Raw genomic sequence first — 111,788 nt, 5'->3', positions numbered from 1 at the left:
AGCGCATTTCATAGACTCCCAAGCAGTCTGGGAAGAGTCCCCCAACCTTCCCCGCAGCCCACTGGAGGGGAAGGAACTCACCCCTGCGTGGGAGATAGCAGGAGGGGAGGGTCTTTGAGGACACCAGAGCCTGATGCCTTCATTTGTCTTCTCTCCTGTCCCCTGCCTGAGTCCTCCCTCCAAGCTGTGTCACACTCCCAGGAATGTTAAGTGTTTTGGGGAAGTCAAATAGGATTTCAGGACCACTTGAGGTACAGGAGTTAGAGGTTTGCAGGTTGTCACCAGTGGCATGCAGGAGCCACGCAGGTTTGGTGACAGCACAAGGTGGCAAAAGGAGCAGCACGCCCATTCGAAATAGGTGAGCTCTGGGCAGGGACCCCACGGCAGAGGGGACAGAGACAGGGGTGAAACATGCCCAGAACCTGCAAGGGAAGATGTCAGGAAGGCCAGAAACCACAGCTGCAGTGACCGTCCCCGCCTGTCCCTCAGATGGGAAGTGCGTGGGGGATGTGCTGCTTCCCTGGGGGTAGCCCAGGGCGCCCCTCCCTGCTTCTGTGTGGTGATGGCTACTAGTTCTGCAGTCCTCACAGAAGCATGGCGGGCAGGACTGCGGGTCCCAGCCAACATCTGTGAGGGGCACACTGGAGAATCACCTGGTGCCCAGTCCCCGTTTGGGGACCCTCCTGTACATGCGTTCTGGGGAGTTCTGACGGCAGCCATGGGGCGTGGGACCCAGTGCTGGCCGATCAGGACATCCAATGCCCACAGCCGCAGCAGTGGGATCAGGGAGCACTCAGGGCCCAAGCTGGTCAAATCAGAGTGACCCCAAGGACTCAGGCTGAAGTGGTACCATTGCTCTGGACTCAGGCCTTGGTGAGCTGCAGCAGCCATCTCAGCACCACGGGGGCCTAAGGACAAGGCCGGCATGGAGGAGAGGGGAGCCCCAGGATCCCACTTCGGGGGCCATCTCTGGGACCTGATTCCGGTCTCCTGAAATCAGCCTGCAGACCTCATTTCCAGGTGCCTAAACTACCTTGTAGCAGCAGAACCTAACAGATACCGGAGCTAGGAGCTTTGTTACGTATTTCCAGAACCCCAGCAGAAACCCTACACTGACCTAAGTAAGAAGGTGATTCGCGTGAACCAAGAGGACAGATCCTTCTGTTTCGGGCCAGGGTTTCATCAGGCCAGTGTGGCAACACCAGTTGGGTGGCCCCTGCTGTGGAGCTTCGGTTTCTTCTTGCTTAATTGGAACAGTTTTCCTGAGAGACCATAGTTTTGGAGATGCAGGGACAGATGGAAGGGCAGGAGGGGAAGAGTTGAGCAAATCATAAAAGAAGCCATGGTGGAGACAAGCTCAGGGGCTGCTGGCCTGAGTCCACCTTCTCCAGGGTCTCACAAGCTCTTTAGAGGCAGCCAGAGCCCGGGTGGGGTCAGCCAGCCGCCCTCCCCGCCGCCAGCTCCCAGCAGAAGGGGAGGGGATGCAATTCCACCTGTGCCCTCTGTAACCCCCATCTTCCCACTCACCTGTCGGGCTGAGGACCATGAAGGCAGAGACTCCACATGTTCTCATTTTCGTGTTTCTGATACTTTACATGCCACCCTGCAGTGAATGTATGAGTGAATGAGTGAGTGAATGGCAATAATGAAAGCAAGGCCAGAACTGTTACCTCCAGCTGGGAGAGGTCTGGGATTGTCCCGGTGTGATCGTCCACAGGTCATGCAAACACTTGTAGGGTTTGATGCTCTGGACGCCAAAACCTTGTGCCGTCTTCTGAAGGAGGACAGAGCGGGGCTGCTTCCTGGGTCACCTGGGGAAGCTGTGCCAGCAGCTGCTCAACCAGTGCTCACGACCTAGGGGTGAGTCACCAGGAAAGGCTCAGGCAGGATCTGCGAGTGGGACCCAAGGCAGGTGGCACAGCACCAGTCCCGGTGTCTGTGGATGAGGAGAAGAAAAACTGGTGGGTCGGGCTCAGGGCTTCCATAAGAGAGTGGTCAGCAGAGCGGCTGGAGGGGTGGAGGCCTGAGCAGGTGTGGGGCTATCGGTGAGCCTGGCATGTGTCATCCTCTCTAGGGAAGGGAGGTTCTGAGCACATGGGTCTCCTGTGCCCAGAGTGGGCCAGGGCCTAGGGGTGCAATGGATGTGGTCCAGCCATGGCAGGTCACCACTCTTGTTGGCACTATGGGATAGGAGGGCCACTCAGAAGTAGGGCAAGGTCTGGCCCCCACTCCTGACAGCTCCCGCTGGCTGCTGATGGAAAGCAAAGCCAGGGTCAGTGCCTACTGCCGGATGCTGCAGCAGGGATGGCAGCCGGGAGGCCCCCCCAACAGCCTAGGGCCGCTCTGCCCCCCCTGGAGAGGCCTCACTACAGCCCTTTCCTCTCCCCCATCCCCACTCATTGACTGTGGAAACCCAGCCTCATGAGTTCTGTTTGTCTGAAGAAGCATCGTTGGCAGGAAAAATTATCAAACTAAGCTCATGCTGTTAGTCAGGCCCTCCTCCTACTCTGTGCATCTTTATTTTTTTACTGAAAAAAAAAATACAGTAAACACTCGGATGAGAATATTAATCCGTGGAGATTGCCCTCCTCAGCATTCACTGTACAAGGTCTTTTTATATTTGCTTTTTTAAAAGAAAAAACACAAATATATATTTTTTGACGGCGAAAACCTGGACACACACGTTTTTGTAAAAATCACACATGCTTGTTACAAATGCATTCAAGCAGTGAAGAAAAGTACACAAATGTGTGTAAAGAAAATCACTGTAGTCCAACCCTCCAGAAATTAGCAACAGCAGCATCAGGCACACATCCTTCAAGACACAGAAGCAAACAGAAGATCAAAAATATTTCGTAAAAATGGGATCCTCCTCTTGATGCTAACTTTAATCTTAATAAATAATAGTGCATTAATAATTTTACTAGAAACTGAAGGAATTGCTGGACTTCAGAAATATATCTTGTCACACATCAATATCATTTCCCAAAAGGTCTCTTTAACATTAGAAGTGTGTGAAAAGCCGGGTGCGGTGGCTCACGCCTGTAATCCCGGAACTTTGGGAGACCGAGGCAGGCAGATTATCTGAGGTTAGGAGTTTGAGACCAGCTGACTAACATGGCGAAACCCTGTCTCTACTAAAAATACAAAAATTAGCCGGCCGTGGTGGCAGGCGCCTGTAATCCCAGCTACTGGGGAGGCTGAGGCAGGAGAATCGCTTGAATCCGGGAGGCGGGGGTTGTAGTGAGCCAAGATCGTGGCACTGCACTACAGCCTGGGGGATAGGCCGAGACTCTGTCTCCAAAAAAAAAAAGAAGAAGAAAAGGAAGAAGAAAGAAGAAGACGAAGAAGAGGAAGAAGAAGGAAGAAGAAACATTAAGTCTGAAGTCCTTAATGGATTTTAATGTGATTTTTAACTCCCTGAATCAGTTTTGATTGGGGATGTCTATTGACAAACATGGACATTGATTCTCCATCACTTCCCGTTGCCTGGCTTCCAACTATGGATTTTTTTTTTTTTTTTTTTTTTTTTTGAGATTTTTCAGTCTGTCACCGCAGGCTAGAGAGTAGTGACGTGATCTCGGTTTACTGCAACCTCTGCCTCCCGGGTTCAAGTGATTCTCCTGCCTCAGCCTCCCAAGTAGCTGGGACTACAGGTACACACACCACCATACCCGGGTAAGTTTTGTTTTGTATTTTTAGTTAGCAGCGTTGCCACTTGGCAGCTGTCATCTTGGGCAAGCTAGGTGACTTCTTAAAGCCTTGGTTTTGCATCTGCAAACTGGGAGCCTCTTACCTGAGCTGTGAGTCAGCTGTTGTGGGAGTGGTGGCCTCTTACCCTCTTGTGGGCGCAGCCTCTGAGCTGTGGATTTGTCCTGCAGCAGGGCAGTGGTGGCCTCTGAGATAGTGCCTTCAATCATCTTTAAGGTCTTTGGGTTAAAATGGTGAGAGCTGGCGGGGACAGCAGAGGGTAAGGAAGACTTTTGAAGATGGGTGGGCGAACCCCAAATAAGGGAGCAATGCAAGACTCAAGAGAACAAAAAGCATACGGCCCGGGAGGATGGGCTCTTGGTTCTTTGGTATCCCCTGGAACAGTGCCCAGCCCTGAGCCACTAGTCACTAGTTGTTAGGACGTGAGCCCCGCGTGCTGGGCAGTGCAGGGCTGTGTGGTCAGCCTGCCCATCCACATGCATGAGGGACAGATGGACACAGCCAGAATATGGGGCAGCCCTGGCCTCGGCGAGAGAAGGATGCAGAGAAGAAGGGTGCTCTACAGGCAGGAAGACAACTGAGACGTGGTCATGCCTCCCTCCTCCTGGATAGGAGACAGTGCCTTGAGTTCGGGCATTAGAAGTGGGAGGCAGCCAGGTGGGAGCCCACAGGAGGCAAATCGTACAGAGTAAACAAGGAAGGAACAATGAAGGATCCTGGAGAATAGTGAGTAAAAACCCAGAGTTGGGGCCGGGCCCGGTGGCTCACACCTATAATTCCAGCATTATGGGAGGCCAAGACGGGTGGATCACTTGAGGTCAGGAGTGTGAGACCAGCCTGGCCAACATGGCGAAACCCCATCCCTACACATAACAAATTATTTATTTGCTCCCACATCCACAGCTTGGAGGTTGCCCCCACAAGAGGGTAAGAGGCCACCACTCCCACAACAGCTCAGGAAAGAGGCTCCCAGTTTGCAGATGCAAAACCAAGGCTTTAAGAAGTCACCTCGCTTGCCCGAGATGACAGCTGCCAAGTGGCAACGCTGCTAGAGTCTGCCTGAGCCCTTGGTGCACTCCCTTAACCAGCAGCGGCTCCAGGGAGAGGAAGAGCTGACACTGGGCAAACCCGCAGCTCCAGCCACCTGCAGCCGACCCATCGCTGGACGCTGTGTTACATCTCCAGCCTGTATCAGGCCCCCACGGCCCCCAGGTCAGGACTCCAGCCAAGACTGGGATCCAGTTTCCCCGGCTCTGGCTTCTCCCACAGGAAGCATCTACCTGCTGAGCCACAGCAGATAGTATCATTCAGTTGGGGCAGGAGCTGTCACCAAGGCCTGCTGGCTGCCACCAAATCTCGGAGACTAAAACGATGTCTGCCAATCCCGAGAGCAGGTCCAGGGGTAACTTTTATTTTTATTGCCTGGGCTGCTTTATTGTCCTCTTGCTTTATTCTCTTTGTGAATTTAATTATGGGGGGCACATAGCTGAGGCTTGTCCACCTTCTCACTTCTCACTTCTACCCCAAAGGGAAGGCAGTTTGTTAAGGGTGAATTTTGTCCCCTTGGATTTCTATTTATGTGTAAAAACTACCTTGGGCCGGGTGTGGTGGCTCACACCTGTAATCCCAGCACTTTGGGAGGCCGAGGCAGGAGGATCACTTGAGGTCAGGAGTTTGAGACCAACCTGACTCACATGGTGAAACCCCATCTCTACTAAAAATACAAAAAATTAGCTGGGCGTGGTAGTGCATGCCTGTAGTCCCAGCTACTTGGGAAGCTGAGGTGGGAGAATCGCTTGAACCCGGGAGCCAAGATTGCGCCACTGCACTCCAACCTGGGTGACAGAGTGAGACTCTGTCTCAGACAAACAAAAAAATTAATCATGTAACCAAAAACAACTCGTTGGCTACTGAAATAAAATATATATGTATATGTAATATTCTAATGAAAAAAATATAAAATAAAAATAAAACAACCCAGTAAGTACAAATTTCTTTGTAATGAAAGACAAATGCTGATATAATTCAAATCACAATAACAGCCAATGGCCTAAGAAAGAAAGGAAGGGAGGGTTTAGAAGACTCAAGATAGCCCAGGCACAGGTGGAGGCCCAGAAAATCTTTAGGTCAGGAGAAAGGAGTGAACCTCAGGTCACTTGCTATGTAGGCAGCTGCAGGGATGCAGGGCACCCACCTTGAGAGAAAAGAAAGGCTGCCCTGGACTGGAGGCCACGACACCAGACCTCGAAATTCTCCTTCTAGGAGATTTGGGCCCCTGTGTATTAGTCTGTTTTTACATTGCTGATAAAGACATAACCGAGATTGTGTATTTTATTTTGTTTTGTCTTGTTTTATTTTATTTTTTTGAGACAGAGTCTCACTCTGTTGCCCAGGCTGGTGTGCAAGGTGCAGTCTTGGTTCACTGCAACCTGTGCCTCCTGGGTTCAAGCAATTCTCCTGCCTCAGCCTCCCCAGTAGAGTAGCTGGGACTACAGGTGTGCGCCACCACACCCAGCTAATTTTTGTATTTTTAGTAGAGCCAGGGTTTCACCTTGTTGGCCATGGCTGGTCTCAAACTCTTGACCTCAAGTGATCCGCCCACCTCAGCCACCCAAAGTGCTGGGATTACAGGTGTGAGCCACCCCACCAGGCCCAGACTGAGTAATTTATAAAGCAAAAGAGGTTTAATGAACTCATAGTTCTACGTGGCTGGGGAGGCCTCACAATCATGGCAGAAGACAAGAGGCACATCTTACATGGTGGCAGGCAAGAGAGAATGAGAGCCAAGTGAAAGGGGAAACCCCTTATAAAATCATCAGATCTCGTGAGACTCACAACTGTGAGAATAGTACTGGGGAAACCACGCCCATGATTCAATGACCTCCCACCGGGTCTCTCCTACAACACTTGGGAATTCTGGGAGCTACAAGGCAAGATGAGATTTGGGTGAGGACACAGCCAAACCATATCACCCTGGTTCTAAACTCTCCCTCTCCAAGCCACTAGATTTCCATGCCACACCTCACTTTGATCCTGAATTTTGGCCATCACTTTCTATATTTCCCAGGACTCCTTTGGTTGCAAGGGACAGAAACCCAACTCGAACTAAATTTAAAAATGAAAAAATAAAAATAAAAAAAGGAAATGTCCTGGCCCTTCTCCTTGGAAGCCCCAGGGGTGGAAACAGCTTCAGCAGAGCTGGGTCCAGGGACATTAAGCAACGTCGCCAGGAAACTGTGAGTTCAGCTCCCTTTGCATTCGTGTTGCCAGATTGAGCAAGTCAATCTTCAAGATGCCTAGTTAAGTTTGAATTTCAGGTAAAGAACAAATACAATTTTCATGTAAGTATGTCCTTTGCAACATTTGTGACATTCTTATACTAAAAATTATCTGCCGTTTATTTGAACTTCAAATGTTCTTAGGTGTTCTCTGTTTTATCTGGCAACTCCACCGTCTGTATCGGCCATTTTCTTGCCTCCTGCGTTTGGCTTTTCTTGTAAGGGAAAACGGCTCCAAACAGCTCTCAGCGTCCTGATGGCCCAAGATGCCAGAGGAAGAGAGGCCATCCAGCTGCATGGCTGCGCCTTGGGCATCCCAGGGAGGCCCTGGCTGGGTCTGTTGTGGATGCCGTGGCTGCAACATTGGGAAGCCCCTGGGGTGCCTTCTCACTTCCCCCAACCCCAGCAGCCTCCTCCCTCCCACACCAATTCTTGGGTAGGACTGGTTGAGAGTTTCTCAGTCTTTGTCGAGGGCTGTGCCAAGGCAATTTCAAGCCTGGCTGTGCTCCCTCTTCCAATCGGATTCTGCCCAGAACCCCTCCCCACGGGGATTCTGGTAGGGTTCACGTCTGAAGCGATCACTTGCTGGATGGGGATGGGGGCCGGTTGTCCAGCCCTGGGGTGTTGCACGGCCCTGGGTGAGATGCTCCCAGAAGGAAATGCTGAGCACAGAACCACACGGATCCGTGCAGGGGCTGGAGGTGAAAGTTCCGAGGGATCCCGGGAACTTGTCACTAAGCGTCTACCAGGCCATAGAAATCAGGACAGCCTAGTGAACAGAAAAAACAACTTTAGCAGTTGTGATTCCATGTTCCAGGGAAGGGAATATCCACCCAAAAGTTTTTCTAATCATAAAGTTATTTCAGAAGCAAGTCATGCCCCAAGAAAACCACGCCGAGGGGTGCATTTATAACAGCCTCACAGGGAGTCGGCTCCAACGCCCACCTGTGTTGAGAGCAAAGTTTGAAGGAGACTGAGGTGGGAGGGGAAGAAGCATCTTCCTGCTCTCGAAAATCAGCACGGGCCGCAGTGCTTCACTTCCTCAGCTCCCCCACCGCAGGCTGCTAAAATGACCCCGAATGCCTCAGAAATCTCAGGGCCACCGCAGCCTCTCCACTCTCAGCCATGGTTCGATTCCTTGTAAATATTAATACTTCATGTGCTGCTGTGGGGGATTTTCACCAAGTCCTAAAATGCGGTGTAGAGGTTCCAGGGAAGAGGAAGCAAGTGACATTCCTGGCCCGCTCGGATGCCAGGAGACGAGCCACGAGCTCTGCAGACGCCGAAAGTTTGCTCATGTGAGGAGGGAGGTGCCAAGGGTTGGGCCTCAGGTCATGCAGAGGCCAACTGTGGGCCAGGGTCCCAGCGTCAGCCTCCCCCACACCTCCCAGGGCTGTGTTGAACCCTGGAGAGAGAGAGCGAGAGAGCGAGAGAGAGAGAGAGAGACAGACAGACAGACAGACAGAGCGAGAGAGAGCTAGCATGAAGGCTTGTCGGAGGCCTGACTCCCCAAGGCCAGACCCTGAGGCCTCGAAGGTCAGCCAAGAAGTTGACCAAGCCAAGAAGTGCTGAGACTTGGAGCCACAGGGCCAATGGGGCACCATCTCCCCAGAGCAAAAACCGTACCCCAAGAATTGAAGGGAACTATTATTTTTACTCTGAAACGTTCTGGAGCAGAACGCAAAATTCCATCCCTTTCAAACAGAAAACACAAGACTTTAAAGCTATTCCCACTTGAGGTGGGTGAGGGTGCTTTTGGGGAAGAGTTTGACAGTCGTTTCCTGGGCATTGGGCAATGATCAGAGGGTGTCTCCCTCGGGAGGGGTCCAGTCAGGCCTGGCTACACTGGGATGGTCAGTGAGGCAGGGCTGGGCGAGGAGCGGCGGCTCCTCCTCAAGTCAACCTTTCTTTCATTCATTCATTCATTCAGCAAATGGCAGCTGCGGGGTAGGCAGCCATGCACACGTGAGTCCTTGCCCGCTGCCCTCCCTTTCCATTCCAGACCGTGATTGATCCGTGCACGCCCCCGCTCCCCGCCCCGCCCCGCCCCCAGCAGCGGGCAAGGACCCACGACTCATCCCCTGGCCTCCCTCTGGCTAAGTGCTTGTCGACTGAGTCAACAACTGAATCAGCCGCGGTTGTCAGGGCTCAGCGGGACTGAGCGCTGCTGCCTGTGGGCGTTTCCTCCTCATGTGTTTTTTATCAGCAGCAGCAGATACAGGATCCCCGTGCCCAGGGGTTGCCTCTGCGTGCTCACTTTGCCCCGCACTCTGCCCACATCCCTGCTCCATCCAACCCGCAGATGGAGCGGTTTCCTTCGAGCCCCAGGCCTGTCCAAACACACGCCGGTGCTGGGCTTTCCCTGTGGCACGTTTTCTACCCTCTCTGTAGGCAGGAAGGAGCAAGCACATGGAGGGAGCCCTGTTGTCCTTGGCCTTTCCAGGACTCCTGGGAGGAGACAGCACCCTGTAAGGCTAAGAGTTGAACTCTGGAGTCAGAAAGGTCTGAGTTCAAATCCCACCCCTGCTGCTGAGAGTGGCACAGGACAGTTTCACCGCTGCGAGCTTCTTCCTCCTCTGTGAACTGAAGAATAAACCCTGCTTTCCAGAAAAGAGGCGCACAGTGAGGCCTTTATCGTAGAGCCCACGATGAGCTCCCAGGGTCTGAGCGAGAGACCCGCAGCACCGCTTGGTGGGGGCAGGGCCATGTGTCTGTGTGTGCACCTGTTCATCTGCTCACCGCAGGCTCTCACATGCCAGAGGCTTTGTCTTCTACAAAGATGACCAAGACATGGCCCTGCACTCAGGAAGTGACAGGCAAGGAGCGCTCTCAGGGGTGGCAGATGTCGTGAGAGCCTTTTTGACGGAACCACAGGGCTCTGGGCAGAGATTGCAGTTCTGTGGTGAGGGAAGGAGATTGGGGAGTCAGGAACGATCTCCACCATGCGGGGGCCTCAAATTAGAAGTTCAGCAAGTGCCACTGACTGATTTCACATCCCACCACAAGTATTTATTGAGCACTTACTGTGTGACAGGCACTGTGCTTGGTGCTGGGATAGATAAGGTGGTAGCACAAAGGAAGACCGTGTCTGGGGCTCCTGGCCTGGTGGGGAAAGTGATGGCAGCCCCAAGGGGCAGGGCCAGGCTGGGCCATGTGGAGGATGCTGGGGGACTGCCTGGCAGGGGCACCCGCCCGCCCTGGGGATCAGCACAGAACATGATTCCATCCTGATGGAAAAGATGTTTCGGCTGGGAGCAGAAAGATGAGGAAGGCGCTGTTGTGTGGCATGCGGCCAGCTGCTTCCCCTCTCTGGGCCTTGGTCTCCTCACCCACAAGCAGAGGGACTTGGAGCTCTGCTCTCTCAGGTTCCGGTGGCTCTGATGGGATGTGACACCCATGACATTCCCAAGGGCTGAGAGGATCTCCTGCTACTTGATAACCTGGTAGCCCTGTGAAAGCTCAGGCCTCTGTCAATGTAGGAATCAAGGCTGTGGAGGAGATTAGCAGCAGTCCAGCCAAGGGCCGGGCCCTGCTCAGCATACCTCCTCTGCACTGGCATTACCTGCATGCCCCAGTCCTGCCACAACTGCACACTCCACCTCTCAACCTGAGCCCCAGGGCCCCAGGGCCCTCTGAGAGGAGGCAGAGCTTCTCTCTTGGACTTTGCTGCAGCTCCGCGCTCTCCCCAGCTGGCCCAGGAGCCAGATGGGATCCGGCCGAGTTGCAGAACCACCGTGAACCTTCCTGTAGTCCTCAGCCGGGGACCCGAGGAGCACAGGCTGACGGCCTGATGCGGCTTCCAGACAGAGCTCAGCCCACTCTTGGGAAGTGCCAGCTGCCTGGGTGGTCTGGTATCGGAATGAAATCCAGAGGCCAGAAGGAGCCCGGGGTTCAAATTGCCACCAATTTCCTGAAAGTTCCTCTAGAGCTCCAGGCAAACCCACCAGTTGAGTGTGGAAAATAACAGACCCCTCACTTAAAACCAGATGTCAGCATCTGTCTTGAACCAGCCTAGGGAGACAGAGGCCTCCTGCTCCCTCCTTTTCCTCTTCCTCTCCCTCCCCCTCCCCTTTCTCCTCCCCCTCCCCTCTCCCCCTTCCCCCTCCCCCTCCTAGTCCTCCTCCTCTCCCCCTTCCAACTCTGCAACCAGGTCAGCCACGACCTCTGGCCACACAACAGACCCTCTGCAAAGGAAACAACTTCTTAGCTGGCACCTAAAAATATTGACGTGTGTTTTTCTTTAAATAGGAAACTCACTCACTCCACCCCAGTGCTCCTCTTTCTGGATTCTGAGTGGGCACCCTGGGACCTCACCCAGACTCAGCCGCCCCCTCACTGAGCCACCTCGGTTCGGAGGGATGGAGCCATTCAGGATGCAGGAGGGAGTGGGGCTTGTCCACTCCTGAGAGAGGTCTCCTGGGGCAGGGTGGGAGTGGGGCTGGCCGGATATCCCAAAGCCCATTCATCCAGAGAGGGATGGCCTCCGATCAAGGAATGGGGTGTCTCTGTGGCACATATAAATCAGAGGATGAGGTGGTCACGGTTACCAGATGATCCATAAAACAAGAAGAGTGACAGGGGCCAGGCACAGTGGCTCATGCCTGGAATCCCAACACTTTGGTAGGCCAAGGTGGAAGGATCCCTTGAGGCCAGGAGTTTGAGACCAACCTGGGCAACATAGAAAGACCCTGTCTCTACAAAAAAAAAAAAAAAAAAAAAAAAAAAAAAAAAAGCTAGCTGGGCATGGTGGCATGTGTCTGTAGTCTACAGGCACTAATTGGGATTCTGAGGTGGGAGGATCACTTGAGCCCAGGAATTGGAGGCTGCGGTGAGCTAGGATCATGCCACTGCACTGCAGCCTGGGTGATTCTACCACTGCACTGCAACCTGCCTCTAAACAAAGAAAAAAAGAAAAGGAAGAGGGTGACAGGGAGGCTCTGATGCCTCGAGCAGGCAGGCCTTGCCCAGATCTTCAGGGCTTACTGAGCTTACCCCGCCCCAGATCCCCACTTGGGCCTGTATGAAAAGCAAGTCAATGGACAGTGGCCAGGGCAGGAGCATCTCCTTCTGGGTTGGGTGCCAAGGCCGTGAGCTCTGCCTGAGAGGAGAGGCCCCTGGGCCCGGTGGCTCTACTCCTGCATCTGTGGCTGGCCTCATAAGGGCCCTTGAGCTCACACAGGCCCCTGCAGCTGGGAGCCCTGCTTGATAACGAGGCACAGCCATGCGATAGGAACTAGGGAGAGACCCTGACGCGCTGACGGGAGCCATCTCCAAGTCAGGCTGTTGGGGAAAGAGGAAAGAGGCAGCCCTGTGTGTGGTGTGAGGTACCTATCTTGGAGAGCACAGGTGGTTCTGAAAGCTCTGGGCAACGCCCAGGAAGCTGGCCAGAGGGTGACCACTGGAGAGGGGAATGGAGATTCCTTTTATACTGTCGGAATCTCCTTTTCTCGATTTGTTTTGCGTTTTCATCCAATAATGCATGCTGCTCAGATCTGAATGTTTGTGTTCCCTCCAACCCCCAAATTCCTCTGCTGAAATCCTAACCCCCAAGGTGGTGGTATCAGGAGGGAGGAGCTTTGGGAGGTGATGAGATCATCACGGTGGAGCCCTTAGGATGGGATTTAGTGCACTTGTGAATGTGGCCCCAGAGAGCTCCCTCACTCCTCCACCACACGGGGTCACACAAAAAGAAGCCAGCCCTCAGGGAACAACAAATCTGCCAGCACCTTCACCTTGGACTTCCCAGCCTCCAGAACTGTGAGAAATAAAATTTATGTCATATATTTATCTTTTGCTTATAAGCTACCCAGTTTACAGTACTTTGTTACAGCAGCCTGGATGGACTAAGACACATACAAATAGTTTTTTAAATGTCAGAGTGTTACAAGTAAAACAAAACAAAAAAAAAACCCCAACCACTTCCTACCCCACCCCTTCCCACACCCAACTGCTACACCCAAGAGGTGACAACTTCCTATTCTTTTTAGCTGTTCTGATATTTACCGCTGTTATTTCTCAATAGTCTGCTTATGCTTCTGTTTCATAATCTTTTCATTTCTGGCATTACCTAAATGTCTGAAATCTAACAGGCTACATAGAATAATGATTAAGATGCTGACTTCTGAGCCAGATTACCTGGGTTCAATTCCAGGTGCTGCCACTTACTAGCTGTGCAACCCTGAACAAGTCACTAATCTGTGCCTCAGTTTCCTTATCTATGACATGGAATCGTAGTACCTACACCATAGGGCTCATGTGAGGATTAAAGGAGTTTACACATGTAAGTATTTATTCTGTGCTTGGAACATAATAAACTCTCAATTGAGTGTTGGCACTATTATTATTATTACTATTAACTTCCAGGTACGAGAGATGAGGAGTCACACTCTTCTTCCAACTTCATGGTATGGTTGTATTACAACTTTTGGTTAAATCAATATTCATCGTATTATTATCAGTATATAAATATTGTTTACAGCTGAGCCATGTAGTGTACTATGATTAAATTTCCTTTCTAGTTTATTTTTTGCTCTGTTTTTCCTGTATGTAATTATTGCTGTGTCTTTTAATTTCCTAACATGAGTTTTTCCCTTCAAATCACTGACAGAATTGTGACTTTTCTGTCAATATAACCAGTACATAAGGTCACCCATTGATTCCACTTCTGGAGCCTGTTGGCCTCCTCCTCCTCCCCATTATGATGTCTCTTTGAGCAGGGGTCTAGCATGGCTAAGGGCCAGCCTGAATGGGCACCCAAATCCTGAGTTCCAAATATCTCTCTCCAGTAAAAGCAATGGGCCGCCCTGACTGTGAGTTGCCTGCATGGCAGAAATCATAATCAAAATAATGGACTCCCATAGGGGTTGAGGCTGAGCTTGGGGCTCACTCTGGAGGAAGGAGAGGGGCTCCCTGGTGTGACATGGGTTTGCTTGGGGTCCATGGCACAGAGAGAGACTTTACGAACAGTTCTACTTCCAGTCTTGGAATTTAAACCTAAAACACTAAGACTAATTTCTAATTTCTGTTGCCCGCTAGTTCTGGGCCTTGAACAAGTCACTTAGGTCTGCATGCCTCAGTTTCCCCACTCAGCCATCATGGGTGTTTCAGGGTCATCCACTCCCCCAAGTGCTGGCATTGGAGGATTTTGTGATTTGGGGGCTGCCCAGCTCATGTTCCAGGTGGGTAGGGGAAGCATTGGTCCACTGCTGCCTGCCTCTGGGGAGGGGGTCTGTAAGGAAACTTCCAGAAGCTGGGAATGTATGGTTCTTTTGCTATAAGGAGAGGGAGGGGAGGGCAGTCGATGTTGGGGTCCAGGGCTGATGGAAAATACACTCCTCCTGCCTTTCAGCTCTCGGGTGAACTGCAAAGGTATCAATAGAATAACAGAGTGAATCCAAATACAGTAGAAGGAAGGAATAATAGAAAATATTACAAACAATGAAATGGAATATGAAGAAATAGTAGAGAAGATCAATAAAGCAAAAAATGATGATTTTAAAGACTAAAACAGAACATTCACACTTGGCAAACTTGATCAACTACAAAGACAGAAAAACAAAGAGAGAGAGAAATGCAAACAGTATTAGAAATGAAAAATGGGAGCTAAATATAGAGACAATAGAAAATATAAAGATCGAAAGAATAGACCATGAAAAACTTCTTTATGGCAATACACTTGAAAACATATATTCTAATAAACAGGGATGCCCAGTATACATATGATATACACATTCTACACTTGTGGCATGACTAGAAATCAGCATAGAGTCCAGGTTGAGTCTGGCTTCCTAGAATGGAAATTCATTCAATTAATATTTATGGATACATACTGCATACTTTTAATTGTGCTAGTGCTAACTTTTTTTTTTTTTTTTTTTTTTTTGAGACAGAGTCTCACTCTGTCACCCAGGCTGGAGTGCAGTGGTGTGATCTTGGCTCACTGCAACCTCAGCCTCCAGGGTTCAAGCGATTCTCCTGCCTCAGCCTCCTGAGTAGCTGGGACTACAGGCATGTGCCACCACGCCTGGCTAATGTTTGTATTTTTAGAAGAGACAGGGTTTCACTATGTTGGTCAGGCTGGTCTTGAACTCCTGACCTCGTGATCCACCCACCTTGGCCTCCCAAAGTGCTGGCATTACAGGCGTGAGCCACCATACCCAGCCTAACATATTTTTATAAATGAGATAGACATTAAACAAATCAGTAAAAGAAATAAGTATTAACAATTTTGGTAAGTGCAGTATAGGAAAAGTGAGAGTGTTTGACAGGGAACCTAATCTTACTAGGGCAAAGGGCAGATCAGCAAAGGTTACTTGAAAAAGTGATATTTAAGCTGTGACCTCAGTGAGTAGAAATAATCCGGGTTAGAAGGTGGTACAGAGTCTAAATACAGAGGAGAAAGAAAGCGATATATGAAAGCAGTCTGATACGAAGGATCAACCGGGGATCAGAGGGTGCAAAGGTAGAAAGGTGTGTGACTCGGTGTGATCAGAGGGGGGCCCATGGGAACCATGGGGAAAGTGAGCGGCAGAGGGTCCTGTCCCAGAATCCTCTTCTGTGGCCATGGCAGGGCCAGCGTGTGTCGCCCCATAGTGAAGGTTGGCAGGTACGTGTATGTCCTTCCACAGGAGCCTAATGCCAACCTTGGCAGGGTCCCCTGGAGACGGTTTCCTGAAGGCCACCTCAGGAGGCCGGGGCTGGGGCCCATTAGACCTACAGACTCCCAAGGTCCTCCTTTGGTTTTTCACCTGCTGTCTCTTCGTTTCCACTTGACTCAGTTCTGCTCAAGGAAATGTCTGAATTTGTTCAACAAACATTGTTTGAGGACAGTAGAAGATTATATTAGTGTTCAGATGTTTACTGTCCCCCCACCCAGTGGAACAGCGTTCTTCTCCACCCCATGGCCTGGGACTCGACCACAGGACTTGTTTTGCAAAGCCACTGGAAGTGAATGGATGGGACTGAAGCCAAATTGAAATGCACTCGCTCCAACAGGCTTTTCTTCTCCTCCTCTACCATCGCAGGGAGAGCTTCCAGGCCTCCCACCGCCCTTCAGCCCAAGCCCCAGGATGAACACATGCAGAGCCGTTCTGTGGGCCAAGCCCAGGCAGCCTCCATGCCAAAGCAGTCACCCAGTCAAGCCCAGGGGGACCTGCTGAGCCCCCTCCAGCCACCCTGCAGAAATGAGAGTGAGAACAAATGGTTTGAAGCCACTGAGTTTGGGGGTGGTTTGTTCCACAGCAATGGATGACTGACACAAGGGACTACCACGGGTCACGGTCCCACCCACATAAGCCTTGGGAGTTCACTGGGAAGCAAAGGCAGACCCTCATGAAATGAACAGTCTGGCGAGATGTAGATTAACGAAAAAATCAGACAAGTAAGTGTGAAAATCACCCCTATGACAAGTGCAATGAGGGGGTTCATGGGAGCATGTGCCATAGGAGCAGTGAGCAAGTCAGACCACAGAGAGTCTGTGGCCACAGAAGGTTTTTGGACTCTATTTTAAAAGCGGTGAGTGGGGGTCTGAAATGTGCATTTTGCAAAGATCATTTCTGCTATTGAGTGGGAAACAGATTGGGAGGGGCTGTGAATGCCAGGAGGTGGATGAGGAGGCTCGGCAGTCATCTAGGTGAGAGGCGATGGTGGTACGTGGCTGACAAGGTCAAGATCAAGGTGTGGGCAGGGCTGTGCTCTCTCTGAAGGCTCTAGGGGAGGATCCTTCCTTGCCACTTTCAGCTTCTGATGGTTGTGGGCAATCGTTGGCATTCTTTGGCTTGTAATGCCTCACTCCAATCTCTGTATCTCTTCTCCGTGTTTCCATGTTCAAATCTCCCTCCTCTTATTAAAAGGACACCTGTCATTAGATTAAGGCCTGTCCTAATCCAGTATAGCCTCATCTTAACTTGGTTATGTCTGCAAATACCCTATTTCCAAATAAGGTCGTATTCACAGGTTCCAGGTGGACATGAATTTTGGGGGAACACTCTTCAACCCAGTACAGAGTGGCATGGGGTGGGGGCAGAAGATGTGACAGCGTGGACAGTGTTGGGGGTTACTTGAGAAGGGGAAATGAATGGAATGTGGGAGGGGGCCACCGGTGGGCCATCTGGTGCCCTATTCTTTTCTTGACCACATTCTGACCTTTCTTTCTGGCCACGGAGCCACTCCTTAGAGTCAGCGTCTGCTCATTTCCTTGTTGTGCGGTCAGGCTTGTCCCTGACTTGCACAGATCCTTTATTTGGCTATTGTTCTGCCTATGACCGTCACTGGGGCTGCGAAGGGAGCACCTACCCTTTTCTTTGCCACTTGGTACTCCCGGTGCTCTGGGTTCAGAAGAGTCACTCTCAATCTGACCTGGGCCAACGTGCAACTTGGCTTTTGCGTTCAGGGGTTCAAGTCCTGGCCCTACCACTTACTGGCTTGGCGACTCTGGGAGATCTATGTAACCACTTTGTATCTCAGCTTCCCCACCGTAGAGCAGAGATAATCATAGAACCCACCTCATAGAACCCACCTCCTACGAGGGTCACATGAGATAGTCCCTGTACCATACAGAGCACGGTGCCTGGCACATAGCACTCAATAAATTTTAGCTTTGAAAACGTCTATTGTCATTCTATGGGTTTGGATCCCTTAATTATTTCTTCTTCCAAACTGACATCCCCTGAAGAGAAAGATCCAGGACATCCCCACTGAAGCAGCCCTCCCAGAGTCAGCCTCACTGTTTTCAGCTGGAACGTGCCAAGCTCTGTGCAGAAGGGTGGCAGGACAGACTGGGTGCGGTGGCTCACACTTGTAATCCCAACGCTTTAGGAGGCCCAGGCAGGCAGATCACATGAGCTCAGGAGTTTGAGACCAGCCTGGCCAACATGGTAAAATCCCATCTCTACTAAAAATACAAAATTAGCCAGGCGTGGTGGCGGGTGCCCCTAGCCCCAATTCCTAGGGAGGCTGAGGCAGGGGAATCACTTGCACCCGGGAGGTGGAGGTTGCAGTGAGCCAAGATCATGCCACTGCACTCTAGCCTGGGCAATAGAGGGAGACTCCATCTGAGAAAAAAGAAGAGTGGCAGGACTGACGCTCCAAGCTCCTGGGGGTATTTTTCCAGGAATGAGGCAGAATGGGAGGTGATTCACTCTCATTCTCCAAACTGGTCCTTCATGGGATCAACGCTAACTTTAAAACCCAGCACAGAGCAAGGCATACAACTTACATCCAGTAAATGCTTGCTGAATGAATGAGGCAGTTGATCCTCTGGCTGGGGACAGGGGCATCCTGAGATGAGGATGGAGCAGAGAAGCTGGACCTGTCAGTTTGGCCTCTTTATCAAGGTGTTGACCAAACACAGCAAGCTCTGTGGTGGGGAACAGGAGGGTGAGATGTGTCCCTGACTATTGGAAATCTCTGATCTGTTATTTGAGACAGAAAGGTGAACTTTTCTAGAATATTTATATAGATTCTTAAAATTTGAACTGAAGCCACTGAATACAGGTCTTTCTCCCTCTCTCTCTAAGTTTTTAAAAAAAGACCACAGAGCAAACTTACATAAAATGATTATTTGTTAACACTGTTACCAACTGGAATGATCTCATTTATTGTTTACTATTGGTCTCTCCCACTGAAATGGAAATTCTCTAAGGCCCAGAGCCTGGTCCATATTGTTTATCGCTCTCCAGCATGCAGAATAGCACTGTTCCATATTTATTTATTAGGTTCCTAAATTTTTAATAAAAATAAATACTGAGGGATCAAATAATAAATACTTGGAGGGGATTTTGCTTTGATTGTTTAATGGAGTTTTACTACATTAATACTACTAAAATTAATTATATTATAACGTATATTCAAGATGTCCCATGGATAAAGATAAACTGAAATACTGTTAAAAGCAACTGGTGAAGATTTAAGATAGGCACCAATATCACAGCCTGCTCACTATTACTTCACTGTGTTTTTGAAGAACTTTGCAATAGTTATTGTCCCAAACCCAAGATCATCTCTTTATTATTTTTTTATCAAAGTCATAGGAACTCTTTCCAAGCCTGTTTATCATCTAATGTCTCATTTAAATCTCCCCAAAACTTTGCTCTGAATCTTTTCCTTTATTCGTGATTAACAATGTCTGATAGAGCTATAGTGCAATATCATGCTTTGCCAGCAGGCGTCGCTGTCTGACAATATGTGATCCGGTGTGAGCACTACAATAGTTTATGACCAAATGATCTACAAAATGAATCAATGTACTAAATTAGGGAATATTATGAGATCAAAATTCTGTAAGTAGTTGGCTGTGATGGCTCATGCCTATAATCCCAGTACTTCGGGAGGCCAAGGCAGGAAGGTCACTTGAGCCCAGAAGTTCAAGACCAGCCTGGGCAACATGGTAAAACCCTGTCTCTATTTTTTTTTAATTAACATATAAAGCACTCTACTTCTGTTTTGCATCATGAGATAAGTATACGTCTTATGCTAAGGATGCATAATAGATGTAAATTTTATTAATATGCTCCAGTGTTCTTTATGTTCTGGTGGATCTTGCTACAATTCTGTGTTGTGGATCCCAGGCTTTAAAAAAAAAAAAAAAAAAATCTATTATCTTGAAAATTCTCAAAATCCTTGATTTTATTCCAGCACAATTAATTGTGCTCAATTAATGTTTGTTGAATGATTGCACCACCTCCCCAAATTCTGGGGAAATGTGTAGAGCAGTTCCACAGATGAGAACAGGAAATCTCAGAAAGGTTAAATAACTTGCTCAAGGTCACATAGCTGATGAATGGCAGAGCTGGGGGTTGCATTGGGTTTGTCTATTACCAAATCCTTTGCACATTCGCTCCAGTTGGCAAAAGGGACTCGGAGAAGATGGCAGCCCTTAACACTTGTGAGGGCAGGAGGATTCTGCGCTAAGAGCTCAAGGCTCAGAACCATCGTCAGAAAAAGTAGCTGATGCTAATTCACCATCTAAGAGTTTCTCTTCACCATTTCCCGGAGACAGATTAAAGACAGGAGCAAATTGTGCTGATGCAAGTAATAAAATGTGTGTGGGGGTGGGGTGGAGTTGGGGGGGTTGGGGGTGACATCACTGGGAGCTCAGAGCCACCTCCCTCCCGACTCACCCCTGCAGTACACAGATCCTTGAAGAAGTCCTGAGTCACCCTTCAAACTTTTGGATAGTATCTATCAGCTTATGTCACAATGTTGCAAGATTGTGTATCTTTTTTTTTTTTTTTAACAAACAATAGTATCAGCATGCTAGGGTGATTCTGGGCCCTTCTGACACATAACCTGGCCTCCAGGATTGCTCAACATTGCCCCATGCCGCAGCAGTCACTGCCGGCTGACCAGCTTTCCATCATCCGGCCAACCTGCCCAGCGACCTGGAGGAGAGGAGGTCCACTCCCCAGGGGTTCTTCTGGGAAATTTAGGTCAGCGGGATCTAATTATTCAACTGGATCAGAGCTGAGATTTCCAGATTAACGCCGAAGGGGGGTGGGGTGGGGGTGCTGAAGACTTTTCATCAGGAACTGTCTTTCAGGGCCTTAAATATCAAAGCTGAGTCTCTAGCTCCAAAGTGCCCCAGTCTGCCCTGGAAGCTTCCCAGATGGTAAGAGGTGAGGCCTGGAGGAGATCCTCTTAGGAAAGCTGACACACCATGGCCCCAGACCACGTGGCCGTAGCACCAGCCCCATGAGATGACAGTGCCTGGTAGAGGCCACACACACAGTGAATAACCCACCAAACAGGGCTACTCTCCCAAGGAGGAGAAATGAACCCATCAGAGGCAGCTGTGATTTTTCAGCAATGACTGCAGTGGGCTGCACCCCATGGGCCTGTCCCAGAGGCTCTCACCAGTCTCCCAAGTAAACAACAGTTCTCAAACTACAGAGTGGCTGGAGGGGGTCATATGCTCTTTTTTTTTTTTTTTCTTTTATTTGAGACGGAGTCTTACTCTGTCTCCCAGGCTGGAGTGCAGTGGCTCGATCTCAGCTTACTGCAAGCTCCGCCTCCCGGGTTTACGCCATTCTCCTGCCTCAGCCTCCCGAGTAGCTGGGAAATTTGTTTGTTTGTTTGTTTTTAAGTAGAGACAGAGTTTCACCATGTTAGCCAGGATGGTCTGGATCTCCTGACCTTGTGATCTGCCCACCTCAGCCTCCCAAAGTGCTGGGATTACAGGCGTGACTCATGCTGTTTTAAAATTATTATTATTACTGTTTTTTTTTTTTTTTTGAGATGGAGTCTTGCTCTGTTGCCCAGGCTGGAGTGCACAGGTACAGTGTTGGCTCACTGCAACGTCTACCTCCTAGGTTCAAGAGATTCTCCTGCCTCAGCCTCCCGAGTACCTGGGATCACAGGCACGCACCACCACACCCAGCTAATTTTTGTATTTGCAGTAGAGATGGAGTGTTGCCATGTTGGCCAGGCTGGTCCTGAACTCCTTTTGTGTGTGTGTGTTTGTGTGTGTGTGCGTGTGCGTGTGTGTGTGTGACGGAGTCTCGCTCTGCCACCCAGGCTGGAGTGCAGTGGCGCAATCTCGGCTCACTGCAATCTCCGCCTCCTGGGTTCACGCCATTCTCCTGCCTCAACCTCCCAAATAGCTGGGTTTTGCAGGTGCCCGCCACCATGCCCGGCTAATTTTTTATATTTGTAGCAGAGATGGGGTTTCATTGTGTTAGCCAGGATGGTTTTGATCTCCTGACCTCATGATCCACCCGCCTCGACCTCCCAAAGTGCTGGGATTACAGGTGTGAGCCACCGTGCACGGCCAATTATTATTATTATTATTTAATTTTTGTGCTGAGTCTGTGTCTTGCTCTGTTGCCCGGGCTGGTCTTGAACTCTTGGGTTTAAGTGATCTGCCTGCCTCAGCCACCCAAAGTGTGGGGATTAAGGGCGTGAGAGCCACCACATCCAGCCTCAAGTGCTCTTTTAACTGGGAAGCACCCCTAAGCTGCTGGCCATGGCTGCCCACCTGACCAGCCTGGGTTCAGCATTCCTAAACCGCTGGCACCTGGAAAGTCAGAATGCCCACTCAGGCCCGCCCAGCCCAGGGCAGTTGGTTGAGTCTCCGTATTCCTATTCTGAGTTCAAACAAAGCTAAATTAAACTGATTTTCAGCACCGTAAGATGGGAGACATCAAACTTTGTAATCTCACAGTTCAGTTGGGTTCCAAGCTCTGGACAGCTGGCCTCGGGCCAGGCACTGTTTCCTCTTTACAGTGAGGGTGATACTAGTCCCGCCTTCACTGTATTGGGTTATGGTAAAGACCCAATAACTACGGTAGCCCCACTATTTGTTTCGACTTCCCCAGAAAGGCTCACTCCTCACCGTTTTCAATGGACACTACACAGCGAGGGGTGGGGAATGCAAGACAATTTTGCTCTCCAAACAATAATGTCTTTAAAATCTTCCCAGTCCCAAGTGACTGCTCTGCTCGGGGAAGGGGCAGGAAAATTCCTTGGACGAGCTAGAGCCACAGGACAAGTCCTCAGAGGCTGGGACCTGTTCAGGGAGCAGCCCTGCGGATGCCAGGTGCCCGCGCCCTCAGGGTCTCGAGGTCCGAGGCCCCCGTCCCCGTGGACACCGAAACGTGCGGGGCTGAAACAGCGCTGCAGGAGGCTCCCTGGACCCCCTGGCGGCCGCCCACCCGTCCCCGCTGGGCACTTCAGAGGAACCCGGCGAGGCCTTGCTCGGGATTACTGGGACAACCCCACTCTCCGCGAAGATTTCTCCTTCTCGTAAGACCCCCGCCCCCACTCCAGCCTCCCGCGGCTGCAACCCAGGCCCTGCGCCACGCGTTTCCCAAAGACGCCTCCGGAGGGACCAGAGCTTCGGGCTGGCAACACCAAGGCGGTGACTCGGGAGAGGGCGGCGGACTAAGGGGGCGAAGGGGGCGGCAGAGCGAGCGTCGGGCTTACGCGCCCCGCGCCCCTCGCCCCCTGCCTTCCAAGCAGTGTTGAGTGGTCTGTGCGCCCGAGGCCGGGGGCGGGGCGGGGCGGGGCGGGGCGGGGCAGGGACAGGGGACGGCCCCACCCACCGGCGCTTTTCTCTTTTTTTCACTTTAAAGCCGTCGGTTGATTTTCTTCTCCGCACAGAAGTCGCGCTCGGGCAGCCTGCGCGCTCGCAGCAGGAACCAGGCTCCAGGCGCCGGCGCCGGGGCCGCGGGGAGGAGGCGACTTCGCTCCCTGCGGCGGGCGCGGCCCGGGCGCCCGAGCCTCCTCGGCCTTGGAGAGCAGCGGCGGCGGCGGCACCCCGGGCGCGGTAGGCGGCGCGGGGCACCTGGGACCCGATGGGTGGGCGTCCGGCCCGGGCGGGGGGCGCGGGGGCCCGGGCGGGGGCGGACGCGGGGATCGCGGCGCTGGGGGACCGAGTGGGTGGCGCGGGGCCGGGCGCGGGGGAGCGGGTGGGGTACGGGATGAGGACTCGGGGCGCGGCTCCTCCCGCGGTGGCTTCGGGGGCGCCTGCCTCTCCGCGGATCCAGGGAAAGGGGCCCGGGCCCGCTCCTCGCTGCCGCCGCTGCAGGGCAGGGGTCCCGGGGCGAGGCCCGGCGGCGGTCTCAGGGCGCGGGGACCGTCGCGACGAGTTGCGGTCCCGAGGAGGGGCCGGGGCGCTCCGGGGCCGTTGACCCGTCCCCTCCTTAACCCGGGGGCAGCGGGACCCCGCTGGGCTGAGTTAGTTTCGCTTTTCCCGCCAGTCCGAGTCGGGATTGGCGGCGCGGCCCGGTCCCCCGTCAGGGTGCCCCCACCCTCCGCAGCACCTCCCCCAGGGAGCCTGCCGGGGACACCCGAGCGCCGCCCTCCCCGCCGCCCTGGAGCCGCCGCAGCTTCTCCCAGCAGCGGAGGGAGAGCCGGAGAGTTGTCAGGAAATCGATTAAATCGGAAAAACAAGGGCGGCCTGGGCCCGCGGGAGGACTCGCGGATGGGTCACCGTCCCCGGGCGTGTGCGGGGCTCGTGGCGTCCAGGTTCCGGTGAGGGGTGAGGACGGGACGGGACGGCCCCCAGGGGAGGGTGCGGGTCTGCAGGAAGAGCGGGTGTCTCTGAGAGTGCATCTGCGTGTGTGTTTGTGCGTGTCCTTGTGAATATGTACCTGCGTATGAGTGTATTTGTGTGTTCATGTGTGTATGTCTCTAAGTGCATCTGTGTATGTATGTCTTTGAGTGTGTGTCTGAGTGAGTCTGTGTGTCTGTCAATGTGTGCCTGAGACTCTGAGTGACTGTGTGCGTGTCTCTGTGTATTTGTGTGTGCCTCTGTACGTCTGTGTGTGTCTTGAGTGTGTGTGTGTGAGTTGTGTATATGTCTTTGGCTGTGTGTCTCTGCAAGTTTGTGTCTCTGAGTGTGTGTCTGTGCAAATGTGTGTCTCTGTGTCTTTGTGTGTGTGTGTGTCGTTGTGTGTCTTTGTGTGTGTGTGTGTCGTTGTGTGTCTGTGTGTGTGTGTCGTTGTGTGTCTTTGTGTGTGTGTGTGTCGTTGTGTGTCTTTGTGTGTCCGCACGTGTGTCTCTGTGTCTCTGTGTCTGTGTCTCTGAGTGTGTCTGTGTATGTGTGGGTGTCCGAGTGTGTGTGTGTCTTTGTGAGTGTGTCTGTGTGTGTGTGTGTCTCTGGGAGTGTGTGTGGGGACCATGCCGGAGGACCTCTGGTTCCTAGGTGCTGCTCCTCGTGGTGATTTCTTTGCTTTGTTCTGGATAGCTGGGCGTGCTGGGCCACAGACACCTCACTAGGCCAGCCCTGCTGGTGCCCCCGAGGAGAGTGCAGGCTCTTCCTCCCTCCATTTCTCTGAAAATGAACTACACAGTTTGGGGGTGAGTTGGCAGGGGCTGCTTCCTGAGTGAGTAATATTTAATTAAACACTCCAGTCTGTAGCATCAGAAACTGGTCATGAGTTGAGTTTTAACAGGTGTTCATGGTAAAAGCGCCATCCCTGGTGACTAAGGTTTGGTGTCCTTGGAAGAATTTTCTTGTTGCGGGGGGCTGGGCCCACAACTTCATTTCTCATTGTGGGGTGTGAGGAAAACAGCAAGCAAGGAAGGGGATGAGGGCCTCTCCCTTCTGCCCTGCCCCCTCCTCAGACCCCCCTCCCAGTGGTGGAAAGCCCTGGGCTAAGCATGAGCGGCACAGGTGGTGGTCTCTCCCCACTGAGGAATTTTGGAGTCAGAGAAGCCCTGTCTTACTGTCTAGGCCAACCTGTCCTTTCCCAGCAGAGGCCCAGAGAGGGTGGTTCACTTACCCAGATTGCACAGCCAGGGCTATGGACCAAGACTCCCCAGTCCTGAAACTGTTGCTGTTGGTTACTGTCCCCAGCACTGAGGTCATGGGCCAGGCACTTCATGTCTCCCCAGCTGTGAAGTGATGGGCTGGATTAGATCATTTAAAGCACTCCTGCTCTCTTACAGCTGCTTTTCTTCTGCAGGGAGCACTTTACCCAGTAGATGGAGTGTGTGTGTGTGTGTGTGTGTGTGTGTGTGTGTGTTTGTGGGTGGGGAGGTGTGGAGTGGACTAAGGCAATCACTTTACAAGTCTTCCTTTTCCAGCCTGGCTACCACCGTAGCAGCAGAGAAAACAAAAGCAGTAGCACATTGGCCCCAGTGGCTCAGACAGCCCCGAGCAGGGAGCAAACCCAGTGCCATGCCGGCTTCAGGGAGGCCAGGCCCTGGGAAGAATCAGTGGGTTTCAGGGCCCTTAGGAAGGAGTGGTCCTGCCTGGGGCCCCGGTGATGTCACTTTGGAGCTGGGTGAGGCCGTTTCTTGGGCTGCTCCAGTAAGGCTGGATCCGCCCTTCAGTGGGTTCCTCTGGGCTGCTGCAAAAAACTCACCCCCTTGGAATCATCACAGATGTTTAATTTCTCCACCAGAGCTGGGGAATGGGGTGGGGTCCCAGCTCGTGGAAGCCAGCGTTGCCCTCCCACCCCCATGGTGTGTGCCGTGCTCCCTTCCTGCACCTGCCCCTCCTCCTGGGTGGATGGAAACTTGCCTGCAGACGCATTTTCAAATTTAGCAAAACCTCTGATTCTCATGGTGTTCATGAGTTCATCTGGGCATTTTGCATCAGTTCTTCTCAAGAAATAGGTTGTGGCTGGTGTGCATGATTCAGTTTATCTTTTTGTTCTGAAAAATTTTATTAGACGAAAGCACAAGGTCAGGTACAGGTGTGCCTCAGTCTGCCCCGGGGTGTGTTACCTTCTCCCCAACCCCCAACACTCGATCAATGAAATTCAGACTCTAAGGCACTTTGATTTTGGACTTTCAATGAGTGCTCTCCCCTCCCCCAGTTATCTGATAACATCTCCCCCAGTCTAAAGTTCCACTGGCAGCCAGGTGCCAGGCTCTGTGCTACAGAGTGCTTTATGGATGTGACTTTGAGTCCTAAGCATAATAATAGTGGGAAATGGTTTCATGGTTTCACAGTGCATGTGAGTGCTGGCTCTGACCTGAGTCCTTGACACGTTGACTCATGGGCTTCCTAAGGACCCTGGGAAGTGGGTTCTGCCTCCATGTCCATTCTCCTGAGGCTTGGAATGGGCAGGTAACTTGGCTAAGGTCTCGCTGCAAGGGAATGGTAGAGCCAAAACTCGAATCCAGATTTGGCACCCAAGTCCTTTGCCAGTGCAGTTTGTCACTTCCACCACCTGAGCCTTTTCTTCAAGAAGTATGTGCTTATTTTTTAAATGAAATGTTTTGTTATTATGGAAAATATCAAAAATACCAAAGTTAGAAGCAGAGTATGATGAGCCCCCAGGTTTCCTCACCTTGCATGCACACACATACTCACATATGCACATACATACTTATGCTTGCAGAAGACGCGCACATATGTACACACACATACACAAACATATACATGCACACTTACATATGCACACACATACATGCACACATACACACACACGGTGGATTATTTTGAAGCGCGTACAAGATGTCAGGTCATCCGTAGCTTCTTCCTAAGAAGCATTTAAAGGAAGCATCAAGTCTCAAAGAGGTTGACTGTTACTTTATGCAGGGCAAGAGTCAGGAGATGTACATCCATTCTGACTTGGACTTGAGGCTCCTTCCTTGCTTGGACAAAGGGAGGATGGCAAAACCCAACAACTCATTGGGGGATCTGTCCTGCTGCCAACCCCCTGGAACCTTTGGGAAGCTGCCTGTTTGCTTTGTGTTTTAAAAGTTCTGTTCATTGCCCAACGTTAAAAATAAATGAGTCCAGTGGTCATGAGACAGACCACATCAACAACAGGCTTAGGCTCTCGGGGCCTTTCTTGGAGATGGGGAAGAGAATCCGCCAAGGCACAGCCCAGCCTTGCCCGCCATTGAGGTCCAGACCTTGTGCAATGCAGGCATGGGATTTGTGGCAGGGCTGGCTGTCAGGAGATGTGACTGTGAGAATGGTTTGTCAACAACCTCTGCATCTGATCTGAAACTGAGCCTGCCCCTCTTGAATTTACTGCGTAGGCGATGGGTAGAGGAGTCCAAGAGTCTCTGCCACCTTTGGGCATCTCTTGGAAAACTAGGAAGACACTGGGTGATTTGAGCGCAAGATGAAGAAAGTATTAGGATGCAAACCCCACCCTTGAGAAATGACTGCTGAGTAGGAATATAGGATTCCAGGGTTGGAAAAACCTACCTGTGACAAGGGCTTGACAGGTGCCCCAGTTGTGAACACCCCTTGCCAGACAGTCTGAGTGTGGCCGATCTGGTCACACCCTTTCCAAGGTCAGAGTGAGGAGCTGCACTCCACTCCAAGAGAACCACTTGAGTTTTCTAACTGATACAAGCAGACACCAAGGGAGCGTGTGTGGGAGTGGATATCAGGATGTGGAACCAACATAAAGTTGGATCCGGCTGAATTTATGGATATAGGCCCACTAAGCAGAGATTCTGCACTTAATGTTGTAGCTCAGGGAGTTAAGAAGAGATCCATTTGGTTGGTTGACTGGAACATGGATCAAAGAATGACCTGCTGTGAGTGAGTTCGAGTTGCTGGGTCTCCTTTGGTTTAATGTAGAGGTAGGGATTCATAGGCTTAGGTTTCGTGTAGAGTTAGGGATTCAAAGACTTAAGGACATTGGAATGCTGGAGTGGATCTGTCACTTAAAAGCTACTCACCCATACTGGGAAGATTCAGAAGACAGATCTTTCACCAATACGTTGAGAGAGAGATTTGTGAGGGGCCCCAGCATCCCTGAAGAGCTCTGTGATCCAGCCCTTACAGTACAGTCACTCAAATGGAAAACTTAAATGCAACGGGAGTAATTGCATTTGGAGTGCAGGGGCCAAGTGGCAGTACTCAGCCATCCAAGGCAAGGTCAGTGTGGTTACCTAATGGACTGCAGAGGCAAAGCTGCAATCAGAATAGTCTGACTTGTGTGGATCTATGGCATTGGATAGTTAATCGTGGTGTTCTTAGAAGTGAAATAGACAGGAAACCTATGAAATTCTTACTTGATCTTATAAGTTACTTGATTCTTTGAAGTTTTCTATATAAAAAGAAACTTACAGGTCAAATGAAAAAGAAGTCTTGGGCCGGGCGTGGTGGCTCACGCCTGTAATCCCAGCACTTTGGGAGGCCGAGACGGGTGGATCACGAGATCAGGAGATCGAGACCATCCTGGCTAACACGGTGAAACCCTGTCTCTACTAAAAAATTCAAAAAACTAGCCGGGCAAGGTGGCAGGCGCCTGTAGTCCCAGCTACTTGGGAGGCTGAGGCAGGAGAATGGCGTGAACCCAGGAGGCGGAGCTTGCAGTGAGCCACTGCACTCCAGCCTGGGGGACAGAGCGAGACTCTGTCTTGGAAAAAAAAGAAAAAAGAAAAGAGGTCTTAACTTGAATAATTGAAACAGAAAAATAATTAAAACAGAAAATCACAGCCCTCAATCAGCTTCCCAGGCTTGAGCCAGTTTACACAATTAAGCCCCCCTGAATGAATGAATGAATGAATGAATAAATGAATGAATTGGAGGCTGGGTCCCTTTGAAGAAGGACCTCAGTACACTACAGCAAGTGTATGCTATTAGTCTTCCTCCTAGCCTTCCCCCAAAGGGACCTGTGGCTCCAGGGTGAATATGCATTGAGGAAAGGGAAATAATTAGACTTTTCAGGGATAACTGGACGCTGAACTGATACTGATTCCAGGAAACCGAAAACATCACTGCGGTCCGCCAGTCAGAGAACGGGCTTATGGAGGTCAGGTGATCAATGGAGTTTTAGCTTCGGTCCAACTTGTGGTGGCTCCAGTGGATCCCTGAACCCATCCTGGGGTTATTTCCTGGTTCCAGGTTTGTAATTGACATACTGAGCACCTAGCAGAATCCCCACACTGGTTCCGTAACTTGTGCAGTGAGGGCTATTATGGTGGGAAAGGTCAAAGGGAAACCATGAGCATTGCCTCTGCCTAGGAAAATAGTACATCAAAAGCAGCATTGCGTCCCTAGTGGAGCTGCAGAGATTAACGCCACCATCAAGGACTTGGAGGATGAGGGCGGTGGTGACCCCCACCACACCCCCATTCAGCTCTCCGATTGGGCCGGCGCAGAAGACAGACGGACTTTGGAAACTGATAGTGGATTATTGTAAACTTAACCAAGTGGTGACTCCAAAAATTCACATATCTCTGGTCCCTGGTACTGCATGCAGCTGTTGATCTGGCAAATGCCTTTCTCTTTATACCTGTCCATAAGGCCCACCAGAAGTAGTTTGCTTCCAGCTGATCAGGCCAGCAGTGCCCCTTGACGGTCTTGGCTCATGGGTATATCAGCTCTCCAGCCCTGTGTCACAGTTTACTTCACAGTCATCTTGATCACCTTTCCCTTCCACAAATATGCTAGGGCTGGACACAGTGGCTCACTCCTGTAATCCTAGCACTTTTAGTACTTCAGGAGGCTGAGGCAGGAGGATCGCTTGAGCTCAGGAGTTTGAGACCAGCCTGGGCAACATAGTGAGACATCATCTCTATAATTTTTAAATTTTTTTTTTATTTTTTATTTTAGACAGAGTCTCGCTTGATCTTGGTTCACTGCATCCTCTGCCTCCTGGGCTTAAGTGATTATCTTGCTTCAGCCTCTCGAGTAGCTGGGACTACAAGTGCGCACCACCACTCCCAGTCAATTTTTTTTTTTTAAGTAGAGATGGGGTTTCACCATCCCTACAAAAAAACTTTTAAAAAAATTACCCAGACATGATGGTGCATGCCTGTGGTCCCAGCTACTTGGGTGGCTGAGGTGGGAGGATCACTTTAGCCTAGGAGGTCAAGACTTGCAGTGAGCAGTGATTGTGCTACTTTACTCCAAGCTGGGCAATAGAGTGAGACCCTGTCTCAAAAAAAAAAAAAAAAAGGTATCTTGCTGGTTCATTGCATTGATGTCATTATGCTTGATTGGACCTAGTGAGCAAGAAGTAGCAACCACTCTGGACTGATTGGTAGGACATATACATGTCAAGTGATGGGAAAGAAATTCGACAGAAATTTGGGGGCCTTCTCCCTTAGTGAAATTTCTTGGGGGCCAGTGGTGTCAGGCCTGTGAAGGTATCCCCTCTAAGGTGAAGAATAAGTTGTTACAGCTTTCCTCCTACAACCAAGAAAGAGGCACAATGCCTAGTGGGCCTATTTGGGTTTTGGAGGCAACACATTCCTCATTTGGGTGTGTTACTCCAGCCCATTTGCTAAGTCACTCTAACGTGTCTAGTTTTGAACGGGGCCCGTCGCAGAAGACTGCAACAGGTCCAGGCTGCTGTGCAGCCTGCTTTGCCACTTGGACCACCAGCGGATCCAGTGGTACTTGAGGTCAGTGGCACACAGGGAGGCTGCTTAAAGCCTTTGGCAGGCCCATGTAGATGAATCGCAGTACAGGCCTTGGGATTTTAGAGCAAGGCCCTGCCGTCATCTGCAAATAACTTCATGCCTTTTGAGAGACAGCTCTTGGCCTAATACTGGGCCCTAGTAGAAACTTAACGTTTGACCATCAGCCACGAAGTTGCCATGTGACCTGAGCTGCCCATCATGAAATGGGTGTTGTCTATGATCTGACCCACCAAACCGTACATTGGGCATGTACGGCAGAACGCTCCTGTCAGGTGGAAGTGGTATATATGGGATCAGGTCTCAGCAGGTCCTGAAGGCACAAGGAAGTGACATAAGGAAGTGGTCCAAAGGCCCATGGTTCTTACTTTGCCCACTGCCTTCTCTCTCCAGCCTGTACCTGTGGTCTCCTGGGGAGTTCCCTATGATCAGTTGACAGTGGAAGTGAAGACTCAGCCTGGTTTACAGATGGCTACAGATGACTCTTACTATATGCAGGCACCACCCAAAAGTGGACAGCTGCAGCACTATAGCCCCTTGCTGGGACGTCTCTGAAGGACAGGGGTGAAGGGAAATCCTCCCAGGCAGAGATTCAGGCAGTGCACCTGCTTGTACACCTTGCTTGGAAGGAGAGATGGCCAGATGAGTGATTATATACTGATTCATGGGCTGTGCCTGATTATTTGGCTGGATGGTCAGGGACTTGGGGACTTGGAAAGAATATGATTGGAAGATTGGTGACAAAGAAATCTGGGGGCCTGACATAGTGGCTCACACCTGTAATCCCAGCACTTTGGCAGGCCAAGGTGGGAGGATTGCTTGAGCCCAAGGAATTCGAGACCAGCCTGGACAACGTAGTGAGACTCCCCGTCCCCCATCTCTAAAAAAAAAATTAAAAATTAGCTGGGCATGGTAGCTCATGCCTGCAGTCCCAGCTACTTGGGAGGCTGAGGTGGGAGGATCACTTGAGCCTAGGAGGTTGAGGCTGCAGTGAGCTGTGATTGCTCCGGCCTAGGCAACAGAATGAGACCCTGTATCGAAAAACCCAACCAAACAAAAAAGAAATTGGGGGAATATGTATGTGGATAGACCTCCTGAGTGGGCAGAGGACATGAGGTGTGTGGGTAGGATGACCTAGGTGGATTCTAGTCAGCCTCTTTCCCTAGCCACCCCTGTCATCGCCTGATGGGCTCAGGGACAAAGTGGTCATGGTGGCAGAGATGGAGGTGATGCGTGGGCTCAGCAACATGGACTGCCCACTCACCAAAGCCGACCTGGCTGTGGCTACCACTGGGTGCCAGTCTGCCAGCAGCGGAGACTAACACTGAGCTCCAATATGGCCCCATTCGCCAGGATGATCGCTGCACCTGGTCGAAGGCACATTGGACCACTTCTGTTTTGGAAGGGGCAGCATTTTGTCCTTACTGGAACAGGCACTTATTCTGGATACAGATTCGTCTTCCCTGCACATAGTGCTTCTGCCAAAGTCACCATCCATTGATCCACAGAACACCATACCCACTGTCATGCTGTCCACATAGCACTGTTTCCAAGGAACTCACTTCACAACCAAAGAAGTGTGGCAATGGGCTCATGTGCATGGAATTGGCGGGTGAGCACGAGCCCACTGGTTTCACCTATCACGCTAAGTGGAACTATGACCTTGTTATTGCCTTTATTTGGAAATTAAGTATGACTTAAGATGCCAGTGGGTGCCTATGGGTGCCAGTTGATAAGGGGTAGACCTGTGATGATTGATTTTGGATGTCAACTTGACTAGATTAAGGAATACCCAGATAGATGGTAAAGCATTGATTATTCTCTATGCTTCAGTACACACTGAGCCTGTCCCTTTTCTGCTGACAGGGAAACCCAGTGGTTTGACATTATGTAGAATGATCGGGCTGCCCCAGATGTGTCTGTGAGAGTTTTTTTGGAGGACACTGGCAATTGAGTCACTCAACTGGGTGGAGAGGATCTGCCCTCCATGTGGGCAGGCACCATCCAGTCAGCAGGGGGCCTGGATGAAACAAAAGGCTGGAGGAAGGGCGAATCCCGGCTCTCTGTCCCAGAGCTGGAACGCTCTTCTCCTGCGCTTGGATGTCAGAACTCCAGGTTTTCTGGCCTAGACTCTGGGACTTGTACAAGTGGTCCGCGGAGTCTTTGACCTGGGACTGGGAATGACCGTGTTTCCCACCATCCCGAAGCAGCTGACTTGAAAGAAGGGCAGTAGAGTCTTTTGAAGTTGCAATTACAATGCCAGCTAGGTGACAGTACTTTGTAGGGCTGGGGCAGGGGTCTTCAAAAGGCTGTATGTACTCTGTATCAGCATCCAATATATGGTGCTGGTTTCTACCATAGCCAGGATTCATGGGTCCAGGAATCAAGGGGAGGAAATGGGAGTGGCACCGTGCATCATATCCCCTAGGGACCCACTAGCGAAATTTTTACTTCCTGTTCCTGTGACTTTCTGCTCTGCTGGCTTGGAGGTCTTCGTTCCAGAGGGAGGAATGCTCCTCCCAGGAGACACAACAGTGATTCCATTGAACTGGGGGTAAGGCTGCCACCTGGCCACTTTGGGCTCCATGTGCCTCTGGGTCAGTAGGCTGAGAGGGGAGTGATAGTGTTGGCTGTGGAAATTGATCTGGACTACCAAGGGGAAATTAATGTGGACCGCTCCACAATGGAGGTAAGGAAGAGTGTGTCTGGAGTACAGGATACTCCCTAGGGCATCTCTTAGTATTACCATGCCCCGTGATTAAGTCAATGGGAAATTACAAGGATACAATCCAGGCAGGACTGTGAATGACTCAGACCCTTCAGGAATGAATGTTTGGGTCACTCTGCCACTTAAAGAACCACAGCCAGCTGAGGTGCTTGTTGTAGACGAAAGGAACACAGAACAGGACAGAGGGAGGTAATTAAAATAAATACCAGCTCCAACCACGTGACCAGTTACAGAAACAAGGGCAGAATTGCCGGGAGTACTTCCTCCCTATTTTGTTCAGAATACGGTTGTATGCATTTACTTGTATATTAGGCAAATATCAGTTTTCTTTCCTCTCTTACTTCTTATTCTTAGAACATGTGTTGAGTCTATAGCAGTATTTAGGTATTAATTTTACATCATAGTATTTAAGTTATTGAGTATCAGAGGAGAGAGGAGTGAATGGCACTCAAGGACTGTACCCCCTCTCTGGAGAAGGGATTGATGTGTCTTTGGTATGTAGCATAGTAGTGTCATGATAGGTGGAACTATGACCTTGATATTGTCCTTGGAGATTAAGTATGGTTTAAGGAGATGCCAATGGGTGCCAGTTGATAAGGGGTGAACCTGTGATGATTGATTTCAGATATCAACTTGACTAGATTAAGGAATACCTGGATAGATGGTAAAGCATTGATTATTCTCAATGCTTCAGTATACACTGAGCCAATCCCTTTTCTGCGGAAAGGGAAACCCAGTGGTTTGGCATTGTGTAGAATGATCAGGCTGCCCCAGGTGTGTCTGTGAGGGTGTTTTTGGCATTTGAGTCACTCGGCTGGGCAGGGAGGATCTGCCCTCTATGGGGGCAGGCACCGTCCAATCAGCTGGTGGCCTGGATGGAATGAAAAGCTGGAAGAAGGGCGAATCCTGGCTCTCTGTCCCAGAGGAGGGACGTCCTTCTTCTCCTGCAGTCAGATGTCACAACTCTGGGTTCTCTGGCCTTTAGACTCTGGGACTCATACCAGTGGTCCCCAGGGTCTTTGGCCTGGGGCTGAGAATGACCCCACTGGCTTCCCTGGTTCCGAGGCCTTCAGACTTGGCTGAGCCACACTCCTGGCTCCCCTGGGTCTCCAGCTTACAGATGGCCTGTAGTGGGACTCAGCCTCCATAACCGAGCAAGCCAGTTCCCCTAACCCATCCCTTCTCATCTGTCTCTCCCTCTCGATCCTATGGGTTTTGTGTCTCCGGAGAATCCTGGCTAATGCAGTTATGGGCGCCTTAAGAATCTGGTGGAGAGGAGGCTGGAGCTGGAAGGCCAGAGAGATGGCGGTTCATATCCCTGACCTGCCAGTTGGGATGGACGCTGGTGGCATCTCCAAGGTGGCGTGGGTAGGCTTCGGTAACTAGTTGAATGTGGGGTGTAGAGACGGGTGAAGAACTGCAGGTGCCTCAGGTTTCCAGCTAGTTTGGGAGTCATCGTGAGTGATGACCTACAGGCTAGGGGAGTAGGTCCATGGAGGTGCTTTGAACCTGTCCCAAGTCGAAGTGGTCCGAGTGGACATGTCTGGCAACTGGGTTCAACGCTCAAGCAATCCTCCCACCTCAGCCCCCCTAGTAGCTGGGACTATCGGAGCACACCACCACCTCCAGATAATTTTTAAATTTCTCACAGAAACGGGATCTCCCTATGTTGTCCAGACTGGTCTCAAACTCCTGGGCTCAAGCAATCCTCCCAAAGTGCTAGGATTATGGGCATGAGCCACATGAGCTCACCCTCTGCCGCTTGGGTGCCGCTGCCCTATCCTGGCTTAGAAAGCTCTGGCCATTCCCTAGGCTGCACCTGCCTCCTGCGCCCAGACCCATCTGGCATTGTCTTCCCTACAGGGGCCTCTCCCACCTCTCCCTCTCGCCCTTGTGGCCCATATGCCCCCTCAGGAGAGTCCCTCTCCGCCCTTGTAGCCTCAGTCACTGTCACCTGTATTCTGCTGACCCCGTTTCACACTCTTCATGCTGCCTGGTCCCGCCTCGGCTGGCCCGTTCCCACCGGCTGGCCCACACCCCTCTCGCTTCACTTTCCAAAACCGGGTCCCCTCACACCTCCCCTCTTCCCAGGGGTGTCCCCTTCAGCAGGTTGCCCTGCCATCCGTGGTCCACCCTGTCACACAGACACATGCACCCTCAACCATGCCAGGGACAGCTGCTGTTGTGGGCATCCCAGTGACCTGTGCGCTCCAGGAGGGCAGGACCCGGCCACGTGGCCGTTGTTCACTGCTGAGTCCCCAGTAGTTAGGTCCACAGTAGGTTCTTGGATACCTGTTGGATGAAGGAGTAACGGGAAGACTGGTGGCATATTGGATCCTAGCAGGGTCTGGGAGAGCTTGATGTGGGCCCGGGGTATGGGTTCTGGGGGTGGGGACTCCCCGTCACGGAGCTGGACTGCCAGGTGTTCTGTTCTCAGACGAGACTTCCTTCCATGCCCCCGTGGGAGGTCAGGAACTCTGAACAAGCCTCCATTCTCAGGAGTGGTTAGTGGACCACTTGTCATTCTTGCTTTTGTTCAGACATTTGCCGAGCACCTACTGTATGCAGCCAGTCTGCTGGGGCCGTGGATAAAAAGAATGAGGAAGCTTTCATTGTCTAATGGGTGAGACAGGCCCATCTCTGCTGATGATAGTGCTCAGGGCATCAGAGGACACCGGTGGCGGGGGTGGCCAGGTTGGAAAGGCAGGAAGGGTGCTGGTGTGTGGCCGAAATGAGCGCAGAGAGGCAGGAGGGCCCACAGACCTGGGGACATTTGTGCAACTGCAAGTAACGTGGGAGAGGGGTTTGTGCTTTAGGGAACGAAGACGTGTTGGGGACACAGCAGTGGTTTTTGAGAATCAGTCAGCAGGCTGGGTCCCAGCTGTGCTCCTACAGCAGGAGGGACCAAGACGTGGGGGCTCCTAGAAGGTGAGCCTTGCCCTTGATCCCTCAGGGCAGGGACTGAGGGCACCTCGGACGATTGCCTGTTGCTATCAACCACCTTCATTGTTTTGGGTGTGTCGAGGGATGGCGGAGCCCGGGGCCTTCCTAGCCGCGTCCTGCGGCAGTCGACTTTTTTGCTCTACGGTTTCCACCACGGAGAGCCTTTGGAGCACAGCAGAGCTGGGGTGGGAGGGATACCAGTTTTCCTTTGTGATGCCCAGCCTGGAGGAGGTGGAGACGGATGGAGTGGAGGGGGCTGTGGGAGGTACATGGGCTGGGGTCCGTCTATAGTGGGGTTAGTGACAATAGCCACCAACCGGATGTGGCATATCTGAGCACGCTTCCAGGTGCTGTGCATGCATGAAGTCATTCATTCGTCATAGCATCAGTGATAACTATAGGGTAGGTACTACCCATTTTACAGATTAAAAAAACTAGGATGGCTCCGGGCCTCCCAGCCACCCAGGGGAAGAGCTGGGAGCTGAGCCCCAGCAACCTGGCTCCCAGTCTTACTCTTCACCACCATTCCCTGCCACAAAGAAGGAGCGAGGAAGAAATGAGCGATCCGAGAGACAGGTCAACAGAGCGGATGTCACTGTGGCTGGGTGAATAGGATGCAGGGGCTGCTGAGAGTCGGAGGTGGTCCCAGGTACATGGGGATGGGTGTCTGAGCTAAATGGAGAGAAAGTCGAGTCAGCTGCAAGATGTCCTGGATATGCAGATGTGCTCTGTGATATTGGCTAATTAGGGTGTCTTTTTTCTTTTTCTTTTTCTTTCTTATTTTCTTTGAGATGGAATCTCGCCCTGTCATTCAGGCTAGGGTGCAGTGGCACAGTCTCAGCTCACTGCAGCCTCCACCTCCCGGGTTCCAGTGATTCTCCCACCCTAGCCTCCTCGGTAGCTGGGATTACAGGCACCCGCCACCACGCCTGGCTAATTTTTGTATTTTTAGTAGAGACAGGGTTTCACTGTGTTGGCCAGGCTGGCCTCGAACTCCTGAGGTGATCTGCCCACCTCGGCCTCCCAAAGTGCTGGGACTACAGGCGTGAGCCACTGTGCCCAGTTGTCTTTTTTCAATTGAGGTGAAATTCACATCGTATAAAACGAGCCATTTTAAAGTGAACAGTTCAGTGGTGTTTAGTACATTCGCAGTGTTGTGCAACTATCCCCTCTGTCTAGTTCCAAAACATCTTCATCCCCCCAGAGGGAAACCCCATCCACATCAGGCGTCACCTCCCATCCTCCCTCCCCAACCCCTGGGAACCGATCTGTATTCTGACTCAACGGATTTGACTCTGTGCTGGACAGTTCATATAAACAGAACCATACATTGCGTGGCCTTCTGCATCTGACTTGTGGCTAATTAAGTTTTGCACAGAAGATTGAAGCGTTTCCTAAGTGGAAGCTGGATTTCCCGTCCTGGCTCAGTTGTAGAGGCCACGTGAAGGTGGGATGGAAGAGTTGGATCCAAACAGCTTGTCTAAGAGGTTGGCTGGGAAACACGACCACCTGTCTTTTTCTCCATATCCCTCGTCACCAGAGACTCAGCCACTATCCTCTTGGCAGCCAGTGATCTTGTTACTTATTTATATTTTTCCTCATTGATCTATTAAAAATGCCACCTGTCGTCAGTTCCCTTCTGAAGCCCATCAGCCGTTCCCATTGCTCTTACGGTGAACTTGCAAATCCGTGACGTGGTCTTTGGGGTGCGTGTGGCCCCTCCTAGGCTTACCCCGCGCCACTCCCTCCTCGCCGTGGTCCACCTCAACTGTGATGCCAGAGGTATCCCCATGGGGACTGATCCTGAGGCTGGGGATCTGCAACTCATGGCGCTCCTCCTCCTGGGGGGCAGGAACTGTTTCCAGGATTAGTTGCTGACAGGGTTGCAATTTGGTGCCACTTCCAAATCCTGTTAACCTGTCTGGGACCAGAACTTCAGCTTTAGCAAGTTGCTTTCTTAATTCCTTTCCTTCCGGTTTTCCAATACATATCAGGCGCTGAAGGGGGTGGACTGTTTCATTTGACAGAGAGTGTGACAGAAGTGTGCTTAGGAGCTTCCTGCCTGTGCTCTTGGGGCAGTGATGCAGTTGCGCTGACTGGTGGCACCTAGCAAGGGGGCTGTTTGCCCTGGGCCCACCCTTGGCAGGGTCATGGGCACTCCAGCAGTAGGTGCTGCATAACCAGGGCCCCCTGGAGCCACGGTGCACTGACTGTGGGTTGGGGGACAGTTTGCAGAAAGGAGACGGGTGGGGTTGCCCCAGGCACGAGAGGAAACCTAAGCTGTCATCATCTGAGGGGCCTTCGACTCCCAAAAACTTGTTCCTGCCTCTTCCCTCCCATGCTGGGGCTGGCGTTTAGTTTAGGGTGTCTCAGATCCCATCTGCTGTGAGTGTGATCCTGCCGGAGATAGCCTTCACATGTGTTGATTGAACGTGTGCCATGAGCCAGGCTCTATGCTTGCCACTATAGATGGGTTTTTAACCCCTAAACAATCCTGTGAGTTAGATGTTACCTCCCAGTTTATAGGTGAGGAAGAAGGACTTTTCTTTAGAAAGGTGTTCTGCATCGAAGGAGGTGGCACGGCTCCCCGGATGCTGGAAGGTGGGCCTGTTTTTCTACTCTGACAGTGGAACGTGCCAGTCCTGTTGACTGGGCGCCTGCTGTTGCCAAGCACAGCCAGGGAGGTGTGTGATGCACCTCCAGGCCCCTGAGAGCCTGTGGCCCAGCAGGTGCATGCAGGAAACATGAACTCCCTGCCAGGAGCTGCGCTGGCACCAGTTCTGCGTGGGTACAGAGGGCCTCCTGGGACTGTCAGGAGGGTTTGTTCTAGGCTGGGGGGTTTCATGGTAGGGGACCAGGAGACTGGCTGCCATGAGGAGGACCGGGAGAAGGCTGCAGAGCTGTGTAGCAGGGAGGGCACCGAATGCCAGGCCCAGGGGTCATCAGTGGGCATGGGGTGTCCTTGCACTTCCACGCCATTCACCTCCAAAGTTGTTCCTGAGATGTGCAGATAAGCTAGACTCCCCCTTCAGTTCCTTTGTGCTCCCCTGCAGAGAGAGAGAGAGAGAGAGAGAGAGAGTGTGTGTGTGTGTGTGTGTGTGTGTGTGTGTGTGTGTCAGGTTCTCTCTCTGTCACCCAGGCTGGAGTGCAGTGGTGCAGTCACAGCTTAATGAAGCCTCGAACTCCTGAGCTCAAGCAATCTTCTCACCTCAGCATCCTGAGTAGCTGGGATTATAGGTACATGTCACAATACCTGGCTAATTTTTTAAAGTTTTTGTAGAGATTGGGTCTTGCCATGCTGCCCAGGCTCTCCCTTGCATTTAAAACGTGGTAATCAGGCTGAGCACAGTGGCTCACACCTGTAATCCCAGTACTGTGGGAGGCCGAGACGGGTGGATCACCCAAGGTCAGGAGTTCGAGACCAGCCTGACCAACATGGTGAAACCCCGCCTCTACTAAAAATACAAAAATTAGCTGGGCATGGTGGTGCAGGCCTGTAATCCCACTACTTGGGAGGCTGAAGCAGGAGAATTGCTTGAACCCAGGAGATAGAGGTTGCAGTGAGCCAAGATTGTGTCATTGCACTCCAGCCTGGGCAATAGAGTGAGACTCTGTCTCAAATGGATAGGATAGGATAGGATAGGATAGGATAGGATAGGATAGGATAGGATAGAATAGAAGTAACTGGGGACCCTGGCCAGTCTCCCTTGGGAGACCCAATTGAACTTCCTGGTCCTTTTGTTTGGCTGTTCCTGGGGCTCTTATCTGTCTTCTTGGGAGTTTGGCTGTAGGTCCTGGGCTTCTGGCTGGGGTAGTTTTGCCTGCTGCCCAGAAGCTCTCCTCAGGTAGGGGATGGTGAGGGGCCTGTGATGATGCCCCTGCACCTGCCCTGGGAAGGCCGCAGAGTCTAGGCCCATCTGTGATGATACCTCTGCACCTGCCGTGGGAAGGTCACAGAGTCTAGGGGCCATCTGTGATGATGCCTCTGCACCTGCCGTGGGAAGGCCGCAGAGTCTAGGGGCCATGCTGGTGGGACTTGCCTCTTGGGTTGATCCCAGGAAGCCTCATGCAAACTCAGGATTAAGCACAGGACTCAGACCACAGTGGTTTTTGTGAGGGGCAAGGCATCTCATGTGAGTTTCTTGGGGCGCCTTCCTGGATTTCTAAGGGATGAGCTCCTGGATAGATCAAGAAGACCTGAGGAGCTGGGCACAGTAGCTCATGCCTGTAGTTCCAGCACTTTGGGAGGCTGGGGCAGGCAGATCAGTTGAGGCCAGGAGTTCATGACCAGCCTGGGCAACATGGTGAAACCCTGTCTGTACTAAAAATACAGAAAAATTAGCTGGATGTGATGGTGCATGCCTGTGATCCCAGCTACTCTGGAGGCTGAGGCAGGAGGATCACTTGAGTTTGGGAGGTCAAGGCTGCAGTGAGTTGTGATCGTACCACTGCACTCCAGCCTGGGCAATGGGAGTCAGACCTTGTCTTAAAAAAAAAAAAAAAAAAAAGATCTGGGCAGCAGAACCTTGTCATCTCCTTCCTCTGCAGATGGGGGTCGGGGGAGATGAGTGTTTCTCCTGTTTGAGGGTCTTCTCATTTGGAGATTTGAAGAAAGCACTAATGGGAAAGGTCGCCTTACATTTGTGAAGCTTGGGGACGTCATCCTAAGGGGGCCAGAGCATGCTTAATTTATTCTAATTCCATAATATATAAATTATATGTAAATGTCAGGGTTCTTCTAAAAGCAGTTCGCCATCTTTGGAAAAATGGAATGTTCAAAAAGATAAATATTTTTCCCCCTTCTTCTAGTTGCATCCTATCGGGCCAACTTTGAGCTGTTCGGTGTGAACAGACCCTTTCTTCCCCCACCTCTAGCCTCCCAGGCTCCCTGAAAGCCAAGTCCTCACCCCCACACCACTCTCAGGGGTGTCTAGACAGCGCGGGATAAAGGTTTTTTTTTTAAAATGCCTTCATCATTCAGCCGGTATTCCCTGAATGCCCGCTCTGTCCTGGCTGTCACAGTGCCTACGCCGAGAGAGCCATGCCCAGACAGGGCCGACCCAGGAGGCTGCGTCCGAGCCGAGTCCTGACCCATGACTGGGGTTTCTTTCTCCCCCTTGATGGGTCTCAGTGCGGCTGAGGTTTTGCTTTGCTGTCCGCATTTATGGAGATTTTTAGAATGGAAAATTTCAAACACAGGGCAGAGTAGAGCGACTGGCGTCCTGAACCCCACACCCACACCACCCAGCACCAATAATGTTCACTCGTCTCTTCACCACACACAGGACATCTTCCTTCTGGAAAGACCGATTGGGCTTAGAAATAGCATCAAAGTCCTGGAAAAGGGTCAGACTTGAACCAACCCTGGAGCCAGAGCAGTCTCACTCTTACCTCTTGGCTTTATTTATTTATTTATTTATTTTTGTGTGGGGCAGAGGAGCACTCTGTAGAAGATTTAACTCCACTGCTTCTGGAAAACGGCAGGAGTCGATTCGGGTCAGCACCCAGGATGTTTCTGCCAGGGTTTGCCGAGTGGTAGACGTGAAACGTGGCTTTATCCACCACGTTTTGTGTGTTTGGGATGGGACCTCTATTTTCTCCCTGGAAAGGTGGGTTTGGTGCATCCCCAGGGGGTATGAATTTTCTTGGTGGCACTGAGCCCTGTTTCATCCTCTGCCAGATGAAATAGCTATGCTCAGACAAAGCAAGAAAATGGGACTTTTTCTCTCCTTAAGCCAGTGGCTAAGTATTGAGATACAGGAGCCTTCACGCAGATGACGTTTTTGTCTTGGTGTAACCGTTGGCCCTGCCTGCCTCTTGTCGCCCAGGCTGGAGTGCAGTGGCGTGATCATAGCTCACTGCCCCTTGAACTCCTCAAGTGATCCTCCCTCCTCAGCCTCCTGAGTAGCTGGGACGACAGACACACGCCACCATGCTCGGCTAATTTTTATTTTATTTTAATTAATTAACTTTTTTTTTCGAGGCAGAATCTCACTCTGTCACCCAGGCTGCAGTGCAGTGGCGTGATCTCGGCTCACTGCAACCTCCGCCTCCCAGGTTCAAGCAATTCTCCTATTTTATTTTTTAGAGCCGAGGTCTCACTGTGTTGCTCAGGTTGGTCTCGAACCCTTCCTGGACTCGAGCAGTCTTCCCAACTTGGCCTTCCAAAGCTCTGGGATTACAGGCACAAGCCACTGTGCCCGGTCTCTCTGGTTTTTTATGAGACAAAGCAGGGAGTCCCTGACCTTCCTGAATATTGTAGGCAGTAAGCGCTAACACAAGGTTCTTTCATAACAGCCCTGTGGAGGAATTATGCACACGCCATGCAGTTCACCTGTTGTAAGTGTACACATTGATGATTATTAGTGCACACATATGGTCAGGCAGCCATGGACGCCGTCCTAGAATTCATTTCTTCTTCCTACCTCAGCATGCTCTGCGGGCGGAGACTGGGGGAGGGCCGCATTCTCCCAAGTTTCCTGAGTGCTGCTGGTAACACAGTCAGGTGCCGGCTCGGAGTTTTGCTGGACGAGCAGCTCATGAGCTGAATTTTGCAATGATCAGATGATCGTGCATGGACTTATCTCATTAAATTGGCGCGGTTTTGGTTTTCTTTGGGTTTCATTATTATTATTGTTAATTGATTTTTTCAACCTGGTCAGTCTTATTGCAAGAGGGTCGCAGTTTTGGAAGGCGCCTAGGGAAGGCTGCCTGGTTGGAGTTTGGAACTGTGTGGAAGGAGTGGAGGTGAGGTGGCCAGAGGCAGTGCATGCCGATTGTCCAAAGCCAGGCCCAAGGCCATGTGTCCCTCACAGACACACCTTTTCCCACCGGCTTTAGAACAAGACCAGTTTGCTTGATGTTTACTGAGTGCTTGCTCTGTGCCTGGCACTGTTCTGGGCACTACCCACACATTAACTTATCGACTGCTGCACAGAACCCTGTGTAATGGGGATTACTGTGCCCATTTTACAGATAGGAAAACCAAAGTTTAAAAAAGTCAAGGCTGGGCACGGTGGCTCACGCCTGTAATCCCAGCACTTTGGGAGGCTGAGGCGGGTGGATCATCTGAAGTCAGGAGTTCGGGACCAGCCTGACCAACATGATGAAACCCTGTCTCTACTAAAAAAATGCAAAAATTTAGCCAGACGTAATCCCAGCTACTTGGGAGACTGAGGCAGGAGAATCGCTTGGCCCTGGGAGGCAGAGGCTGCAGTGAGCCAGGGTCGCACCACTGCACTCCAACCTGGGCGACAGATTGAGACTCCATCTCAAAAAAAAAAAAAAAAAAAGTGAACAAGACAACTGGAAAATACCCCCAAATGCCCACCTGACATTTTCAGCGTCTCTGCTGGGCGGGGAGTAGATCTGGCCATGCCCCACTAAATCCTTCCTCCCTCCCACCCCCAAGTATACAAGGCAACTCTCTGACTTGGAAAGCTGGAGGACTGCCTGTTCGGCAGTCATCTATCCTGGTACGTTCCTGATGGGAAGACGGGCACCGGGCTGCCTGCTTGTGGGCCTCTAGACCCCGACTGCCCACACACCTTCTGCAGACCCAGAGGGCTGAGATCTACACAACGAGGCCGTTCATCACCAAATGGAGAGAGAGGCAGGTTAGCGAAAGGAAGAGCAAGACCCCAAATATTTGCCTCTGCTCTTCATCTAGTAAATCACACGAAGAATTGCAGAAAGTAGCAGCCTCATCCCTGAGTTTCCCTGGGCCAGACTGGGGCATAGGTCTTCTTACATCGTCTTGTTTTTCTCCAGGAAGAATCAGCCTTGAGTGTCAGACTTGAATTACTTATTCCCAAGGGACACTTCCTGTGGCCATTTCTAGTGGCAAGTGTCTGAGATTGTGCCCCTAAATAAAAGTAGGGTTTTAAATTGGGTCACAAACTCACATGCCCCCAGGGGTCGGGAAGGAGGCACAAATGAGGGAGGCAGCCAGCAGGAGACTCCAGGGCAGGGAGAGGACTGCGGCAAAGGGGAACAGCATGTCCTGCACACAGGAGTGGCCTGTCTTACCTGGGGGAGTGGAGTCCTTGGCTCTGTAGTATCCCCTTTGAAGTCAAGAATCCAGACTTTTTAAAATGTTGGCAGATAAGGCAGTGGAATTTTTGTTTGTTTGTTTTTAAAGACACAGCATTGCACTGGTTTAAAATACAACATCTGTGGGATGAATCTCCCCTCTCTGTAGAGGTGAGGAGGGCGAGGCTGAGAAGCTCAATGGTGCTGGGACAAGAGCTGTAGCTGCCAGCACCGGGCCTGGCCCTCTGCCTGCCTCCCCATGCCGCATCACGGGCAAAGCAGTAGGGCTGGGAACCAACTCAGCAGATTGCACTGTGACAAGAGACCCCATACTAGCTCCAAGGGACACAGCCCTGTGCCAGTCTCACCCGCCCACCTTCGCTCTCCCGCAGGAGGGCATCTCAGCAGCAGCCAGGACTTTGTGGCTGTCTTTTGGGTGCCAGGCACAAAGCATCTTGTGTCATTGTCTCTTGCAGTCTTTACAGCGCAATACACACACCTTGTGGTTTCTGCTCTCCCCGTTTTAGAGATGAGGAAACCGAGACCTGGAGAGGCCCGAGTCACATGACGGGGTGGGAGTTGAATGTGAATGTGACTCCTGAGCTACAGCTTCTAACCATCGAGTGATGCACACTCTGAGGCCCACGGGGAGATGTGCATGGCACCCTCGGCCTGATGCCAGTGACCTTGCCCTCCACCTGTGGGATGCAGCCTCGCTTCGACCCTCTACCAGGGCATCACGTGCAGCGAAGAACACTGAGTCGGGAGTTGGTGGGGGGCCTCAGGAGCACAGGCAGCCCCACCTACGGAGGGACCGCACTGCTCACAAGGTTGCTGACTAATTCTCTTTGCAAACGGTTCAGTTTCACATGCTTGAGTTTCCAGTAACTATGTGGGTGGATTTGTTTCATTTAAGGGGAAAACAAAACAAAACAAAACATGGAGTTTTCTTTCCCAAGAAGAGGGCTCGCCAATTACGGGTTTCACGCGTGCGGCTCCGGGCATCCTGGTGCAGTTCTGCAGCCAGCGGGGCCTCTTGGCAGACGGGATCGGAGGTGGAAATTGCTTAGTCATTTGCAAGCCGGGACCAGGTGCCCAAGGTCAGGGAGGTGGTGGGGACGCAGCGGCACAGTGGTCTCCGGGTCCTGCTGAGGGAACCACGGTGGTCCTGTGTTCTTCCTGACTCAGCCTTGCCCTGGGCTGGCAGGGGGCGGGGACCTGGGCGAAGAGGAAGGTGCCAGGTCAGACAGCTGGCCTCCCTGACCCTGGGGCTCTGGCACCCCCAAGAGACCTGGCCTGGGAAGGAGACCCTCCCTGTGGGCGAGTCTCCTGCTTCGGGTGAGTTGGAGATGGGGGTGTCGTTTGGCATGCTAGACTGTGCTAGGGCAGAGGTGAGAGACAGCCCCTGGGGGACAAGGGAGGGGCATGTGTGCACTTGTATTTATGTGTGTGCATATGTGCTTGTGTGTGTGTCTGTGTGTGTGTCCCCACACAGGCTCAACCAGGTGGTACCGGTACTCACCAAGCAGAGCAGACTTTGATGGGCACAAGGGCAGGGTCCTAGGGGGCTGCTGCTGGGCCAGGCATCACCCCTTGAGGTGCTAGATAGTGAGGAGGTGGGGGCTGATCAAAGCGGGTTCAGGGGCTGCCATTTATGAAAGGCTGGTAGCATTTTGCTACCTTGGAGCCCACCTGTTCCCGCCACCTCGGGGCACAGGCGCAGGCGGTCAGCCGTGACTCCCGGATTCCTGTGGGGTGGCACGGGCCTTTGTCAGGACCGTGGCTGCTTCTCCAGAGGAGACCGCCCCAGAAGCGGCATTGGGTCTAGGTCCGGGGGCCGAAGCAGCTTCGAACCCAGCTTGAGAGGTGGCTGGCCTTCCGCCTCGGTACTCCCTGCTCCTATTACCTGGCCGGGCCGTGTGACCTCTCTGAGCTTCAGTTTCCATCTGTGAAATGGGGCTATAAGAGTGACCCTGGGTGGAGAGAGCTGCCTCATGCTCTCTTTCTGGTCGCAGAGATCCCAGGCCTGTGGCAGGGCCCGGCCTCACCTCGGATGCACCTTCCTCCTTCCAAGTGGAAACACACTGGAATTTAGAATCCTTAACCTGGCCTGTGAGGGTTTGCTTCCTGTGCTCTTGGGAAGGAAAGAGAGAACTCTCAAATAATATATTATTCTAGGCAGAGGGTGATAAAGGTGATCAGAGGCCGGGCAACGTTCTGGCCTTGGGGATCAGGGTTTACTCTCAGCAGGTGAATCTGGGAAGGCTTCCTGGAGGAGGTGATGCTGAAACTGGGCCTTAGGATGTAGAAGCACTGGAGAGGGAGGAGGAAGGGAAGAAGGGAGTAAATGTCACTGGTGGAAGGTGGCACGTGTGTGCAAAACCACTGGGAGTTTTGATGATAGCCGGTATATAGTAAGTGCTTGAAAAAAGTCATCGCCAGAATCGATCCGACTCCAGGATTTGGTTTAGGTATCTGGGAGAAGGGGTGTGGGGCGTGTGGCAGAGATTTTCAGACCACCAGGTGAGAACAGACAGGTTTTTTGTTTGTTTTTGAGACAGGGTCTTGCTTTGTCACCCAGGCTGGGGACAAAGCTCACTGCAGCTTCTGCCTCCCAGGCTGGGGATCCTCACACCTCAGCCTCTTGAGTAGCTGGGACCACAGGTACGCACTACCATGTCTATATATATATATATATATATATACTATATATATATACACACACACACACACACACACACACACACACACACGCACATATATATATATATATTTGTATTTTGTATTTTGTATTTTTTGTAGAGTTGGGGTTTCACCATGTTGCCAGGCTGGTCTCAAACTCCTGAGCTCAAACAGTCCACCCTCCTTGGCCTCCCAAAGTGCTGGGATTACAGGTGTGAGTCACCAAGCCTGGCCAGAAAAGACAGTTTCAGAGCCTTATGTAGGTGATTTCCGGTGGTGAGGGAATCAAATTTTTTTTTTTTTGAGCCCCTTAGATTGGCTGGTTGCTTCGGTGGGAGTTTCTTGCTTCGTTGGCCCCCCATTCGCTCCTCAAGTTTGTTAAGGGCCCCTGTGTGCCAGGCTCAGCCCGAGCATCTGTGGAGCCAGAGGAAGCTGGGTGGACAGTCACAGGTTTGGTGACGCACCAGGTGGGGAGAGGAAGCAGCTGCACTCATTCCCCTTTCCGGGCAGGTTGGGGAAACCTAGCGATTGTTTTGGGAAGCTGCAGCTTGGGGAGAGATGACGTTTCCTGTGGCCCAGTGAGGGTGGGGCCCTGGGGTCTGGGCTGACAGTGGGCAGTGGGGGAAGGTGGGTGTGGGCACCTGGAGGCCCATGATGCCCCCAGATCCTCCACCAGGGATGCAGCCGGCAGCAGAACAGTGACAGGTCCTCCGCCCGCTTGGGTCTCTGCCCGCCCACGCCTCCCTTGCTGGTCGTCCTCTCCGGCCTCTGCTTCCTTGCTTTCTTGGCTGACAGTGTAGGACCCTGCCTGAGGCACAGCATTTCCAGGCTGCCTTGGGGACAGACAGGGAATGGGGACAGCGTCCTGTCCTATCGCCCATGAAGCCCCCCTGCCATGTTCCTCTTTGTCCCCAAGGCCACCCTCCTTCCTCCACTCCCACGTTTCCAGCATCCAGGGAAGACCCTGAGTTTGGAATCTGGCTTCCGACCCAGATCCTGGACAAGTTACTCAGCCTCTTTGAGCCTTGGTTTCCACATCTGTAAGAACGGGCGTGAGACTTACCTTGCGGAATCGTGCAGATTGACCAAAGCTAGACTGTGTGGCCAGTGCCTCAGTGGCAGCTGTTTCTACCATTTAGAGGATTGTTCTTCTATCCATTCAGCAATTCGGGCAGCTCACTCAGATCAGGGCCTCTGTCAGGCTCTGGACATACAGCAGGACAGGGGTCCCTGTCTCCAAGGACTCACTGCATGTAGTGGGGGACAGTCACATGAGCTGGTGATTGTAACACAGGGTGACAAAAGAGGAATTCAGCCTGGGGTGTCCTGCAGTGAGTCCTAAAGACGAGGTAGGGCCGGGTGCAGTGGCTCACACCTGTAATCCCAGTACTTTGGGAGGCTGAGGCGGGCACATCACCTGAGGTCAGGAGTTCAAGACCAGCCTGGGCAACATGGCAAAACCTGTCTTTACTAAAAATACAAAAAAATTAGCCAGGCGTGGTGGCGCACACCTGTAATCCCAGCTACTCCAGAGGCTGAGGCGGGAGAATCGCTTGAACCTGGGAGGAGGCAGAGGTTGCAGTGAGCCAAGATCATACCACTACACTCTAGCCTGGGCAACAGAGTGAGACTCCATCTCAAAAAAAAAAAAAAAAAAAAAAAAAAAAAAACCCAAAACAACAGCAACAACAACAAAAGAGGAGGTGGGACCAGGGGGGTGGCACAGGGAGGGCACCAAGGCAGGCAGCATTGTGGGCTGCAGGTCAGTGTGTGGACACGTGTGCGCTGCCTTGGCTGTGGCATGTTACTCACCAAGGTGGGGAACACACCCAGCCCTCGAGGGTCAGGTGCTTTGCTTCTCCTCCCTCCTCCCTCCTCCTCCCTCCTCCTCCCTCCTGTAGGATCTCGAAGTACAAGGGTGGGAGGAGGCCCCGAGGCCCTGCTGTCCCCGTGCCCTCCTTGTGGGACTCCTGGGCCCTGTGCTCCCCGCTGAAGTTGAGTGGAGGAGGCGGGGAGCACTTAGGTCAGGCCCTCCGGCCTGCGTGTGCCGTGTCTCATGGTGGCTGATGTTCTGTACCAGGCTGCTATTCCGTTCTGGCTGATGCAGAGGATGCTGCGGGAGGCCAAGCCTGCTCATCTGGCCTGGCCAGATCTGCGACGCAGAGCAGCCCCCAAAGGTCCGCTCCAGTGAAGGGAGGGGACTACAGGGAAGTTGGCCTGGGGTGGCGGGTGACTGGTTCCATGAGTCTTTGGGTGAGCCCTCACATCCACACCTGCTGTTTCTGTGGCCGCTGGAGCTGCTGGCCCAGCCACTCTCCACCTGGCTTCAGGTGGGAGGCAGCCTCCCTGCCTATCCAGCCCCAGACCTCCTGGGAGGACCATAGCTGGCTCCTGAGCTGGCCACCTGCAGGCCTGATCCCCGGGGTCAGAGGCAGGACCCTCACCTTCTCAGAAGGGTGGAGGGGAGTCTGTGCTTCGAACTCACTGGGCCAGGTGTGTGTGCAGCTGCACTCACCTGCTCAGGGCAGGCCGCCAGGGACCCCAGGTGCCCAGGCTTCTGCTTCTCACCGGCCCCACCACCCACTGTAGTTTCTATTTGTCGTCCTCCTAAATTTGCATGGCAGAAACTTCCTTCTACAAATATTTGCAGAGCACCCACTGTGTGCCAAGCATTGTTCTAGGCAGTGGGTTGCAGCTCGACCAAGACAGACTGCAGGGCGGTCATCAGCCATTATTGCCTCTTGGACCAGGACTGTCCTCTGTGTCTGTGTCACCTCCCCCACCCCAGCCAGATGGCTGAAAGCTCCTGGGGACTTTGCTCCTTTCACCTTTCCTCCCCCTGCCCTGCCCCAGGTGTGTGCAGATAGGGGGTAGCCCCATCTCCCCCATTTGATTGGGAGGCCTCTCGAGGGCTGGGAGAAGCCATTTCCCTTGGCGTTCCACAGCACGCTGCTACTGGGATGTTTTGTATATAGTGGCCTCGCTCCGTGCATCTAAGTTATTCCTTGATAGACAGAGGAAGCAAGTAGCCCTCTCTTCCATTTTACGAGTATTTGGAGCAATGGAGCGGGAGAAACTGACTTGCCCCAAATCTCTGATCCTTTTCTAGATGTTGCCCTATCCTGGTGACTTAGGGTCGTGACCGCACCCTGGGCTCGCCTCTCTCGGCTCTGACTGGCCACGACCTTCCTTTTGAAGGTACCTGGAGGGTGGCTCTGTGTTTCTTGCTTCCTGGTGGGGGATTTTTATTTTATGTCACTGGTGGTTTGGAAGCCACAATGTCCTGTACCAGGTTTAGCAGGATGGAGTTAGAGTGAGCTCTGGCCATGAAATGCTGGCCTGATGGGGAGGGGCCAACCACCCCAACCCCCCCCAGGCCCCAGTGGAAGGCCCCCCTCCCCTGCTTAAAATGCTCCTGAGTCCCTGGCTGCCACTCTCCAGGCCAAGGCAGTGGGAGTTGCTCTGCGGGGGATTCTGGCTGGAAAAGGCAGCCGTGTAATTACAGGTACTGGAAATAGTCCTGTTTCCCTTTCAGCCTTTTCCTCCTTCCCCTCCCCCAAAAAGAAAACAACAACCAAAAAATCCCCCAAAAACACAAAGCTGGAAAAAGCTCTTAAACCTTCTTAGTTTAGTCTGCAGAGGCGTCTCAGGCGGTGGGCCTTAAACATTTACATTCTTTGGGCTTAGCTGACTCTTTCAAGCGTCGAGTTTCTGGGTTGATGGCACATCCAGGATGAAGCAAGAACTCCTTACGGAGAAAGCACGTGTGTGTGGTGGAGCTCTAGACGGCCCGATGGCAGGGGGTGGGCGCCGAGCTCCAGGGCCCATTCTTGGGAGAGAGCGGATCCTGTGTGATTTTATGAAACTTGTCCTGACCTGTTATTCATCACCTTGGTGCCTGATAGAGAAGTGTCTCCGCAGTTCTGTTCTCCAGACCTTTACTGAACACTTACTGTGTGCCAGGGATTCCGCTCAGAACACAGAAGAGGGCGTGTGAGAGGCTGATGAGTCAGTGAGGGAGACAGATGCATGGGCAACTTGCTAATGCTATATTTCATCACATCTGAGACCTGTCGACCGTGAGCTTCACCTTTTAAAAAAAAAGAAAATAGTGCTGATTGTCACTGTCATGTGCCCTTGACTCCAGGACCAGGCTGATGGCAGAGATCTTAAGATGTGAATCACATGACTCTGAGTCGCTGGGGGAGGAGGACTCTGAGAGGCTGGGAGACTGGCCGGGGCACTGCAGAGCTCATGGGAGAGGCTCTTCAGTGGCACAAGTATCTCGGGTGGTGCGTTATGGGCAGAGTGGGGCTGGGGAATGTGACAGCAGCAAGATTCATACCCGTAGGTGCCGTTGAGGAGTGATCCTGCTCTGGGCTCTCCAGTCACCTATAACCCTGCAGGGGACAACCACAATGTCTGTTTCACAGATGGACCACAACCATCCCCAGGTGGTGTGTACCTGGGAATCGCACTGGGCAGGTGATGTAAATATGTGCGCTCCTGAGCACCCATCCCAAATAAGGGGCTTGAATAGTTCTTTATTAACGACCCACATTCCCGGGACTTAGCTCCTGGTGATCAAGGCTGGCTTCCTCTTTGTCTTGGACTCATCTCTGTGGCTTCTCTTTAATCAGCACTTAAAAATGCAGCAGGCTGAGTAGTGTACCGGCATCGTCTCCTCTAATCCCCACATCATCCCAGTGAGACAGGGCTATTAACCTCAGTTCGCAGGTGGGGAAACAGAGGTTCAGAAAGTCTCTCAGGTTATAGCCGGTCAGGGCAGAGCTGGGGTTAGAACCAGGGTTGTCAGCTCCAAAGTCCGTGCCTAGCTCTCATTTGTGCATGTTTCAGCAGATTCTCTTTGGTTATTCCTGTCCCGAAAGGCGCCTGCTCACCTGCGCGATCTGTCACCTACTGGGCTCTTGGCCAGAGGCATTTAAAGCCCTAATCTGATGGTTAATTGAGGAGGGATGGCAATCGTGATGAGGGCTCAGGGTTCGTAGCTGATGAGTTTTCTTTCAAGCCCCTGAGAAGTGGCATCGTTGCGGACAGAGGTGGGAGGTGGGCTGGGGAGAAATCTTGGGCCAGATTCTGGGGAGACCGGGACCACCTGCAGGTTCCACTGTGACTGGAATGTTCTGGAGGCTGAGGAGAGCCAGCACCCAAGGTGGCAGGTGTCGGAGAGGGACGGTGACTCGGAGGTTGGGTCTTGCTCTGGCAGGTCTGATGGTCAGCGGGGGCAGGCAGCCCTGACGTGGAGGGAAGCGCCGTTAGGTCACCAGACACCTCGAGCCCGCACCCACCCCACCCGCCCGGACACTCTTCTCAGCCCCTTTCTTTTGTTGTCTGGCTGCGTCAGACGTCTGGGCTCGCAAGGAGGTTCCTGAATGGGCCTTGGAAATAGGTCACTCCCTTCCCGTGCCGCCAGCACTGACCCAGATGTGACCTTCCCCACAGTGACAGTGTCTGGCTGTCACTCTTTGATGCCAGTGGTGGACGGGCCAGGCGGTCGCCCCTCCCCAGCTCCGGCCTTCGCGGACTTTGCCACCTCTGCAACCGCCTGCCGGACATTCCTTCCCGCTGCCATGTTGGAGAGGGGTATCCACAGGGCCTCTGTCCCCGCACTCAGCCTTTTTGCTCTCATGAAGTACCCTGGCTGGGCTGGTGGCTTTGAGTGTCTGGATGAAACATTCTAGTTCCCGCTGAGCCGAGGGGGGCTGTGGCTCCACTGGGCCCCTCTCTGGCCCCAGCCCCTTGGCGGGGCACTCAGCAGTGGATGTGCCCTCCGTGGAGTCGCTGGGGACTTTCCACATCTCCCCCTGGCTGGCTGTGGAGCCTCCCTCAGGGCCCGTTGGCAGAGATCTCAGGGGATCTCAGAGGGTGCTCAGCCTGGCGCTGGGTACCAAGGCTGACCTTGAAGGTCAGAAGTCAGCGGTGGACTGTGCTGCCCTCATGGAGGCCCGGAGCCCTGTCCACAGGCAGGGACTTCATTGAAGCTCAGTGTTTAATCTTTGTGGAATCCAGATGTGAACGAAGCGGAGAAGGGAGAATGGCAGACGCGCCTCCCTGCATGGAGATGGTCTCGAACACATGGCTGCCCGTGCATCTCCAGGCACCGAGAGCCCATGTTGGGCAGATTCTGGGGATTTGGCCTTTGGAGGTCCCCCAGGTGGCTGGTCCTCCAGGCCTCAGTGAGACAGTGCCATTTTGCTGCCAGTTTCCAGGGTGATGAGGAATACATTTCTTCTGCTGTTGCCCATGGACGGCAGGGGCTGCGCCATGTGGTACCTTGGAACCAGGGCCTTCTCCCATCCCTTCCTCTTGGATCCGCCCTCTCGGTGGCCCATGGGAAATTCAGGGGGTCTTTTCCTGCAGGAAGGAGAGCCAGGGTGCAGACCCGGAGGAGGTGGGCCGCTTGCGGGTGACTACCCAAAGCTCTCCTTCACAGCCCAAACTCGGGCTGCGGAACCCTCCTCGGGCCAGCCTGGTTGCTCTGAGCCTGATTGCTCCGTCACGGCCCCACCTTTTTTCCTAGGTTTTTCAGTCCATATCTTTTTTGTGTGTGCCAAAGTGGGGAACCATATTTCTGGTAGATAATCTCGTATTTTTCTCCTCCGGCAAGTGGGCGCCTCTGACGTGGCTGGAATGGGCCCTGGCGGGAGGGACTTTGTCTTTATCACCATGTGGAGCCGGCACGTAGTGGGACTCACAGCTCTTCATGGTATGGATGAATCGTGCTCCGATTAGCCGTTGGTGGTGTGCCATCTGCGGCTCTGCTCTGGTGAGTTCCGCTGCTGTCCTGTGGCTCAGCACGTGGTAGGTCCTCAGGGAGGCTGTGATGAGCGTGGGGGCGTCTGGTGCCTGGGTGCACGTCCCTGGCTGTCCTCCACGGTGTCTGTCTGTGCCCAGCCTCTGGAGGGTCGGCTCGGAGGGCCGTGGGCCCAGGACTCGGTGTGTCTGACGAGGAAACCAGCTTGGGTGGGGAGGGGGAGTCAAGACAAAAGCCTGGTTGTGCCCTCGGAGAAAACCCAAACCTGGGTTTCCCTGAGGCTGAAACTGCCAGTGGCCGGCCTGTCTTGTTCCTATAAAGGGCACTTTGTGTGTGGCTCCTGGCAGGAGGCAGCGGCCAGCCAGCGTCTCCTGGAGCCCAGACTCTCTCTGGGAAGGAGCGCGGCCACCTCCGAGCCACGGCTCACTCTGACAAAAACACTTGTGGCCCTGGACTTCTTAGAGCCGCCACCGGGCCAGACAGTCGTGTTTGGGACAAGTCTGTTCGCCTGGCCGTGGAGCCAGCATGGTCTTGTCGGATCCAGACCAGACACATGCTTTCTTGGAAAACTGAGTGGAGTGGGGGAGCAGGGACACCCGGCTGGTGGATCGGAGGCGCCTGTGAGCAGGTCTGTACTGGGTCTTGCTGCCGCTGCCTCCTGAACGGACAGCTGGTGCGGATGCAGTGGCCGCACTCGGTGGAAGCTGGGACTCCAGAGCTCAGCACGTGGAGTTGGATGAAGCTTCCTCTGCTCTCACTGCAGACTGGGCTTCCCCCAGCCGGGGCGCTGGGCATCCAAGAAGACCTGTACTCTGCCTCCACCAGTGCAGACGGAGAGCTGTCCCTGCTCCCTGGGTCCTCACCAGCCCTGCACTCTAGGGACAGTCTGGGCTGTGTAAGATTGAGCTCTTGCCACCTTTCGGGAGTGAGTTCTCAAGGAATGAGGGGCCTGGAGGGCAGACCTGGGGCAGGAGAGCTTTGGATCCAGTGGGGAAGGTTCCATAGCAGGTCGGGGACAGAGAGATGGATGCCTGCCCATCTCTTTGGGAAGGTGGTGTGGGAAACCCTAGGCCCTGCTTCTATGGGAGTGGCATTTCTGCAGCGCATGGTGGTGTGGGCAGGTGGCACCGTGGAACAGTCAGTCACTCAGCAGGCATGTATTGAGCACTTACTCTGTGCCAGGCACTGTGCCAGGCCCTGAGGCACAGTGTGAGCAAGACTGAGTTCCAGCCCCTGTGTTCTCATAGGGGGACAGGTCTTGAGCAGATAACCAAGTGAACACCATTGTGAAGTTCCATGGGGAAGCTCAGAGCGTGGCACGGGGGCAGAGGACGTTTGCCATTTGGGCAGGATGGCTGAGAAAGGCCTCGGTGACGTGGTGACCTCAGAGCAGAGCCGTGAGGGAAGTGGGGGAACGGCCACCTGGGGCCTCAGGCCCAGTGTGCCCAGAGCCAGGCAGAGGACTTGGGAAGTCAGAGATCCTGAGGCAGGAGCTTGTCAGGCGCCAGGAACAGCCAGAAGACCAGTGGGGCAGGCGGGAGAGAATGGGGGAAGGAGGTGACAGAGTGTCCTGGGTCCTGGCCAGGAGGAGTGTGGGCTCCACGAGGTCACAGTGACCTGTCCCACTCCACCTCTGCATGTCCCTTAGTCCATCTGTCCCTAGGAGGGTGGCTGGGCCGGCCGCCGTGTGGGAAGGTCAGGTGGAATGCTCTCGGTGAGGCTGAATTTAGTCTTCCCTGCCTTTCTTTGGTTGGGCTTTGGCGCTCATGAGAAGACTTCTTGAAGAACAAAGAACCATCCCCTGGGACTCTTGGAAAGGTCAGCACCACCCCCAGGCCTGGGCAGGTTGCTTTTCTGATCCTCACTCTCCCTGTGCACTGGAGGTAGAGACACCGAGGGGCCACTCAGACTGGGCCTCATGGAAGCTCTTGGAGTCTCTGCAGGGGCCACAGAAAAGTCAGTGGGTGGTGTTGGAGGGGTCACCTCACACTGCCTGGGCACCGTGGCTAAAGGCGTGACCGGAGGGAATGGGGAGGTAGGAGGTTCACCTCGAGACCGCCAGGATCACGTCTGCATGTGGCCGAATGTTCCCCCTGGTGGACTGGTCAGGGAGGGTTGGGTGGGCTCCGAGTGGGACGTGGGGTGTGAGTCTGAGAGCGCCAAGAAGCTGGGGGACCAGAGGCCTTGCTGTGGCTCCTGTGCCACCTTCCAGAAGGAAGCCACTGAGGCTGAGCCACCCTTGGTCAGCTGCCTCCAGAGAAAAACAGCAGCCTGACCATCCACCGTCTTTCCTCCCCCTGGCCGAGCAGAAATGGCAAGCCCGCCGCTGCTGAGGGGCCTTCCTCATTCCTGCAGTTTAGTCTGTGTTGGTTTAATCGGAAAGGCTTATTGCCTCTGAGTCAAAACACAAAAATCCCCGTGGATGCAGCAGGGTGTTTGCTGCCAAGGGAGCAGCTGGCGCCTTTTTTAGGTGGAGGGGGGGACCCTAACCCCTTCTTTCCTGCTTGCCGCCCTTTTCCAGTCTTCCAGATTGGAAAGGCACCTGGGTCCCGAGAACCCCAGCCTCCTTGCACCTGGGGGTCTTGGCTTAGGGGCAGGTGCTCGGGGCAGGGCATTGGGATGGTTCCTCATTCTTAGATGCGTCTGCTGTCATTTCCTGGGGAAGAGACTAGCACAACCCCCAATGCCCATGGGCAGCACGTCCTAGGGGGTCCCAGGATGGTCCTCTAAGCCCACGGCCTCCGGAGCGGCCACTCACAGGATGATCCACCCAAGTGTGGGCAGCTATTTTTATCTCATCCAGTTTCATTTCTATTTTGGGGATGTGTGTTTTGTAACGTATATAATCTATTGATACAGAAGCATGTGAGTATCATGTATGCGTGAGTATCACGTATGCATGGGTATGTATGTCTTTGGCGGGTACACGCTTAAAAGTCGATCGCCAGGCAAGTGCATAACTGAAGCAGGATAGTAGCTTCTGGAAATGAGGTTCTGGGATGTAAAGGGAAGGGGGTGTCACCGGGGGCCCAGGAAAGGCTGCGCCATGGGGAATGCACCTTACGAGGCAGAGCGGGCAGACCGGGAGGGTAGGGTTGGGCATGAGCTGGGCAGATGGCAGGATCTGAGTGCTTGTCTGTGCTTGGGGAGCAGCTGGCCACCCCAGTGCACCAGGATGCAGGCACCTGAGCCAGTAGGACAGAGTCTTGGGGGAGTTTGGGGGAGAGATTTGACCCGTTTCTTCACCATTTCCTAAGGCCTCAACCAAGGGTCAGCAAAAGGGCCAGATGGTAACGATTTAGGCTTTGTAGACCATATGGTGTCTGCCGCAACTACTCAAGTCTATTTGTAGCGTGAAAGCAGCCACAGACAACACGTAAGCCCGGCCGTGTGCCAGTCAAAGCTTCACTTCCAGAAGTAGACGGTGGGCCACATTTGGCCCCTGGGCATCATTTGCCCAACTCTGGTCTAGATTTAAGAGGACGGGCCCTAACGGGGCCCAGGACCAGCCTCAGTTTCTCACCAGAGTGCAAGCCCCTGACCTGGGATTGGTGAATGGGGGGCTCCAGTCACACTTGCTCTTTGGGAGGATTTGGGGGCTGTGGCGTGGATGTTTCAGAGAGTTCGCTTAGCTGGAGCAGGTGATGAACGGCCCCATACCTCACACCGGAAACATCTCAGTTCTGCCGCGCACCTTCGTGCCCCCTTCTTTAGAGCCAGACGAACGTGGCTGTCTGAAGGATTCAGTACAGGGGCTGAGGGAGGAGGCAGGGCCGGCCCATCAATAGAATCTCGAAGCAGCTGAGCCCAAAGACATCTGGAGGTCCTCCAAACTGTCATCCTTCATGATGTTGTGCAAAGATGTACTCTGGGAAGAATGTCCCATTTCTTCAAGTTTGGAAACCGCTAGAGTTCAACAGAACCCTTGCGTTTCTGTGCTGCAGGACTTCTCAGAGCCTTTAAGATGCTGATGGGTTTAGGACTCTTTAGGAGGGATGTGATGTTTTCCCAGCTCAGATATGATTTCAGGTGCCTTAAGAATCTGTCAAGGCCACTTCGGGGAAGAGCTGGTTTCTTTCAGTGCTCCGTTTTATAAACAGGGACTCTAAGGCCCGAGAGGTAAACGTCTTATTCGGGGTAACCCAGAGGCTGATGAGCGCGTTGGGATGAGCACCGAGCTCCAGCTCACTACCTCCCTTCTGGCCTGGGAGAGCCGTGGAGCTGACACAGGGCCACAGGTGTCGGGTCCTAGGTGGTGCTTCTGGGCATGTGAAGTTGGTTTTGTCCCAGGAATACCCTGCATCTTTTCAGCTGAAGCTCGCTCTGCATCAGGGCTTCCCAACATGGCACTGTTGACACAGGGCAGGGGAATTGTCGATGTGAGGCCTGTCGGCATTGCTGGGCGTTTAGCAACATCCCTGGCCCCCACCCACCAGACGCCACCCCAACTTGTGATCCCCACGTGTGTCTCCAGACATTGCCAAATCCCCTGGGGTACACTGGGGTAAGGGAGGGAGGGTAGTAAAATCACCCCGGTTGAAAACCACTGCTCTGCCCTAATAGGGGCGGACCCTACATTTGCTGGAGTTTGCCAGTAAAGGGCAGAAAGACTTGCCAGAACTCTGGCAGATGTGTGGGAGTTCGCTTGGGGGACAGGGTGGCGGGGACGGCCTCCCAAGTGGGAGACTTGAAGATACCTAAGGGCAGTTGTATGAAGCAGCGTGAGGAGCACTGCAGGTGGTTCAGTCTGCACGGGGCCTGAGCGCCGCTGGTTGAGGGGTTTGTGGCTGGGGGGAGATGCAGCTGCAGAGGGAGGAAAGGCGAGATCCTGGACGGGTGGACGGGTGGACAGGTGGACCGGTGGACAGATGGATGGGTGGACGGGCGGACGGGTGGATGGGTGGACAGGTGGATGGGTGGACGGGTGGACAGATGGACAGGTGGACAGATGGACGGGTGGACAGGTGGACGGGTGGACAGGTGGATGGGTAGACAGATGGATGAGTGGACAGGTGGACGGGTGGATGGGTGGACAGGTGGACAGGTGGACGGGTGGACGGGTGGACGGGTGGATGGGTGGACGGGTGGACAGATGGATGGGTGGACGGGTGGATGGGTGGACGGGTGGACAGATGGACGGGTGGACGGGTGGACGGGTGGATGGGTGGACGGGTGGACAGATGGATGGGTGGACGGGTGGATGGGTGGACGGGTGGACAGATGGACGGGTGGATGGGTGGACGGGTGGACAGATGGACGGGTGGATGGGTGGACGGGTGGACAGGTGGATGGGTGGACGGGTGGACAGGTGGATGGGTGGACAGGTGGACAGGTGTGGGTGTCTCGCTCCAGGAACTTCATGCTGAGGGCTGGAGGGCAGTGATGGAGAGGTCAGGGGAGGTGACACACGGTGGTGGGTAGGTCAGGTGAGAGGATCGAGGAAGGGAGTAGGGGAGAGCATTTGGGAAGATGGGCTTGGCCACCCTTCAGAAGTTAGTGCTGGACAGCCTGGCCAACACGGTGAAACCCTGTCTCTACAAAAAAAAAAAAAATGCAAAACTTAGGCATGGTGGCAGGTGCCTGTAGTCCCAGCTACTCAGGAGGTTGAGGCAGGAGAATCCCTTGAACCAGGATGGGGAGGTTGCAGTGAGCTGAGATCGCACCACTGCACTCCAGCCTGGGTGACAGAGTGAGACCTCGTCCCAAAAACAACAACAACAACAACAACAACAAAGAGAAAAGAAAGAAAAAAAGAAAGAAAGAAGTTAGTGCTGGAGCCCAGGAGACCTCCCAGATCTCGTCGTCGGACAGATGGCGGTGGGGCCATGGGGATGGTGGGCTTGGGTATGGAGGTAGAAGAGAACGTTCTGTGGGTAGTGTGACTCTGCAGACCTTTCTTCTCAAAACTTGGATACTATGAGGCCTTTGGAATCTTTTCTGGGACTGATTCCTAGAGTCCAGGGAGAAAATTGCTGTGGATAACAGGACAGCGGGTTCAGAGTGGCCCAGGAGCAGGTGATTGCACGTTTTTGCAAAGAGGAAAAGGGAAACCTGACCATCTGCTGGGTCTCTTACCTCCATTTTGAGGACACAAGGCGTCTCTTCTCACTGTAGTTTGTCCGAGATCAGTGGCGTAAATAATTCCTAGGTGATTGCTCATCTAGAAGAATCTGAATGACCCCTGATACGTACACATAAAGGTGTACCAGGCTGGGCACAGTGGCTCACGCCTGTAATCCCAGCACTTTGGGAGAGTGAGGTGGGCAATCACCTGAGGTCAGGAGTTCGAGAGCAGCCTGGGCAACATGGTGAAACCCCGTCTCTACTAAAAATCCAAAATTAGTCGGGCGTGGTGGTGAATGCCCGTAATCTCTGCTACTCGGGAGGCTGAAGCAGGAGAATCATTTGAACCCGGGAGGCGAATGTTGCAGTGAGCCAAGGTTGTGCCACTGTGCTCCAGCCTGGGCAACAAGAGTGAAACTCCATCTCAAAAAAAAAAAAAAAAATATATATATATATATATATATATGTATCTAATAATAATAATAATAATAATAAAGATTTGCCAGTCTCCTCACTCCTACCACCCCAAGGAAACCACAGTAACGTCCTGCCAGCCAACCTTGTCACGCGGACACACGTATGCCTAACTTCACCTGACACATTTGGGGGAGTATTTTGGGTTTGCCTTTCCTCTTCCCTTCCTCCCCTCCTTTCTCTCTCCCTTCCCAAACTGATGTTAGACTGGAGCATGTCCTTCTGAACTGTTTTTTTAAATCGTGGTAAACTATACAAAAACCTAAAATTTACCATCTTAACCATTTAAGACGTGCAGTTCAGTAGTGTGGAGTACATCGCTGGATCGTGCAATCATCATTCTGAGTTTTTTGAGGGACCACCCTACTGTGTGCAGTGGCTACGCCATTTTGCATTTCCATCCATGATACACAAGGGTTCCAGTTTCTCCACATCCTTGCCAACACTTGTAATTTTCTGTGTCTTTTTTTTACATACTTAAAAAAACCCCATAAATCTTTTGTTGAAGGATGATACACCCAGAATAGTTCCATACCTCCCTGCCTGCACTGACCTGTATGTCTGTATCTTTGGGGATGCCATTATTTTATTAGAATGGGCTCTCCTTTCATATTCTTTCATGATCTTCCTGCTGAATGATTGTGGAAGTGTCTCCAGGCTCACTGATGTGGTTCTACCTCGTCTTTTTTATTGCTGCATAACGACAGTTCATGGTGTAGACATATCAGAGCGGCCTGCCTGAGTGACCTTTGTCAATGACCGTGCACTCGATTTGGAGTGGCAGGAAGTGGCCGCACCTCTGTCATAAACACCTGTTTATGGATCTCCTTCTGCTACTGGTGCTCTTGTTTTTTTGTTTGTTTGTTTGTTTTTGTTTGTTTGTTTTTTGAGACGGAGTCTCGCTCTGTCCCCCAGGCTGGAGTGCGGTGGCGCGATCTCGGCTCACTGCAAACTCAGCCTCCCAGGTTCATGCCATTCTCCTGCCTCAGCCTCCCGAGTAGCTGGGACTATAGGCACCCACCACCACGCCTGGCTAATTTTTTGTATTTTTATAGAGACGGGGTTTCACTGTGTTAGCCAGGATGGTCTCGATTCCTGACCTCGCGATCCACCCGCCTCAGGCTCCCAAAGTGCTGGGATTACAGGCGTGAGCCACTGCACCTGGCCTTTTTTTTGTTTTTTTTTTTTTGTTTTTTTTTTGAGACGGACTTTCGCTCTTGTTGCCCAGGCTGGAGTACAGTGGTACGATCTCGGCTCACTGCAACCTCTGCCTCCCAGGTTCAAGCGATTCTCTGGCCTGTGTCTCCCGAGTAGCTGGGATTACAGGCGTGCGCCACCATGCCTGGCTAATTTTTTGTATTTTTAGTAGAAACGGGGTTTCATCATGTTGGCCAGGCTGGTCTCGAACTCTTGACCTCAGGTGATCCACTGCCTTGGCCTCCCAAACTGCTGGGATTACAGGCGTGAGTCACCGTGGCCAACCGGCACTCTTGTTCTTATGGGTTCATGCACCAGGGGTGGAATTGTTGGATCAGTTGCCCGTTCATTTCCCCGAAGATACTGGATTCAGATCCCACCAGCCACGTTGGTACTTGCTTTCCGCTTCCTGTAGACAGGAGGCACCATCTCTGTATTGACTCTGTAGCAATCTGGAGGGTGCAACATGCGATCTCATTACTGCTTTTCTTTTATGTCCCTTTGTCTCCTTGGGAGGTTGAGCTTCTTTTCCTGCAAGTTTACTTACTGTTTGCATTTACTTTTTCTCTGTATTGTCTGTTCCAGTCCTCTGGCTGTTTGACTATTGTGTAATAAAAGGACCGAAAACAAATGTGCCAAACTGTTGACAGTTTGTTTTGAGTGTTGAAAATATGTGACTCTTTTGTACATCTTTGAATTACAGATTTTCAAAATTTAAAAAAGCCTTGGCCAGGCGAGGTGGCTGATGCCTATAAATCCCAGCACTTTGGGAGGCCAAGGCGGGAGGATTGCTTGAGGCCAGAAGTTTGAGAATAGCCTGGGCAACATAGTGAGACCCCATCTCTACCCCCCCCCCAAAAAAAAGTCTCAATGGGAGCGTTTTAGGAAGATCTGTTTGAGTGGGCTGAGATCTAAGGGACTTGGAGACTCTTGCAGTGGCCTTGCAAGCGATGACTTAAGCCGTGAGAGTGAAGGTGGGAGTGAGCAATTATGGGGGGAGCAATTTACAACGTTCGGTGCTAATGTGGAAAGCCAAGAAGAGGAGGAATCGAGGGAGACGAGGGGTTTGAATCTGGGTGAACTGGAGGTTGATGATAGAAATTGGCAGCATTGTAGAGGCCAGGAGGGGGCCGTTTGAGTCTACAGGGATGTATGAGTGGAGGCAGGGTCCCCGCTATTTGGGAGCGGTATTTGGTGGACACGTCAAGTTCACAAGCAGACACTCCCTGGCGCCATGAGAGCAAAGGATCCCACGGAGGGAGGCCCTGTGGAGGGAGAGACCCTCCAAAACATCTGTGTGAAAATAGCAGGAAGAACAGGCAGAGGAGCTGGGACAGAACCTTAGAGAGTGACTCACATACTGTCACAAAGCTAGGAGCATTTCAGGCCAAGGGCATGGTGGTATCTTCAGATACAGTTGAGAGGTAGAGAGAGGATGCTTGTTTTTTAGGCCCATTCAATTTATCGATTAGGAGGTCATGATTTTGCAAGAGCATTTTCCCTGCAGTCTAGGCGTGAGGTCAGCTTGCTGCTTCTGCAGCCTGAATGCGTGGAGGGTGACGGAGACCACAGGAAGTGTGGTGGCAGCAGGAGAGGGCATCGGCCGCGGGTGGTCCTGGCCTGGGCCCCATCTTGGGGTCCGTGGCTGAGACTTGGTTTCAGTGCTATCCACCAACAAGTGCTGACTGAGCTCCTGCCCTCATGGGCTGCGTCAGGCACAGCAAACACCCAGGGTCCAAGTATCAGCCTCCCGGGTGCATATTCCACAGAAAAATGGCCAGAAACATGGAACCCACCTTCTTCGGTGAGAATCTTGGTCTGCCCCGTTCAGTGTCTGCTCCCAGAGGGACCAGCACAGCCATGTGTCACTTTCTGGACAGCAGCCCGTCCCCAATTCTTAGCCATCTAGGGCCTGGTCTTATATGCATTTATCTCCTTTTTCAAGTCCACTTCTACTTCCTGCCAATTCTGTCTTCTTGTCAGCTTCTTTTTTTTTTTAAGGCAGAGTCTCACTCTGTCACCCAGGCTGGAGTGCAGTGGTGTGATCTCGGCTCACTGCAACCTCCACCTCCCGGGTTCAGGCGATTCTCCTGCCTCAGCCTCCCAAGTAGCTGGGATTACAGGTACATGCCGCCATGCCCAGCTAATTTTTATATTTTTAGTAGAGACGTGGTTTGGCCATGTTGGGTAGGCTGGTCTTGAACTCTTGACCTCAGGTGATCCGCCCACCTCGGCCTCCCAAAGTGCTGGGATTACAGGCGTGAGCCACCATACCCAGCCCTCCTTGCCAGCTTCCTGAAGTGCCTGCAGTGTGAGCCTGCTGTGAACAGCCTCATCCAGTGTAGGCTGACCCCCAAAGCGGCCCAGGGAAGAGCACAGTCCTTTTTTTTTTTTATTCCAACGGAAAGGAGAAGAGGTTGCCAAAGAGGCCCAAGGAGCCCATGAGCCAAATAAATAGCAACATTCTCCCTCTGCCCAGCTGGTTTTCCTCTCCAGCGTGGCTCCTGGGAAAACAGCTGAAGGTAGAGATGACCTGGCTGTTGACTGGCGTAGAGGCAGGTGGGGCCTGGGCAGGGATGCTCGGCCACATTCCTTCACACTTTTTCACTTTTGTCCCAGTGGCATCAGGACAGAGGGACTCCTTTCATCACCTAATCTCCATATCTCAGGTTTCTGTTTATTTTTATATAAAACAAAGCATTTTTCAATTGTAGCAAATACATGTAACATAAAATTAACGGTTTATTTTATTTATTTTTTGAGACAGAGTCTGTCTCCCAGGCTGGAGTGCAGTGGTGCGATCTCGGCTCATTGCAACTTCCGCCTCCTGGGCTTAAGCAATTCTCCTGCCTCAGCCTCCCGAGTAGCTGGGATTACAGGCACCCGCCACCATGCCTGGCTAATTTTTGTATTTTTAATAGATACAGGGTTGCACCATGTTGGCCAGGCTGGTCTCGAACTCTTGACCTCAGGTGATCCGCCCACCTCAGCCTTCCAAAGTGCTGAGATTACAGGCATGAGCCACCGTGCCTGGCCAATTTTTGTAATTTTAGTAGAGACAGGGTTTCGCCTTGTTGATCAGGCTGGTCTCGAACTTCTGGCCTCAAGTGATCCACCTGTCTCAGCCTCCCAAAGTGCTGGGATTACAGGCGTGAGCCACCATGCCTGGCCAAATTTACCATTTTAAAACCATTTTTAAGAATTCAGTGGCATTAAGTACCTTCATATTGTTGTACAACCATCAGCATTGTCCATCTCCAGAACTTTCTTATCTTCCCCAATGGAAACTCTGTGCCCCATTCCTGACCCCCCATTCCTGCTCCCTGGAGTCCCTGGCAACCACCATTCAACGTTCTGTCTCTATGGATCCGCTTGTCTTAGGTACCTCATGTAAGTGCAGTCATACAGTATTTGTCTTTTTGTGACTGGCTTACTTTACTTCCTATACCGTGTTCAGGAGTCACTCATATAGCATGTATCAAAATGTCCTTCCGTTTTAAGGCTGAGTAATATTTCATCGTGGGGATGGGCCCCATTTTGCTTTTCCGTTCATCTGTCCATGGACACAGGTCGCTTCCACCTTTCGGCCTTTGTGAACAATGCTGCTATGAAGATGGGTGTACAAATACCTGTTCAAGGCCCTGCTTTGCATTTATTTGAGTGAACACCCCGAAGTAGATTTGCTGGGTCATATGGTAATTCTATTTTGAGTTTTTTGAGGAATTGCCATATTGATTTCTACGGGGCCTGTAGAAATTACAATTACAGGCTCACGCCTGTAATCCCTGCACTTTGGGAGGCTGAGGTGGGCAGATCACCTGAGGTCAGGAGTTCAAGACCAGCCTGGCCAACATGGTGAAACGCTGTCTCTACTAAAAATACAAAAATTAACCAGGTGTGGTGGTGAGCACCTGTAATCCCAGTTACTCGGGAGGCTTAGACAGAAGAATCACTTGAACCCAGGAGGCGAAGGTTGCAGTGAGCTGAGATCATACCACTGAACTCCAACCTGGGGTGACAGAGCGAGACTCTGTCTCAAAAAAACCATTGTGGGACTGGGTGCAGTGGCTCACGCCTGTAATCCCAGCACTTCGGGAGGCCAAGGTGGGAGGGTTACTTAGTCCAGGAGTTCAAGACCAGCCTGAGCGAGATCCCATCTCTACAAAAACTCAAAAACTAGCTGAGCGTGGTGGTGCGTGCCTGTAGTCCCAGGTACTTGGGAGGCTGAGGTGGGAAGATCACTTGAGCCCAGAAGGTTGAGGCTGCAGTGAGCCATGATTGCGCCCCTGCACTCCAGCCTGGGCAACAGGGCAGGACCCTGTCGGTGGCAAAAACAAAGAAAGAATGTTGTCGCTCTCTAGTCCCTTGGTCAGTGGCTGGAAGATGATCTTTGGAGTTTCTACCCTCCGAATGTCATGTGCACACAATAGCCACCACCTAATCCATGAATACATATCAAGTACAAGGTACTCAGGGGTGCCTCATGCCAAGGTGTGTAAGCACCCAGCACTGTTTGAGGACCTATTGTGTGCTGGGAACTGTTAGACTCTTCGTGTCTGTTCATTTTCTTCTCTGAGGCTCTCTGCAGTCTTCCAGGGTAGGCGTTTATTGTTCTCATCTCTGTAGGTGAAAAATGAGCAGCGCTCTCTCATGCTGTTGATTTGAAATGTTATTTCTTGGGTTGTTAACTCACTTTGAATTTGCTGTTTACTGAAAACCAATTTTCTAATTTTTCCTCCTGGTTCTTTACTACTTCCCGCAAAGCGAAAGAAAGAAAGAGGAGTGGGGGATCATCTGCCTGTGTGCATTCAAGGAAGAGTCTGGGGCTGGGGCAGGGGCCGGAGGCCACTGCCTGGGTTTACCCGTAGTGCTGGGCTAGTGAGGACGCAACTCCTGGCCGGCTCGGGCAGGTCCCTCACTCTGAGATAATAAAAGGGCATCGGTTGCTGCATTCAGGGAACCACTGCCCTTCGTTGTCTTATCATTAGGTGGTGGAACTGCACTGCTCCCCGGAAAGAGGGGGACACTAGCCCTCCATCTCCATTTATACTTCTTTCTATAGTCTCTGTCCAGAGACCCAGGGGGGTGTGGGTGAGTTTGGGGAAGGAGTCTTCTGACCTGCCACCTCCCCTTCTGGTGCCTGCTGGTCCCCACTGAGGGGCTGCTCTGCAGCGCTGGGGCCTGACTCCCTATCGTGGCACTCAAGGCCCTTGGCATCTGGCTGCAGACCATGTTTCTAGCTCTCCCTGGCATCACTGCCCCAAATGCTCATGACATTCTAAGAAACTCCTCCATCAGTTCTGCTTGTCCCAGTGGAAAGAGATGACGAGGGGCCTACACGAAAGGGGAAGGGGTGCTTTCTGGTCGTTTCCAACTGGTTATCCTGGAAACGGTCCATTTATGTTATCAGCACATCGAAGTCAGGATCTGAGCCTCTAATCCCCGGTATTAGCTCCAACTCAACGGCCTCCCCCTCTGAGGTGGTGTGGAGGGCAGGAGTTGGCTCTGAAGACCCTCTAAGAGGTCAAGGCCGGGGGCTTAGCGGGGGGAAGAGGAGAGGGCTCCTGACACTCAAGGGAGGAGTGTGGCCAGGGCGGGCACCTCACGCCTGGCCAGCCACCTGCCCACCTAGCCAGTGAGACTGTTCACTCGTTTTAACTTTAAGGTCTCCGTGGTTTGGAGACAGGAAGCCCTCTTTGGGGGGATGGGAGAACAGGGCAAGGCTGGGGGTAGGGGAGAGGTGCACCCTAATCTCACACCCCAGCCCTCTGCGGGCTTTTCTCCCCTTCAGCTGTGAGTGCTGTGCCTCCAGCCTTGCGGAGGTGGGGTCCCCACTTAGGTGCCTTTCTGGGGGTGGCACCCACTCAGAGCCTCAGGCCACCCTCCTGATGGGGACACCCTGGCCACTGGGGCCCTGAGCCAACATCCGTGGAGGCTGCAGAGCCACTGGAAAGGATGAACTGCCCTTCTCCCCGCCTCCCTTCATTCTCCTCATGCTCCCCTACTCTGTCTCTGTCTCTCTCCTGGGAGGAGGCCCCATGAAGCCAGGGCAGCTGCCCTAGCCAGAGACAAGCACGGGGAAAAACGTATCTAAGAGTGCCTTTAGGGGCGGGGGGGTAACTTAAGAGAGTGACCTGGTGTCTCTTCCTGTGCAGAAGGGCTATGGATCTGCTGCTAACACTCTGGCCAAGGTCAGCAACCTGTCTCTGAAAAAAGGCAGGGATGGAGATGCTCCCACCTCCTCAGCTGGGGTGCAGGGAAGAGAGAGCATGGCTTGAATTGGTTCCTGGAAGACACTGAGTGCTCAGATGGGGGAGGGGCCAACATCTCTCCCTGCAGGTCCCTTGTCCCCTCCCTCCTCCCCCAAGACGTGGAGACAGGGAGTTGGTAGGGGGTTATCACTCCGCTCTCCCCTACCCCGTTTCTTCAGGCTTCTGCTCAGGGAAACCTGGGACATAGCCAAGACCCCGGCTGTGGGCTCCCTGGGACCCCTTTGTGGGGTGCCCCTGCCCAGGGGAAGACCCTGTCCCCAGGGAGGAGGTTCGTGACTGTCTGGGGGCTCTGAGTGTACTGTGACAGGAGGCAGTTGGGGATCCATGCCCAGGCTATCCTGGCTGTGCCTAAGGCCCCCCAGGACAGCACTTGTGGGGGTCACTGCACCTAAGGCCCCCCAGGACAGCACTTGCTGGGGAGGGCAGGGGGCACAGCCAGATGCTGCCCTGGCCACTCTCCTGCCAGCCCCGGCCTCTCCCAGAAGGAAGTGTACTTTCTCTTTTGCTTGTGAGTTTCTGTTCCATTTCAGGACAAGTTGCCTGGGAACCAGAGAGTTGGCCACGGCTGGAAAAGGGTCTGGGAAGGGAATTGTACCGGCTTCACCTTTGAGTCTGGCCCTGCGGGCAGGGCTGGGGTCTTCAGTGCCGCCTTTTGAGGTCTGAGGGGGGCGTCACTTCCCCCATGTGACTTCATGGCTGTGAAACATGGGTGGCGCGGGCCACAATTCTGCCTTCGCCCCGACTTCCTGGGGGGCGCCCGCCTTGCTCTGCTGTGCTTTCCTGAATGGGATGAGGGGGTCTCCGGGTCTTGGGGAGGGCACAGCAGCCGCAGGACAGGAGTGTGGACACCCTGGCCCCATTCTGGAGAACTCTGGAAAACCTGGCCGATTACCTTGTAATTGTTCCCAGCAGTGAGGAGCAAGTCTGGGCCCGGGAGCGGCCTCCAGTGTTTGTTTTGCCTTCTGGTTCTCCAGGCCAGTGGTAACCAAGGGCCGCTTCCCCTTGGAGACGGTGGAGCTTGCTCGGGCCAGGGCTGACCCAGCCCAGGCAAGGCAGGCCTGGGGACACAGCAGGGAGGCCCCCTACTGCGGGGGCTCCGGAGGTGCTGCCCTCACCCCTCTTCTGTCATTTTTCCCCCAGTGGTGAGGACCTGTGGGGCTTTTCTCCTGGGTCTTTTCCCAGGCACTTGCCTGGAACATTCGAGAACTCCACATCCCCCGGTAGGTATCTGGGACACCATGAGAACGCTCACTGGCCAGCCACATGTGGGTGGTCTCGGGTGGGGCGTGGACTTCAACTAGGACTCAGGGCCGTGACTGACCGCCAGGCCAGGTTCTGGCAGGACCCAGGGTCCTGAGAGAATTCCGGGGCGAGTTTGGAGCCAAAGGAGAGGTGCTCTGAGACGGCGGCAGTGGAGGCCAACCAGGGAAGGCTCCGTGGAGGAGGGGGCACTGGAAGATCCCACACAGATGGGATTCCTGTCAGGTGGGGTTGTTTGAAGTGAAAAGCACGTCGTTATAACTCATGTGGTTCTTAAGAACTAGCAGGGCTGGTGTGGCCACTCGTGTCTAAGGGACCGTTGGAGAAGCTGAGAGGGCCTGTCAGGGGCTTGGAGGGTGGAGAGCGGGGAGCCTGTGAGGAGGGGAGGGGCCTCCAGCAGGGTTGCCCTGACCTCTGTCTTCCCAGACCCCGAGTGATTGACAGCTTCTACAGGGTCTGGGCAAGGGGATCACAGCCTGTTTATGTGCCCCGCCCCCCATTCTTGTGGACCTGGTGGCAGGACAGGGGATGCTGCCTGCTCCTTCCGTGGCACAGGTCAGCCTCTAGATGTGGCTGGTTCAGGTCAGTTGTATTTTAGGATTGACTTGGAGAAGGATGGAAGCCCCTCCGCCTTTTGCTTCTCATGTGTGTTTCCTCCAGCCCCCCACCTCGGGAGGACTCCCACCAACAGCGCTGAACCAGCTGGGCACGCGGGTCACCCAGAGGTCTGGGGCCAGTGCCATTCAGGGCTGGTAGCCCGAGACTCTGCATTTCCAGCAAGATCCTGGGTGATGGTCTGTGGGCTGCCCTAGGGTCACCGGGTGCAGGGCACACAGTGTGACCAGTTCCCTCGCCCCTACAGGAACTGTTCTCAAGAAAGGAGACAGACTGTCCTTAGGCAGGCTCTCACTCCTGTCTGGTTTTCCATTTGGGGGCCTAGAGAAGGGGTGCTGTCAATCAGCAGAGGAGGGGCCTGGTGGGGAGGGCAGGGACACTGGTGTTTGGGGACTGGCCCGAGCCCCGCGGTCTAACTTTCACACGGATTCCTGCCACCGGCCCAGCTGCCGATACAATTAAACCTCAGTGATTCACTGTAGTGCATTTCAAGGCAAGGCGTTGTGTTATGAAAACGTGGGTCCCAGCGGCTTGTTTTGTTGGCAGGTCTTGCTGCCTCAGCAGAAAAGAGGCGCTTTTGATATGGGAACGGAAACTTGGGACCATGTTAGAAATAGTGTGTTCGGCGGAGAGGACGTTGGTCCTCCTCCAGCTGTGGAAACTCCACGCCTGGCGGGAAGACAGCAGCCTGTGGGGCTGGGGAGGGTCCCCACAGCACCTGGGTCTGTGGTCTGAGCCGCCTGTGCTGTGATGTGGCTGGCCTTCCCTGCCACTGAGGGGCGTGGGATGCAACCGTCCCCTGCTCGCCCCTCTGCCTGCAAAGGTAACATGCTGCTGTTTTTTATTTTATGGAAAGTCCAGCTCGCAGAGGAAATACCTTTCTCAAGGCACCCTGTCTGATGTCGCGGAGCAGCTCTGCCCAGCAAGGCGAGCACATGAAATGCACATTTGTAGTCCTCATGTGTACCTGGCCGCGGTGCGGGGAGGCAGAGCAGGAACGGGAGAAGACTGTCTAGCTCAAAAGGCCAGTCCTAGGCTTCAGTTTCCAACACTGGGCTGACTCTGCCGGGACAAGCAAGTGCCTCTGTTCTTGTCTCTTCCTCTTCCGGCCCTGATTGCTGTCCTGGACTAGCCCATTCAATGGATATTGGGCCAATTTCCCTTTTTTCCAGTTCCCCTTTTTTCCCCTTGTGTTTTCAAAATGTGATAAATGGAATAGGCACACCCCAGATCCAAGTTACTTTTCTGAGAAACTTCCCACAGCGCTTAGGTCCTGGCCCTCTGGCGTCAGAACAGAGAAGCAGGGCGCACAAACCCCTCCCCACCAGTACACTGCAGACCTATGCCCAAGCTGCCACCGCTTCCCAAGGGCATGGGGGAGGCACTGGGGGAGAGTTCGGAGATGCGGGCAGAACCACCGCCAGCAGCCCCTTCCCCTGAAGCTTTTGCACTCATTGTTCAAATGATTGGATGTTGCCTGCCTCCCCCCACTAGACAGTAAGCTCCCTGAGGGCAGCAAGTTCTGCCTGTTCTGTGTATCCAGTAGGTGCTTAATACTTTTGGAATGAATTCCAGCCCTGAGGCACATTATTTGGACTTGGGTGTTTTCCCACTGTTCACCAGCTGAACATTGCCAGACCATCTCTCGGGTTGGGTCACTTCTGCCGGTGACATCTTGTCCATGTTGTTTGTTCCTTCCAGTTTCCCCTTGGGGAAGATGTTTTCTAGCAGTTCAGGGGAAGGCCTCTTCTCCCTTCCTGAACACTAACCACGTTGGCCTGTGTTTTTGTTTTTGTTTTTGTTTGTTTGTTTGTTTGTTTTTGAGACAGAGTTTCGTTCTTGTTGCCCAGGCTGGAGTGCATGGTGCAATCTCAGCTCACTGCAACCTCTACCTCCCGGGTTCAAGTGATTCTCCTGCCTCAGCCTCCCAAGTAACTGGAATTACAGGTGTCCGCCACCACGTCCAGCCAATTTTGTATTTTTAGTAGAGATGGGGTTTCTCCATGTTGGTCAGGCTGGTCTCAAACTCCCGACCTCAGGTGATCCGCCCACCTCAGCCTCCCAAAGTGCTGGAATTACAGGTGTGAGCCACCGTGCCCAGCCTAGTTGGCCTGTGTTTTTGAATTGGCCACCTTGTTGAGGCACTTAGGGACTGAGAAACAAAGCAAGGTCTTGAGAAGCTCATTCTAACCTGTCTTAGGGGCTTAACAGATACTTGTGGGATGGATGAGCAAGCAACTCAGCGCACAGGCCTCGGATGGTCGAGTTCTCAGCCGGCTTCCCATGTTCCGTGTGAGCTAGCCTGGCCAGGAGAGGATCCGTGGGCATGGCTGTGCCAGGCCTGTGAGTGATGATCCCTCCACCTGAGAATGAAGAAATGCAGCCCATGAGAAGAGGTTTGCATAGCGACAAGTCCAGAGACCCTGTGATCAGCCTGGGGCACCCCTAGCTGTGGGCAGACACTCCATGGTACAGCTGATAGTGGCGGTCAGGCTCCAGCATCATCCGTGGGAGAGCACGGAGGATCCCGGTGGCTGGGTGATTCCCTGATAGCAGAAGGTAGGGCCTTTGCCAGTTTGGAGCTGCCTCAGGGTGTCAACCTGCTCAGTGAGAAAGTAGGCGCCTAGGAATCCAAACGTTTCTCTCCTGCCTCATCCTGCCTCGTTCCCAGGGTAGGGATCACCCTGACATCGGTTCTCCCATGTCCTCATCCCCCGCCAGCCCGCAGGGTCATCCCCTCCCCAGACCACAGTTTGGGCCCGGGGGTGGAGATGCAGGCACACATCCCGAACTCCAGAGAAACTCGGTCTACAGGTGCTGTCTCGGGGCAGCAAGGGCTGCCAAACCACGGCACTGCACTTTTTCCTTTGGAGAACAGAAAGGGGAGGGGCAGAGGCCTGGCCTGCAGCAATTCTGCTCTCAAAGGCTCTTTACTCCCCACATCTGAGCGTCGTTAACGGTGTCCTTTTGTGTAACTCTGGGCTAACAAGCCCAGTCCAACCAGCCAGGTTGTGCCTCTCTCTGCCCTGCACCCCCATCCACACCCACCCCCTGTCCATGTGGATCTTGGAGAGGTGGACATTTTTCATCCATTTATTTATTTATTTATTTTTTTATTGAGCTGAAATTCACCTAACATTCATCTTTTTCAGAGTACAATTCGGTGGCATTCAGTCCATTCACAATATGGTATATTACCACCTCTGTCTTGTCCCAAAACAGTCTGATCACCCCTAAAAGAGGCTTGAGTCCCAAAACAGTTTCATCACCCCTAAAAGAGACCTCTGCCACTTCCCGTCCCCCTGCTTCCTGGCCCCAGGCGAGCACCAGTCTGCTTTCTGTTTCTATGGATTTACCTATCCTGGTCATTTCATCGAAAGGGAATCATACAATGTGTGGCCTTTTATATCTGGCTTCCTTCACATTAATCTAAAGTTTTTGGGGTTCATTCACACTGTAGCATGCACTAGTACTTTTATGGCTGAATAATATTCCACTGAATGTGTATACCACAATTTGTTTATCCATGCGTCCATCGATGGACATTCGGGCTCATCCATTTGTGTTTTTGCAACAGTAACAAAACAACAGTAAAGAAATTTAAAAGGGAGGGAACTCATAAGCTCATCACTCTAAACACAGCGACATTTTCATTTCTTCAGGCTCCTTTCCACCTCTCTCCTGAGTATGCCAATACAGTTTTTTCTAGGTTTTAGTCTCAGGGCAGATGCAGTTATGACCCTTTTTTCACTTGACATAGGAAAACTTTTCCCTTGCCCTCTTGTACAGAGATCCTTCCCATTAGCAGGTTTTTTGTTTTTTGTTTTTTTGAGACAGAGTCTCACTTTGTTGCCTAGGCTGGAGTGCAGTGGCGCAGTCTTGGCTCACTGCAGCCTCAACCTTCTGGACTCAAGCAATCCTCCTACCTCAGCCTCCCAAGTAGCTGAGACTATAGGCATGTACCACTACACCCAGCTAATTTTTGTATTTTTTGTAGAGACAAGGTTTCCCTATGTTATCCAGGCTGGTCTTGAACTCCTGGGCTCAAGAGATCTGTCCACCCCAGCCTCCCAAAGTGCTGGGATTATAGGTGTGAGCCACCACACCCAGCCCCCATTAGCATTTTTGGTGGGTAATACTCCACTTGCTAGCTGGGGAGGCACTTCCACACTCCTTGCCTTATCCTATATGTGATGAGCTGGTGCCATGCCATTCTGGCCCCCAGGCCTTTCTACTTGCCTGGGAAGTTGAGGATGAATTTATTCACTGCCCTTGAACTTGCTGGGACCCTCCCCTCTTGAGTGTTGACCCGTGTGTTCCAGGTTGATGGAATTGGAGGAGGGAGACCTCTGCCATATAAGAGGAAGTGCCCGAAGGTTACTGTGGCCTGAAAAGTATGTTGAAGTCTTTTTTTTATTCACCACCTGCCTGGGAGGCCCCGGGATTTACCCCTCCCTTGGCATCCTGCTCAGTTCCGTGAAATCCCACACGGGAAATGGTGATTGGGTTGCACAAGGAGGCGCACAGCCTAAGTCCTTTCAGAATCCTCTCAGGTTCATTGGCCGAGATCCAGTCGAGGTCCAGTTGAGAAACCTCCAGTCCAGCTATCTCCACAGACACTCCCCACCACCCTGGGCTTGCCTCAGTCAGTTGCAAATATCAGGAACCTGGAGGTGGGTTACTTGGACACTTGATTTTCTTCTAAAAGTGGATGGTGGGGCGGATGGTCCCGAGGTCCAAGATTTTGAGAGCGGTAAGAGGAGAGGTGGCTGTGAACTAAATTAAAAGAAGCTGCTCTAAGGCCATCCTGTTATGGAGAAATAATTAACTCCCCACACATGACCGTGATTACAGCAAACAGCCTAGATGTCCATCTAGGAGGGAATGTCACCAAAATTATAATAGCACATAATGGGATATTATGCAGCCACTAACATAAATTTCATGGAGGAGCTAATATATTACGATGGAAAAAGCAAACTGTGGATTCGTATCTGCAGTGTGATCTTTTGCTGTAAATAGACTATTCTCATATGCACCAGAATGTTCTAGAAGGACACACCTCTGTGCTTCCCTGGGCAGTAGGTGAGAGGAAACACTATGCTTTTTACATTTCTGTATTGAGATTTCTTATGAGAATGTCTAACATTTGAAATATTTCATATCAAGATAATTTTTTAAAATTCTGATACAAGTGTAATCCTGATAGTTTTCATTTAATAGAGATCTGAGATTCTAAACTGTTGAGGCATCATTCCTTGAAACCAGTGGTTCTCAATCTCTGGCCTCATCATAGTGCCCTGGAGGGCTCTAGAATTCAGGCCACCCCACGGAGTTTCTGATCCAGAAAGTCTAACGGGGTCAGGAATTTGCATCTCTGAGTTCCCAGGTGATGCTGACTGATGTTGCGGGTTGAGACCCCACTTTGAGAACCACTCCTGTAAAACACGGCCTTTCCTGTTTTCCTCACTGCCAGATAGAGGGAGGCCTGTGGGTCTGGTGACGGGGCCAAGCAACTTGGGTCACCCCTGTGAGCTGTAGGACCAGCACCTGCCATGGCATTCCCTGGCTGAGTGCTCTCTCCTGCACTTGGCATTCAAGATTCCAAGCTATCAGGTGTCCCCCGATAGCCTCAGGTGTTGAGAGGCAGCAAGGGGAGGGCAGGGAGCGGCATGTATGAAGCTCCTACTTTGTGCCTGGAGCTTTAGTTAGGCGATTCTATGGTGAAATCATGAACATTGCCCTTCCTATTCCCCCAGGTGGTTTGAGGGCAGCCGCCTGGGCCTCAGGGGGGAACGCGTGGATGCCTGGCCCCCTGACTCTCACTGGTGATGAGTCCTGAAATCTCTCTGGGTTGATGCTTCCTGAGTCCTCAGATCCTCTCCCCAGGCCCTTCCTGGTTACCCTCCTGCTTATTATCCCTGGAGGGACATGAGGGTGACCCAAGGACCACTCCCAGAGGTGACCTTTGCCAGCTGGCACATCCCACAGAGAGAGGTCAGTGTGTCACTGCCTCCCATTCAGGCCTTGGCACCCTGAAAGCCTGGGTTTGGTTGGATCCCCTGTGTCCAGGAGACTGCCTTGTTGGGGGGAAGTGGCAGACTTTGGATGCACTCCAGCCTCCTCCTCTCAGCCAGGCAACCCTGAGCTCTGGAGTCCCTCGGGAGGCTAGGCTGGAGCAAGGCCCTTCCAGAGAACCAGCTTCTCTGCAGAGCCTCCTCCTGGGAGTCACTGGGCCCACCGGATCCACCCTGCCTCAAGCTCCCATCTCCTGCCTTCTGGGGAGCTGCTGGGGATCAGAGGGCGAGGAGCACCAGGTCTCTGAGCCTGTCCCGTGGGTATCCTGTTGGTGGCTCTTTTCTTGGAGATGTGGCCGTGGAGCTGCTCTTGGCCCTGCCTTTCTGCCTCCACTCTTTGGGGCGCCCCCACCTCCTGTGTGAACCAGGTGGACCCAGTGTGTGACCCCCGAGACCAGGCAGTGTTGGTGGTCCATAGTCTACGTTTTATTCCCATTGCCGTGGGACAGCATGTCTGCTGCTATCTGGGTCACCTTTCGGGAAGGTTGCTGTTTGTCCCTGGGGTCCCTCCAAGAACTGGCTTCTCGTCTGCACCAGGCACAGTTCGTTGTCCTCGTCACCCTGCCTAGGCTACAGCTGCGATTTATTGTAATTTTCAGTCTCTGTATGAATATCATGCTGGTTTCCCAGGCCGTGGCTCCACTGATTCGAGCCCTCTGAAAGTGCTGTGAGTCATCTGGGCCCTTCCATAGGCGTTTACAGCAGGTGCATTTTGGGTCTTTTGAGGTCAGGGGCTAGAGCTCTGGACCGTGTGGGATTTTCTCTCTAAAATCACTTGTCAGAACTTTCCAGAAGGATCCTGTTGATTCTAGGGGCACAGACTTATTTTTATATCCCTGTTTGAGGGGTCCCTCCTCAAGTTGGCGGTTGGTAGGGTGAGGGGTGGAGGGTGGTAACCACGTGTCACAAGCCCTGCTGGTGGTGGCCCCTTTGCCAGGGGCTCCATGGCCCAGCCAGCACGGAGCATTCCCTGAGCCCTTCCACCACCAAGAGTGTCCCTGCCACTCATGTTCAGGATGCTGGAGGGAGCACAGGAGCCCAGTGAGCAGGCAGAGCCCAGGCAGCGGCTGAGCCAGGCTGCAGAGGTTCATTCTGATAAAATAGCAGATCGCTCGGGGCATGTTTCTCTTGCAGAATCCTGGGCTGCCACCACTGGTGTGTGAGACGGGCGGCAGAGGGAGGGAAGTTACGTGATCTTCAGGTGAAAGGAGGCTTTATAAATAGGTCACCTTGTTCCACATCCTGAATTTCATTCTTTCCCCATCCTGGGGCAAAACAATGGTTTCACTGTTCTGGGGTTAGTCAGACACTGGGGGGAACCGGGCGTAAGGAGGAGCGTGAGTGTCTGCCACTCCCTGGTGACCGACCCACCCCTGTGCATCCCTTACCTGCCCTTTCTGTCTGTTTGTCCCCAGTCGCATTGGCTACATCCCCAAAAGAGGGTGTAGCCGCTCCTTCAACAGACCTCTTCCTAAACACCACCACGAACAGGTAATTTTTAGTGGAAGCGAGGCTCCGGGACAATTGATCTGAAAGCATTTTGGGAGAAGGTGGGGTCTGCAGGGTTGTGGCTTTAATTGAAATGCCACTGGGGGGTTGCAGGCAGGTGCTGTGCAGTCTGGCCTGTCTCCCCCTGTCCCAGGGTCTGCTCTCAGAGCCTCATTCCTCCTCCCCTCCCCTGCCCTGGAGTGGGTCTGTCGGGGCCGGAACAGCCACCGGTGTTTCTGATGGGGCCGCCTCACCTGGCCTTTGCCACGTGCACAGCCGCTGTGCAGCTGCCACCTGGCTGGGTATGGGGACGGACCAGCTGTTCTCTTCTTGTGTTCTGGGTCAGTAGAGAGAGATAGCTGCCCCATTTTTACTGGGCTAATCATCTGTAATTTTGAAGCAGTATAACCGGAAGTCTTGGGATAGATCGCTATAGACATAATGTCCCTCTTTGGCATGGCCTCAAAGCTTCCCCAGGATTCTCATCCTTTATTTAAATACCCTTCTGCCAGGCTGGGCATGGTGGCTCACACCTGTTATCTGAGCACTTTGGGTGGCCAAGGCAGGAGAATTGCTTGACCTTGATAGTTAGAGAGCAGCTTGGGCAACGTCGCGAGACCCTGTCTCTTTAAAAGGAAAAAAAGCATTTTAAATGCCCTTCTGCCAGTTATGGATCCTTAACACGTACCTTCATGGATAAAGCATTCAGGACAATAGTGCCTACACATTACGCTGTGCTTGCTTTATAAAAGCAACACAGGTGCAGAACTTGTAGGAATTGCTTTGGGAATAACTTGTTCTTGCAAACATAGTGCGTGAAATCATTGTTTCTCAGCCTTTGATTCTCTTTTGTGTGCTTAAACATCATTTTAGTTTCAAAAGGAATACATGCATTTAAAAAAATTCAATTCAAAGCATTTTTTCCCTCCCACCCACCAGCATTAACCGTTGTGAAAGGTTTGATGTTTATCCTTCTAGACCTTTCTCTGTACCTACAGATAAATGTGCACAGAGAGAATCTTTTTAAATTCTGTTCTTTCAGAAACGGCATCATGATCTGCGTGTTGTTCTGCAATTTGCTTTTAAAAATGTGACAGCATCACGTTACATTTTCTGTTGCGTCACCACTTTGGAGGGGCTGCATGGAGCTCCATGATGTGGACGAGGTGGGACTCATGCTGTCCCCAGCATCTTCACCCTCATGCCCCTGTGCAGGCCTGTAGGGTTTGGTGGACAAGAGCCATGGGTGATTGTTGGGCATTTTGCACATGGACAGGACAGGGACTGCCTCGTTGCACCTGCACACCTAGAAGGCTGTCCCAGTTCAGGATCTGTCCCCCTTCAACACACACCCACGCTGTGTAGGAATGTCCTTTCCCCACATCCTTTGCAGTCCCTGGAACTTTTTTTTTTTTTTAACAGAATCTCTCTCTGTCGCCCAGGTTCGAGTGCAGTGGCACGATCTCGGCTCACTGCAACCTCCGCCTCCTGGGTTCAAGCGATTCTGCTGCCTCAGCCTCCCAAGTAGCTGGGATTACAGGCACCCTCCACCATGCCCAGTTAATTGTTGTATTTTTTAGTAGAGATGGGGTTTCACCACGTTGGCCAGACTGGTGTCAAACTCCTGACCTCAGGTGATTCACCCACCTCGGCCTCCCACGGTGCTGGGATGACAGGCATGAGCCACCATGGCAACTGTTTTTAACCCTGTGCATGCCACAGCACTGTCTCGCCCCTGTCTCGGTGGTAGTGCTGTGTCTAGCATCACATTCCTTTCTGCCTTACATAATGAAAGCAAACTGTGGCTGTATCCAGAAGGCACTCTCCAACCACAGGGGCCTGCCTTGCCTCTCCTACCACTCCAGGCTCCCTCGGCCTTCAGAGAGAATGGCTTCCCTAGATCATTAAAGGCTGAAGACAGGTGCCCTTCACCTGTCCCGGGTCTGGGACTCCCAAGCAGTGCACTTCGGGGATGCTTTTGACTCCTCTCCACCTGCTGGGGATCAGCATTCATTTCCAGGCTTTCTTCCCTGTGGATCTGCAGACCTGGCTGCCCCCGCGTGGAGGAGCCCACGAAACTGGAGGCTTTGCGAGGTTCTTTTCTTCCTTCCTACTAAGATCTGGGGCCCCCAGCAAATCCAAAGATGGCCCCTTCCCTGGACCCAGACAACCTTAAATGGCTGTTCAAAGCTGGCCAAGGGAGTAGGGGCTTTCGGAAGCTCATCTGCTTAGAGCCCAGGCTGCCACCGGGAAATCTAGTACGGACATACAACTCTGGTGGGTGTTTGGGACCCCAACCCACCCCCGTCCCATGGCTGCTCTGGAGACACTGGGTTGAGGGCTTTTGTCCTCAAAGGGTATAAGGGACATCCCCTTTCACTCATGCAAGAATGTGTGTGTGTGTGTGTGTGTGTGTGTGTGTGTGTGTGTGTGTGTGTGTGTGTGTAGTGGCGGGGTATTCCTCCTGCTGGGGGAAGAAGTTCACTGAAGCCAAACCCCAGGGCTTCGTGTCATCTGCTGTCCCTGCAGGTAGCCCCTCCCCTCCTCCAGAGCTTTTAGTAGCCTTCACTGTGTTGTAGGAAAGGCAGAATCTCCTCCAGGCTGTGTATCCCTCTACAGGGGAAGCCAAGGTGACTCCAGGGCCGGTGGCTGCTCTCTGGCTCTGAGGGTCCGGGCGGTGGTTCCTGCCTCCATCCCATTTTGCACTCCTCTCTGCTTCCCCCAGCCCAGCCCTCCCATGCATGAGACAGACGCTCCCGCCATGTGCTTGACTTTGATATTGGTGACGTGTCCTCTCCCTTTATCCCCCCATCTGCTTGTGGCACGATGGGGCCCGAGCTGTGCCGGGCCAGGACTCGGGGTAGGTGAGTGTGGGGTCAGGGGGTTGTCCCAGCTGAGCTCAACCAGCGAGGCTGAGGGACATGGAGCATGAGAGGCTGAGGCCTTGGAGCCAGCGCCATAGATGCTCGTCAGATTTGACAGCTGATCTCTGACACGAGGCGTGCAGGAGCGTGGGTGTGTGGACGGCTCGCCTGCCTTCCTCCGGAGGAAGCTCTCCACGGGACATGTCCTGAGCAAGTGTCAGGGAACTCGCGTCACACACAATCCGCCACCAGCATCGGCTCTTCGACCCAGATGAGATGCAGCTGTTCTCCGTGACTCACGGCCTCTGGGCCAGTTGTGTGAGGAAGGTCCTTTCGGGAGCTCCCAAGCCACTGTTTTATGGCTGTTTTTCTCTCTTGACCCTTCTTGATCTTTACTTTAATCTGATCTTATGGGAAAATGTTGCTAGGAGTTCCTGACCCAGAGTGACTGGTGAGCTCCCTGCTGCCCATGAGGAGGAGGGTCTTGCAGTTAGAGCTCCTGCACACACAGATGTATACACACAGACACACTCCACACACGCAGACACATGAAGACACACGACATACATGTACATACACGCACACACATATACATGCATGCATGCACGCACAGCACACACATATGTACACATGAATACATACCACACACATATACACACATCCAGACACACCACACACACAGATACATACACACCTCACATATCTACACACACACATGCATACCGCGCATACATGCACACACATACACATACACACTCTTTCTCCTGATTGAAATACCCTCACGGCATTCATGCCTGTGATGAGGTAACAGCCTGGTCTTCAGGAAGCACCAGACACTGGACCCCTGCGTGCGACAGCTGACCCTTGCAGCCTGAGGGCTGCGTGCAGTGAGAACTGTCATTATTTAGAGTGAGTAGAGTTTGGTGGGGCAGGAGGGGTACAGGCCAGGAACTGGTTTGTTGTGGGGCTTGGCTGAGACAGTTGTGCAGAGGAGGAGGCAGGTGCGGTCCTGGGGACATGGTGGCTAATGCAAGAATGTGCTTTTGGGGATAAAAACTTTCACTAAGGGAGTGGAGAGCAGGCGCCGCCGGCCAGGGCACTGCCTGGACTGTGACGCCTCTGTTAGTCTCAGCTGCTGCCCTTACTGTCAGTGTGCAGGCACACAGAGTACACGTGTGTGTATGGGTGTACACACGTGTGTGCATGTAGGCCTGGGTGCTTGCATGTATGTGGGGGGTGGTGGTGGCAGCAGCAGGGCCACATCTGTCCTCTGCTCTCCTGTTCCAGCCCTGCAGGGCAGTACAAGCCACGCCCTTTGTGGCTTGTACTTTGCTCCTCCTGGGTGGGGATGAAGGCTGAGTCCTCCCACCTCCTGGAAATTCACCAACTGCTCAGCAATGCCAGGCCCCGAAGCTTCTCTGGTGCTGCTGGGCCCCACAAGGCCTAGGCATCTGCATTTGCTTCTCAGAGCAGCAGTAAGTGGGGGTGGTCCCAGAGCGGGGGCCTGTACTGTTCTCCCAGCTCCTGCCTGAAGTGTGGTGCCCAGTGCTGGATGCCCTCCAGGCCCAGGGATGTCCGTCTCGGTCCAGTGTTAACAGGAGCCATCCAGGCACCTGTGAATGTCACTCGGCACCTGTGGGTGGTACACACCCCCCATCCTGAGCACCATGTCCAGGAATTATGGTGATCGTATTAGCAATTTTCCATGGGTTTACAACAGGGGTCGGCAAACTACAGCTCCTGGGCCAAATCTGGCCCACTGTCTATTTTTGTAAATAAAGTTTTATTGAAACACACCTATGCCCATTCATTTACATATTGTCCGGAGGGCCTTAAATAGTTACTATCTGGCCCCTTATGGAAGAAGTTTGCTGACCCCTGGTTTAGAAGGGACCTTAAACTTGGTCTGCCCTAACCCAGCCTTCCAAGTCCTTGGGTCTTGGCCCAAAGGCAGCGTCCCTCTGTTGGGCCAGATGTGGTGACCAGGAAGACGGGAGAACAGTGATCTTTGTTCAGTGAATGGAGCACAGGCTAGGAAATAAATGAAAGTGGAAATGCAGTGACGCCAGCCCCCTCTGGAACACTGTCTCCACTGAGTTTTAGGTAAGTGTGTGACAGATGAACGAGCAGAAGCTTGGAGAAGCTCGGGGTGGATCTTGGTGGCTGGAGCTACTGTCTCGGCGCATGAGCTTGGAAGCTTCAGGAAACAGGGCTGGGGAAGCGCCCGCCGGGCTGCAGTTCCAGGGGAGGTGGCGAGTCCAGCTCCTGGGGACCCACAGGAAGGGTGGATCTGTGCGGCCACATTTTAAAATAGAAGGAGGAGGACGGATGGATGGCTTCAGCGTTCCTGCACAGCAAGGAGGTGGCTAGGTGTGGACAACAGGAAGGTGGGAAGGCACTGTCATCTTTAACCATAGCCTGGACACAGGGCGGGTGACAGATGAGTCAAGAGTAGCCCCAGGGCCACCACAGTGATTGACCGCCTGGGTGGTGACTCAGATGGCAGAAGTGGCCGGGTGGGTGGGCCACATTCCCTGGGGTGCCCTTGTGAGGGAGTCACCCCACAGTGCTGCAGGCCCTTTACCTGCCTGCCCTGCCCAGGGAAAACGCCCCACCCTCTTTCCCCAGCCTCCCTCCTCCCAGGCCCTCCCTCCCACAGACCCCCACCCCTCACCGCCATGTGATCCAAGGCCTGGGCCGGGGTGAGGGGGTAGGGGAAGGTGGGTGGAGGTGGAGGGGTGGCGGTTCGGGTTAGGTTTAGGGAGCTCAGCCCAGCATTGGTGTTGAGGACTTGCTGGGCCACCTGAGGTGATGGCATCTCAGAACTAGGAGAGCTTGTGGAACCGACCTGGACAGACAGACAGTGGATGTCCCACGTCGGGGTGAAGCCACCCTTTTCTGGTGGCTGTTTCTGGGATGAGGCTGGCCCAGCCTCCAGGGACCCCCCCGCCACACCACCATCCGGCTAATGCCTGCCCCAGCCCCACAGGGCTGTGTCTTAAGTGGAGTCGACGCAGGGCCCCGTCTTAAGCTCTGGCTGGCGGACCCCAGGCCGGCCTGTCCTTATAAATAAAGTTTTCTGGAACTCAGCCACACGCGTTTATTTATGTCCCGTCTGTGGCTGCTTTTGCGCGACAACAGCAGAGACTGTCTGGCCCTCAAAGCCAGGCATTTACTATCTCGCCCATTTCAGAAAAAACTGATCTCCGGTCTCGCTGAGACAGGCATTCTGTGTGTTCAGGCCTGGGTTTATTAGCCCGAGAGCTCCCTCCCCTCCCTCCGCTCCCTCCCCGTCCTTCCCCGTCTCACCCCACTTCACCCTTTCTTCCCCTCTGAGGTGTTGCTCTCCTCGCCTCTTCCCCCCTCAACCTCCCTGTTACGGTCCCTCCTAGCATTTTCAGTTACCTGCTAGAGGACCCCTCCCCGCCACCTTTCTCTCCCACCCTCCCCTCCCTCCCCCAGCCTCCTCCCCACTCTTCCCACCTGCTCCCACACGTGGAGAGAGGGCGGATCTTCCATGACAGACGAGATCCCAGGAGAAAGGTCCTCCCTGCTGCGACAGTTGAGCGGCAGGGGGGCTGTGGAGGGGCTACGCTGAGGGAAGCGCGACATGAACTAGCTCTCTTAGAAAGTAATTCGCGCCCCGTACTCCCAGAGAGCTGACCTCTGTGCCCACAAGACCCTGCGGAATTGAGAATATGGAGAGGTTCCTGGGCACCAAGCTGGAGGGGGTGTCCAGACAGAGATAGGGGTTGTCCTCTTCGCCCCCACTCCTTGCAGCTCTGACCTCCAGAGCCGCCTCGGCCCGGCCTTCCTACAGCTCAGAAAATGCTCCAGTGGAGGTTGGGGAAGAGGGGAATTCAGGGAAGGCCACACTGGCGCCACATCAGACCTAACTCTCTCCCGCTCCCGCTCCCGCAGCTTGAGGCGCAGGCCCCAAAGCCACGGGGTGCCCCTCTGCAGCAGCATAGAGGGAGTCCTAGAGGTTTCAGTGGCTCCCAGGAGAGGAGATGGAACTGAAAGCTTGAAAATGGGATTTTCCTGGGAGATCATGGATGTGAGGTCACAGTATTCACAGAACTTTCTGGAACCAGGGCGGCCCTCCAGGCTGCAGAGGGTACACCTCCGCTCTAATGGTTTTGCAGACACTGGACACAAGGAGTCCTACCCTGTCTCTGAAGAGATGACCGTGCCCCTGAGATCAAAACCCTCTGTCTGTGGCTGGGCGTGGTGGCTCACGCCTGTCATCCCAGCACTTTGGGAGGCCGAGGTGGGTGAATCACCTGAGCTCAGGAGTTCGAGAGCAGCCTGGACAACATGGTGAAACCTGGCCTCTACTAAATAGAAAAAATTAGCTGGGTGCGGTGGTGTGCGCCTGTGATCCCAGCTACTTGGGAGGCAGAGGCAGGAGAATCGCTTGAACCCAGGAAGCGGAGGTTGCAGTGAGATGAGTTCGCGCCATTGCACTCCAGCCTGGGCAACAAGAGCAAAACTCCATCTCAAAAAAAAAAAAAAAAAAAAAAAAGAACCCTGTGTCTCACATCAGAAAGGGGAGGGCGAGAAGCATGACCTGGCCCCTGAGATAAGGGGGTCGGGCACCAAGGGTTCCCACATGGGAAGTTTCTGCCAGGACCAAACTTCCTGGAGGCCTCGCTGCCCCAGGGACAGGGTCTCATGGGGCCTCTTCCCAGCTAAGAGGGAGCTGGAGGCCAGCCCCACTGCAGAGCCTGGCCTGGCTGGCCCCACACTGAACGGGGAGGCCAGCCCTCTGAGATTCCTGGATTTCCCTGTGTCTGGGAGCCCACGGCCTCCCCCACTCCGGGTTCCTTTGGATTCTCTTTGTCTCCTTTACTTGGGCACCCTAGTAACAAGCGACCCAGCATGACTCTCTCCCGGCAGCCAAGGCTCCGATGGCCTACCGCCCAGGCACCCCCACAGGCTCCTTTAGTACCATTTTCAGCCAGGAGCCTGCCTTGCCTCTGGCCTGGTTGATCCTAGGAGCCTGACCCCAAACCAGGCTGCTCTCCCTGGCCTCTCTGGTCCCTTCCAGAGACCAAGGAGGTTCTTGATGGCAGAAAGAAACTTCTCTCTTGAACGAGGCTCAAATCTTCTGCTGCCTTCTCCTCCTTGGATAGAACTCTTCCTGACCAGCACTTTGGGAGGCCAGGCCAGGTGGATCACTTGAAGTCAGGGAGTTCAAGACCAGCCTGGCCAACATGGTGAAACCCCGTCTCTAGTAAAAGTACAAAAATTAGCCAGGCATGGTGGTGGGTGCCTGTAATCGTAGCTACTCCGGAGGCTGAGGCAGGAGAATCACTTGAACTCAGGAGGTGGAGGTTGCAGTGAGCCGAGATCACACCACTGCATTCCAGCCTGGGTGACAGAGCAAGACTCTGTCTCAAAAAAAAAAAAAAAAGAATTCTTCCTGGGCTGCCAGTGGAGAGGATGGGGTAGATGATGCAGTGAGATCTCTCCCCCATCCTGGAGTCCCTGTTCTCCCTCCTGAAGGACCCAGGGAATGGTGAGGCCAGAGAGGAACGAGGCATCTTAGTGTTGGACTCTCCTCCCTAGACGTGCTGTTGAGACCCAGAGGGCGAAACCCTGGCTTCTAGTTGAAGGGTGTGGGCAGGAAAAAGAGGTGGTCAGTCATCTAAGAACTCCTGGGGGTCGGGGGATGAGCCCCCCATGCTGTCTGAATCGAGGCCTGCCCTTGAGAAGAATGTTGCTGGCGGAGGAGGCTCCTGGGGCCCTCCCCGCCAAGCGTACACAGACGCCTGAGTTGAACCGTCCAACTGCACCAGAGAGCCCTTCTCTGGAGTGAATTGGTGGTGCGTCTGCTGGAGGTGGCTGTCACAGAGACAGAGACGGGGAGGAGGAGCTGGGATTGGCATCCTCACAGCCTCTGCTGCTACCTGGGGCTCCACTTCCCCTCTGAACAGCAAGGCAAGGGCCAACCACCTCCCTCTGTTTTGACCAAGCAGATGCCCACTGTCGTGGCTGAGTCCTGGTTCTGTGACACCATGGCCTGCCGTCCTGTGGAACCCTGATGAGGTATTTGGTGGGCATCAGCCGTATGCCTGCACCCAACACAGATGAGGGTGACGCGCAGCCCCCAAGCCCACCTCTCCGTGCAGTCTGCCGGGTGGATGGACAGCCCCTTTCCTTTGTGACAAACTAGCCAGGGAACGGGGGATTTCATTCCACGCCAAGACTCCAGCCTGTCCATGTCAGGCGTGACGGAGCCCAGGTGCAGGCTGCCGGGACGTGCTGATGTGGTCGCCTCGACCTCCGGGTTAACTTTCCCCTTCATCCCGCAGCCCCGCTCACCGGTTGTTTGTCTTTCCGTCCATTAGGCAATACTGAACGCTGTGCAGCTTGCAGAGGTCTCCTGGCAGCCCGCCTTAGGAATTCTGTCTGGCCCCGATCAGAATACTGGAGACGAGACCACGAGATTGATGAGTTTGCCTTGGGAGTCGGTGAGAAGGTGAAACCAGGGCGAACATGGGTCAGAAGGTCACTGGAGGGATCAAGACTGTGGACATGAGGGACCCCACGTACCGGCCCCTGAAGCAGGAGCTCCAGGGTCTGGATTACTGCAAGCCCACCCGGCTGGATCTGCTACTGGACATGCCCCCTGTGTCCTACGACGTCCAGCTGCTGCATTCGTGGAACAACAACGACCGGTCGCTCAACGTCTTCGTGAAGGAAGACGACAAACTCATCTTTCACCGGCATCCGGTGGCCCAGAGCACAGACGCTATCAGGGGCAAAGTCGGGTATACCCGTGGGCTGCACGTGTGGCAGATCACATGGGCTATGAGACAGCGGGGCACACACGCCGTGGTGGGGGTGGCGACGGCAGACGCCCCCCTGCACTCGGTCGGGTACACTACCCTCGTGGGGAATAATCACGAGTCCTGGGGCTGGGATTTGGGGCGCAACCGGCTCTACCATGATGGCAAGAACCAGCCAAGCAAAACATACCCAGCCTTTCTGGAACCAGATGAGACATTCATTGTCCCTGACTCCTTCCTGGTAGCCCTGGACATGGACGATGGGACGCTGAGCTTCATTGTGGATGGACAGTACATGGGAGTGGCTTTTCGGGGACTCAAGGGCAAAAAACTGTATCCTGTAGTGAGTGCCGTCTGGGGCCACTGTGAGATCCGAATGCGCTACTTGAACGGACTCGATCGTAAGTGTCCCCTCTGCTGTCAGAGGCAATGCCCTCTCTCTGTCCCCATGGTCCTGGCTGGGCTTAGGCCAAAAGTTGATACAGTCATTGGAACTAAGGTGTTTTAAAGTTGATATTCCAGTGTATTCAGACCCTCAGAGGCAACTTTTGCATCTGGTTAAGTGAGGAATTCTACCCAGAGTCTGCTAGATTACCTAACGGTGCCTCATGAATGAATGGACAGATGGATGGATGATGGATGATGAATGAATAGGTGGATGAATGATTGGTTGGATGGATGGATGATGAATGGATGGATAGATGAGTGAATAATGGATGGATGAGTGGATAATGAATTGATAGATTAATAGATTAATGTTTGGATTGATAGATAAGTGGTTGAACAAAAGGATGGACGGATGGGTGGATGGGTAGGTAGGTGGGTGGATGAGTGTTTAGATTGATGGATGGATGAGTGGATGAAAAAGTGGATGGATGAATGAGTGGATGGATAAATGAATAGATGGATGGGTGGGTGGGTGGGTGGATGGATGGATAAATGAACAGATGGATGAGTGGGTGGATGGATGGATGGATAAGTGGGTGGATGGATGAGTGAACAGATGGATGGATGAGTGGTGGATGGATGGATGGATGAGTGGATGGATGGATGAGTGAACAGATGGATGGATGAGTGGTGGATGGATGGATGGATGAGTGGATGGATGGATGGATGGATGGATAAATGAACAGATGGATGGGTGGGTGGGTGGGTGGATGGATGGATAGATGGATGGATAAATGAACAGATGGATGAGTGGGTGGATGGATGAGTGGATGGATGGATGGATGGTTGGTTGGATGGATGGATGGATGGATAAATGAATGGGTGGATAAGTGGGTGGATGGATGGATGGATGAGTGGGTGGATGGATGAGTGGGTGGATGGATGGATGGATGGATGGATGGTTGGTTGGATGGATGGATGGATAAATGAATGGGTGGATGAGTGGGTGGGTGGGTGGATGGATGGATGGATGGATGGATGGATGGATGGATGGTTGGATGGATGGATGGATAAATGAATGCGTGGATGAGTGGGTGGATGGATGGATAGATGAGTGGGTGGATGGATGAGTGAACAGATGGGTGGATGAGTGATGGATGGATGGATGAATGAGTGGATGGATAGATGGATGGATAAATAAATGAACAGGTGGATGGGTGGGTGGATGGACGGATGGATGAGTGAACGGATGGATGAGTGGATGGAAAGCAGATAGACTAATGAATTGATGGATAAATGGATAGATGGATGAATTAATGAGTAGGTGGTCTTTGTTTCTCTGGGTGACCTGCCTCCAGGTTTGATCCTCAGTTGACCAAATTCTAGCCCAGTTGCCAGCATATTATCAAGCTGGGGTTGGTAACCTTGGGGATACTAGGGCCTCTCCGGTAAATGAACGCTAGTGACCTCTCTCACTCATTACACAGGCTTAGAGTCTCTCAGAAGCCTGCTGGAGGCTTCTGAGTGGGCTCCTTTGAGATACAGTCCCGAGGGACTTGTTCAGTCATGAATTTGGGGAGGAGCACGCAGATCAGAAACAGGCTGAGTCAACAGCGAACTCCACCTGTCCCTTTGGGAAGGGGAGTGGACTTTCTCAGACTGTGTAAATGCAGCCCATGTGCAGGAACACTGTGCTGGTGTGGGAATGGAGGCTCCATGGCTGCCCAGCTGGGAGCCCGTGGTAGCAGGAGGGCCTGGCATTGCAGAACAGCTCACCCCATGCATGGCCCTCTCTCAGAGCTCCTTGCCTGCATGAGTCCCTTCTACCGCCTGCAAGTCCCACATCGGGAAGCAAGGGGGCTGGAAAACTCCATCTGCCCATGGGCTGACTGTCCTTAAAGGTCAGTTTTGGCTCAGCACCCTGAGTTCTAACCCCACCCTGCAGGCCAGGCAAGAGGCAGAGGGGGGTGAGGCCCCCCACCAGAGGTCAGGAATACAGATGCTGACTCTGTGTTCAAGTCTCCAAGCCTGCAGTTTCTCCTGGAGAAGGAGGTCCTCCTCCTGTTCCTCCTCCCCCACCTCAACCTTTGAAAGATACTGGGGAAAGTGTTGGGGTGGTCAGGCATGTGCAAATGCTTACATATTTCTCTTTGGAAGCCTCCCCACCTCTCTTTTTCTTGGTCCTCTGCTGTGACTTTGATTGTGATGGCAGCGAGTTGACAGCCACACACGACGTCTGTGGTGCAGGCTCCCAGGGCTGCTTGGTCCTCGTCCATGCAGCCTGGTGCCCCTAGGTCATGGGACTCCTGGAAGAGGTGGGTGGCCGGGTCTGCAGCCAGCAGTTAACCTCCCTGGGGAAGTAGTCACCTCGGAACTGAATGAGGGAACCAGCAGAGTGAGGTCTGTGTTTGTCTCCCCAGGTGTCAGAAATGAGTGGCACCACATCCACAGCCAGTTTGCCTCAAGCTGGGATGGGTGTGGATTGGGAGCCCTGCCCAGGACCTAGGATCTTGAGGAGCCCTGGCCCTCAGCCCTGCCTCCCTCCTCCCAGCCAAGGGGTGGTCACGGAGCCAGGGAGGTTAATGTTCATTCTTTGCAGACAGACAGATGAGGAGACTGCCAGGCCTGCTCTTGTTGCCTGGCCACTGAGACCGTGGGGGATCCATGAAGATTTCCAGCCCTGTGTCTTTCAGGAAATGCCCCCAATACTGTCATGAGCTCTGGGTTTGCACAGCTTCATGGTTATATATCCCAGCTCCAATACAGTACACAGACCCCCGGAGTGGCCGGGAGGGCACTGGAGCCTATTTGAACAGAGAGTTCCGCCCACCCACTCCTGGAGGTGCAGACACGTGTCCTGTGAATAGGTGATTTCCTGCTCAGTTAGCTCTGCGTGAGACGGAAGGTTGGATGCGTTCATAAGTTTCCTTGTTTGGAAAATCCTAAAGGTGTTGGGTGAGCGGGAGATACAAGATTGGGAATCAGTATTTGGGAACCGCATCTGTGAACTGGAATCTGGATGGCCACTCCGAGCATCACAGCAGAGCACTATTAGTCAATGACGAGGATGTTTTTTCCTCTCCACCAGAATCAGATGCCCGGCAAGTCCTGCTCAGACATGAACGGGCCCTGGGCCACGTGGTCAGTTGACTTTAGAGGCTCCAGATTGGAAAATAGATGTGGTCGTTCTTGGGACACTGAGCAAAACATTGGAGGGTGGGGCACTGTCACAGCTCCGCTGCAGCATGGCGATAGGGGGAGGTGTGGGTGTTAGCGCTGCCAGCCTCAACCCGCTTAACCCGACACCTCCGGGCGCTTATTGAGGCAGCATCTTGTGTTTTAGAAGTGTCTTTCTGCGGCTGGGCCTGGTGGTTCACACCTGTAATCCCAGCAGTTTGGGAGGCTGAGGCAGGTGGATCACGAGGTCAGTAGTTTGAGAGCAGCCTGCCAACATGGTGAAACCCCGTTTCTACTAAAAATGCAAAAATTAGCCGGGTGTGGTAGTGGATGCCTGTAATCCCAGCTACTCGGGAGGCTGAGGCAGGAGAATTGCTTGAACCCAGGAGGTGGAGGTTGCAGTGAGCCAAGATTGCACCACTGCACTCCAGCCTGGGCAACAGAGCAAGACCCCATCTCTGGGGAAAAAAAGAAAAAAAGTATCATTCTGGCTGCTTTATAGAAATGGACGGCAGGGGCAAGAGTGGCCTCTGAGAGGCCAGGCCAGGGAGGAGCCAGGCTTGTCCTGGTAAGAGGTGATGGGTGCTTGGTCCAGGATGGAAGCCACGGAGGTGGGGCAGGGCCGCCCAGTTCCGGGACTCTTTGGAATGGGCTCATCCATGGACTTGATGTGATGAGAAAGGGAAGCACCAAGGTGACTCGAGGTGTTTGGGTTGAGCAGTTGGAAGGTGGGGGCTGCTGACCCGAGATGGGAAGGCCCGAAGGAGGAGGAGATGTTACATTTGAGACGCTTCTTCGACACATCGAGGGGGCCCTGCGAGCCCAGTCTTGGAAAGCGGTCAGTGGGGGAGTTGTCTGCATATAGGCGGCTTCAGAGCTGCCACCCTGGGCGAGGTCTGGGGCTTTGCTGTCTCTGTCTTGGAAGTGGAGGTAGTTCCAACTCCCTGGGACATGTGGAGAGTCATCAGTGTCCCTGCCACACCTGGGTTCGATGTTAGCGAGGGGCAGCTGTTTGCAGGGCCACTCAGGCAGTTACCCTGCGTGTGTGCCTGCCCGGGGATCTCCCAGCCCACTGCCCCCTATGGCCTCTTTCCTGCATGCCAGGCAGACCCCGCCCCCCACAGCAGAGTCCCTGCTTCCACACTGAGGCCATGGCCGGGCAGAAGCAGGGGCACTGAGTTCTTGACGTTTCCCCATGCGGTCTCCCCACTGCCCAGCCAGCTGGGGCCACAGGCCCCATGCTCTGATTCCTCCTCAAGGCTTGAGGCACAAGGCCTTGTGCTGAGGATGCAGCCAGAGAGGCTGCTGTGTCATCCTCCTTCTCTTTCCTGGGGGGCAGGAGTGGAGATGGCCATTGCTAAGTGGGGAGACACAGGGCCTGGCCTGTCCCCAGGCCTGCCCGCCACCCTCCCTGGAGATGTGGAAAGGCCTGTTTGCAAGCAGCAGGCTGGCAGGCAGTCCAGGGAGAGCCCCTGACCTCGCGGGTTCTCTGGCTCCACCCGCACTGCTTTGAAGACTCCCACTGAGGAGGCATCTTCCGTGCAGTTCCGCATTTTCGAATTTTCTTTAATGGCTCCCACATGGGTTTGCTGTGGTTTGTCGTGGTTGAAGGTTCAGGGAAGGTCAGCTCGTCTCCTCAAGATCAGCGCCTCCTCCCGGGTGCCTCCTTCCTGCCCTCCACTCCAGCCGGGCTCTGCAGGGAGCTACTCCTCAGGAGACTGATACCCCCGCCACCAGGGCTGGCTGGCCTGCCGGCCTGCGCGCCTGCCCTCCCTCCCTTCCTTCCTTCCATGTTGGGGAGGGGTCGTTCCAGACCCTATTCCCCACGGCCTCCAGAAAGTCTGGTCATATGAGGACCACAGGCTATCAGAGGTCAGGGGGGATAGGGGACCGAGGGTGTCTGATCACCTAGATGGATCTCAGGCGTCCTTCCCCAGTTGACAAGGACAAAGGCTCCACGTTGTGTTTGGCTGTGCTCTTTCGTAAGAACTGCTTAGTGTAGAGGAAAATACACACACAATCTATGACGGCCGCCCCACCCGTGACATTCTAGGATCCATGTCCTGGAGCATGGTCCCCACAAGCTGCTTGCAGGGCCAGCCACAGGAGCCATGACAGCTGTCAGTGAAGACAGTGCAGAAGCCGGGGCATTCTCTGATACGGAACGTTTTTCTTTGACCTCACCGTTCCGCAGCGCATTCATTCAGCCCATGAACTGGGCACAGCGCCACACTCTTGATGCTTGAATTGGGTTGAAATCTCTCAGGGAACGGCGAGACAGTCGTGGGCTCTGGGGCTGTGCATGTTCACGTTGGCCACCAGGTAGCCGTTTCTCACAGAAATGTGGAAGCTGGTGCACCGTCTCTTCCAGTTCCTCAGCCTTCTGCTCCCAGAAATAGCTCCTGATTGACTTCCTGATTTCTTTGCTGCTCATTCAGCATTGCACTCTCTCATTCAAAGAAACTATTTAAATGAATGAGCGCCTAAGCTTCCCGGGGATGGGCATAGCAGCCAGAGGCCCCAGGCCACAGGACAGGTGCCCACCCCCTCGGTGGATTTCAGCAGGCACCTGGCTGGAGCTGGGTGCAAAGCTGGCAGCCCCCAGTCAAGAGTGTGGAGGTTGGGGAGAACTCCCTGGTCCTGGTAGTGACCAGCTGGAACGGGGGCTGGGCATTTTTTCACGGCGCAAAGCCCACGTCTGTTTCTGTGGCCGTGCATTCTTGGTCTCTGCCCAGCCTTTGGAAAGCAGTCAGGCCGGGCCCCATGCGCCATCAGTTTCCTCCTGCAAGATCAAGGAGGCGTGACCTGTTTATGTACTTGAGGCCCCAGAGAATAGACCCATTCACAGGATGCCTGGGTGACTCTGGTCCTATTTTCAGCTCATAACGCATCACTGCAGCCATTCACTGTCGCTTCTGTAGCCCATCTTGGTGGATCCCATGACCCGTCCCTAACTGGTTTATTCAGTAGGATCCAGAGATGGCCAGGCTGTGGCAAGTCCTCCACCCCACACAGCTGCATTCACAGGGGATGGATTGCGCCAGCTGGAGGGCCTCATCCCTTTGGAGTCCATGGCTCTCAGACCTTGGACCCTTAACTCTCACCTCTCCAAGCCCATTTCCCCATCTGTAGGTTGGGGTCACAGTCCCCACCAGGCACACGACTGGTACCCCACAAGCCATGACTGGGGCTGGGGCTGCAGTGTCAGCCACTCAAGGTGCTGGATGGAGCTGGGGGCTCAGGGGCCTCTGCAGTTTAGAAACTTTTTTTTTTCTTTTCTTTTTTTGGAGACGGAGTCTCATTCTGTCGCCCAGGCTGTAGTGCAGTGGCGCGATCTCAGCTCACTGCAACCTGCGCCTCCCAGGTTCAAGCAATCCTCCTACCTCAAACTCCCAAGTAGCTGGGACTACAGCCTTGTACCACCATACCCGGCTAATTTTTGTATTTTTAGTAGAGATGAGGTTTTGCCACGTTGGCCAGGCTGGTCTCAAACTCCTGACCTTAGGTGATTGCCCACCTCGGCCTCCCAAAGTGCTGGGATTACAGGCATGAGCCACCACACCAGTCCTAGAAACACCGAGGGGGTGGGCACCTGTCCTGTGGCCTGGGGCCTCTGGCTGCTATGCCCATCCCCGGGAAGCTTAAGTGCTCATTCATTTAAATAGGTTGATTTGAAACCCATTACACCAAGAGGGTAGCGACAGAACTCGCTTTCAGCCCTCGCTGCTGCAGCCTGGCAGAGCTCTTGGGCCACATTCAGTGACTCTTGAAGCTTTCTCAGGTGCCTTCCAGCCACCACGGAGAACCCCTCCACCTTCCAGTAGGGGTGAGCCACATCCTCCTGGGAGGGAGCTCAGGGCAGCCCAGGCTCCTTGGCCCCGATGAAGGCCAGATGCAGGCGTGCTCTCAAGCAGAGAAGAGAACACACCTCCAAATTCCCCACTTCTCTGTGGGAAGACGCACTCCCGACCGCCAAGCCAGGCCAGGCCGAGGGCTGCGATAAGCACTTCTGGCCTTCAGAATCTTGGCTGCATGGGGCTTTGGGGAGAATCTGGTCTGGATTCCGTGTCTTACAGATGAGGAAACAAGTCCAGGCAGACAGAGGGATCTGCTCCAGGTCAGGGTCTGGAGTCACCAGGCTGGTGCTTCACCCGAGAGAAACCCAACCCTGTGAACCGCTGGGTGGGGGAACCCAGTCCTGCCCCATCCACGAGGGATCTGTGGGCTCCTGGACCTTAAAGGACCTGAGGTTATTTCGTTCCTCCTTTCATCTCCAAGCAGAGCTCCTCTTAATCATCCTAAGCTGGCCACGAAAGGCCCCTTTCAAAATTCTCCATTAAAAACACTGAACGTTTCAGTTCCTTGTCAGCAGCTGTGGCTGTGACCGTCCATGGAGGATGAAGAACAGTGGTCCCTCTTCTTTTTTTTGTTTATTTTTTCAGTTTGGGTTTTTGTTGTTGTTGTTGTTGTTGGTGGTGGTGGTGGTGGTGGTGGTGTTGGTTTTTCTGAGACGGAGTCTTGCTCTGTCACCCAGACTGGAGTGCAGTGGTGTGATCTCGGGTCACTGCAACCTCCACCTCCCAGGTTCAAGCGATTCTCCTGCCTCAGCCTCTCGAGTAGCTGGGATTACAGGCCCAGGCCACCATGCCTTGCTCATTTTTGTATACTAATTTTAGTGGAGACGAGGTTTCACTATGTTGGCCAGGCTGGTCTCAAACTCCTGACCTCAGGTAATCCGCTCACCTTGGCCTCCCAAAGTGCTGGGATTACAGGCGTGAGCAACCACACCTGGCCTCTTTTCATTTTTGAGACAAGGTCTCTGTTGCCCAGGCTGGAATATAGTGGCGCGATCACAGCTTACTGCAGCCTTGACCTTCTGGGCTCAACTGATCCTCTCGCCTCAGTCTCCCAAGTCCTGGCTCATTTTTATTTTCTGTAGCGATGAGGTCTCCCTATGTTGTTCAGGCTGGTCTCAAACTCCTGGGCTCAAGCAGTCTTCCGTCCTTCACCTCCCAAAGTGCTGGGATTACAGGTCTGAGCCACTGTGCCTGACCTGGTCCCTCTTCTTTTAAAGCTTGGGGTTTAGTAAATGCATTATCAAGCCTAAGCTTCATTCTTTTATTTTGTAACAGCTTTACTGAGCTATAAATCACATACCGTACAATTCACCCTTTAAAGTATCCAGTTCAGTGGCCTCTCATGTGGTGAGACCTGGGAAACAATTTTAGAACATTTTCATCACCCCAAAAAGAAAGCCTGTGCCCATAAGCAGCCTCTCTCCATTCTGCCATGCCCCACCCATAGTGTTTGGTCTTCAGTAATTGATTTTCATATTTTTGAGACACATTGGTGAATACTGAAGAACTTTAATCCACTTTTTACTGGTAGGATGGAGTTTTGTGGGTTCTTTTAGTTTTGGGGGCTGACTTTATTTTGCTCACAAAGGAGTCTCAAAGTCAAGGGGAGACCCTGGATGAAGCCTCAGATCCGTTGGTTTCAGGGCTTTCCATCTGCAGAACAGCATGGGCGGTCCCGTGAAGGTCCAGGTGTGCTTACTCGTACCTGGAAAGAGAGCAGAGAGGAGTCTGCCGTGGCGAAGCCGGTGAGCAGGGCCACGCAGGCTTCCAAGCTCAGGAACCTTGGAAGGCATGAGTTTCAGACTCCCGAGATCTGAAGCTGCCGGCTCATCTGAGGTGCAGCTGAATGAACACAGCCTCCTTTGTAGGAAGGCAAGGCTGGGCGCTCTGGGAACGCAGGACGGAGGTGCCCAGGAGGCTGCAGCTGCAAGCGCTCTGTAACCCTGGGGCTTGAGGCAGCTCTGCCCAAGTTCCCCTGGCTGTGAGAGGGCCCCATGTGCCTGAGGCAGTTGTGGGGAGAAGGCCGAGGCAGCTCTGGGGGATCAGCTGAAGCTGGGCTGGCATTTCCAGTTTCCTGAGGCCTGAGCTTGGCCTGGACCCTCGGCCTCACTGTCAGACGGAAACACAGACACCCGGGGTTTCTCTGGCTCCGTGTGGCACAGAAATGACGCCTTCAGTCCATGGGGCCAGCCAGGCCTGTCACGTGTGATTCAACACAGGGTTTGCCATGTCTTCATTTGCAGCACGGTTAGTGGCTAAGGGCATGGACACTGGGCCCAGGCTGCCTGGATTCAGATCCCAGCTCTTAACCCTTGGCACACTGGGTGTCCTCTCTGTGCCTGTGTGTCCTCAGTTCTTTTTTCTTTTTTTGGACAGAGTCTCGCTCTGTCACCCAGTTTAGAGTGCAGTGGTGCGATCTCAGCCCACTGCAACCTCCGCCTCCAGGTTCAAGCGATTCTCCTGTCTCAGCCTCCTGAGTAGCTGGGGTTACAGGCGCGTACCACCACGCCCAGCTAATTTTTGTATTTGCAGTAGAGACGGGGCTTCACCATATTGGCCAGGCTGGTCTCGAACTCCTGGCCTCAAGTGATCCACCCACCTCGGCCTCCCAAAGTGCTGGGATTGCAGGCATGAGCTACCATGCCCAGCTGGCCTTCAGCTTTAAAATAGAGGTGAGAACGGTATCTGAGAGCAGCTGGTAACAGAAAATGATTCCCTTCCTGAAGCCTGCGTGGGGTCCAGTGCTGGGGCTGCGTGCCGGGAAGAGCTGGCTTCCATGTGCTGCGACCCACAGGCTCCAACAGCGGCTGCTGGCCTGGACAGGCAGAGTCACCAGTGGGGAAGAGCAGGGATGGCCTGGGTTCGACACCTAGCTCCATCTCCTGCCAGCAGGGCGACCCCTGGCAAGTCATTTAGACTCTGTCCCTCAGTTTCCTCATCTGCAAAATGGGGATGAAGGTAATGGTGTCTGTGACTATTAAGCCATTCATAAGAAACCACTGGGAGGATTCAATGAGTGTTAGCAGAGGGCTTGCCCAGGTGCCCAGCCCAGGGTGGGCTCCTGTTGGTAGCTATTCACATGCTAAATTTAAAATGAAAATCAAAGCACTGCATTTTTAATTGTTTCTTTACTGATTTGAATGAATACTAATCAGTGATAATATTGCTGCCGTGGTTAGCGCTGTTTGCTGAACGCCCACCCAAGCTGCGCTGACCCGCAGTTTCTCTGTCTCCGTAGCCGAGCCGCTGCCGCTCATGGATTTGTGCCGCCGCTCGGTGCGCCTGGCCCTGGGGAAGGAGCGCCTGGGGGAGATCCACACGCTGCCGCTGCCGGCTTCCCTCAAGGCCTACCTCCTCTACCAGTGATGTTCGCCATCGGACCGCCAGCACGACAGCCACCTGGTGCCACCTCACTGAGCCACCCGCTGCTGGGGCCGCCATACCCTGCGCCTTGGACCGGCATCCACAGCCATGGACAGAGGTCCCTGGTCTTCCCTCATCCTCCGTGGCTGCCTCCATGGGACAAGGACCGATTCCAACACAGGCTCCTCTTTCCCCCTTCCCGACATCAGCAGAAGGCAGCGTCCCTGCATGCCGTCCATATACAACCCCTCTTTGAGAAAAGACACAGAGAATAAACTTCTACGAAAGCCCTACGTTGAGCTCCAATCTGCTCTCGGGGTGGGACGGGTGCTCCCCACATCTCTGGGAGAAGGCTGCAGCCACCTGGGGTCCCAGGGTGGTGGGGGTGGCAGGTGGTGCCACAGCTCTGAGAGCAGATACCAGGGGTACTAAGAGGTGCTTAGACAAGGGCTGGTGCCCCGCCATGGGTGCCCAGCCCAGTAGGGCCATGCCATGACAGATAAAGCTCAGGACGTCAGAAACTCACCATGGACCCCAAAGCAGAAACCAAGGACCGTCCACAGGCAAATAAGCACCCAGCATCCCTCCCAGCTGTTGGTGCCCCATACCCTGTATTTATTCTTTTAACAATAACAAAAGCCATTTATTTATTCCATCTAGAAAGGAAACCTTGTTTCAGTCCCCTCTCTCTGGCTGTTCTGTTACTTTCCTCCCACCTGTGCCCTCCCTGGGATGTGTATGCCTTGCCCGCCCTCCCTGGGCACATGTGCACACGTGCCCAGGCACAAGTGTGTCTTTGGGTCCCTTGCCCTGCAGTTTCCAGAGAGCTCTGCTCCAAGTTCCCTAGCAGGCCCTTCAGGGAGGAAGAGCCTCACATGCAGTCTGGGTGTCTTCGGGGGCCCATCTGGAAGGGCTGCAGCAATTCCCCTGGGTCTCCAGGTAGCCAGTTAACTCTTGGGCTCAGGCATCCTTGCACATGGTTGCATTTCTTTAGTCTTCTGTGGGTCTTTTGGTGTGAGTTTGATTTTGCTTTTGCTTTTCTAGCTGAGTTTTCCCAAGTACATCCTCAGAAGCTCTGGGTGTACCAGAGGACCCCCGGAACTAAGAAGGGAGGGCGAGTGGGTCTCCATTCCCTGAGAAGCTAGGGGCAGAGTCAAGCCTCACAGAAGCCAGCGCAGGTCTCTGCTCAGCACCCCAGCTGGGGCTCCGGGCCCAGGGAAACAGCCCCAGTTGATCCCAACCCCTCTCAGAGCCTCAAGAGGGGTGGCTCGGCTGCCGGCAAGAGAGGGGTGCTCTGTCCCTGGCAACCCCTCCACGTTGCATACCCCAGCACCTGCCACCGCCTTTGCCATTTCTTTGAGCTTGAAGTTAACTCTCTTAAGAGTCTAACTTTGGTTCATTTCTGCACAGGTACAATAGATGACTTTATTTGTTTAAAATGTTTAATATATATACATACATATATATATATTTGTCTGTAAGAATTATGTTTTAAACAGCTGCTGTAGAGTACCTTTTTTTAAGTAAATCTTCCAGTGGAGTATATTTTTTAAAGCACAAAATTGGTGCCAAGACTGGGTGAGAAATGTACATTACCCCCTTATTATTTTGAGGTTTTTGTTTTTTTTTTTCCAGGGCAGGGGACCTTATCTGTAAGACTTTCAAAGATTTTCCTCCCTCCTGTTTCAGGTGGGTCACATTCTGGTGAATGTTTCCCTTGTACAGATACCAGCTTATGGCCTTGACTCAGCCGTCCCCACGGATGCTGGGTGACCCTCTAGTTCTCTCTGCATCTCCCACCCCCTGACGCCCTGGGACCCTCGACCCCACCCTTCTTTCCTACCAGCCCAGAGCCTTGTGGCTTGTACAGTTTTGAAACTCCCATTCTATTTTATGATGGTTGGTAATAGTCAGTAACCTAATAAAGGAACGTTTGTTAAAATATCAAACCATTTTTGAGTTCCTTGTTTGTGCCTCGGGGGAGGGGAAGAGACACGGCTGACCCCTCCTGGGTCCAGCCAGCTCCACGGCCCACAGTTTTCAGCAGATGATGGGCCAACTCCCTACCACCCCTTGGCAGAGGGTGAGATGCCAGGTGAAGCCCCAGAGAAGGAGGAGGAGAGTCCTGGAGGGGGGACCCCAGAACAGCCTCATCCCCATTTCAGAAGTTCCTCAGCCTGGCAGCCCAAGCTGCGGAAACTTGCTGAGCCTAACAGAAAGTGATTCTGTGCCTTCGTGGGCACAGCAGGTTGGTTTGTGGGGCTGTAGAACTTGAGTTGACTGTGGGCTTTTTAGGAGCAGAGTGTGAGCCATTGTGGGCGTCCTCAGAGTCTAGGGTCTAGGGGAAGGAGCAGGTCCTTCATTCATCTTTGTGTCCCCTGAGGCCGAGTGCACGGTGAGGTTTGCTGAACAGTTGCAGAGTGAACTTGTTTTGCTAGCCACGTGGGCAGAGCCCCCAACAGAAAGGACAGGAAACTCTGGCTTATTTAGGGGATCAATGGGTGATAAAATGACAGTCAAGAAATTTACTAAGATGTGATCCCATGTCACGGCTAGTTTCCAAAGAGTTAGCAAGAGCACATTCAGCTTGCGGTGGGGACGCTTCATTCTCCAGGCGTGCTGGGTCCTGATAGTGCCGTGAAAAGTGCCTGACCTGAGGGCCTAAGATTCCTGGGCCCAAAGACCCATGTTCCTTTCTCTAAGAGCCTCCTGACCAGCTGTCTTTAGACCACACACATCAGCAGCATCTGGGAGGGGATTGAGAAAATGCAGATTCCAGGGTCCCACCTGAGATGTTCCAAGTCAACACTTCTAGGGCCAGGCCCAGGAATATGCATTTCCTGAACTCCCTAGGTGGCCGTGCCTAAGAGAGTTTGGACACCACTATTTGTGACAGTGTCAGCTGTTTTGCAGAGTTGCTGGGTAGAGGGAAATCATTCCATGGTGTCGGTGGGTTGGCCCAATGAGGAGCGTATGCGCTTCTGAGTCAGACCTGGATTCAAATAACTGGCTTTGTGGCCTTGGATGAGCCTCTGGAACACAGCAGTCACTGTAGTGTTGTAGCACTGTAGTGTAGTACCTGTCTCACAGGAAGATAGCAAGGGTAAGATAAGGCTCTCTGAACAGGACCTGGTGTCTTAGCAAGTGTGCAAACGAATGCTTTAAAAGCTCCTGCATTTCTGGAAAATTGCAGTTTCTGGGTTGCGACTTTGTCTTTAAGAATGGACCAGATGTTTGGGCATGGTGGCTCATGCCTGTAATCCCAGCACTTTTGGGATGCCAAGGCGGGTGGATCATGAGGTCAAGAGATGGAGACCATCCTGGCCAACATGGTGAAACCCCGTCTCTACTAAAAATACAAAAATTAGCTAGGCATGGTGGCGCGTGCCTGTAGTCCCAGCTGCTCAGGAGGCTAAGGCAGGAAAATGGCATGAACCCGGGAGGCGGAGGCTCCAGTGAGCCGAGATCACACCACTGCACTCCAGCCTGGGCGACACAGTGAGACTCTGTCCCCTCCAAAAAAAGAATGGACCAGACATTCCTAAACCAACTTCCTGATAATGATCTTTCTTCCCAGGTAAAGTCTCCAAAGGTCAAGGTAGGTATTGGGAAGAGGGACCCCTAGATGCGTTTCCCAGATGCGGTTGTAGGAAAGGGTGGTCTAAAATGATTTTCAGGTTGGAGTTCATGTCTGGGTTGCAGTTGGAACTCCGCTTCCTTTGAAGGGGGCGGCAGGGGAGGAGTGGGGTTGGGGTCAGGCACTGGGGGCGGGGGAGGCACAGGGAAAATCAGGGCCCTTGTGCTGCCAGGAGACTTCTCGGGGAGCAGCGTTTTGTGCCGAAGGGAGTGGGATTAATAAAACCATCTGTGCAGGCTTGGCCCATGTGGTTGTAATTAATCCCCTGCCTTCAAGCAGGTAGCAGACTCTCAGGGCTTGGCCATAGATGGGAAGAGTCCTCCCGTCCCCACCCTTCAGCACGCAGCTTCCCTCCCGCCTTCTCCACTCCTCAACGAGATGAGGAATGTGGAATTTACTGAACCATAAACTATGCCGGGGGAGCTGGGGAGGGGGCCGAAGACAGAGCAATTAGTTCATGCTCCAGTCCAGACACCCAAACATGGTTGGATTCCAGCTGCAAGGAATATTTGAAATAAATGAGCTGCCCAGGGCCAGGAGTTTGCTGTGTTTTCTGTACGGGGCCATGGCAACCAGGGAGGAAATCGTGAGCTAGGGACTGGGCTCTAGAGTCAACAAATGATGTCCTGGCCCAGCAAACGCAGAGGAAGCCGCTCATGGCTCTCCTCGGGTTTCTCAGGATTCAGCTGCTGGCAGGCAGGACTCGGGCTGACCATCTCCCTGGTGCACTCAGACTGTGGTGTTCTCTCCTGGGTTCTGATTTTTTTTTTTTTCTGGTAAGAAAAGAGAAAACGAACTCTTCTCTGGAACCTTTCTTCCTGGGCCAGAGAACAGCTGCTGTTGTTGCTGCCGGGCTGATAATGATTTTCCTGGGTAGAGGAATATGCTCCGTGGGAAAGCTCAGGCTGAGGCAGCTAGCTAGACAGAGGTGGCACTGACCTTGTGCAGGGTTGTCTTCCCACCCCACCCCAATCGCAGCCTCTACTGGGTCTGCTTTATAGGCAGGAGAGGCAAAGGTCTCCTCCAGCTCCCTTCCCCGGTGGCGTTTGGAGGTGAACCTTCGAGCTGCCCCCAAGGATGTGTCTTACAAATGCATGTGAGTACCAGGACCTAATTGGGGATTTCACCCTGAAGTTCACAGATGCTCCCTGCATCTGAATCACCCGGGGGAACCTGGGCGGGGGGGTGGGGGGGAAGCAAAATCTTGGTAAGCTTGATATGCGATAGGATGGGCCTGAGAATAGGCATCTTTGAACACCCATAGATAAATCAGTTAACATTGCTCTGAAGGTTTCTGGGGTCCCAGCGTTACGTGCAGCATTGCATCCATGCAGAGTTGCATGCAGAGCTGCACCTATGCAGACCTCTCTGCTGTATCCTCATGGTCCTTCAGGGTCCTGCCAGGGGCTGAGACCCACAGAAGCTTGGAGACCACGGGTATAAAAGATTCTGTTCGAGTGGCCCTCCCAGCTCTCTCTGCTCTGTGTCTCAGAGCACAGGCACTCCGAGAGCTACAGATCAATGCATCAATGCCAGGCACAAAAACTTCTCACCCAGGCACAAAAGTGCTCGTCTTAGGAATGAACAAAGTAGATCCAAGGGAGAAATACTGGAGTCCAGGTAGGGAAACCTTGAGCTCTAGCCTTTAGCCTGTTTCCCCAAGGAAATTAGACTCTGGAAAGCTGAACCAGGAGCTTGGAGACAACATTCGGGTCTACAAGCCACGGCCGACGCAAGACCCTTCCAGCAGGGCCATCCCCACGGGAACCGCTCAAGGGTATTTCCCACAACCTCAGCACAGCATGTAGGGACAAGGGCCTCGTCAACCCAGCTATGTGCCTCTCGGAGTATGTCTTCCTCTCGCTTTACAGCCTAAGAAGCAAACATTTTAATCCTGGGCCCTACCTTTCGCAAGATGTTCAGCTTTGCCAATGATTTCTGTTAAGCAAAGTGGGGCCGCCAGGGTTTCTGATGCCTACAGGTGGAGTCAACTCCAGTGGAAAGGGAACCCCACCTTCCAGGCTGGCCATGTGTGGAGACTGAGTGACTGGGGAGAAGGGGCCTGGCTTCAAGACTGACGCCCGGCTTCCTCCTTCCTGTCCAGGATGCTAACTTTAAAGCCTGGAGCCTTGGCGTCTCCATCTGTGAAATGGGAACAGTACTTTCCTCCCAGCAGGGCCACTGAGACCCATATGCTTAGGGCTGGGCACATCAGGGCCTGAGCCCAGGGTATTCCTATCTCTCCCTTTGATTTGTAATTAAGGTGAAATTCACATAATATCAAATTCACTGTTTTGAAGTGCGCACATCAGTGTGGCGTGTAGTGCATTCGCAATGTTGCGCAACTGTCACCTCTATCTAGTTCAAAACATTATCATCACCCCCAATGGGTACCTCACACCCATTAGGCAGCCATTCCTCATTCCGCTCCCCCAGGCCCTGGCAACCACTAATCTACTTTCTGTCTCGATTTGCCTATTCTGGACATTTCTTATCAATGGTATCAAACAATAGGTGACCCTCTGGGTCTGGCGTCTTTCATTGCCAATTGGCTTTTTAAGGAGCTGCTCCCTGGCCCCTCCCCCGTGACTTCCCTGTGTCTTCGTTTCCTTATTTCATCAAATGGGAGAACGTTTTCCTCTTCTTAGGGTTGTGAGAATTAAGCAAGCCATGTATGTAAAGTGCTTAGAACGCTGGTCACTGGTCACAGGAAGTAATCAATAAAAATAGCTAGCATAATTACTCCTCCATCCCCAGGGCACCCAGAGACCCTTGTGTATGCTCCTAAACTCACTGAAGTCGCCTAGTCCATGAATGACCCTTTCCTAGAGTGCGCCTTGCAGGGAAATCGCCTGGGCCCAGGGGCCTCAGTTTATCAGATCCGGTTTTCTAAAAACCAGTCTGGTCACCAGGGCTAGCAGAGTTGGGTGGTTAAGAGCTCTGTGGCCTCGTGTGCCTCCTCTGATCCCTAGTTTCCAAACTATATTCATTTCCTGGGGCTGCTATAACCAAGTACCACACACTGGGTGACTTAAAACAATGCACATTTATTCTCTCCCCACTATGGAGGCCAGAAGTCCAAAATCAAGGTGTGGGCAGGCCTACACTCCCTCCAGAAGTTCTAGCAGAAGATCCGGCCTATGGCCGGGCGCAGTGGCTCACATCTGTAATCCCAGCACTTTGGGAGGCCGAGCTGGGTGGACCACTTGAGGCCGGGAGCTCGAGACCAGCCTGGCCAACATGGCAAAACCTCGTCTCTATTAAAAATACAAAAACTTAACTAAAAATACAAAAAATTAGCTGGGTGTGGTGGTGTGCACACACACACTGGTGTAATCCCAGCCACTCGGGAGGCTGAGGCACAAGAATCACTTGAACCTGGGAGGCAGAGGTTTCAGTGAGCTGAGATTGTGCCAGTGCACCTCAGCCTGGACAACAGAGTGAGATTGTGTCTCAAAATAATAATAATAAACGTGATTAAAAAAGAAAAAAGAAGATCCGTCCTGGTCTCTTCCAGTTTCTGGCGGCTTTAGACTGTATGGCCTGTGGCTTGTGGCTGCATAGCTCCAATCTCTGCCTCTATCTTCTCATGGCCTCCTCCCCTCTGTGCCTCCGTCTGTCTTGTAAGAACACTTGTCACTGGATTTAGGGCCCACCCAGATAATCTGGCATGATCTCATCTCAAGATCCTTAAATCAATGACATCTGCTAAAACCCTTTCTCCAAATAAGGTCACCTTCACAGTTTTCAGGATTAGGACAAGACATACCTGTGGGGTCCTAATTAGGGAAAAGGAGTCAGGCTGGCGGGACCAAGGGGAAGCAAAATGATAAAGCAGATAAGCTGTAAATCTGTCTTTCTTCATGGTCCAGGACACAGCGCCCTCCTGCGCAAATAACTCTCAATCTTCCTGGGCCCAGCTATCCCCAGACCCTCAACTGATAGGAAAATACAGGTTAGCTCACTGCAACCTTGGCATTTAAGTACTACACAAAGCCGTCTTCAGCACATGGCAAAGCACCATCCTGTAAAATCCCAGCAAGCCTTTCTCTCATTGCAATCAGCTCCTTTCTTGCTGATCTGCCCATTGCACCCTTGCAACATATTGCCATATTTTCTCTAATAAATTTGCCTTTCTTTACCTACAATTGTCTTGATAAATTCTTTTTTCTTTTTTCTTTTTTTTTTTTTTTTTGAGGCAGAGTCTCACTTTTTCACCCAGGCTGGACTGCAGCGGTGCTATCTCGGCTCACTGCAAGCTCCGCCCCCCGGGTTCACGCCATTCTTCTGCCTCAGCCTCCCAAGTAGCTGGGACTACAGGTGCCACCACCACGCCCGGCTAATTTTTTGTATTTTTTAGTAGAGACGGGGTTTCACCGTGTTAGCCAGAATGGTCTCGATCTCCTGACCTCGTGATCCACCCGCCTCGGCCTCCCAAAGTGCTGGGATTACAGGCGTGAGCCACCACACCCGGCCCCAGTAAATTCTTCTTAACCTCACGCCACTGACTTGGGGAGCCACCATGCATCCCTCCACACACACCTTCAGAGCAGAGTGCATAATGGTACCCGCTCCTGGAGTGGCCATGAAGACTGATGAAACCATGCAGGTAGAAAAGAGCCCAGCACCAGGCCGATGGTGGGTGCTGCCCAACAGGCAATGACTCCCATCCTTATTCGCGACATGCCATCTGCCTCCTGCCCTGGCCTCTTGCAGTCAGTCTCCTGAGACCAGATTTGCTCTAGAATTAATTGGTCGATGTTCTAAGAGATGAGTATCAAGGGCTTGCTTAGAAGCCACAGGACCAGGCTCGGACCAGAAACTTGTTCGACAGAGGACTTGGACTCTTCTCTTGATCTCTCCTTGACAGGCTACAATGAGTGGGTTCTGGGCCCTGCGAAGGGTGGGCATTGCCCAGGAGTCACTGGAAATAGGGGCTAAGCTCAAGACATCATGCCCCAAGTGCCAAGCATCGCCTCCCCCCATCTTTCACTGAGACAGACGGATGAAGCTTGCATCCCTGCAGCTTCTGCAGCCAGGCCTGCTCTGAATTCATCGTACAAGGAAATGGAATGTGAGCCCCAGGCTATTTAAAGAGCCAGGGAGACTGGGGGCTCGGCGGGGGCCCAGCCAAGCCAGGGTGCCTCGGATCGGCACAGGGCTCCTCTGTGCACATGGTTTGATTTACAGGAGGGCTGCGAGTGACTCCAACTTCAGACAGAGAACTATTTGAAGCAGCTGCCAGATGTTGTGTCTGAAATGGGTTTTTACAACTTGCTTACTGGTTAGCAGCCTGCCTCCCGCCAGAGTTCAGCTTGCCCCGGCGGGTTCAGGGTCCTGGCACTGGCCCACAGGCCTTTGCTCAGCAGCCTGATCCCTCCTGTTCAGCCCGAGTCTGTTCTGCCTCGAGTGCACTGGGGGTGGGTGCCTGGTTTCTGAAGCATCCCACCTTCCTGGGGTGGTGTTGGGACCCCGATTTCGGTACATCCTTCAGGCACCCTAAGAATGCTCTGGAATGTTCTGTCTGAGCTCACTGCAGGATCCTCTGGGAGAGGCAGAAATTTCACAAACAGCTTTCAATGAGGCACCCCTTGGAGCAGATAGATCTTCCACAGCAAGACTGTCCCCAACCCCTTGAGCATGGCCTGGGAGGTGTGGCACGGACTGGCAGGTCCTGTTCTTCCATCCCAGTCCCTCCCACTCATTTCACTTTGGCTGATGCCAACCTCTTTAATTGGACCATGGAAGGTCACAGGGGACCGGGGTTGGGACCCCAGTTCAGCTAGGGACTTCTGGATGGATCTCAATCCTCTGGAAATCCCAGTGAACCAGGGAAGCTCCAGGCAGGCACCTGTGGAACCAACCTGTGGGTGGAGGCCACTGTGTCCAGGCCAGACCCACCCTGTCAGGGTCAGTGGGATTTCTCCGAGCGAGACTACGGGAGTTCACTTGGAGTTAGAGGGTGTTTCTCAGCCCCTCCCCACTCTGGGGAGACCTGTGGCAAGAGGCACATGACTCAGTGTTCACTTCCTGAGGCCACTTGGAATGGACGTCTCAAAAGGTTTGCTCTGGAGTAAGGCGGGTAACCAGGGAAGCGGGTGGGGCGGGAGGTGGGGCGGGCGAGGCCCAGGACGGAGGAGGTTGTGTAATTAATCTTGTTGCATGTGAAACACATTTGTGTCCGTCCAGGAATCCTGCAAGCGCCAAAGTGGACAGAGTGTTCAGTCCCCTCCCGAAAGCGCCAGAAATGTTTTGTCCACTGGGAAGGAAAACATCCTCTGCTTATGCACTCAAATTTGGCTCTCCCTCGCAGGAGACACCTCGGAGGGCCCCGATCTGAGCAGCGGGCCGGTGGCTGCAGGGCAGGGTGTAGGGGGCGTGCAGCCAGCCTCGAGCACCCTGCCTCCCTTTGGGACAAAAGCAGACCCCTCCAGCCTGTGTTTTTGGCAGCCCTAAGGAACTCTTTCTGCACCACCCAGACCCAGCCCCTGCTCCCTTTTTTTGCTTCTGAATCCTTCTGAGAATCAGAAAGAGAGGAGATCATGAGCAGGACACCCTCTCCCAAGAGCCCAGAAATGGTGGTGGAACTTAGCAAGTTCCCAGGCTGGCCTGCTGCAGGGGTGAAGGCTGCAGGAGTGCACAGAAGTGCAGGCCAGGACCCAGGTGGTCTGGGGTTTGGACTCAGAACACCAGCCACCGCTGATCCCAGGACCCTGGACTAGTCACCACCTTAGGAAGCCTCAATTTCCTCTGCCTTCAAGTGGAAATAATGGGGAATAATGACACCTTCCAGCCAAGCCTGTGGCGTTGTGAAGATCAAATGAGGTCTGTGTGTGGGGCCATGCCTTGGGAGGCTTCAAAGCCCACTCTCCCCAAGGGTTATTTTTTTTGTTTTGTTTTGTTTTTTGGACATAATTTCACTCTGTCACCCAGGCTGGAGTGCAGTGGTGCAATCTCGGCTCACCGCAAACTCTGCCTCCTGGGTGCAAGTAATTCTTGTGCCTCATCCTCCTGAGTAGCTGGAATTACAGGCACCCGCCACCATGCCCGGCTAGTATTTGTACTATTAGTAGAGATGGGGTTTTGCCATGTTGCCCAGGCTGGTCTCAGACTCCTGACCTCAAGCAATCCGCCTGCCTTGGCCTCCCGAAGTGCTGGGATTACAGGTGTGAGCCACTGCACCTGGCCCCAAGGTCTTAATCTAATAAAATTTGCTTATGGGAAAGAGGGAAAGAAAAGCATCCCTAGGAATGTCTACGCCTTCTGGAGAAATCCCTCCTTCTGGCCCAGCGGCTTCTCCTCCTGGGTCTCCTGCAGCCATCCCTGGACACTGGGGGCCCTTCCGAGCAACCCCACCCCTAGCTTGCTGGAAGGATGAGCTGGAGATGCCATTTCCCCCGAGGGGAGCCCTGAGGCTGAGGCAGCAGCCCAGCCCAGACACTGCTTCGGAGGACAGCCCTTGAGGACGTCCTGGCCACTTAGGAGCCAGCAAGCGCCTTTCCCTTTCAGGGCCTAGCCCCCAAGTCCGAGAGGTCCTGTCACGGTGGGGCATACAGGTGCTGCTGCAGACCCACAGTCTCCATTGTCCCATTTGGCAAATATATCATGACTCTTTTGTCCGTGCTGGATACATGTGGACATCCAGATTCAGACTCAGGGCCAGGCGCGGTGGCTTATGCCTGTAATCCCAGCACTTTGGGAGGCCGAGGCGGGCGGATCACCTGAGGCTGGGAGTTCAAGACCAGCCTGACCAACATGGCAAAACCCTGTCTCTCCTAAAAATACAAAACTTAGCCGGGCCTGGTGGCGTGTGCCTGTGATCCCAGCTACTTGGGAGGCTGAGGCAAGAGAATCGCTTGAACCCAAGAGGCAGAGGTTGCAGTGAGCTGAGATAGCACCACGGCACTCCAGCCTAGGCCACAGAGTGAGACTTCGTCTCAAAAATATATATATAAAACAGAAATAAGTAAAAAATAAGATTCAGACTCGGAAAACCAGGATTCTGAGCAAGGAGTCCAGTGCAGGGCACAGACCAGGAAACACGGGAGAAGGGGTCTCAAGCGACGCAGAGGACGGAGCAATAAACTTTGCCAGGCAATTAGGATAGGGACGTGCTAGCAAGGTTTTGAAGGATGAGTAGGAGTTTGCCAGGGGAGGAAAGTGAGTTCATTTGTTTAGGTTCCTCTGTAAAGTGGGGACCTTGCTGGGTGGTGTTTTGTAAGGTACTGAGAACAGGGCCTGGCACATGGTGCCATTTAAGTGTTGGGTGGATACAGTGACGATGATAGCAGCAATAACATGCTATCTATGCTTACAGCTTCTCTGCCTCCTACGGGCAACACCTTGAAGGTGCCTGAAACCCAGAACTTCAGGTCTCCAGGGCCGTTTATTCTATTTAAGTTCAGAGGTTCTTCTGCCTCCAGGCAGCTCCTGGTCTGGGCCCTGACTCTGAATTCCCACTGGGTGCTCCCGTTGTGAAACCCACTAGCAGTCTATATCCCAAGTGTTTTCCCTGGAGAGGCTGGCCCCAGCCTCTCACAGGAAGAACCTGGGCTGGGTGCGGTGGCTGAAGCCTGTAATCCCTGCACTTTGGGAGGCCGAGGCATGCAAATCACTTGAGCTCAGGAGTTCGAGGCCAGCCTGAGCACCATGGTGAAACCCTGTCTCTACCAAAAAACAAAAACTTACCCGGGTGTGGTTGTGCGCGCCTGTGGTCCCAGCTACTCAGGAGGCTGAGGCAGGAGGATTGCTTGAGTCTGGGAGGCGGAGCTTGCAGTGAACCAAGATTGTGCCATTGCACTCCAGCCTGGCCAACACAGTGAGACCCTGTCTCAAAAAAGAAAAAAAAGAAAGAAAGAAGTCGGAGTTCTTGGAGGCGTGCTGACAAAGACAGATTAAAACCTTTTTCTTTTTAAAATAAATAAATAAAATGTAAAAAAGAAGCAGCCAGGCGTGTTGGCTCACACCTGTAATCCCAGCATTTTGGGAGACCAAGGCAGGTGGATCACCTGAGGTTAGGAGTTCAAGACCAGCCTGGCCAACACGGTGAAACCCCGTCTCTACTAAAATACAAAAATTAGCTGGGCGTAGTGGCGTGCGCCTATAATCCCAGCTACTCAGGAGGTTGAGGTAGAAGAATCGCTTGAACCGGGGAGGCAGAGGTTGTAGTAAGCGGAGATTGCACCACTGTACTCCAGCCTGGGCGACAGGGCAAGACTACGTCTGAAAAAAAAAATTAAAAAGAAAGAAAGAAGAAGAAGAACGTGGGCCTCTATGGGTGGCTCCCTGAGCCCTGCCCTTTGGTTTTTCATTTTTCTGGGAGTAGCCATAGTGGCTGCTTAGAGCCCACTCAGTGCCATGTGGGGCAGCTAGCCCCAGAGTGTCCTGGATCCCAGACCTCCTGTGTGCCTGGAGATCAGCCCCTTAGGCACTCTGAGTGTGCGGTGGGCCAGCCCGGAGATGCTGTACAATGGAGCATTGCTGTGGATGGGAGCAGGACTCAGCACCTCCCAGGCTCCAGAACCGCCAAGAGCAAACCCAGACTGCCATCCTCCTAAATTCATTTCCTGGGAAGGATCCCAGGAGGAGCTGGAGTTTGCTCCTCCCAAGGGTAGTAAGTTCAGAAAAAGAGATCCAGGTAGAAGACCTGGGACTCGGGTGGAAGACGGGGCTACAGTTCTGCTACTCGTTTGTGGGCCTCACCTCTCTCAGCCTCCGTACCTGCCCTCCCAAACAGGCATGATTATAATATTCACATCTTGCCAATAACATAATTCTGAGAACTCGCCCTGTCTAGGAAAAGCAATTTGCATGTATTAATGCATGTAATCCCTTACCAGCTCTCCATGGCAGGTGCTGCTGTGACCCCACAGGCTCAGAAAGGTTCATTCGCTTGCTCAAGGTCACACAGCTGGAACTGAAAACCAGGCTTCACTGGTATCAAACCCTGAGGTCTTGACCCTATGCTACGCCACCTCCCTCAGCAGATCCCAGGCAGCTTGCAGGCAGTCAAGGGCTTCCTGAGACCCAGAAGTCTTGCTCTTATACCTTCGGCGCTCACTCACCCCTGCTCTGTGCAGGACAATGTGTTGGGTTCTGAGTGTGGACCCTAGAGACAGAGTGAACTCTGCCCTGGGGCTTTCCTGCCACAGGAATGGGAGGGGTGGTGCTGTGTCCTCTGGTCCCTTGCTTGATCCTGGCACATAGTAGGTGTTCAATAAATGCACATGGGCTGGGCTCGGTGGCTCACGCCTGTAATCCCAGCAGATTGGGAGGCCAAGGCAGGTGGATCACTTGAGGTCAGGAGTTTGAGAGCAGCCTGGCCAACATAG

General features: G+C 53.1%; 1 protein-coding gene across 4 annotated transcripts; it reads left to right on the top strand.

Moving 5' to 3' along the window:
- Positions 1-23,078: 23,078 nt before the first annotated feature.
- Positions 23,079-98,111, top strand: SPSB1 (splA/ryanodine receptor domain and SOCS box containing 1). 4 transcript variants are annotated; one of them, XM_045381199.3, is made up of 3 exons: positions 23,079-23,250; positions 86,596-87,437; positions 97,696-98,111. In XM_045381199.3, exons 2-3 carry the CDS (start codon positions 86,744-86,746, stop codon positions 97,821-97,823), a joined length of 822 nt encoding a protein of 273 aa, XP_045237134.1. In that variant the 5' UTR covers positions 23,079-23,250; positions 86,596-86,743; the 3' UTR covers positions 97,824-98,111. The 4 variants fall into 4 exon arrangements, with proteins under 4 accessions (XP_045237134.1, XP_045237119.1, XP_015298452.1 ...); XM_045381184.3 differs by lacking the exon at positions 23,079-23,250 and adding an exon at positions 23,800-23,964; XM_015442966.4 differs by lacking the exon at positions 23,079-23,250 and adding an exon at positions 45,540-45,813.
- Positions 98,112-111,788: the final 13,677 nt, after the last annotated feature.

Source organism: Macaca fascicularis, chromosome 1, assembly GCF_037993035.2.
Source record: "Macaca fascicularis isolate 582-1 chromosome 1, T2T-MFA8v1.1".
In the NCBI taxonomy this organism is placed as follows: Eukaryota; Metazoa; Chordata; class Mammalia; order Primates; family Cercopithecidae; genus Macaca; species Macaca fascicularis.
The sequence above is the reverse complement of the archived record's forward strand: the minus strand, read 5'-3'. Positions and strand labels throughout refer to the sequence as shown.

What these genes read in the sequence shown, in the direction of transcription:
- SPSB1 (XM_045381199.3), top strand. Translation starts at nt 86,744, where the DNA reads ATGGGTCAGAAGGTCACTGGAGGGATCAAGACTGTGGACATGAGGGAC. An exon ending in CTACTTGAACGGACTCGATC is followed by an intron (nt 87,438 to 97,695) that starts GTAAGTGTCCCC and finishes CTGTCTCCGTAG; the next exon opens with CCGAGCCGCTGCCGCTCATG.